Below are 144,179 nucleotides of genomic sequence, written 5' to 3' on the forward strand. Positions count from 1 at the left end.
CCCATATTCAATAGCATAGTCCACAGGTTTGATCTATTAACTAGATCAAAAGCTGTGGATAAGTCCATAAAGCCTAGGAATATGGATCCCCTTTTAGCCCTCGTGTACTTTGCTATAATCAGGTGAAGGTTAAGACATTGGTCTTCTGTGCTCCTCCCCGCTCTGAAGCCATATTGTACGTCCGTCAAGATGTTGTTCCTAGTAGCCCAGGAAGTTATTCTAGCTAATACAACCTTTCCTAGGATCTTAACAGAGGAGTCCAATAATGATATGGGCCTATAGCATCTTGGATCTCCCCTCTGGCCTTTTTTGAACACGGGGATTATGGTAGCTCTGGACCAGGATTTCGGGAATCCCACAACAGTTGAAGCATTAAAAACTTTAACTAAAATATCTGCCCAGAATATTGGGTTAGCCTTAAACATGTCCGAGGGAACCCCGTCTGGGCCCGGGGCCTTTTTGCCTGCGCTATTCTTAATGGCTTCAATGACTTCAATTATGTTGAAGTTTAATGGCTCTGAAGGGAATTCAGAAACAGGAAGCTCAAAAGGCTCCTGCTCCATATTACTTCCATAAATTTTTTCAAAGTGGTTAAGCCAGTCACCCTCAGGAATATTAAATTCCAGTTCCTCGTTCTGGTTACGAGCAAACAGTGGGGTATTTATTATTGACCAGAACTTCGAGCTATTTTTTAAGGTAGCTTTATCCATAAGCTCAAGCCAAGCTTCTCTTTTTAGAGCATGTTTACGCGCTTGGGTTACCCTGGAATAATCCTTCCTCAGCTGTCGCACTAAGGTTATATCCCTAGGACGGGTATTAAGTGCTTTTTTAAGGCGGTTTTGGGCTTTACTGCAGGTAGTATCAAACCAGCCTAATGCTGGTCTGTTCTTCCCTCGCTGACCTTTGGATGATAGATTCTAGGATATTAAATGGCAGATGCCTTCAAAAGAGGATAAAACCTCCTCACCTTTTGAGGGGGGGTTAGCACAGATGTTCAATTGTTCGTTAGCCTCGGTGGTTATGGTGAGAAAAAAATCCTCCGGTACTACCTGACTCCACTTGAGCCCCCTCCCCTGATCTTTAGTCTTAATGGATAAAGCAACCTGAGATTTATCACTGAAACTCATGAGGGAGAAGCCATTTACTAGTTCCAGCCCCACGGGGTTATGATCGCTCCCAGGCATCGGCACGGCATTATAAAAAATCACACATTTAAGAAGACCTAGCGATAGAAATATACAATCAATTATTGAATCGCAATCCCTTCCAGTATACGTAGCTACCCTAGTATTTTTATTAAAAAATTCTGCCTCATATAAGTCATTGGTCGCTAATAAATTTTCCATAGCCACCCCCTTCTGGCTATGTTCAAAATGCGGGGGGGGTATACTGTCAGGGGCATCTGCATCGCTATGGTCACAGTTTACACATAAGTGTACATTAAAATCACCCAACAATACAAAATGACAATAAGTGGTTTGCTTCTCTTTATAAGTGGTTAAAAAGTCTGTTAGCCTCACTAAATGTTCATCAACAGGGTAGCCATTCGGTGAATTATAACAATTCACAAAGAGTATTTTGCTGCCATCTACCAAAGTTACCTCTATAGCCAAACAGTTATGGGAGTCGCAGTCAACTTTCATGATTTTACCCTTCACATTCACTGAGACCAACATCAGCAGGCCCCCTCTGTTTCTTCCAGCAGGAGATAATAAAGCCGGGACAAAGTAGGAAGTAAATCCATCCAGCCAAAAGTCCCAATCCATGTCCCAAGTCTCCTGCATAGCAACAATGTCATATGCTTTAACAAAGTTCAGCCAGTTGGGATCTTCTCTCTTGGACCGTAAGCCGGCAATATTCCAACTTAATAATCTAATCTTGTTCCTTTCATCCTAGGTATCCAATTCTAGTTTGTGTCCAAGATTATCTGAAGAAGGTACAAGAGCCATAGGGGCTTGGTCCACTACAGCAGCATCTTCCATACCCTCTCCATCCCCCCGTCAATCGCACAATTCAAGACCAGACAAAGCGTCAAATCTATTGTGCGTTGGAATATGGGGACCAAACCTAAAAAGGTTCTCCCTCCCTGAGGCCTGGCTAAAAGTAGCTGATGGAAGGCCTAAAGGTGTAAAAGGGCTTCTGTCTAAGCTAGGGGTTGGGGGTCCTGGTAGGGGATTATAAAAATATCCCAAGGGGCGCACACTGATGCTACTACTATCAATGGCCATTGAGGCTGCCCTTAGTAGAACTGTGGCGACATGTTGAGGAAATCTAAAATTTACCACCACGCAATCACCAGTACAAGTTTTGCGTGTGGGACCAATCCAGTTTACCCTCCTAACTGTGATTATTTCTCCAGCAAATTTTGGAGGGAAACCACATTTTAGGTTCAGCCATGATACAACTTTATTTTTGAGGGAGTCATGTGACTCCTCAAATGGCTCAGCCGAAGAAGAATTATGTGGGGGGACATTTGCTAATACAATTACATAGGGGGCACAGCCTGGCGGAAGATCAATAAAATTACTTCTCCTCCTAAAGGTAGTAGATGGATTTATAACCGGCCCATATTTATTGTGTACTCCTGTATTGATGGATGGAGGTGTAGGTAAAGCAGAAGGGCCAGGAGGATCTTGGGTGGCTCTAGATGCTTGGGATAAGACGTGTACATTTTTTTCGCTCTTGGCTAACCCTTTTCTGCCAGGCTCTGTAGAGTCTATATTAGGTGTGGGTAGACAGGGCTTTACTTTATCTGAGCCAGCTACTTGCTTCTCTAGTAGATCACCCAATCTCTTAACCTCTGCAGTGACAATTTCTAGCTGGGATATTAGTGGTTTAAGAGATTCTGCTAGTTTCAGCTCAAATTTGGTCTCCATATTGCGAATTAGCAGGTCAAATTGGCCAGGGCTCAAGGTTATATTTTCCTCGTTCTTATTCTCCACCGTGACAGTCAGGACCGGGGAGGAATTGTTCGCAGATTGATTATTTTCTGCCTTTCTTTTATGAGCATGCCTTCCCGCCCTCTTGCCTTGCTGCTTCCTACAGTTTCTGAATGGCCTAGTGTGGGTTTGGACAGGGGCTACCTCTTCCTCCTCCTCAGTCTCCGAGGTAGATTTATCAAGTACTACAGTATCCGGGGCCTGATGAATTAGTGCTTCTACTGCCGTGACTGCCACTGGTATATTATCAGTAATAATGGCGGTATGCGTTAAACCCTCTGGTAAAAAAGGGCTCTCCAGGGATTGGTCATGATCTGAGGAGTTACCTCTACCCAAGGAGGCCCTTCTATCATTGTTAATTTTATTTACCATTTTTACCAGGAAATTATCGATAGGGCCCACCCCCACCGTTACCTTGGCTTTCACAGCCCCCGGCATGAGTACAGGGCCAAGTGAGTAATGTACACAGAAAACCTTGCAGAGGTAATGTCAGTTTAATAGCACCGCAGCTCCCAAAGGACCATACACCAATAAGTTCGATTTACCTTTAGATAGTGTTTCGAGACTCCAGTGGAAAAGAGCAGAGTCTCTGGCCCTGCCCTGCCTCCTCCTGCCTCAGACGGCCACAGACGGCCCGCCCTTGTCTCGGGCTTCTCCCTGGCGCCTCCCGCGCGCGACTCGCGGGGCGAGAGGGAGGTCAGCGTTATCTAGCGCCTCCGGGCGCTCCAAACGCGTCACAGGCGCGCCGCCCCTGAGGCTGCTGGGGGCTGTATTTCAGCGTGTTGTCCTGCGCTCCTCCGCCGGTAATTGGTAATGCCGCCGTTCCCCTCACGGCTCTTCTCCGCCCGTTGGCGTGCAAGGTACGATGTTGCGCTTTCTGGTGAATCAAAAATACTGAATAAATATATATACTTAATAAAAATATCGAACTTATTAAAATAACTTAAAAATAATTTAAAATTAACGAAATAATAACTATAATTAAATAAAACATACTTACAAATACTTAAATAACTTAAATATTATTAAATAATTAATTTAAGTTTAAAAAAATAAAAATACAACTTGATTTTTTAACACATGTATATATATATTAACATAATATTAAATAAAAATATACAATATTTTTACTGTAGCATAGCAAGAGGTTAACATTTACTATTACCACTCCAGCAACTGCTACAGTAGAGTACAGCCGCGGCCGATGGTGGAGTACCTGCCGGGCGGTGACGTGGGGAGGGTGAGGAGCAGGGTGGGGGTAGTAATGGATGGATTACGCAGTTTAACAGGTAAGTAAACATATAAATAAATAAAACAAATTTTGTTACGTGCACTGCATCGCATTTGGTGATACAGTGCACGTAAAGAAATTCGTTTTATTTATTTATATGTTTACTTACCTGTTAAACTCCGTAATCCATACATTACTACCCCCCACCCTGCCCCTCCCCCTCCCCATGTCACCGCCCTCCAAGTACTCCCACTACCGGCCGCGGCTGGTAGAGTAAACATTGGATAGCGTAGGGGTAAAAATTACTTTTCCCACTACAGAGAGTGCAACAGTAGGGAAAGCGTTGGATAGCGTAGGGGTAAAAATTACTATTCCCACTCCAGAGAGTGCAACAGTAGGGAAAGCGTTGGATAGCGTAGGGGTAAAAATTACTATTCCCACTCCAGAGGGTGCAACAGTAGGAAAGCATTGGATAGCATAGGGGTAAAAATTACTATTCCCCCTCCAGAGGGTGCAACAGTAGGGAAAGCGTTGGATAGCATAGGGGTAAAAATTACTATTCCCACTCTAAAGGGTGCAACAGTGGGGAAAGTGTTGGATAGCGTAGGGGTACAAATTATTATTCCCACTCCAGAGGGTGCAACAGTAGGGAAAGCGTTGGATAGCATAGGGGTAAAAATTACTATTCCCACTCCAGAGGGTGCAACAGAAGGGAAAGCGTTGGATAGCCTAGGGGTAAAAATTACGATTCCCACTCCAGAGGGTGCAACAGTAGGGAAAGCGTTGGATAGCGTAGGGGTAAAAATTACTATTTCCACTCCAGTAGGTGCAACTGTGGGGAAAGCGTTGGATAGCGTAGGGGTAAAAATTACTATTCCCACTCCAGAGAGAGCAACAGTAGGGAAAGCGTTGGATAGCGTAGGGGTAAAAATTAGTATTCCCACTCCAGTGAGTGCAACAGTAGGGAAAGCGTTGGATAGCGTAGGGGTAAAAATTACTATTCCCACTCCAGTGACTGCAACAGTAGGGAAAGCGTTAGATAGCGTAGGGGTAACATTTACTATTCCCACTCCAGAGAGTGCAACAGAAGGGAAAGCGTTGGATAGCGTAGGGGTAAAAATTACTATTCCCACTCTAGTGAGCTTAACTGTAGAGAAAGTAAATATTTAATATATTAATAAATATAAATTAAATATAAATACCAATAAAAAATTCATTAAAAGTAAATACCAATTTAATACAATATAATAATGTATTAATACAAAATAATTACCAATTTACAATTAATTAATTAAAAAATAAAATGTAATTACCAATTAATTGAAAATAAATACCAATAAATAAATAAAAACATTTAATTAATTACAATTAAATAACTTCCCACCCTAATCCCCTATAAACCCACAACCCGCTATGGAAAATAAATTAATTAAATTCACTTAATTATCAATTAGTCCATTAATAAAAAATAATTATTTATTTGTGGAGAAGTGTGGCTCACCGGTTAGAGGCGGCAGAAGCAGAGATCGGCCCGGGACCAGGGTTCAATTCCCGACTCGGCAGGGTACGGAAACAATGTCAGCGGGCTCGATAAATCTCACCTCGGTGCCTCTCTAACCATGGATCCCACGCTGCAACTCTGGGCAATAGCTTGCTTAATCTCCACAACGGCCCCCTCGCTGCCGGGGATGCCTGGCTTCACCTTGGGGATGCCCAATAGGGACCATCTCACAGGGAAAGCCAGGACGGGTTCCCCAGCGGTACACAGCGCCAAGAAACGTGCGGTCTACAAATTCATACTAACATAACATAGTTAATTAATTACCAATTAAACATTAATTTAAAAAAATCAAAATAAATACCAATATATAAATTAAAATATTTAATTAATTAATTAATGTTAAATTACTTCCCACCCTATTCCCCTATAAACCCACAACCCACTACAGAATTAAATTACGCAAAAATTAAATAACATAAATGTAATTACTTAAAAAATTACAAAAAGAATATACACATTGCACACATATACTAACACACAAAACACTTGAAAAAATTTGATATTATTAAAAATTCGATAATTTTAATAACCTATATTATATACTTCGATATTTTGACTTTATATATTTATAAAAATCGATATTACATTACTTACCTTAAAAACGATATTTTTGATGACTATATTCTGTCCATTCGATATTCTGTCCATTCTATATTTTGAAGTCGATATTTGTGTAATTCGATATTTTGTACTCGATATGTTGTCTGTATACCAAAAGTAATACTAACACTGATCCACCCAGAACAATCCAGCTTCATGCTCAACAGAGGGACCAAACTCAACTTACAGCGTTTATATGGAGTCCTTGGACTGACAGGCACAGTGTTGAAACCAATGCTGATTCTGTCACTTACAGCAGTCATGGCATTCGATACGTTCAAGTGGCCCTACATGTTTGCCGTCCTGGAAAAACTAGGCTTTGGACCCCAATATAGGTAGTATAGATTCAAAGTTGTAAAATTAGATACATTTTAAAAAGAAATATTGTTGTATACTTCTGATACTATTTTTATGTAACAGCTTTTTAACGGAAATGATCTGTAGAGTTTTAACAACAGGGTCAACCCCTAATTCCAGAGATTAAAGGTCACAAATGACACATTGTGCTAAAGAAATATAATTTATCTGTATCAAGTTTGTGTATTCAAATAGTTGTGTAAATTTCCACATATCAATAACTTGAACTCAAATAAAATGCTCAAATTCGTCTATTTTAGAAGACCATTTGTTTTGAGACAATTGAGCATTTAAACACGTCTATAGCTGTGTCCCGAGCTTATCTTCAGCAAAAACATGCTAGTACATTGCGTTAGCTACCTTTGCTCCATGAAATCTGTGTTCGATCCTGATGCAGGGTACTAAAAAATATATTTTAATTAATAAGTGTTTTTACTAACACCGACTTGAAAGACAGTAACAAACTCAAAACAGTGAGTGACATTATGATCCTTTTTGAGAACTGTAAAGTTTTTATCAAATAAAAAATTGGAACTCTGTAATCTTGCTAATATTATTGCAAGATGTTTGAATGATGTAGAGTCAAATATTTGGCTAGAATGTCCCCCTGCCTGCAAATACTTGCACTTTTCAACTCAAAGAATGCAACCAATATAAATAGAGACGCCAATCCATAAATTCTAGCAGAATATTTTCTACATCATGTTAAAACAATCTATGAATTATCCTAATTTGCTTTGGCTTGTCTGACTTTGTGTGTTGATTTAAAATATACTCAATCTTATCAGCTAATGCCCTTTTCTAATACATATACTCCACAGTCTGCGATGTGACCCTTAGTTCAAAATGTATGCAGTCAACTATCCACCATGCAGACTTTGATTGAGTTTTATTTTAATTTCACCTGGTATAAGACTTCAATACATTCAAAATAATTTCAGTTCATCCAGTATGTCACATACATAAACAAACATAAATAGATCACTTTTCAAATTACTAAGTATAAGCGCTAAGCCATATCAACGAACTCAAATAGACAATTAAAAGTAGTCTTTGGATACATCAGTTCAATTCTAGGTTCCCCCAAATTTTCTCAAATTTCTTTAACGATCGAACACCTCTAAGTTCTGCCAACGTGCACTCCATAATTTTTATTTCATTGACCAAGTACCACCAGTCCAAAGCATTAGGTGGATTAGGGTTAATCCAGGGCCTGGCTAAAGTTAATTTGGCACATGAAAATAAAAATTGATAACAGTATATGATGTGGTTGATTGGTCAAATGAGGGCCAAGTATTACCATAGGTGCCGTTATTGGAGAACTAAGAATATTTTTTGCAACTAAAATTTTTTCCACTTCTTCCCAAAACTTCCCAAGTTTTGGACATGAAAACAGCATATGTACAAGGTCTGCCGCATACTCAGCACATTTCGGGCATTTGGTTTTCTCTCCCAAGATATTATTTGAGGACCATTTAGAAATTTTTTCTGGAGTATAATATAAAATATATATAGTTCTATATTGTTGTAGTCGTAGGCTGGATGATCGTACGTGATAATGGATATTAGTGTAAGATTTACTTATTTGTTTTCCTGTAAGATTAGTTCCAAATTTTAAATTCCATTTATTAGCTAGTGCATCGTTGTCGTCAAATCTTAAACTTATAAAATATTTATATGTCGAGCTGATTATAGATTTCTCTTTTTTAGAATTTAAGAAGTCCCAGATACCCCCGCTCGACACAGTGTTAATTCTGTTCTTATGCACTAAAAAGTCATAGATTTGCATATATTTAAACCGATGTATTTCGGATAATCCAAATAAGTGTTTGAAAGTAAGAAAATCTAATATGCCTTGAGAGTTATATAAATCACCCAGAACCATTATACCTTTCAGTTGCCACCTTCGAAATTCCCCATCACTAAATATACTCGGAAGACCAGGATTGTTCCACAAATTCAATTGAGAATGGAATATAGTAGTTTTACAATAATCAAGGATATCCTTCCATACTCTTACTATATCCCGTGCAGTCTTGAATTTAACCCGTTTGTAGTAGTTGGGATCTGTGATATGGAGTAGAAATTGCTTAGAATCTCCCTTTAGTAATAAATGGTGATAGAAAAGCAAGTCCTCTGTATTCAGTAATGATCGTATACGTCTTACAAATGAGGCCCAAAAGTATAATTTCATGTCGGGAAAATTAAGACCGCCAGATCCAATTTGGTTTTTCAATGTCTTTAACGATCTCCTAGCCTTCTTGTACCCCCAAATAAAGTTACAAAAAATCCTATCTAGTTGTTTAAAAAAAAGCCTGTTCGGTGTCAAAGGGATTGATCTAAATAAATATAAGTATTTAGGTATAATTTTCATTTTTATCAAATTTATTCTACCAATTAGACTTAGTGGGAGTCGATGCCATTTATTCAAATTCGAGATGGTAGTTTTCATTAAATCATTATAGTTGATGGCGTTAAGTTCTTTAATGTTTGAGGTAATTTTAACTCCGAGATAAGTCGCGGTCTTACATATATCAGGCACCGGTTGAGGGGGGACAAAGTTAGCTATTATTTGTGTTTTATGAACATTTAATTTGTAGCCTCATACAATGCCAAATTTAGATGCTTCAAAGTTAATAGCTCTTAGAGACTCATTTGCTTCGGTCGAATAGATAGCGATATCGTCAGCATACGCAGTGATTTTTAAGCTTTGCCTACCAGTCTTAAAGGGTATTATTCCTGGCTGAGTATCCAAAGCTTTTAAAAACAGTTCCAATGAGAGGGCAAATAGTAAAGGTGACAGGGGGCACCCTTGACGTGTGCCCCTCCTAATTGGAAAGCACGGTGATATGAGACCTCCATAGCTGGTGTATGCCGTTGGCTTGTCATAAAGTGCCCGAATCCCGTTTAAAAATTCTCCACCGAACCCCATTGATCCCATTGTATGCCATAAATAGTCCCATCCCACCCGATCAAATGCCTTTTCGGCGTCAAGCATTATCATGGCATGGGGAGTTACCTCTACCTCTGCTATGTCAAATGCTGTTATAGCCGGTTGACATGAGCTGATGTATCCCTCCCTGTTATAAACTCGTGCTGCTGCGTGTTTACAATTTTGGGCATTAGTGGTGCAAGTCTTTTAGCCAAGCATTTTGCAAAGATCTTTGCGTCTGCGTTGATCAAGGAGATCGGTCTATATGAGCCCATCTCCTCTTTAGGTTTACCCTTTTTATGAAAAAAGATTTTTTTGGCTTTATTCCAGGAACGGGGGGCTGACCCGGTTCTGCCGATATGAACTATTACTTCTAAAAGAAAGGGTGTTAACTCGTCTAAGCATAGTTTATAGATTTCCAGAGGGATGGTATCCTCACCCGTGGCTTTTCCTATAGGCAGTGATTGTATAGCCTCCTTTAGTTCTTCACTTGTTATTTCTATAGCCAATTCCTCTGCTTCGTTTGTTGTTATCTGGTTCTTTAAATTTTCTTTTAAATAATTCTCAATTATAAAGTCATTAGGCATGTTCTCCGGTGTATACAGAGTTTCATAATATTTAGCAAACTGTTGGATTATATCATTTGGCTGATTGTATCTCTTATTGTCAACCCCCAAAATTTGGACAATCGTAGACTCCGCTCTATCCTCCGCCACTTTAAATGCTAAAATTTTGCAGATTTTATCTCCACCCTCATATTGTGAGAATTTATATTTATGGATCTGTGCGCTTCTTTTTTTTAGAAGAATTTCTTTGGTCTTACATTTTAGCTGGCTAAGATTTGCACTGATTTCCAGAGTGGATAAGTTATCTCTTAAAGCTTGTACTAGCTTTGTCTCCTCGGCAGCGATATCAGAGGTCAGGGCTAAATTATATTTGTATCTTTCGTGGTTCTGTTTCAAGACAAAGGTTTGCGTAAACCCTCGGATACTGGCTTTACATGTATCCCATACTGTTAAGCATGAAGCAGTGTTTCTATTAATAGTCAAGAATTCTGTAATATGTTGTTTTAGTTGTGAGATGAAAGTCGTATTAGATATTAAATTCCTGGGAAATGTAAAAGGTCTCGGGGGTTTACGATTCAGAGAGGTAGTGAATTCAATCATAATGGGGTTGTGATCAGATGTTATACGTGGATATATTAACATTGATGTGGATCTCATCAATGAATCTGAAACAAAAGCCATATCTAAACGTGAACATAGCCTGTGGGGAGCTGAATAGTATGTGTAACCAGGAGAGTTTGGGTATAGAGAGCTCCATACATCTCTGACATTGTGTAACTTACATAGATCTAAGATAGATGTTCTAGTTTTGGGCATTCGTTTGTAATTACCCGGACGTGTAGTATCCGTTTGACAGTTCAGAATGCAATTGAAGTCACCCATAATTATTACATCTCCCTCCCAGTCTAATAAAGCTATATTTAACTGTTCGAATATTCTGGGATCTTCTTTGTTAGGCCCATATACAACACAGGCGACAAGCTTCACATTGTTAAAACAGAGTTGAGTAATTGCCCACCTGCCCCATTTGTCACAAGTAGTTTTAATTATTTCTGCCTTAAACCTTTTGTCTTTCAGTATAGCAACCCCTCTTGTAGGGGAAGCAACAGCCGAGTTGATTATCATCTCAAAACCCAATTGGCTTAGCAGTTTCTTATCTTTATCTATAATATGGGTTTCTGACAAAAATACTAAGTGGGGGTTGTATAATCTTAGTTCTTCTGCAACTAAGCGCCTTTTACGTTTGTTGTTCAACCCTGAGACATTCCATGCCAAACATTTAATATTATGCATCTCTAATGTAAGATGTAGTGTCGATAATCAACATTTGTTCCATCATTTCTGTTAATCCAATGCTTCGTTCTTTCTCTTTTATCATGTATAGTTCCAAATAAAGAATATATTTTACAAACATAAATCTCACATCAAGTCCTTCTACCAGGTTGAAAATATTTTTTTTTTCATTTTTCCCCCAGCCCTCCCTCCACCTTCCCACATCTCCCACACCCTCCCCTGTCTGCGAAGACCTACCCCCCCTCCCCCCTTACCTACTGCTGCCGTTGATGAGGCAGCGCCTGCGGCAGTGAACCAATAACCCCTCCCCCCTCCCACTGGAGCGTCAGCTATTAGTATTGCCTCATCAACACTGATGTTAACCTCAAGGTGGCGCGTTATATTTGGGTGTATTATACATCCAGTACAATCTAGCACTACTAAATAGTAGAGAAAAAAATTAAGTGATTAAGTGTTCGAAGATTCAGTGCCCCACCTAGATCTTGAGTTCCCCTGTTCTCCGTGTTCCCCGTACCCCATGCCCCTTCATAATCCCATTTCTATTTATCTAGTGTTTCTATATCGCTTATGCAGAGAGAAAGATAAACCCCCTCTCTTTCCTTCAGTCTTTACTCCTGTTGACGCTGGATAGATATGTCTGTGCCTCCCGTACATCACTAAAGAAGTTTGTGCGCCCTTTCATAATCACTTTAAGTTGGGCGGGTTCTTGTAGATATGCTAGGCCTCCCAATTTATTGATTGGGTCGATTAATTTTCGTATTTCCCATCTTTTGTCCATCGTAGTTTTACTAAGATCTGAACGCGTGAAGATGGTAAGATTGTCAATAGTTATTGGGGTATTAGGCTTAGCTTTTTGCCACACAGCTTGTCGAAGCAGAAAGTTACCAAAATGTATTAAGAATGGGCTTGGGAATTTACTATTCTGACGTTTTAGACCAAGTGGAAGTCGGTGTGCTCTTTGTATTTGGGAGTCCCGATCCCAGTCTGAGAGATCCGGGAAGGCACGAGGCAAAAGTTTCACCAAAAAAGCCCTTGGATCGGATCCCTCTAGCCCTTCCGGGATTCCGTAAAGTTTGAGGTTGGATCTCCTTTGTCGGTTTTCCAGGTCCTCGACTTTCCCCTGGAGTTGAGTTAATACTGCATCGTGGCGCCCCACAGTGGCATCTAACCGTTGCGTTCCCTCTTCTACCACGACTGTGTGCTGTTGGAGCTCTATTATCTCCTGTGTAACGCCCTTTAGTATAGAGGTTAGATCAGTTATGGAGGTTTGCAGTCTTACATTGTCACTTTTCAGTTGCTGATAGTTCGCTTCCGATTCTACCCTTTGACTTATCAAAAGTTTTAGTATAGTGTCCAGTTGGGGATGACCAGTATTTCCCAACCTGATCTCTTCCGTTAAGTTTGTGTTTGTATTTTCAACAAAGGGTTTATTTAAGTCAGTATCTATATCCACAGATATCGGTAGATTAGAAGCTGTGGTAGTTAATAGGAAATCTTTTTCCCCTGCGGTTAACTCAGAAGGGATATGGCTGGGAGTTTGCGTCATAGAAGGCCCTATTACGGGGGCATGTAGCGTCTCATTATCTGTAGGGCTACCCCCTGAGAGCCTAAAGCCATACTCTTGACTAACCCCTTGGCTTCAATCCACTTTCTTAGCGGGCTCTTGTCGGTGACCATTTTTTTTAGTAATCAAGGGGGCTGCTCCTGTAGCCAGATTAGACAAAACTCTCCCTCTCTTCTTGTGAATTGTCTTGGCTTTACCTCTGCGTCTCTGTGGGGGTAGCCTACTCAGGGACTTATCCGTAGACTTATCCAATTCCTCCTCTGTATCATCATCACAGTCCTCAAAGGAGAGGTGTTCCTCAGCCAATTCCAAGGTCTGTTTCGAACAAGAATTACCCATTGGGCACGTTACAGGACCACTATTTTCTTCTATTATGCCTTTGCCTGTGTCTGTTGGGCCTTCCAACCTCGAAGATGTAGCTATAGCCTTGGGGTTGAAAGTCAAGGGGATGACTAAAGCATCCGGTAGTGTCGTGGAGATATTTAATGAGTGGGCCCCCCATTTGCCACCTTTATTCCTTCTGTTGCCTCGAGGCTTTCTGAGGTCTCCCGGGTCTCGCTGCCTTCAGTATTGTAGGAGATGTAACTGAGAGAGCTGATAGAGCAAAATCATCATGATTTGTATTATCCAATAGCATAGTATGTTGGGTAGGTGCTGCTGCCCCATCTTCTTTAGGGGAAGAGACTTTATCCATGCATAGCCCTGATGAGGAGTGTGAGGCAACCTGTATTTCCCTTTCGCCATTTGATGCTATAGAAATGGGTTGTGTCCTGGTATTCAACGGGGGGTCCCGCACCTCCCCCGAAGCCACCCCGGAATTAGCACCATCAGTAATGTCTGCACCTTTCTGTGCCATTTTAGGTATTGTCCCGCAGTTCAACAACAGAGGAGGGCGCAGGATCGTCTTACCTGTCGCCTTCCTATCGCTCCCCTTCAAGATAGCAGCCTTATGAAGAACGTCCGTGTCTCCTTAGGCCGGTGCTGCCAGTGCTGCTACTACATTTGCTGCCGCTTTCTCAGCTCCCCCCGTCGTCATATCTTCTGTTGTTACCACGGCCGTGGTAACCAAAGGGACAGAGGCTGGGGCTGTAGACGTAGGCTGAGCGGCCGCCGCCGCTGCTGCTGCTGTTGCGGAGGTTTTGGTATTCCGCGTTGTGCGCGGAGGATGTTTGGGCGACATAACTCCTGGTGATACATTGCACTCCGCATCTTTGCCAGACCAAACAAATCGATACTTGGTCGAGCGAGCCGGTTCACAAACCAGTCCCTAACCGCTCGCCAGATATTCGTAGACAGCCACAGCATCCGGTGAGAGCGGCTGTGGAGCGCTGGAGAGCTGACCCGGGTGAGTTGTTAGTAGAAGGGAGCGGCTGCTATGCCGCTATGCCGCTATGCCGGTCCGATTCAATCAGTCAGGTCCGATCCGTTTTCGTCTCTCTTCTTTCCGATTACTTCCTCGCCATGTAGGCAATCATTAGGATTTCAAGTTATTCTCTACTTTCAATCTTAAATCTTAGGGGTTTTAGAGGCTCTAATGGTCCGCTGATACCAGTGTGGAGGAGAGAGCTCTCGGTCTGCCGCACAGCAGAGTCCTCACTCCGCCATCTTGGACCGTTACTACTGCTTTTTGAGCTAGTATTTTATAGGAAAATATACTTTTACTTCGCATTCGTTATATTGCATCCCTTTACAACGCATTTGTTACAACGACCGTGTTGTTACAACGCAAACTATTACATCACAAGTCATTTCAACGACTTGCTGTAGGGGGCGCGCTGGACTTAGGAATAGTATCATTTAATATTCCTACTCCAGTTTGTGCAACAGAAGGGAAGGTGTTGGATTCTAAATCCAACACCAGTGCGCCCCCCTACAGCAAGTTGTTGAAACGACTTGTGATGTAATGGTTCGTTTTTTAACAATGCAGCCGTTGTAACAACTGCGTTGTAAAGGCTTGCATTGTTATGGCTGTTTCCAATTTTATAGGTTCTACAGTCATTACCACATTGGTGGAAATTAACTAACTTTTGATGCAGTGCAGCACAGTAACCAAAGCTGTGCTGCTTTGCGTCAAAGGGGGAGAAAAAAACACCATATCTACTAAGATGTGGTGCTGTTTTCCCAAGAAAATATTCAATTTAATGTTAATTTCCAAGATACCTCAAGATAAGTATTTGCTTTACCTCCAGTATTGTGCAATATTTTTCCTTTACTTTCATAGACAATGCTTATTTTTTTATGTATACTAATGCATTCACCTTGACGCAGTAAAATATGCTATAAACAACAAAACAACAAAATGAAGTGAAACATCAAGCTGGAGCACTCACAAATTCACATTATGGTACAATAAAGTGTAATGAACTTCTGAAGTAGCAATCAGGGACATACAAAGGAATTGTTTGCCTAAAGACTTTCTCTCCTTGAAAAACTGAAACTGCATGTCCCATACTCACCCCGCCATCTATCAAATGAAAGTGACCTGGAAGACTGATCTGCATCATATGGTTAAACATAAGGCCCTCCTCACTTCAGTGTCTGGGTCCCCTCCCTCCGGCTACAGGATTGCAGGCAATATACTTCCAATGTCTGGGAAGTTACCCTCATGCCCATCCTCTGCTATGTTAAACCAGGGGCATCCAAATGGACCTCACTTTGCTTTAGTAATTAATACTGTGAGACAAACATCAATGGTAAACATCAGAAGAAAACCACTCCAGCGTTTGGAAAATCCATTTTCAATGTTTACATTACTGACCAGTATATTTTCTCATGTTGCTTTTATCATGTGGTTACTGCTTCATTCAAGCATAGCCTAAAGCTCTTTACTATTCCCCTTCTAATGCGTCCAATTATTACTTTACGTTCCCAACCCCTGAACTCATCAGCCATCCTTGCTGAGGTGGTAGTCTATCAGTAGCCTGGCAATGAAGATAGTGTCACCTACTTCTAGAGCCTAACAAAAGTTCCTAATGCAGCACTATCTCACCTGCAAATAATGATGTTTCTGTGTATGTGCTGTGTCCTTAGAGTGCGAGCTAGCTCAAAAGTCTGATTTGTGTTTCTAAAACCCTGCAGAAAAGTTTTTGAATTGACATTAATACATTATATAAATGCAATTAAAATTGAAATTACAAATGATGGCAATAAGGAAGATTACAAAAAAAGACCCTAACGAGGAACGCTTTGTACTGTGCACTGCCCATAATGTACAGCATACTCAAACACAGCACTGTGGGTAACAGTATCCCAAGTTTGTATGGTGAGCAATCCATAATATTTTTCTGAAGATTTCCCCTTTTTTTAAATTCACTTTATCAAATTTTAATGTGTCAATTGATTCTTTTAGTAGAGAACCTTGTGCATACTATGCAGGATTGACATATACTCTGGCAGTGCCATAACAAGACATTACACAATTGTGTGAAGTGTTTATTGATACGAAAATATAATACTACATTCTAGTACTGCAATTTCCAGGTATATAGGTTATTTCAATTACTTTTATTAAAGTCACATTGTTTGATTTACAATTTGGTGATCTGTAAGTTATCTATAATTCACCTTACACTCTAATTGGGGATAGCAAGAGAAAAAATGGTTATTTCATCATCTATTTTACATATGTAACTAATATAAATGCGCTTTGGAATCACAATTACTTTCTCTGCACTATACAAGATAGATCTAGCTATGAAAACTGGAGGAAGAATGTTAATATATCAGTTAATAATTTATAGGCGTGATACTTCATTCTAAAAAATATTTTAATCCTGTGTAGGGTCGGCCACAAACTAATAAAATATAGAATAATAAATTGGATAGAAGAGGTTTAATATTTGGTTAGTTCCTTTATGGAAAATCAGTTAGACATTTATCAAAGTGAGTAAAATTGATCAAATATTTGTGATATCAGTATATTAATATTAATCACAGATCTTACAGTGTGCCTTTTGCTATTGGAATACCTTTGTAGTTGAAATTAGTAAAATATTAGTATTATTAATGTTTTTTTATTATAATCTTTTTGATTGTTACATTATATTTTTCTTTTGTCTTGTCTCTTAATTATCCTAATGCTTTTTGGATGTTCATACGTGTCAATTGTTCTATTGTTATTTTTGCTATCATTTAATGTGTTTGCATTTCTTAAAAATGAAAAATACAACGAAGTGAATGAATTAACCCATGTAAAAAAATGTGTTGACTTTTCTTGCTTTTAGAAAATTAGGATCTATTTTATTGTTGGTGAAATCTAAATAAAAACGAACTTTTTAAAGGATCTTGACACAGTCCTGTATTTGAGTCCTCAGTCATATTTGTAACATATGAAGCCGTATTTTCCATTGTGAATAAGTAATTTACCAAAAACATGTGATTAACAAGCCTGTTTAGAGCAGTGATGTGAGAGAGATGTAATTTTGTTTTTGGGGCTAGCCGTGCCCCAGGAAAAGTAACATGGCTATGTTAATTAGTGGACAAAACTGGCTTCAAAGTCAGAAGAGAGCAACGCAGACCATCTGAGGAGCCGTTGCAGTTATGAGAGTTATTTTCCTATAGCTGGTGGATTTCTTATGAGTACACTCGACAGTCAGTGTTTGCAGACAAGCTTGGAAAGAATTTCAGATAAAAAGCTGTCCCTCACAATATTAAAAGAGGTGTTAGTAGCATCGGAGCTGATGTTTTCTCCCCAAGTTATTTGAATTAAATCGCAAAAGAGCAACATAGATCAAAGAAGCAAATAAGCTTTAATATCATTATCTACAGAGATAAATGTGTGTCTGTTGAAAGCAGTCATGTTTTTTGTTTTATCCTTGCACTTCTTATGTTGCATCATTTCATTGCTTTTTGGGGATCTGTTTGGGTTGGAGGTGGGGGTTTATATTGATTGTTCGGCCTCCTCCTGAGGCGAAGCTGTTTATGTATTTATATATCTTACAATATATAAAGCAAAGTGGATATGCCATTATCGACCTGCACATCAATGTGTCTCCTTAGTATATCAGCTTAGCAACAGTGGAAATACAGCAAGTATTGAGTGCAACCTTGGTGTCCAACGCTCATCCACCTAGGGCGCCAAACTCTGCATCCACAAAAGTGAAATCAGATCTAACTTCATCAAAAGACACCAGAGCACATCATGTTTTAGTTACTCTCATCCTCCGTGCAATTAGCACTCTTCTGTAGTGAATGTTGTTGTGTTATAGAGTCCCAATCAATAAAGATCACGTAGTGTAAATCAATCACGTTTTTATTCCATTAAATGACACAATGTTCCACAGCCTACGCAGGTTTCGCCCTATCAGGGCTTCCTCAAGGCTCGCTGGCAATATGATTCACACCCTATTAGTCTCTGCAGGTATGAATTTTGAAAATAAAATGTCCACGATACTTCATGTAAGATTCACTTCTTATTCTCCGCACCAAATCGTGCACTACTTGTGTCAACTGCTAATCCTCCGAGTCACCCTCTGTATGGAGCCATGATACGTTCCATCGCGCGGTAAACTTTTCCTCACCGTCCATGCATGTCCAAGATCCGATGTCACATGCATGATACCCTTGAGTGGCCCTTCTTTTTCTTTCTCCTCCCACGTCTTGGCTTCAGCAATATCTTAATTCGTAAAATATTGCTCCTTTATGCTCTTCCCACTGCCCACCTTAGACTTAATGGACAAATCTCCCCTATTGGGAGAGGCGCCCGCCAGGGCTGCCCGCTCTCCCCAATGCTCTTCGCCATCGCAATGGAGCGGCTAGACTTCAGCAACACCACACCCAGAGGGGCATTGGCTTTGCGGCCCGTGCACTCCTGGTCTCCATGTATGCGGATGATATCACATTATACGTCCGCCACCCCCACGAAAATCTCAGCCCCCTGGTGCGGGCGATCATACGGTTTGGTGGATACTCTGGTATCCAGGTGAACTGGAGTAAGTCAGTCCTTTTTCCTATTACGGATGCCACTGCTCCTTTCGCCCCGGACTATCCTTTTGTTTGGGCATCTGGTTCCACTCGCTATCTGGGGGTTTGGTTGAGCAGGAACGTGGATGACTTCTGGAAGGGTAACTTTGGTTGTGCGGTGGACTGGCTCGAATCTAAAATACTGTTATGGAATCGGCTTCCTTTGTCGTTGGCGGGCCGCATAGCCAACGCCAATATGGTGGTCCTCCCGAAATTCCTGTATCTTTTAGCGAATTTCCTCGTTCCCCTAACTGCCCACTTTTGTCGCAGGATCTGCTCGCTGATCATCTCTCTTATCTGGGCTGGCAGGCAACCAAGGATTGCGTACGACACCCTCACCCTCCGGATGTCTTGTGGTGGCATGGGCGCCCCTAAATTTAAGCTGTATGCTCTGTGTGCTCAGTCCAGTTTCTTGCATTTCCGGATTCATCCCACTCCTTACCAGCCGCACGTGGTGGTTGAAGCTGATCTTGCAGCCCCTTGGCCGTTAGTCACTGCCCTGTTTGCTCCAGCCAAACTCCCACGCAATGAAATAGATACCGTTGAGACCATTGGCTGGGCCTGGGAGGGTTTACGATGTATGTCCAATGATCCGATGCTTTTGGCTAGTGAGATGCCTATTGTACGCCATCCTGCTTTCCCTCGTCTCTAACCCTCCGGCATGGCTTAACACGCCACCCCCTCGAGGCTGGCAACACTGGCGGACCTCTATTCTGGGGATACGTTCTACTCTCCCCCTGCCACTTTTGGTCCCATCGACACTTTGCTTTTCTATGAGTTGGGGACGATTTGCCAGGAACTGCCTCATACGTTCCTCCTGCCACCTCCTTCGATGACTACTCTTGACTTCCTTTATTCGTCCCCCACTTCCCGGAAATTGGTTACCAAGCTTTATGCCATCACACTGGCGGCCACCTCCTTCTCCACTGGCCACGCCGTGTGGAGATGGCGTGGCGTGGTGCGAGGACCTCGGTGTGGATATCTCCCAGGCCGACTGGCTTTATTGTTGCTTTATTGTTGCAATCAAACAAAGCGCTTATCTCCAAACTATTGCTTGCATCTTTTAAACTTACACAGGCTTTATCACACCCCCATTCAGCTACACAAATTGGGACTCATTCCCAGTGACAGATGCCTGCCCTGTTCTGCCCCCGCAGCGGATTTCTCTCATCTAGCCTGGCTCTGCCCAAAGGTCTACGACTACTGGCAAGAGGTCTGCACTGCAATTTCCGAGATCACCTCCTCTCCGGTTCAGCCCGACACCCCACTCTGCCTCTTAGGCTTTGTTAAGTACTGCCCAGACGCCTCCCGCCATTTGATTGCTATGCTGCTTGTCTTGCCGCGACATCGGGTGCCCATGTATTGGGGTCGCAGACCTGCGCCTAAGTTTGCCCACTGGCTTGAGGATGTATCGCAATGCCAGAACCTGTTATCTGAATTCTGGCATTTTATACCTGCGAGGTCTCGGCCCCTTGATCATATGAGGCGCCTTTGTGACATACCTTCATGCTCATTCACCCCTGCTTCTCCCGCGCTCCTCGACCACATTATGCCCGCGGCGGCCGCCGGTGTAGGTCAGTAGCCACCCCACTCCCTGCCCTCGCTCCCCTCCAGGCGGGCCTGCCCCCACTTCTTCTGGCAAAGGTATGCCTCACTCCTACAATTGTTTTTGTGCTATGGTGCCTGCTGTGGTGTCTGTGTAAATTGTTGGCCAATGCTGCTTTGTTTTACTGACCCTCTTTGCAATCCGCGGGTGTATCACTATGTGCGATGTCTTCCTCTGATGCAAACATTTATTTTGTCTATGCAATCTTGTCAATAAAGGTTTTTGAAAATTAAAAAAAAAAAGCGCAGTCACGGCATTTCTAGAAATAAGAGGTGTGGATGGAGGATTCTGCCTGTATGAAGAAGGAAGGGAACTGCAAGGTGCTGAGAATGCTGTGAAAAAGCCTTGGGCCCATTGGGTATGATCCAAAATAATATAGAGCACTTTTCCTCTGGACTGGGACAGTGAAAAATGGGACAGAACTGGAAAAGATGATAAGCTGGGGAGATGGAGGTGAAAAGGCTTAAGGGAAACATATGCTAGAGTGTTTTTAATAAATCAAAATTAATGCAATGAACATGTAGAAATAATGTGGAGGCCTCAAAATGAAAAGTCACATTTTAAGGGCAAATGAGAGCATCAGGCTTTCATAGCTACATAGATTAAGTTAGAAAGACTTCTGAATGCATCTTTCCTTATCCTTTTTCTCTGACCTAATGTCAGTAATGTGAGATGTGAAACTTTCAATGATACAAAAATGCAGAATTGAACATGAACTAATAGAAAACATTACATTTCAACCGTCCCATAGAGATATCCTCATAGACTACAATAATGTATTAAATTGTGTAGTTTAATTTTCAACAAAATGTTTCTTCCTAAGTAAAACTCGCATGTTAGAATGTGTGAGAATTCCATGATGTCATCTGTATGGTGGGGATACCTAACCATGAACTGTTTTGTCTTGTAGTAGAAATGAACGGTGGGAACCTAACCTTGACTTGTACAATGTTTATGAAATGTTTCATTTTAACACTTAGGCCCTGATTACGACGTTGGATACGGTATCGGTCTGGCACCACCCAACCATAGGTTGGCGGTTCCGACTGCCTGATTTAGCCTCAATATGTCTCTAAGCCTTTGTCTTGAACCTCTAAGACGACTGAAGTTTTCCTGTTCCCATGATGACACAGCGCAATGAACCGTTGAGGAGACAGAAGAAGGCAACATTTTACCTTAGTGATAGATATTGAAATGTTCTCTTCATGGGAAGTGCTGTTTGATTTAGATTTTCTAAAAGCTCTATGACTTCATCTCTCGATTTGCAACTCTTTATGGGTTCTAATAGATACCTTTCCCATATTCCCTACACTTAAAATAGACATTTATTTGTATGGAGCATTCTTTATGCAATTGATTTGTACTGTATTACTAAAGAATTGATTACCTATTTTGAGAACTTATAAATTAAGAAATACTTACTAAAAGATTTAATAAAGCCTTTAAACTCACATCAAATCTCATCACTGACTCCTAAATGATGATAATTGAACTGTAATGTATACATTGATTTGATTTGCAGCTTCTGATTAATTCTCTTCTTACGTACAAGGTATGTAGGCCCTAAGCCAAGAGAAATGAGATGGGATTTTTCTTCAGAAGAGGAATAAAACTGATACCATAAACCAAATATTTATTTAAAGTACCTGCTCGACCACATGCGAACTCAAGCAATAGAGTACAAAGTCAAGCATGTGGCCATATTGTGGTTTTGCTTCTTTTATATTCAAAGAAGCCAGTTCATCAACTGAAAGAGGAGCAAGGTGGGGATTGGTGGCAATTCTGTTGGAAAGTGTTCTTTGGTATAAACAGCAAAAAAGAAACATGGGAAACAGGGGGGTGTTCATTCCATTATGTGAAGTTACATTAACCCAGATGTGGAAGGATCAGTTCAGCTATGAGCCATGCATGTGTGTATGTATGTATTTACCTATGTATGTTTGCATGTATGTGTGCCTCTAGGTATGCCCATTTGGGATTAATAGACCAAGATACAAACAAACAGAGTGCTGTAGAAAAGGGGGGTTATAATATGAGCTGTCATTAGGGAAGGTAGATGAGAAAAGAGGATGTTACAGGGGAGGGGAATGTAAGGGGTGGTTAAGGAGCAGCTAGGTAGTAGTGAAATGTTGTGTGAAGATAAGTGTTTAATTTACTTGTGAAAGAAGAAAGGTACTTGCCTGCACTGGAGTGGCTACTGTAGAGGAGAAAGCTTCCTTTGAGGTTTTCTCAAGCTTGCATCTCTAGATTCCCTCTATGGGAACTTTACTGCATTGAAAGAAGTGGGTGTTGGTGGGGATATTTTTTGGAGATCATGTAAGAAGGGGTCTTTGTGCGGAGTGCTTTGTAAATGATACAGCACATATTGAAGGTAACACAGGCCAATGAGGGAAGCCAGTGGAACTCTCCGAGAGCTGGAGCCACCATGTTTATTGTCCAAATAATACCCATTATCAGGCAAGCTGCTATATGAAGGATCCAGGGCATTGCCTCCATCAAGGTGCAACAGGACCAGGGCTTAAACAGCAGTAATGAAGTCTGCTTCCAGAGCACCAACGGCTGCCTTGAATCAAAGGGAGGTGTCGATTGGAAGTCAAGCGACTTTCACTGCTGGTCATGTGGAGTTTAAAGCCATCTAGACTCATTGATGAGACCAGTTTTGAATTTGTTGTTAAATATATTTTGGACACATTTGTTTTTATTGGTTAGAGTTTGATTTGTGGGTAAGAAATCTAAGCTTGGATGGTTGTAAGACAGCACTTTATATGGTCAACAATGTGTTGGGATGTTGGGACAGCCACAATAAAAAGTCTGGAAAGAAGTGAACTGAGACCGGAAGGGATTATGTAAAATGAATAGAGTTGAGTGATTTTGGCACAAGACCATACTATTTAAAACCCCAGAATTGCCTAGACAACCTGGAGTTCACTTGTCTATCTTGGGGACTATTCTTAATTGGATATGTATAGAATTAATGAGTGAAAACATTGGCAAGGGTGGAGGGCTGAGCAGATTCAAAACAAAACACAAGGAGGGAGGTACCCTATTTAGGCTAATGTAGGACAGGGTAAACACAGTTTGAACAAAAAAACGTCCAGGAGTTTAAGGATATCCCTTACGTTGTAGTATAGCCGCCTTAAAAATGTTTAGAGGAGGCTATATTCGACACAAAGTCTGCTCTACTACGACGTAAGGGATATCCTTAAACTCCTGGATGTTTTTTTGTTCAAACGGGCTGAGCAGATTAACACTGTCAGGGGAAGGTTTTCTGAGTGGATGGGAAACTGCAAAATGAAGAAAAGTTGGGTGCTGGTCTAATTAAGGATCTGTCAAGTTATTGGTGGTTTACAGTGGAAAAAAAGGGTTTGGGTGAAGTCTGCACCGGCCCATGGAGTGAGTGTGTTTTCATGATATGATATGATATGATATGATATGATATGATATGATATGATATGATATGATATGACGGGTATTTATAAAGTGCACAGCTACTCAGGCAGAGTATCCCGACGCTAGACAAAAACCTCAGAACTAGACTGCTGCTGTCCCTGGAAGGGAGGAAAACTTAAGGTAGATGTCGGAAGAGCCAGGTTTTAGGCAACTTCCTAAAGGTAAGTAGGTCAGTCACCTGTCTGAGTCTCGCCAGCAGGAGCTTCCAGACTCTGGCGACCTGCAGTTGGAAAGAGCGACCTCCTAAACGGGTGCGGGAAAACTTAGAGACAGCCACCAGATACAGTGAAGATAACCTCATGGTTCTGCAGGGGGCCTAGTGTGTGACTCTCCTTCTGAGATAGTGTGCACCCGTGCCCTGTAGTGCCTTAAAAGCCAATACCAAGGCTTTAAAGCAAATACTGTTCCTCACGGGGAGCCAGTGTAAAGCTTTCAGGTGAGGAGAGATCTGAGTATCAGGTTTAAGCAGGAGTACCACCATAGCGGCCGCATTCTGGACCACCGGTAATCTATTCAATAGGTACTCTGGGAGGCCTAGATATAGGGCATTAACATATTCCAGCCTTGAGACAATAAGACCTTGAACAACAGTCTTCCTGTGGGCAAGAGGCAGGAGGGGAAGAAACTTCTTCAGCATCCGCAGGAGGCCAAAACACGATCCTGCGACTGACTGGATTTGGGCTTTCATGGACAGAGTATCATCCAGCTTGACACCCAGGTTCTTAACTGTACTAACCGAGGTGAGAGGAGGCAACATGTCTGATGGCCACCATTGTTTCCACTTGTCCACAGAGGGGGAGCCGAAGAAAATGGCTTCTGATTTCTCTGGTTGCATTAGAGCTGGTTCTTTCTGAGCTATGCGAAAACCCCAGACGGACACTCTCCTCTGCAAAGTCCTCTACCTTGTCACAGGCGAACAGAAGCTGCGTGCCATCATTATATGATATTATTGTCACACCACAAGCTTCTGCCAGGGGAGCAAGGGGAGACATATAAAGGTTGATAAGTGTTGGGCTCAAAATTGAGCCCTGGGGGACACCCACCTTCATAGAAGGAATAGGAGCGGAAAAAGGGGAAGACTCGACCTCTTGAGATCTCTCCTCCAAAAAAGGAGGAGAACCACTTTAGAAACATGCCACCCATGCCGCACTCCTGCAATCTATGCAGGAGTCGCTTATGTGGCACAGTATTAAAAGCCGCAGAGAGATCCAACAAAATCAGCACCGCTTTACGCCCTTCATCCAACTTCTCCTTGATGGTCTCTGAAATTTCGAGCAGAGACGTTTCCGTGCTGAAATTAAATCTAAAAAGAAAATGGCTCTGGTAGAGGAGATCCATTTTTTCCACATAATCCATAATGATTAAATTAGCATATTTCTCTACAGCCTTGGAAAAAAACAGGAGCGGTGAAATAGGTCTATAGTTCAATCAATCAGGGGTTTATAAAGTGCGCTACTTACCCGTGAGGATCTCAAGGCGCGGGAGGCAGCTCCTGATCAGTCGAAGAGCCAGGTCTTGAGGTCCTTCTTGAACATTTGCAGGGTTGGGGAGCAACTGATGTTCACAGGGATCTCGTTCCAGGTCTTGGCTGCGATGTAGGAGAAAGCTCTCCTGCCTGCTCTGTTCCTGCGGATGTGCGGGACCTCTGCAGGACGAGGTCGGCAGAGTGGAGGTTCCTCTTGGGTACGTGGAAGGAGACTCTCTCATTGAAGTATTTGGGTCTGATACTGTTGAGGGATTTGTAGGTGTGGGTGAGGAGCTTTTAGGTGACCCTCCTCTCGACTGGTAGCCAGTGGAGGTCTCGTAGTTGTTGGGTCATTTGTTCGTGGCATGGTGTTCCGAAGATGAGTCTGGCTGTGGCGTTCTGGATGGTTTGGAGTTTGTGTAGAAGGGATCTGTTGATTCCGGCGTATATAGCGTTGCCGTAGTCTAGTCTGCTGGTTATGAGCTCGTGGGTGACGGTCCTTCTGCATTAGGGGGGGATCCATTTGAAGGTCTTGCGGAGGATGCACAGGCAGTTGAAGTTGGTGGAGGCGACGGCGTTGATCTGACAGTTCATGGACAGGGAGGAGTCAAGGATGATGCTGAGTTTTCGTGCGTGGTCTGTAGGGGTGGGTGGCTTCCAGAGGGCAGAGGGCTACCAGGTGTTATCCCAGGCTGAGGTACAGGGGCCGAGGATGAGGACCACGGTTTCTCTGAGTTGAGCTTCAAGCAGCTGTCTTTCATCCAAGCTGCGACGTCCTTCCTTCCTTTGTGGAAACAGAGTCTGGTGTCTTCGGGGTTCTTTGAGAGCGAGAGGATGAGCTGGGTGTCATCGGTGTAGGATATTATGCTGAGCCCATACTATCTGATGATGGCGGCGAGTGGGCCTTGAAGATGTTGAAGAGCGTCGGGCTGATCGATGATCCTTAGGGTACTGCGCAGTTGACGTCAGTGGGTTCGGAGAGGAAGAGACGGCGTCTGATCCTCTGGGTTCTGCCAGAGAGGAAGGACTGGATCCAGTCGAGGGCGGCTCCTTGTATCCCTGAGTCGTGAAGTCTGGCTGTGAGCGGGCGGTGAGAGACGGTGTCGAAGGCTGCAGAGAGGTCTAGGAGGATGAGGGCCACAGTGTGTCCCTGGTCAAGTAGTATGTGGATGTCGTCCGTGGCGGCGAGGAGGGCGGTCTCAGTGCTGTGGATGCTGCAGAATCCAGATTATGAGGCGTCAAGGATGTAGTTCTCTTCCATGACGGTGGTCAGCTGTGCGTTTACGAGTCTCTCTGTGACTTTGGAGAAGGAAGGGGAGGAGAGAGATGGGCCAGTAGTTTTTCAGGTGGGCTGTCGGCTTTTTGAGAAGGGGTTTAACCTCTGCCCTCTTCCAGTCTTCTGGCAAGATGCCGGATCTGAAGCAGGCATTGATGTTCCATCCTAGTTCGGGTGCAATGGTGGCCCTGTGGAATATGTGTGGGGGGTAGGGGTCTGTTGGGGCCCCTGAGTGGGTTTTCTTCATGGTCGCGGTGATGTGTTCAATGGTGGCGGGATTCCAGGGTGTGACAATTGGCTTGTCTGCGGTGGTGCAGAGGGAGGTGATGTCCGGCGTTTGTTCGCTGAAGTTTTCATAGAGGGTCTGGATCTTCTGATGGAAGTAGGAGCTGAGTTTGTTGCAAAGTTCCTGGAAAGGTGTGATGTCCGTGGCTTCGCTGGACGGTTTGGTAAACTGTTGTATGACGTTGAACAGTTCCTTGGCGTTGGCCGCGTTGGTCTGGACTTTGTCTCTTATGAAGGTCCATTTGGTGTCTCTTGTGTGGTATTCCTTCAGGGCACTCCTGTGGTGGTTCCATGCTATAGTTGGATGGTAGCAAGGGCTCAGCTGAGGGCTTTTTTTAGCAATGGCAGAATTTTTGCATTTTTCCATCTGCTAGGCACATTCACCCTTCCTCATGGAGGATTTAAGGACAAAATTAGCAGCAGTATTAATGACCTCAGTCACTGAGGCCAACAATTTTGGTGGGCAGGGGTCTGAGGGAGAGCCTGATTTAAAGTCTTTCATGATCTCCAAGGAAGTCTCCATTTGTAGAGGGGGGAACTGTGTTAACGATGGAACCTCCACAGGGGCTCCAGATGTTAAACATTTGGAGTTCCTGCCCTCCAACTGGAGGTTCTCAGTGAACGAGTCTTGGATGATTCTGATCTTGTCATGGAAAAAAGAAGCAAGTTGGCTTGTCCATTCCATAGTGGGTGTGAAAGGCCTGGAGGCGGAACGCGGGGAAGAGAAGTCTTTCACAATTTAAAAAATGTCCTTGCTCTTGTTGCCAAATGACTCAATTTTGGCCGAAAACATTTTTTGAGGGCCGCATACATTTTATTATGATGAACTTTCAAGGCCTGTTTATAAATTTCTTTATAAACCACGGGGCAGAAATTCTAGTTGCTTTGGAAGAGCAGGTGGACAAAGAAGCAAGCACCTGGGTACGTTGCTGCATCCAATTCTCCAGGCAGAGAGCATCACTCTCATGATTGCCATCTATTGAAAGCGGTGATGTTCTAGTGCTTCGCTCAGAGCTGCGGAAGTTATTCAGTGGCGGGATCTTGAGGTATTTGCGCTCTGCTTCCCAAGAAATTGAGGACATTTTACCGTCCTACACACCTTAAAATCTATAAGGTAATGATCTGACCATACTAAAGGTCTACTTAGAGTTCTAAGTTAGAAAAAATCTGGTCAGGGTGTGACTCTTATCATGGGTGGGGTAAAAGACTTAAGGGGACAGGTTGAAGATGGCAAGGGACTCAATCAATGAAATGACCTCGGACTCTGAGGGTTTATCCAAATGAATGTTAAAGTCTCCCAATTCCAGAAAGTGCTTATACTTGAGAACTAAGAGCGAGATTGCCTCATTGATGGATTTAAGGAAATTCCCAGCTGGCCCTGGGGGCCTATAAATTAAGACTCTGGCCAGGGATTGGTGTACTGACAATGCACAGTGAAAACCTAAACATTCTGCCCTCCCAACTCCCCAATGTTGCAGGAAATATCCAGTTTTAAAAATTGTTTCTACTCCACCACCCTTGCCAACAGCACAATCTTTCCTAAGAGTCTGATAGCCTGAGGGGATGGCGGTAGCAATGGTGGGGTTTAAGGCCTCGGTGAGCCATGTTTTAGTCAGAAACATTATGTCTGGGCTGGACTCTTGTATCAGCTCATGGACATGGAGTTCATGCTTTCTCAAAGAGCGTGTGTTAAGTAAATAAGCTTTATAGTTCCCGCCTTGACTAGTCAGCGAGCCCGTTTTAAGACCACGGTAAGCAATACCCACACTCTCAGGGTTAGATCCACCGTTGTTATCAGATGCCACCCAGACACAATGTGCGCATTTTAGAATAGCTCTTTCGGTATTTATAGTGACGTAGTTGTGGCAGCGAGATGCCTTGCTGATGTTTAGCAGCAGGGACTCTGCTAGAGTTATGCGCTGTTCATGATATGCATGAGAACCGGCAACATGGCCAGCGCTGGCCGCCTCCGGGATGCTGACGGGCACAGATGGGTGCACCTTAGGTGCCCCTTTGGCATGCCACCGCCGCGTCCGTGCAGCGCCACTCATATTATTCTCCCGAGCTAAACTACTAGAGCGCTCACACATCAAAATGGCGCTGCTTGAGGGCAGATAGACTTGGGTTAGATGACAGATCATTTGGTCTGTATAAGCCTTGAGAGGGCTGAAAGACCTGATGGGGGACCAGGAACGTCAGACAAGGAACCAAGGACAGAAGGTCAGATAAGCTGCTCATTGGCATTGGAAGGGGTGTCATATACAAGACGGAGGATGATTTTGTTTCAGGACAGAGGATGTATAACAATACTTATATTTTAGTTTGATGAGGAGGTCCAATTAGGGTTTATGGTGTTGGTGGCCAATGATCTAAACTTTTTGATAACTTAAAGTTGTGTCCGAAGGTTCCTTTAACATATTCTCATTGAAATGTTCATGAAATTACTGGCTACTATATACAAATTATTATTTTATTTATTTATGTACTGTTGATTTAGTTTTTTTAGAGGATTCTGTGTATCTGTTTGGTTATTTCAGAGCCCCAGTGAAGATACTTGGGGGCATATTCTCAAGAACGTGTCCTAACCATCGCAAAAGTAACTTAACGCAACTCTCAACGTCGCAGTCTATCACGGTAAAATTACGCTGTGTTAACTAAGTATTCACAACACGGTGGTACTATGCGATAGTCTCCAGATAACACGTCAAATGACCACTTTAAAATCAACGCCACGCCGCAAAAATGCAAAACATGAACTCAAAAAAAGTTGCGATGAGGCCAATCGCAATACAAAAAACTGCGAAAACCATCGGCAGGCCTGCAAATCCCACTCGTCTGGCAGGAAAATGCACTATAAAAGCTACAAAAACAACACACCAGAAACAATCCAAAGTGTGTAGCAACATGGATGTACCCTGACCGAGTGCAGAGGTCAACGCGATCTCCACAAGCCCCACAGACCACCAGCAAGGAACAAAGGGGGCGGGGAAGGCCAAGGAGAAGAGGGAGAGGAAGACGGGGTGCAGTCCGCAGGAAAATCAGATCAGCGTCATGGAGGTGACAGAACACTACCATCAACTGACCCACAATCAGACTACCGTGAATGCAGGCGCAGTGTCGAGGAGGCCAAGAGGCGCTGGCATGATGTGAAAATCTAAACCAGGCACAAACCAGCTGCCAACGTGAAGGCAGCAACGGCAACAGGAGTTGGGAGTCCTGCGCCACAGGAGGAGCTGGAGGAAACTGAGGTCTCAGTCATCAGTGTGGAGACGGTGCAAGGAGTCTGGAGTCCAGACACAGCTCGGGAGGACCTGACACAACATCAACAGGGTGAGTAACGACCAGGGGCTGGGGGACGGGGGGGAGATGGGCACAATGGCACACATGCACAATGATGTGTAGCACACTGCACACCCACAATGACCCTGGAATCATGACCCTGATCCACATGGCACACTGCAGCACACACACATAGCAATAACAGCACATCCACATTGACGACAATGTGGTACAATGTGCAAACCCGACACTGCAGAACAGAGGTCACAACTGGTTCAGCACATGCCCTGAAACAGGCCAACTACATCTGACAGAGCTGGAAACTGTGAGATGGAAAAGTATGCTTACAACCTTACATCTGTCATGCACTCCAAATGTCCACTGTCCCGCATCTAAATCCAGCACCTCCAAAACAGTCACAATGTACATTGTCATACAGTCTGAATGTAAACAAGAACAATGCGCCAACATACATGTCAACACAATGTCAACATGCATCTCCCCTTCACATTGCAGAGGGACACACAACACCTCCAGCAGAGCAGATGATGCCGGAGAAGACCACCATACCTTCGACACCGACGCCCTACAACAGCCCATGAACATCCCACGTAACCCACCACCAGGACCAGGGCAGCCAAGCTGCATAGAGGAGAACACCGCTCCTGCAACAGACCACACAGCAGGAAGCACCCGAAAGCACGGATGGCTCCCAGCACTTCACCAGCCCACATATGGCATCCCAATGCCAGGTGTCAGAATGCCAAAAGGAGGTGGCCGATCAGGTGCAGTGGGGTCTGAACCCATGGAAAGAAAACTAGATCACATACGTGAGTGTCTAATACCCTTCAGGGACCAACTACACCCCACGAAGGAGACCCACACTGCCACAGAGACACATGCTGATGCACATTCCCAGTACAGAACCCATTCCAGGGGCACGCAAATATCAGTCACACACCCACGTTGGCTCTGCGCACGACGGCCCAGTCCATTCCTCTTACATATTGAGTGGATGACAACAAAGCTACATGTCCAAGCTCTAACTCCTTGCCTACGGTGACATGTCTGCATCCACTGTACACAGCATAATGTAATGTCGTAGGGCCCAGGGCCCTCATGCATACAACAAGACCACAGGGACACACACAGATAGTTTGTGGAACTGGCTACGGGCACGTGTGACCCACCCCTTTATTGGCAGGGCCACATGTATAGTGGCTCCTTTGCTCGATGTGTGTAGGGTGAGTGTAAAGCAGCCCACACAGAGTGGTTGGTGCTGGCAACAACTTGAACAGTGGACACCATTGAAACAGAAACAGAAAACACCAGCATAACAGAGTCAACTGTTGAGCAACATGGAGGGAGCCGGAGCAACTACAGAGGTCACCCAACATCCAAACAGAAGTGTCCGTGAGTTGCAGTGCACTGAGGTTGGGGCACTAGAGCTGAGCGCCCTCATGTGAAGAAAATGTCTAGGAGTGTGTCTCTTCGGGATATTCCTGATGCAGATGCAGTGTAGTTTGTTAGACCTGCATCGTCTTCCTCCAAATGTCCCAGGTCTCCCACACTGCCTGAGGTGACATTGCTGCGCAACCTCTCCACAGCACAAAACTTAATCAGTAACGGTCCATGGGTTGCGGTGCACTGAGTCAGTGGCACCTGGAGTGCTAAGCAGGGTATCAGGCAGATTATGGCATCCACAACAGGTGTGAGCAACTCCATCAGTCTGCCAGTACCACTGTTTCGACTCTGGCAGATGGCGGTTGGAGGTGGTCTTGGCAATGGTGGCGTGTGCTTCCTGCGGTGATGCCACGTCCGGGCTGGTCAGGACTTGATTGGATGTGTGAGCCCTGGTGGACCGCAGTTGAGGCCGGAGGCAATGGTCAGTGCGGGACCACAGACACATGGCGTTGACGACCCAAATGCCATCGTCTCAGAGGCCAGAAAATATTGAATCAAACAGGGTCCCTGACTTTAGCTGCACAGAGTTAGTGGCCCCTGATGCACAGCAGCCGGCACAGGCACACCGCTACAGGACGGTGACTTGCGGTCCAATGAGGTAGGGTCACGCAGACTGAGCGGGTCCTCGACGATGTCCAAGGGGACCATGGCGGAGGGTCAAGGGTGACAGTGGAAGGTGTCCTCCAGGGCATGATGCAGAGGGCAGTAGTCGTCTGGAACCAGCAAATGGAGGAGTAGAATGCTACAGCCTCGTTGCCACCACCAATTCGGTATCAGCTACATGAGGATGAAAACTACCCCCTAGTCCATAGACTCAGAGGCCACCAAAGTTCGACCATAGAGTGTCCATGAATGTCAGGGAACAGACTTAGTGGCACCGAAGCTGAGAGGGGATGCAGTCTGCGATTATGCCGGTGGTACACTGATATGAACTCCACCATTGCTAAATCAAGACTCTGTGACCTACTGGACCGTAGTGTAGGCCGGAAGCAGCAGTCAGCAGTGGCCCACAGCCACGTGTCGCAGGCTCGCGATGCACAGAGTTGGTGACACTAGGGCAGTTGTTGGTAGTGTTCGATCCCCTCCGTACCAAGGATCCTTTTTACCTCCCGACTGCAACGTGTCATCCTCTTACGCCTCTCCTTGTGTGCAATGATATGTAATCGATGCTCAGTTCCAATTGTGTGACCTACTCGAGAGCAGCATAGGCCGAGGGCAGTAATCCGCATGGGCCCACATGCACATGTGGTTCTGATGCTATGCACAGACTTGGTGTCACCACATCGAAGGGAGTATAGTGACATAAACTCAGCCATAATTAATGTTCTCGGCCATGGTGTAATCAAGACTCAGTTCCAAATATGTGACCTTCTTGTCCGCTGTGTCTGTTGGTAGAGTACGTCAACGAGAAAGGAGTACTGCGGGCCTGTGTTTGTGGAGGCTGTGATGGTCTGAGGAGGCTGCCTAGGTCGCGGCCCTCGGGCTTGGAGATTGCACCGGCACATGGTGGGCCCTCATTGACACACATCGGTGTTGACAGGTGGGTATTGAGGCCTAGGTACGCAGGGGTGGGCAGGACTGCTTTGGGGACCAGGCCCTGGGGTACAGCAGGCGCACAGGAGTACAGGCAACACCGCTCACGGCGTCGGCCTCGGGCGGGGTGACAGGCGCCGCCCTGGCAGAAACATTTGGCATTCTGGAAGAGGACCAGGCCCAGAGTTATGTGCCTTGTATTCACACCCCTACGCTGGCCTGGCATACGCCGGGCAAGCCCACCCAGCTCACACTTACGGGGGGACATAACAAGCTACATTTCCAGGTGCTTCCCCACTGGCTGGGGTGACATGGTTGCATCCACTGTCCACTACACTCCATACACCAGCGGTGTGTGTCGACATGGATATGTGTGTGGTCTACATTCTGCAGTCTGGCCCTCACATCCATGCTACACTTGGCATTGTGTACATTCTTATTCATTGGTCACTTGCATCCTTCGCACATGCCTGGTCCCCACCTCTTTCAACATTCTGCTATTGTGTGGCTGAGGTGCGATGCAGTTGATGGCTGATGTACATGGCTGGCCCAGGCTCCCACAGTAAGTTATGCTGTCGTGTCTGGTGGGTGTGCATGTTGTTCGGCATGTTGTATGTGAGCTTGTGACGTGTGCATTTCCAGTGTTATTAGTTGCATGATTGTGGAGTTGAGTTGTGTGGTGTGTTCATTTGGTATTTGCCAACGAGCAGTACATTTCCGTGGGTGCCATCCTGGTAGCGCTGGTTGATGATGGACTGTCGGAAGGTGTAGGGGTCATGCACGCTGCCTGGGGGGTTGGCGATGTTTGTGGAGATTCTCCTGTGGTCCAATACTGCCTGGACATTGGTGGGATACGTGCGCTTTCTGTTGTGCTTATTGTGTGCAGTGTTGCCAGGGTGCACAAGTAGGGCATGTGTGCAGTCAATTGCCCCCTGACACGTGCGGGAAGCCAGCTGTGGCATAGTCACCTTGCTTGGTCTCAGGATGTTCCTGCGTAGTGTGGGGGGAGTATAGATAGTGGGGTGCCAGACCCAAGTGAGGGACTTGGATTGGGCTGGCTGTGTGACTCCTCCGTCTCAGGCGGTTGTTGGTTGAAGGATACCAGAGGCCGACATGCAGCATGGCCAGCAGCTTTGTCTGAGGTAGGATGTTGATTGTCCGCTTTGTTGGTTACCGTCAGCCTGTGGACAATGGTGTTCAGGATGCAGGGGATGGTTGTCCCTTTGAGCATGTAGAGGGCAATGACATTCTCTGGTGTAGGGTCTGAGAGGTTGGTGCATTTTCTGAGGGTCACTATCTTTGTCTGCTCTGCCTCAGTGTTGGTCCGGGGAAGGGGGGCCTGGGAGTGGTGGCGGTGGGTGTTGTGGCTCTGTTGGGGCTCTGCGCTGCATGATCAGTGGCTCCATGGTGACTATTGTTCTTCAGGTGTGGCTCTGGGCTGGGCTCCTTTTTGTGGTGCAGGCTGTCATCCGACTTTACACCAGGTCAGAGCAGGTGTTAATTTCCTGTTGCTAACGCGCCTTATCACATGTTTTGAAATCTTATCGCCTATCTGGTTGGTCGTTGAAAATGGTGCGGAGTGGTGTTGTCAAGGCTTTTGGCACAGAAATACCTACTCTGCATCTCATTAGTGATAGTGCAGGGGTCATCTGTGGCAATATTTGTTGTAGCTGCTATCGCAGGTAAACTGGTGATATGGGCTGTTAACATCAGCTTGTGAATGGGCGATAACTTTATCGCCACTAAAGTGCTGTTAACTCAGTGATAAGTCCTTGAGAATATGCTCCTGAATGATTCAGTTCTGAGTCCCTCAAGATACTATGTGCCCTTTGTAGATGACCCATGATTCCAACCCATGGTTTTGCTGTCACTTGAGCTGGAAGGGACACACGTTACCGTCTTGCTCAATTGATGAAATCAGATAGATGAGTGTACAGTGAGACTGCATACCAGGTCATTAGCTTGTCAAAGTTTGTTTGCTTCATCCAGATAGGGATCAGGCACATCTCTCTGCAATGCTTTTATATATTACATAGTCAGTCTGAACAATGAGTGATTTACTAAAAGACCCAAAGGGCCTGGCCATTGGGTGGCAAGCTTGGAAAACAATATTCTCAACAAGAAACAAGAAGAAAAAAGATCATTTTAGAAACAGGCAACGAATGAATACAACTAAAAATAGAATAAATGTTATTTTGTATTAGTAAAGATTCTAACCAGTGAAACTAACCCGCACAAACTCTCTTAAAACATAACTGATATAAATATATGTATATATAAAATGACTACCAAAAAAACAACAGAATTGTGCACAAACACCATCACGTCACTTAAAGTTTTCGTTCATGACTATGCTTTTTGTGCTAATGAGAGCGCAATGCTGTTTTGGAAAATTGTAGGGGTGCACCATATCTCCCATAGACAGCACCCGATATTTAGAGGGTATACTAACATGTGCTTTTAGAAATATAACAGTGGGTTGGGAATTAGTACAATGCATAATCGATGTATTCATAACGTTGCAGATTAATGTAGAGCCTTAACAGGAGCATGATGATGTAGAAATGCTACTAAACGTGTGTAATGTAGGATTAATAAATGTGCCATATTATGAGTTGCACATGTAGGAGATAGAATGTGACGCTTTGATGTGAAAAAGAACTTACGTTTAGAAATGAAATGTAATGTTGTCTTTGTAATGGAATAAAGTGCATTGATTATAATGTAGAATCATTTGGAAATGCATTTAAACGTGTAAAGGCCTGGGACATGAAGAAAAGACGGTAGAGACCTAACTGTAATTTCTTTAGTTAGCATTGGTTATTCTTGTGAAATAGCTGCCTGTTGGGGAGAGTGCTGTTCTCAGCGAATATTGAATTGTAATTTCGGATTGCACAAGGTTGCTTCTCACGTATTTCTGTTGCAGGTGCAAGGCCACGGAGCTTGTTAGGTAGAAAGTTCCTTTGTTTGGAAGTTAGGACGGTAGGACGGTAGGAGTGAGGACGAGTAGGTGCCAGAGGAATGTTCATCTGCAACATTTGGCGAGAAGGTGCCTGGGCTCCAAGGACACCTCAACGGATGCTGGATGGAAGGATGCCATGCTGGAAAAATCCGAAGACCAACACCTGTCCAGAGGAGTGTGCCTTGGGCGTATCTACGATTTTAGGAGTTTTGTATTAGGAACAGACCCCGAGGGTGGAGAGCAGACTTTGTCAAGAGATTGCTAGAGCAGGATGTAAGCAACTTAGACAGCGCTGAGGGGATTTAGGGCAGAGTGGGGTGTAGAAAGGAGCATCTTAGAACAAGCTCAGTAATTTAGACTACTTATTTGAGAAATGTGAATGCTCTTCTTAGGGAGTCTTCACGGCTGACACCTTTAATCTTGCCTGAAGGGAATTGTTTAGTAGGGATGTCACCTTAGAGTTAGTGTAGGGACAGATTAACCTTTTCTTTCCTTTTGTAAATGCAGTCCAGACTTCAAATAGGGACGGAAATTGGATACCTGATGTTCCTAGAATTGACACGATTTAATAAGATTGAATAAGATTTATCGGGCCGGGGCAAGGACCGTAAGAGATGTTTGTGAGTGAAGCATTGTCGGAGGATTGGGGAAAGGCATTTGGAACCTAGAGAAGGAGAACCTCGGGAATTGGAATCAGGATTGGGGGTCTAGAGCAATAAACATAAGGGATTATACTTAAATTATAATGGATGACAGCAGGATCGTGCAATCCAGTCAGTATACAGGATTTATGTGACTGGCCACGCCAAAGAAGTTGTTTATTAAGAGAATAAGTTATTGATCTGGGTAGAGGTGTGGGAACGGTCCTTCTATGGATTGGGGACATTGAATGGATTCTGTGAAGAAGTTGGTCACCCTAATAGAGGAAGAATAATACATGCATATATTAAGGGGCACTTTGATACGAGGATACTCATATCCACCTCGACACGATTAGACAATCAAGAAATCTTAGACCTAATCGTGTGCCTCAAATTAGACGTGGCAGAAGCCCTGATGATGTCCCGGCAAGGGACGAAACGCGTCGGCTGTTGAGTTCATGTAATTTTGAAAAGTTGGCGGATATTGATGAATATTCGTAATAAAGAACAAGAAGCACAAAATATTCGACTGGAAGATTTTGTTTTGGGACTTAGGGCCCGATGTAGGTAAATGCCATTTACCGATTTTAAAATACCGAATCCTACCGATTCGGTATTTCAAAATCGGTAAATGGTATGTAGGTCCCAACATCTGGATTCGTTACCGAATCCTTAACAATTCTTTAATTACCGATTCGGTAAATACCGAATCGGTAATGCCCATTCATTCCTATGGGCTTTGAAGCCCATAGGAAGGATTAGGCATTACCGATTCGGTATTTACCGAATCGGTAATTAAAGAATTCACAAGGGTGCAGGGGGTGTCACTTTGACACCCTCTGGCACCCCCAAAACAGGCACATGTGCCATGTGGCAGGCATACCTGCCCTAAGGGCAGGTCTGCCTGTCACATGACATAGGTGTGCATGCACACATGTGCATGCACACCGGAATCGGTATTTTACCATGGATTTGTATTCCATGGTAAAATACCGATTCTGTAAGCCATGTGCAGAAGGTACATTGCCTACCTACATTGCATTTTCGGTAATTTTACCGAATCGGTAAATATTACCGAATCGGTAATTATTTTACCGATTCGGTACATATTACCGAATCGGTATATTTACTGATTCGGTAATGATACCGATTCGGTAAAATTACCGAAAATGTGCCCCTACATCTCGGTAGCCCTTTACCGATCGGAAACGGCCGAAAATCGGTATTTTCGGCCGATTCGGATCGGTAATGGGCTACCTACATCGGGCCCTTAATATCAAGAAAGAAAATTGAACTATAAATTGTTATATAGTATTGCTGTAGAAAGTATTGCGCTCCTTCTATATTGATTGCATATGTGGCATTGTTGAGGTTGGTGACGGTGGCCAATTTGGGAGATGAGCGTGGCGTCAGACTGATTATACCTCCAAGAATTTATTTGAACAAGCCCTCTGGTGCACAGAGTAGGAGACTCTCACCGTCTGGTTATTGTAAGTGACCTAATGATGTGCGTGTGTGATTGGCCAATTAGTTTTAAGGGAGCGGTCCTACTTACAAATCAATGTCTTTATATACATTTTTAACGTTGTATAAGTGCGCAAATACAAAAGCAATAACACGTTTTTCCACCTAATAAAACTGTAAACTCTTTCAGAGCACATACACACTATAAACAAGCATTTACAATGCAATGGTTTTGCCTTTGTTAAAGTTAGAGCTATTGGCATTGCTTTTAACATTCTGCACTCTAAAGCTCCTCTCTGAAGCTCCACTCTGAAGCTCCACTCTGAAGCTCCACTCTGAAGCTCCACTCTGAAGCTCCACTCTGCTATAAAACATAGAATGAGTGCATTTGTTGTATTTTTGTTAAACTACATTTGCATAGTAACATTTATGTTGTTTGTAAATAATAATGCAAAGACAAAATAATGTTTCTTTTTTATTTATTTAAATATATTTATTATTGTAAGCTAATTAAACTGTACTGAAAATACGTTTACATTTTGTATGAAACATAATTTACTTATGTTTTTAGTTCAATTTACAGTAAAGTTTTGTGTACTTTTTTTCAACTTATGGAAACATATCTTGTACAAGCCACTTTTAGATGGATGCAGGCAGCTGCTTTGAAACTTCTTTAAACAACATATACAATGATGTGAATGTTTTAGAATGCAATTGCATGTATTGTTGGAAAACATCAATAAGGCACTTGAGGAGGTCACACTGAACCATGCATAAGTACAATATTGCACAGTGACTTTACTAGTTTGAAAATACCATAACTTCTGAAGAATCCGAAGATTGATGTTAAATGTTGCATGGATGACTGATGGATGTGTGAAAACGTGTGTGTATGTGTAAAGGATGGATGGATGTATGGAAGGATGAAAGTGTGGATGGATGCAGGATGGATTGTTGAAAGTGTGAATGGATGAAATGTTGGATGGAAGGACGGATAAAAGAAAATGTAGGTGGATGGATGTATAAAATGTTGCATGGATGAATGATGTATGGATGTGTGAAAAGGTGGTGTGATGAATGATGGATGAAAGTGTGGGTGAATTGATGGATGTGTGAAAAGGTGGTGTGATGAATGATGGATGAAAGTGTGGGTGAATTGATGGATGTGTGAAAAGGTGGTGTGATGAATGATGGGTGGATTGTTAAAAGTGTGGGTGAATTGATGTATAGATGAAATGATGGATGTATGAAGGATGTATGAAGGATGGGTGGAAGAATGAAAGGATGGATAATTAAAGTTGCATGGATGTATGATGCATGTGTGAAAAGCTAGGTGGATAAATGTGTGGCTGGAAGGATGTGTTGATGTGTGTATAGATTGTGGAATGAAATTTTAAGATGAATGTAGAAAATGTTGCATGGATGAATGATTGATTGATAGTTGAGAAAGTTGTTGGAAAAATGATGAGTGAATGGATAGAAGGGTGGATGTGTTAATAATGTATGGATGGAAAGCTGAAAGTGGATGGATGTATTGTTAGTAGAATGAAATGGTAGATGAATGTGATGGATGGATGTGTTGAAATTTATGTGGCTGTATGATGGGTGTATGGATTGAAGGGTGGATGAGTAAAGGATGGATGTATGGAAATGTGGAAGTGTGGCTGGATGAAGGATGGATGAATAAAAGTGTGTATGAAAGGATGCATGGCACTGTTAGATGGATGCAGGCAGTTGCTTGAAACTTCTTTAAACAACATATACAATGAAGTCAAGGTATTAGAAAGTGTTTTCATGTTTTGTTGTAAAACATCAATAAGGCATTTTAGGATGCCACTGAACTATGCATAGGAACTATATTGCATAGTGACTTTACTAGTTTGAACAATTCCATAACTTTCGAATAATTTGAAGATTGATGTCTGAAATGTTGCATGGATGAATGATGGATGTGTGAAAAGGTGTGTGGATGTGTAAAGGATGGATGTATGGATGGAAGGATGAAAGTGTGGTTGGATGCAGGATGTAGTGTTGAAAGTGTGAATGGATGAAAGGATGCGTGGAATGATGAAAGGTTGGACGGAAGAATGTTGGATGTAATAAAAGGTGGATGTATAAAATGTTGAATGGATGAATTATGTATGGAGGTGTGAAAAGGTAGGGATTAATGATGGGTGGATGGATGAAAGTGTGTGTGTATTCATGTATAGATGAAAGATTGAATGGATGAAGCATGTAGGATGGATGGATGAAAAAATGAAAGGATGGATAGTTAAAATGTTGCATGGATGTATGATGTATGAGTGAAAATGTAGGTGGATAAGTATTGTGTGGCTGGATGGATGCGTTGATGTGTGTATAGATTGGGGAATTAATTTTTAAGATAGATGTGAAAAATGTTGCATGGACGAATGATTGATGGATCGGTGAAAATGCTGTTGGGACAAATGATGAGTGGATGGATAGAAGTGTGTATGTGTAAAGATGTATGTATGTATGGGAAACTGAAAGTGTGGATGGATGTATTGTTTGTATAATAAATGGTAGATGGATGTATTAATAAAAATGTTGCATGAATGATGGATGTGTGCAAATGTAGGTGGGTGTATGAATTGAAGGGTGGATGTGAAAAGGATGGATGTATGGATAGAAAGATGCAAGTGTGGATGGATGAATAAAAGTGTGGATGAAAGGATGCATGAAAGGATAAAAGGGTGGACGGATGAAGTATGGATGTAAGAAAAGATGGCTGGATGTATGTGTGAAAATGTGCTGTGGTGAATGATGGGTGGATGCGATGAATGATGTGTGGATGGAGAAAGGGTGGGCGTATGGATGTATAGATGATAGCGTGGATGGATGAAGGATGTATGGATAGGAGGATGAAAGGCTAAATGAAAAGTTGCATGGATGGATGTGTGAAAAGGTAAGTGGATGAATGATGGATGATGAAAGGGTGTGTGGATGGATGTATATTTGGGAGACTGAAATGTTAGATGGATGTATGGATGGAGAAAATGTTGCATGTATGAATGATGTATGAAAAGGTGGTGGGTTGAATGATGGGTGGATGGATGAAAATGTGGACGTATGAGCATTATCATGGGAGTAGCATTTTTAATGAACGTTGGATATGTTTTTATGTTACCAATTTTCACAATGATAAGACAGATGAATTTGCTACATAACATCGAATGAGTGCACATGTGGTGTAGCTTCTGTAAAAAAAAATGTACACATTAACATTTTTGCATGTAGCTCAATTTGCTATAGAATAATTACATTTGTTGTAGTCTTTTTCAAGTAAAATTGTCCATTACCATATCTTATGTACTCTGTAAATAATAATGCAAATACAAGATAAAAAGCTTTAAAAAGTTTTATTTAAGTAAATATATATTTAGTATTATTGTTTGCAAGCAAATTAAACTTTAATTCAAATACTGTATTTTTAGCCTTTTTACTGAAACATAATTTGAATATCTTCCATTTTTAATTAAAGAGAGTCTGTCAAAGAGATAGTCTATCAAAGAGAGTGAGTCTGTCAAAGAGAGAGAGTCTGTCAAAGAGAGAGAGAGTTTGTCAAAGAGAGAGTCTGTGAAATAGAGAGTCTGTCAAAGAGAGAGAGAGTCTGTTAAAGAGAGAGAGAGTCTGTGAAAGAGGGAGAGTTTGTCAAAGAGGGAGAGTTTGTCAAAGAGGGAGAGTCTGTCAAAGAGAGAGAGTCTGTCAAAGAGAGAGAGTCTGTCAAAGAGATAGTCTATCAAAGAGAGAGAGTCTGTCAAAGAGAGAGTCTGTCAAAGAGAGAGAGTCTGTCAAAGAGAGAGAGTTTGTCAAAGAGAGAGTCTGTGAAATAGAGAGTCTGTCAAAGAGAGAGAGAGTCTGTCAAAGAGAGAGTCTGTTAAAGAGGGAGAGTTTGTCAAAGAGGGAGAGTCTGTCAAAGAGAGAGAGAGTCTGTTAAAGAGGGAGAGTTTGTCAAAGAGGGAGAGTCTGTCAAAGATAGAGAGTCTGTCAAAGAGAGATAGTCTGTCAAAGAGAGAGAGAGTCTGTCAAAGAGAGAGAGTCTGTTAAAGAGAGAGAGTCTGTCAAAGAGAATACAAGATAAAAAGCTTTATAAAGTTTTATTTAAGTAAATATATATTTAGTATTATTGTTTGCAAGCAAATTAAACTTTAATTAAAATACTGTATTTTTCGCCTTTTTACTGAAACATAATTTGAATATCTCCCATTTTGTACATTTATTTACAGTCAAGTATTGTGTTTTTTTTTACAACTCATGTATCTTTCGTATGTATCCATTTTGTAATATTACATTTACATTTTTGGGCAAGATTGGCATTAGTGCTTCTTCAATGTCGTCAATGTCCGGTGGAATATTGAAGTAGTCCAGTAGAATATTGTTATCTATTTCGACTGATTGTAAATTTTCTGCATTATCAATATGTACATTTAGTGTACTGTGTTCCTGATTCGCAGTTTCGAGGCTATATATAGTCATATTTATTTCTTCTTCTGGTGGTTCTATTTTCTGTGAAGGAAAAAGAATTTAGTTAATTTCATATTTATGAAGTTATTTTATTTCTTTTCTTGTGTTGACCTACGGAAAAATTTCTTGTTATATGCAGTCTTAAATAATGTTAATAAGTAGTGAAGATAGTTTAAGAAAGGATAGATTGTGAGTACGTATAGTGAAAAGGTATAATAGAGGATTATAGACTGTTTTGTAATGTTATAGATACTTTAGTAAAAATACGTTTTAAGAAAGTGGAGAGTATAAGTTAGTTTTATAGTAGTGATTAGTATAATACATAGTATAGCTTAATGCATTTAGATAGAGAGTATTAGAAGCGAGAGTTTGAGTGAATTGTAATTAGTGAATATAGAGTTTGATGGTGTTTTAAAAAGTAGATAGTATAGATTGAGTAGTAGAGCAAGTTATTAATATTTTCATAATTTGTACTTACTTGAAATTGTGTATTCCTTGTTGTGTTTAACATTTTATTGTTGTTAAATTCATGCACTGTCAAGTGCGTCATCTTAATGTAGGATCCAATTTCAATGGGAAAGTCTGTGGCATCTCTCCAAAGAGTTATTTTTACTGAGTCCGTTGTATCTTTCACAGTTATTGATTTAAGTTTTGTATCTTGTCCGGCAATAACAATTGTTTTTATTTCTTCTTCCTGTAAGACAAAATTGGTAATAGAAATTAAAGAGAGTCTGTCAAAGAGATAGTCTATCAAAGAGAGAGATAGTCTGTCAAAGAGACAGTCTGTCAAAGAGAGAGAGAGAGTCTGTCAAAGAGAGAGTCTCTCAAATAGAGAGTCTGTCAAATAGAGAGTCTGTCAAAGAGGGAGAGTCTGTCAAAGAGGGAGAGTCTGTCAAAGAGGGAGAGTCTGTTAAAGAGAGAGAGAGTCTGTCAAAGAGAGAGAGAGTCTGTCAAAGAGAGTCAGTCTGTCAAAGAGAGACAGTCTGTCAAAGAGAGACAGTCTGTCAAAGAGAGACAGTCTGTCAAAGAGAGACAGTCTGTCAAAGAGAGACAGTCTGTCAAAGAGAGACAGTCTGTCAAAGAGAGACAGTCTGTTGAAGAAAGTCTGTCAAAGAGAGAGAGTCTGTCAAAGAGAGAGTCAAAGAGAGATAGTCAAAGAGAGAGAGTCAGTCAAAGATAGAGAGAGTCTGTCAAAGACAGAGAGAGTCTGTCAAAGACAAAGAGAGTCTGTCAAAGACAGAGAGAGTCTGTCAAAGACAGAGAGAGTCTGTCAAAGAGAGAGAGAGTCTGTTAAAGAGAGAGAGAGTCTGTCAAAGAAAGAGCGAGTCTGTCAAAGAGAGAGCGAGTCTGTCAAAGAGAGAGCGAGTCTGTCAAAGAGAGAGAGAGTCTGTCAAAGAGAGAGAGAGTGTCAAAGAGAGAGAGAGTCTGTCAAAGAGAGAGAGAGTCTGTCAAAGAGAGAGAGAGTCTGTCAAAGAGAGAGTCTTTCAAAGAGAGAGAGAGTCTGTCAAAGAGAGAGAGTCTGTCAAAGAGAGATAGTGAGTCAAAGAGAGAGTCAAAGAGAGATAGTCAAAGAGAGTCTGTCAAAGAAAGAGAGAGTCTGTCAAAGAAAGAGAGAGTGTCAAAGAGAGAGATAGTCTGTCAAAGAGAGAGAGAGTCTGTCAAAGAGAGAAAGTCTGTCAAAGAGAGAAAGTCTGTCAAAGAGAGAGAGAGTCTGTCAAAGAGAGAGAGAGTCTGTCAAAGAGAGAGTCAGAGAGAGTCAAAGAGAGAGTCAAAGAGAGAGTCAAAGAGAGAGAGTCTGTCAAAGAGAGAGAGAGTTTGTCAAAGAGAGAGAGAGTCTGTTAAAGAGAGAGAGAGTCTGTCAAAGAGAGAGAGAGGGAGTCAAAAAGAGAGTCAAAGAGAGAGAGTCTGTCAAAGAGAGGGAGAGTCTGTCAAAGAGAGAGAGAGTCTGTCAAAGAGGGAGAGTTTGTCAAAGAGTGAGAGTTTGTCAAAGGTGTAAGTATTGTGTGCAAGAGTTTTTGGTACATAGTGTGCGTGTAAAAGGGTGTTTTTTTTTTTATAAGCTTACCTCAGCAATAGTCCCAGAAATGCTCATTAATGAGCGTAGTGAAGCTGCTTTTACTGTTTTTATTGGTGATATTGGTGGAGCAGGGGGTTGTAGGATATATTGTGCCTCCTGTATTATTTCTTGAGGTATAGATAAGGGCATCATGCGTGATAGTTTCGTTTGTTTCGTGATGATAATCACATTGTTTTTGGCTAAGAAATTGCGAATCATAATAGCATTTCCTTCTTTAGTTTGCTGGTAAAATGGCTCATTGTAGCACGTTGCTTTAATGCAACTACTTTCATCAGCTAGAGCTAGATGATACATGACTTTGTGCTCTTGTTTAGCATTTGTATAGTTTGTTTTGGTCGAACATTTTATTACGTTGGCTCGGATTGTTTTTTGGTAAGGTTTGTTGTCTTCATGTTTCATTTTTTTGAGGTCTTCTATGGAAATCATCTGAAATGAGAGAAAATGTTAGTACACATCCTGAGCATAAATTTTTCCCCTTTTGCTATTACCTGTAATAAAATAGCATGTTAATCAAGTGGTTGCATTTTAAACTGCCACCCATAATGCTTTGTGATCACTATAATATGATTCTAATGTACCGTAGTGCATGATGTTGTCATTAGTATAGATGTGATCTAGTGTAGAATTGTAGTCTGTTGTGTATTGTTGTATTTTTTGCTGGCATTGAAATTGTTGCAGCATATATTCTAATAGCAAAGTTCTGTTTGGTGACATTTGTGTTAAATCTATATTGAAGTCTCCCATGATGACATATTTTGAATTTGGATACAAGTAAATTATGCTACTTAAAGCTTGTAATAATGTCTGCAAAAGTACATGTGGTGGTTTGTACAGTATAATAAATAAGTATTCTGAATCATTAAGATGCTGAGTGAAAATTAAAAAGTCAATTTCGTGTTGTGTTTGATATATTGGCGATAAAAGCATGTTTTTTTTGTAGTAAATGGCAATACCATGCTTAGTGTGCTGGTTGTGAAATTTATCAAATAATACTAGGTGATATTGTTCTATTAAGAACGTATTCTTATCTGCTTTTCTAGTTGTGTTGATTTCAGTAAGGCATATAATATCACTGTTCATGATATTTTTGTCTGATTTCATAGCAGTGTAATTTCTTTGCAAGGACCGTATGTTATGGACAATTATATTACACTGTTGTCTATAGCTATGTAATTGTGGTACTGATATTTGTAATAGCATGTGTGTTCTTAAACGTGTCATTTCTTCATGCACTTTTGGATGTACAGCTATTTTGTCTTGCTGAAAGTTTCTAATGTATATGTTGTCTAAAGATTTAGCTCTGCTTAAAGCTACGTAATGTAGATGATGTACTTTACTGTTGTTAAAGTGAATGTAAATGGGCTCAATTGTTTCTCCTTGTGTTCTATGTATAGTTCTTGCAGATGATTGTCTCAATGGGAATTGTTTGCGTATAATAGTTATAAATTTCTGTGTATATTGGAAATGCCGTGTAATAGCATGAATGGGTGTCCAATGAGGCAAAATATTACTGTGATATATGTGTTTGTTTTCTTGTCTTGTTAATTTGCCTACTGTTTCTTTATCAAAATTAATCCAAATTACATTTGGGCTGTTATTGATAGTTTCCACAAATTCTACTATACCTGTTGCACCATTTGTTAAACCATCATTGACATTTATATTGTTAGTTAAATCATATCTTAATTGCAATGCAATATGTAATATTGATGGCAGGCTCATTGTTTTAGTAGAATCTGTGGGCAAGTTTTTGAGTATTTTTTTTTTTACTGCTTCACTTAAGTCTGCTGCAACTGTATCTATTGCTGTAGCTGTGTAAACTGGGTAATGGGTTATATGTTCTAATAAAACTGCATTATTTATGCTATTGACTTCATTGTTAGTTCCCATAATGTAAGGGATCGTTTTGCTAATGTTTTCAGGTGGCTCTATTTCTCGTGTTTTTATCTGTATAATATCCTCATTTGTTTGTTTCCCTTCTCTTAATCTGTTTAGTAGTTGAGCAAATGGCAAGTCATTTTGTTGTCTCATTATTTTGGTCAACTCAAATAACTTGAAATGTGTCTGCCATAAATTAGTACTTACTGGCCTATATGAATGTTTTGGGTTGTCAAATATGTATGGGTCAAAAACTGGCTTCAATTGGTAAAAGTCTCCAATTGCTAAAATAGATATACCACCAAAAGGGAGATCAGACATTTTTATCTCTTGCAATCTATTATGTATAAAGTTGAATACATTAGCCCCTACCATTGATATTTCATCAATTATTAGCAATTTAAGATGCATTAGCTGACCTTGTAGTGTGCTTCTATTCTCATGAGTTAGCTGTCTATGAGTTAGTGTTTGTGAAATAGGTATTTTAAAAGTACTATGTAGTGTTTGTCCTTGAATGTTATGTGCTGCTTTGCCAGTTGGAGCTGTAAGCAATACATATATGTTATCTGGGTTTTCTCCTGCTTTTGTATTGTAATAACGTACTAATGTTTGGTAAAGTGCTGTTATAAGGAAACTTTTCCCTACTCCTGCACCACCTGTACAAAATGTGTAGCATGGTGTTTCTTTTGTTTTAACCCAATGCAAATGATGATATATAAAGTTAAGTTGTTCTTCTGTTAGATTTTGCATTATACTATCATATTGTTCTTTTGGCATTATGTTATTGCTTATTGATTCTTCTCTACTTGTACTTCTAATCCCTAAATCAAATGATAGGTCATACAATGGGTTTTCATTATTCTGCACTTCATGGCATATGGTGTTATCTTCTTCTGTATCTATTGGTGGTAGCAATGTATCTAATATACTCGTTTCATTGCTATTAGTTGTTAGTTGTTTATTATGTTTATTATATTTATTATGGTTTGAATCAACTGCATTTTTAAGTTCTAGATAGCGTTCATAATAAGTTCCCTTGTTATTAATTATATTATGTTCATTTCGCCATGGGTAAAAAAGCATGAGCAATTCTCTATAGTAATTTTCTGAGTCATTTTTGATGTTAAATCTGCAATAGCGAATTACTCTTGCTTTTTTTCTTTTTATGCAGTTTGTTTCGTCTACTAAATTTATCTCAAGTTCTTCGTCATCTGAGCTATGAAAGTTATTTTCAATAAGGAAATTGTCATGGCCTGTTTCTTCTTTTCCTTTACATTTTTTCTTTTCATTATACATAGATGCATAGTCAGCTAATGTACATGTTTCTAATTTTACAGGGCGTTTACTATACCTGACTATAATATTATCATATTGTATTTTACAAGACTCATCTGGTAAAGAATTGATAGTTTCGATGTCTTTTAATAAGTATGTACGCTTTTCATTAGGACTTGTATGATAAATACAAAAGATCTTGAACTTTTCCGTAAAGGAATTTGTAGTATTAGATATGCTGCTTCTTGTGCACTTATTTCTGTACAGTTTAAGAATTTGTTCCCTATATGCTTAAGTTGTTCTTTAATACTTGGATTGGCATGTACTTCTTTAGCAGCTTGGGCAATTAGTTTGCTCATTCCTCGCTGTGATTTACTAATGTATGAAACAATATACACAGCACATGCATATGCATCTAAGATGTATTGTATATCTATGTTTGCTTGCCATGCTTTCAAAATAGTTGGATTATAGTTATTTATAAAGCATTCAGCTGGTGTCCTTTTTAAGAAAATAGTCTTTTTTTGTATAATAGATTGTATACATAAAGTATATTGTTTTAGATCTATGTTCATTGAATGTAAAAACTGTTCAAAAGTATAATTTGAAAATTCTTGGCTATTTATAGTTAGATGTATTAGTTCAATTTGCTGTAAGAGCTCGTTATTTGTTTTGTCTAGCTCTATTGGTTCTAGTATAAAAGTTTCAGGCATTGGATATCTGGGATAATGATATTTGCATGTTCTTTTATGTTTGATACGGCAGTTTTTGGTATGGCCGTGTCTTTGTAGAGGTAGTAAAGACTCTATATCTGGTTCTTCTGTTTTTGCACATGTAACATACTTATTTATGAAAGTAGTGACTTCATCTCTATCAGAAGTTTCATATAGTGGAGCATTTTCTATCCATATTATAGCATGTATATGTGGTGATCCCCGTTGTTGGAATTCCACTCTATAAAAGTAATCAATAATTTTGCCAATTGGATTACTTTCATGCAATAAAACAGAATTAAATAATTTCCGAACTTGGAAGTCAAAATGTCTTGCACATGTAATGGGATTCTGCTGTATTAATTTGCATTTTGTTTCCCATGACATATTGTTAAATTCTTCTTTTGTGCATTCTGGTCTCTTTTCTGTACGTAATAATATGTTAATTAAGTGATACCATTTGGTTTCTGCAGCAGATAAAGTTAAAAAAAATGTTGGTAATCCTAATTGTCTAATCATAGCAAAGAGGTCTTTTTTGCATTGCTCCCAATATGGTGGTGAACTACGGATAGTTTTAAGTATTTTGTATCCTTCATTATACTGCAAAATTGTATCTAATTTATTCTTTATGTCTTTGGCAGTTATAATGTTTCCATTATTAAAGTATTTCCTAAGAGATATAAATATTTTGCTCTGTAATTGTTTAATGTGTAATGTTTTTAATTTAAAGAAAAGATTAGTAACACACTTTGCTACTCTTAGATCATTACTTCTTACTTCTGATTGACAGATTGTGCTGTAATGTATTGGGACATGCCTTTCTTCATTAGTCGGCCTACGTTTCCCGCAAAATATAGTTGGGAATGCCAAATATTCAGAATCTTTGTCTTCATACAGGCCTCTTGGTGTGTTATATTCAGCAGGTGCTAAACTTAAAATATTATTTGTTTCTGTAGTAATAGTTTCATTATCTAACATAGTATCTAAATTTCCTGCTGGAATGTTGTCTGAGGAATCTGACGTATTACTTGTATCTGAAGTCTCATCACAAGAATGTATATCTTGTGTTGTATAATCCCAATCTTTATTAATAGTGATTCCATATTCTTGAAACAAAGTGCTTGTAGTGGCTAAATATAAAGCTGCACGTTTAACTTTGTTTGGTCTAACATTTTCATAATGGGTATAAGATTTATAACTTAATTTCCTTTTTAATTTTATTGGAATTGTCATGTTATCATTAATTTGCCTTGGTAAAACAGTTACTGTTGTCATAACGTCTGCAGGGACATTTACTACTGCACCTGATAGAGATTTTTGGAATCCACGTGGTAATGTTCTAATTTGTAAAAAAGGTATTCTTGGCGATACTAATCTTTCTTCTAAGTTATGCAACTGTAAGACTGCTGGGATATCAGGAAATGTCATCCCATTATATACTGAACATGGAGGTATTTTGTCTTTAGATATATATGTGTAACATGTTCTGCATATCTCATTTGTTCTGTATTTGCTAATATTACATTCTATGAATTTAGCTCTCTTACTAATACTGTGTGTATTTTGAAGACTTTGCTTATGCCATAGTTGATTGCAAATAGTGCAAGTGTACTCGGGTCCATATCGTATTTCTTCCTGAAATATCCTAATTATCTCATTTGTTGTTTGACCTGCTATATGTCTATGATTACGTTCATTCTCTTTGTTTTGTGTCCGTTTTCTTTTTCTATTACTGTTTATTTCTAGAATTTCTATATTGGTTGGTTGAATTAGTGATTCAACATTAGCTGTTAATGTGTTTATTATCTCAGTATTGTTAAGAGCTATGTGTGAAGCTAAATAACTGTCTTCTGTTACATGCAATCTATTGTCCTGACTATTGCTGTCCTGTGTGTTTATTATTGTATTTTCTACTTGTAAGCTATTCGAAGGAATTTCCCCTAATGCATTTATAGATATATGTGTCGTATGAACATATATGCTTTTTCTAGACTTTACATTTCCTTGTTTATGATTCCGTTGTGTTTGGTGTAATCCTTTTTTGCTAATTGTTGTTATGTTCACTGTAGTTAAATCTAAAGTAATACTCTCAGAATTAGTAATTTGTTCTCTATTGCCTAACTTTAGGATGTATTCTATAATAAGATTAATAGAGTCAATGTTGATAGCAATACATGTTCCATTAGGATGTTGTATTGCATTTTCATTTTGGCTATGTGAATCAAATAGAGAGTATGTATGTAGAGTTTTGAAGACTGAAATTATATATCTACCTATAGAGATCAATATACCAGTTTGTGAATTAATTGTAGAAGTTAGTGCAGATATAAATTTACTATGTAAAGTTTGTGCTGATTTTGTTAGTTCTTCGCTAAAGCATTTTTTGAGCTTTGTAGAATAGATTATGTCATTGCTAACTATGTAATTTGGTAACTTTAGAGCTTGCATACAATCTTGTTCACCGACAGAGTACATTTCAGTGTACAAAGCATCTCCAAGATTCATAATACAGTGCAAGTCTACACTATCCCAAATATATGCTGGTTTACAGTAGTTCTTTAGAATAGCAAATATACTATTTTGAAGACAATGTGTATAGTGACTAGTTTTATCACTATGTGTATTTTTTTCCTGTGGATGTGTGTTATGTAAAAAGGGAATTTCTTGTGGTGTTTGTGTTAAAATATGTGAATCTATATTGGTATTATTTGTGCTACTTTCCTTGTTCTGCAATGTGCTATTGTGTATATTATCATGAAGTAAACTGTCATTACTTCCAGTAATAAGTTTATATGTATTATAGTAATCACTTGAATATGTGTTTGTATGTACATTACTTGTGTTTATTGTTTGTTGTACATTTATGTGTGTGTTATAAATTACATTAGTAGAATATGTGTTGGTATTTAAATTACTTGCTGGTATTGTTTGTTGTACATTTATGTGTGTGCTATTAATATGTTGTCTTTCTGTGTTGCTCTTAAGTGTTTTCTTAACTATACTTGCATATGTGTCAGTAGGAGTAGTCTCTTCTGGTGTATTAGTATATTGTGTTGTGATGATCTGCTGGCTGTTCTTTTTAGATTGATTAGGCCCTGTTGTAGTGAGAATTGCACAGGAATACGTACTAGTACTAGGAGTATTATCTAAAAATGCTAATGGCTGTTCCTTATTCCAAAAAGTATTTTTTTTAGATTGACACCTCTGAATGATTTTTTTGGCATTTTCTATACGCATTTCAAATGCTTGTGTGAAAAAATTTTCACTACCTTTAGTAGAATACACATAAAAAATTTTCGGTGCTACTGCATTCTTATTTTTTTCATGACGCACCATTGCTTTTTGAAGTGATTCTTTTGTAATCGTACTTATTTGTATTGGAGTTAATTCATACGGCACACAATTCAGGTTTGGTTTCTTAAGATAGTGTGCCAGATTAGTGATGTACTCTAGAAGTTTTTCAAATGTGAACTGTATAGTAATACATGTTCCATTTGGATGAGGCATTCCAGTCTTATCACGACTATGTGAGTCAAATACAAAGTACGAATCATTTTTTTTAAAAATGGAAATAACATAAATTTCCATGCAAAGTATAACACCAGAGTTGGAATCAAGTGCAGGTTTTAATATTTTGTTGAGATTTGGAAACGAAGGGTCACATTGTTGTAATATGTCTCCATAATAAGGTTCTTTAAGTTTAAGAGAATAGATAGTAGTATTGTGTTCAATAAAATTTGGCAACTCATCTGGATGCCTAAGTTGTTCGCTATTAAGTAAATGCATATCTATATATAAAGCATCACCTAATTTCATAATGTAATGCAAGTCTTCTTTAGTCCATGTATGTGCATCTTTGTAATAGTTGTGTATAATTGCAAAAGTACTATTTGGCAAGCATTGATAACCTCTAGAATTGCATGTAAATTTGTCATGACCTTGATGATAATCTGCTGCTAGTATTTGCATCTTAGCTAATCTAATTTATGAAATAATTTGATATCGCTACAGTATTGCTAGATTTTTTTGTTATACACGAGTTTATTTTCGTTCTCTGATTTAATCTCTATATATATATATATATATATATATATATATATATATCTATTGCTAATTTATATTTTCTTTTGTAGTTAACTATAATGCAAGGCAATTAATCGAACACTATTTTTTTGCATTGTATTTTAGGTAGCAGATTTAGATGTATTTTGTTTACAATTTTAGTGATGTACTAGCTATAAGTTATACTATTAGCATATATATATATATATATATATATATTTGGATATATATATATATGTATATATATATAGTTATTTTACTGTTAAATATATTCAAAGTTACAGGTTGATAGCTTATTTAAAAAACATACTTCTAATTGTATATATTTCCAAACAATTAGCAATTGTCTTTATAAAAGAAATAATTTTCAATGTTAAGTATATAAATATATATATAATTTTTTTAATAACTAATTATATATCTGATTTTGTCTAGTTTTTTTTTCTAAATCCACTCTATTGTTGTTTTGGACTTGTTTTATAGTTGGAGCTGGTAGCAAAAGAAAAAGCAATTACTTTTACTTTTTTGTTAACTATTTTTTTTTCCTAAGATTAATGTTACCTATGAAAATCTTCTATATGATCTTTTCGAATTCTAAGTATATACTATATATATATATATTATATATATATATATATATATATATATATATATATATATATATATATATATATATATATATATATATATATATATATATATATATATATATATATATATATATATATATATATATATATATATATATATATATATATATATGGGTGTGTGTTGATATGTGTCTTGCTTTTTCCCTTGCTATTTCTATACTTACAAGTCAATAAAGAAGCAAAATAGATACTTTTACCGTGATGATGTTTTCACTGATGTTGTGTCAAACAATTACGTCTGATGTTATTCAATCAATTGGCAATCTAAGGAAGAATGAAACAAGCATTAATATTGAGTTGACATATTAATATAATTAAAGCGGCTCGATACTCAAGACTATGTGTAGAAGTTGTATGTGTAGTATGTGTGTGGACTGAGTGAAGCATATTAGTAGTCGTAAATTGAGTATTAGAAGTGTATGTAGTATACAGTAACTAGTAATGTATAGTAGTAAGGAGGATAAAGTGAGCAAGATAGAGAGAGATGGAGGGCAGGAAGAAGAGATGTTAATATAGAGGGGTGGTTAGGCAATATTGAGAGTAGTGGAAAGATGAAGAGAAAGATAATGAAAAGAGAGAAGTCTGATAAGGAAGAGAGGATATAGGTGTAGAATGTAAGCACCAAAAAAATAGAAATGTAAATTACATGAAGTGATTTTTATGAGAAGTTGTAAAGAGTGTATTAGATGCATTGTTTGTAATTTTAAGCAAGTACAAAGGAATAGGAGAGGTAGTGAGATTAAGGAACACTTAATCCCTTGTTAAATCTAAATAAACAATAGAAGAGACGTTAAATACATCTGAATTTGCCACAGAGAGTGAGTGATGCAACTGGGGAATTGCACACTCACTTTAGGTGGAAAAGAAAGCCCTCACACACCGACCTAGTCAGTGTCATGCTTCATCATTGGGCCCCACCAAAGAGGCCGAATGCCTCTTTGGTGTGCTACGACGCCAGAAGACTGCGGAGCAGGTTTTGTGAAAAAGGCATGTTGTGAGTTTTATAATTAAAACTGCCTAATGTGTAAGTAAAAATCTATAATTCTTGATGCTTAGTACACAAATGAAAGAGTTATGTGTCTGAATTTAATGCCCAAGGTAATGGATTTGTTAATTTAAAATACTAATTAGTCAGTCAACATGTTTCATGTTTTACAGTTGTTTACATTTCCTTAGGCATTTATAATGACAGAATTATACCCCGGCGGTATGGACTCTCTAATCGCCCACCCTGACCTGGGGGCGTGAAAGTGAAAATATCAAAAAAATGATTTAGTGCATAAAAAAAAGGGGGAAGAGCAATTGCTCATTCCAAAAGTGTTTGTGCACCTGTAAAAGAAATAACAGACAAACATAAAACTTTCACACAATTGGTTGTAAATATAAGTCATTGCGTTTGTCCAGTGTGTTCTATAGTTGTTGCATAGTGTTCCTAAATAAACACTATAGTTAACATCATCTATATAGCCTTATAGGGATGCTCACACTAACTTAGTGAAGTGGAAAAATGTGTGTAAAGCACACAAAGTAGCTAGAAAGTGTTGATGAAGAGAGGAGACACATAAGAGATCAAGAGAGCTAGAAAGCAAGAAGAGAAGTAAGTGCAGAATGGAGTGAGAAGATAGCAAGTAAAAAAAGTGCAAGATAGAAAGTGAAGACAAGATGGAGACGTAGATAGAGAGTGAAGACAGGAAGGAGAGAGGATATGAGAGAGAGAAAGGGAGGGAAGAGGGTGCAGGAGAGAGGGATGGTAGAGAGAAAAGAAAGCATAAAGGAGATAGAGAGAAGAATGATAGATAGGGAGCAAGAGGAACACGGAGAGTATTAGAAAGAGAAAAAAAAGAAAAAGGAGAGTGCAGGACAGATTAGCATGATAGATAGAAAAGGAGCTAGAAGAAAGAAAAGAGCAGATGTAATAGGGGGCAGGAAGAAGGAAGAGAGCATAACGGAGAGATATATAGAGAAGAATGAATAAAGAAGTAATTAAAAAAAGGAAGAGAGAGTGCTAAGAAAGAACGGAGTATGCAGAGAGGAGGTGAAAAGAAGTTAGAGAAAGATAAGTAAGAAAGAGGAAGAGAGTGCCGGAGATAGAAGTATGATAGATAAGAAAGTAGAGAGGATGCAAGATAAATGGAGATCATGAGAGAGAACATAAAATGGGCAAAAGACTGCAGAATGGAGGCAGAGGTCCAAAAATATAAGGAGTGCAAGATGGAAAGGCAGAACAACATAGAGAAGGATATAGAGAGCAAAAGGAAGAGCAAGAAAGAGAGAAAGCAGGAGTTAAAGGGAGGGTGTCCATGAGGGAGAGTGATGGCAAAGGGAAAATAGCAGAAGGGAGATAAAAAAAGAATGATGATAGAGAGTGAGGAAGAAGGAAGGAGAGAGAGCAGATGGAATAGGGGTCAAGAGTAAGAAGAAAGAGAGCAATAAGGAGAGAGAAAAGAGAAGAGAGTGCAGAATGGAGTCAGAGGGCAAGAAAGAGAAGGAGTGCAAGATGGAAATGTAGCACAATATGGGGAAGGAGATAGAAAGTTAAAGTAAGAGAGAGGGCAAAAGGGAGAGCAAGGGAGAGCGAGAAAAAGCATGATGTAAAGAGAAGGATGGAAGAAAGAAGGTGAGAGGGTAGATGAAGAAAAGCACAAGAGTGTGAATATAAGATAGAGTGGCCAAAATAAAGAGAAATAAAGAAGGAATACAAGATAGCGACATAAGGAGCAGAGAAAGAAAGGAGATGGAAAGGGTATGCAAGAAGAAGAGAGGGGCAAAAGGTAAGAGCAACAGGGAGAGAGATAAACATCGAAGGAATAGGAAGAGAGGGCAGGAGAGATAAGCATGATAGAAAAGGATGGAGAGAGCAAGCAGAAAGGAGAAAGGACGCAGGGCGCAAAGGGAGCAGCTTTTTTGCGCAGGCCAAAACCTAATGAGAACTGTAGTGTGAGTTTGGGTCGGCCCTCGTCATTCATTGTCTGGCTCCATAAATTGAGCCTAGCCATTGGACGAGGGGCCTGTACGTCAATTTAAAGCAGACTCAGGGGCGTTCAAGATTCTTTGGCTTTTGCCGACAAAACGACGCCGGGAACGCCCCCGATTCTAGCCCGGCATTGCCTGGACCTGCCTTTGATGACGTATCAGGTTTCTTTGTCTGTGGCGGAACAAATTGCAGGTAAGCGATGATGTCTTTTGTAATATAAATGACTGTATTTTTTGAATGCCCCATCCGAAATGTTTAATCACGTATTTTTTTTTGTTCTCTGCAGGTATTTTGCGACGGCCCGGTGGGGGGAACAATTTCCGGGCGGGATCCTTGGCTCGCTGTCTGTCTCCGTCTCCATGGTACAAGGGATTTCTTGCAGGTAAGAGATGGTATCTTTTAAGGACAGAGATGGAGAGTGAAGGCAGGAAGGAGATAATACGCAGGAGTAAGAAGAAAGGCAGAAGGTAAAGGAAGAGTAAGAAGTAGGGCATGAGCAAGGAGGGAGGGAGAGAGAGCAGATGGAAGAGGGTGCAGAAGAGAGGCATGGTAGAGAGAAAAGAAAGCATAAAAGAGATAGAGAGAAGAATGAAAGATAGGGAGGAAGAGGAACACGGAGAGTATTAGAAAAGAAGGAGAGTGCAGGACAGAGAAGCATGATAGATATAAAAGGAGCAAGAAGAAAGGAGAGAGCAGATGGAATAGGGGGCAGGAAGAAGAAGGAAGAGAGCAGAAAGGAGATATATATGGAGAAGAAAGAATAAAGAAGTAATTTAAAAAAAGAAGAGAGAGTGCAAAAAAAGAACGGAGTACGCAGAGAGGAGGTAAAAAGAAGATAGAGAAAGAGGAAGAGGGTGCAGGAGATAGAAGTATGATCGATAAGGAAGTAAAGAGGACGCAAGATAATGGAGATCATGAGAGAGAACGTAGAAAGGGGAAAAGACTGCAGAATGGAGGCATAGGGCAAAAAATAGAAGGAGTGCAAGATGGAAAGCCAGAACAAGATAGGGAAGGAGATAGAAAGTGAAAGTCACAGAGTGCAAAAGGAAGAGCAAGGAAAAGAGAAAGCAGGAGTTAAAGGGAGGTGCATGAGCAAGAAAGAATTAAGAAGGGAGCAGTTGGAAGAGGGGGCAAGAGGGAGAGTGATGGCAAAGGGAAAATAGCAGAAGGGAGATACAAAAATAATCATGATAGAGAGGGAGGAAGAAGGAAGGAGAGAGAGGAGATGGAATAGGGTGCAGGAGAGAGAAAAAAGAGCAAAAAGGAGAGAGAAGAGAGTGCAGAATGGAGTCAGAGGACAAGAAAGAGAAGGAGTGCAAGATGGAAATGGAGAACAACATAGGGAAGGAGATAGAAAGTGAAAGTAAAAGAGAGGGCAAAAGGGAGAGCAAAGGAGAGAGAAAATGCATGAGGTAAAGAGAGGATGGGAAGGAGGGCATGAGCAAGAAATAAGTAAGAATGGAGCAGTTGGAAGAGGGTGCAAGAGGGATATTGATGACAAAGAGAAAAGAGCAGAAAGGAGGGAGATAAAAAGAGAAGCATAATCGAGTGGGAGCTAGAAGGAAAGAGAGAGCATTTGAAATAGGGGGTAGTAGGGAGAAGGAGAGAGCAGAAAGGAGAGATATATATAGGAGAGCAATAAAGAGAGCAGGAGGAAACAGATTGTGATGGAAAAAAGAAGGTGAGTATAGATGAAAAAAAGCACAAGATTGTGAATGTAAGATGGAGTGGGCAAAATAAAGAGAAATAACGAAGGAATACAAGATAGCAACATAAGGAGGAGAGAAAGAAAGGAGAGAGATGGAAAGAGTATGCAAGAAGAAGAGGGGCAAAAGGTAAGAGCATGCGGGAGAGAGATAAAGATAGGAATAGGAAAAGAGATGGCAGGAGAGATAAGCATGATAGAAAAGGGAGAGAGGAAGCAGAAAGGAGAAAGGACGCAGGAAATAGAGAGATAAAGAATGAATTCAAGAGACAGCTACATTTAGGAAGTAGAGAAAGAAAGGAGAGAGATGGAAAGGGTATGCAAGAAGAAGAGGGGCAAAAGGTAAGAAAGCAAGAGGGAGAGAGATAAAGATAGAAGGAATAGGAAAAGAGAGGGAAGGAGAGATAAGCATAATAGATAAGTAGGGAGAGAGCAAGCATAAGTAGAGAGAGCAAGCTGAGATGCAAGCTAGAAAGAGCATCAGAGAGAAGGTAAGGAGGAGTAAAAGTGAGAGCAGAATAGAGTGAGTAAAAGAAAGTGCATGATAGAAAGAAAGAGAAGAGGGGAATACAGGAGAGAGTGTAGAAGAGAAAGGATGCAAAAGAGGGAGAGGAAAAAAAAGAAGGAAAGTAGGAGAAAGTGAGGAAAGAATAGAGCAGGAGTAAATAAAATAGAAAGACTGCTGGCAAAATTATGAAGGAGATGCAGAGTAAATGCAAGAGAGGAAAGGCAAGAATGCAAAATTGAAAGGGAAGGCAAGAGGAGATGTATATATGTTGCATGTGGTGTCTCAGTATCTAATCATTTGCTCATCTCCAAACTAAATCAAATGTTGTTTAGAAGGCAAACTTTTGTGTATATCCAGCAAAGAATGCCCAGTACAGACAGAAAGAACAAAGTCTTAGTTATAAGTTTTCCTTTACCTTTGACCTCTCTCCTGATTCCGACCTCACCAGTGCTGCTTTCATGTCCAAACTAAATTAAATGTTGTTTGAAGCAAACTTTTGTGTATAACTATCTAGCAAAGAATGCCCAGTACAGACAGGAAGTACTACCCAAAAATGTCTAAAGTAAAATAAGTTTTAAGTATGAACGTACCGTGTTGAATGAACGAATTTGAAAGATGTGTCCTCGATGGGGCAGTTGCACCAAATGGCAAATTTTTTGTCCTGTAAAAGTAAAATATACTGTTAGCAAAAGTTTGAAAAGAGTGAGTACATTTGTATGAAGTATATTAGAAGTTGTAAATAGAGAATTAGAAGCACTATGGATTATAGAGTAACTAGTATAGTAGTAAAAACTATAAAGTAGCAAGGTGGAAAGAGATAGAGGTCAGGAAGAGAGAGATGGATAGAAAGAGGGGAGAATAGGCAAAAAGAAAAGGAGTGAAAATAAAAAAGGAGAAGGATGATGAACAGTGCAAGTTAAAAAGAAGCTTGAGATGGAGAGAACACAAAGAAGTGAAAAGACGACAAAGATAAAGACAAAAATAAAGAAGTAAGAGAGTGCAGGAAATCGAAGTATGATAGTTAAAGAGTGAAGCATAATAGAGAGGGAGCAAGAAGGAAGGAGAGAGCAGCTGGTAATTGAAAAAAGGAAGATAGTGCAAGAGAGAACGGGAGGAACTTGTTTTTTACAAAAGAATGTGAAAAAGGGTATATAAAGAAGAAAAGCACAAGAGTGTGAAAGTAAGATGGGTAGAGTGCAAAATTGAGAGAAATAAAGAAGGAATACAAAAGAGCGAGATATAAGGAGGAGAGAAAGAAGGAGTGGTGGAAAGTGTCTGGAAGAAGAGAGGGGCAAAAAGTTAAGATATTAAGAGAGTGAGAAAAAGATAGAAGGAATAGGAAAAGAGAAGGTAAAAGAGATAAGCATAATAGATAAGTCGGGAGATAGCAAGGGGAAGGACGCAAAAAATAGAGAGCAGGAGAGAGAAGAAAAAGATGGGTAAAAGGGAGAGCTGAATAGAGAGGGAGTAAAAGAAAGTGTGCATGATATAAGGAAAGAAGATTAAAACAGGAGAGAGAAGGTATAAGAGAGGGCATGAAAAAAAGAGAGAGAAGAGAAGAAGAAAGAAAGTAGGTGTAATAGTGAGGGAAGAATAGAGCAGGAGTAAATAAAAGAGAAAGACTGATGGCAAAATGGGAAAGGAGATGCAGAGTAAATGCAAAAGAGATAAAGGCAAAAATGCAAAATTGAAATGGAAGTCAAGAGAGTGAAATGTATGTATGTTGCATGTGCTAGCTTAGTATGTAAGCATTTGCTGCCGGGACCTGTAAAGAAGGTGGGGATGAATATATAGGGTGAGGGCAGAAGAGTGAGGATGCAGGAGAGAGAAGGAGAGCAAAAGAAAAAGTCGGAGAAAAGGAGAGAAGAATAATGCGAGAGTGAAAGAAAGGACATTGAATGTAAAATTGTGAAGGAGATGCAGAGTAAATGCAGAAGAGAGACATAAGGAAAGGCAAGAAAGAAATTGAAAGGGAAGGCAGGAAATAAAGAGATCTATGTATATTGCGTGTGGTAAAGGAGTCAAAGCATTCCCTACAGGGACCTGTAAAAAAAGGGTTTGTTATAAGTTTTCCTTCTCTGTTGACTACAACTTTACCAGTGGCGCTCTTGTACAAAAGCATAAGATGTGCTTTATGAGCGAAATTTTGTGTATAAGTATACAGCAAAGAATGCTCAGTACAAACAGCAATTATTAAAAAAAGAAATGTATTAAGTAAAATAAATAAAGTATTAACATACCGTGTTTATATAACGAATTTCAAATTGTGTAGTCGATGGGTCAGTTGCAACAAACGTGTACTTTTTTACCCTACAAAACAAAAATAGCATTAGCAAAATATTATGAGTGCAGGCAAAAAAAGCAGTGATTTTGTCATTCAAACTATGCAAATTGAATCTTAGCTAAAGCTTTGCGTATTAGCGATTAATGCGTTCTAATGTAATAGTATGGCAATTATTTGCGTCACATTACTGGTTTGTATGTGCCTTTAAAAATATCGAAATCCGCGCATGCACGTAGTGAAAATAAAAGAAGGAATGTTGTCAGTGTTTTATTTAATTTCTCGCATCGTGCAAAGCAGTTTGGGAACTAAAGTTGTAACTGAACATATATATATATATATATATATATATATATATATATATATATATATATATATATATATATATATATATATATATATATATGTGTGAAAGATTAGTCTTACCTAAATCACTGAAATGGATTAACAAAAAACATGGTGAAATTGACCAAATGATACAATACAATTGAATTGTAAAGTGATACGTATTCTTACTGTAAATTAGTTTCACAGAAAGGCATACTTACATGCGCAAACATTTTCATCCTAAATGCACAGTTTGAAAACATTTATATCGTAAATGTACCTATTGGCGATGTACAAAAAAGAACTCAAAGGCATTAAACAAAAACATGGGTAAATTGGACAAATGTATATGCAAGACAATTTAAATGTAAAGCGATACGTATTATTACTGATTTGTTTGCGCGTATAAAAACTGAAAAATGTGCTCGTAATACCGCTGCTCAAAAGAACAGATTACTTTCACAGAAAAGCCTGAACTTACATGCGCAAACATTTTCATCCTAAATGCAGTTTGCCCGTGTATAACTTTGCACTGAAAGTCGTCGTGTCTCACCTTATCCTAACTGTTCTTTATGCTCTCAGTAAATGTAACGGGCCTTCATGCTCTGACTAAATCTAGTGTTGCGACAAACACATGCTTGTGCTCATCTAACTCTCAGCCCTACGATTTGAGCATATTAAATAAAAAAGGGGACAAATTACTTTCACAGAAAGGGCTAAACTTACATGCGCAAACATTTTCCTCCTTTATGCAGTTTGCCGATGTATAACTTTGCACTGTAAGTCGTCGTGTCTCACCTTATCCTAACTGTTCTTTATGCTCTCAGTAAATGTAACGGGCCTTCATGCAATGACTAAATTTAGTGTTGCGACAAACACATGCTTGTGCTCATCTAACTCTCAGCCCTACGATTTGAGCATATGAAATAAAATCTGGCATCGCACAAACAAGGCATCCAAAATGTACATAATGACGAATTGCATCAGCCCTACGATTTGAGCATATTAAATAAAAAAGGGGACAAATTACTTTCACAGAAAGGGCTAAACTTACATGCGCAAACATTTTCCTCCTTTATGCAGTTTGCCGATGTATAACTTTGCAGTGAAAGTCGTCGTGTCTCACCTTATCCTAACTGTTCTTTATGCTCTCAGTAAATGTAACGAGCCTTCATGCAATGACTAAATTTAGTGTTTCGACAAACACATGCTTGTGCTCATCTAACTCTCAGCCCTACGATTTGAGCATATGAAATAAAATCTGGCTTCGCACAAACAAGGCATCCAAAATGTACATAATGACGAATTGCATTAAACAGCAAGGCCTTACAAAGTAAGCATGTGTTCGAATTTTCAAAGGCCATGAATAAAGTAGACATGCACAAACATTTAAATCGTAAACCTACCTACCTTTTTCTCCTAAATGCAGTTTTCCGATGTATAACTTTGCACTGAAACTCGTCGGTCTCACCTTATCCTAACTGTTCTTAATGCTCTCAGTACAAAATCGGGGACAAATGACTTTCACAGAAAGGCCGAAACTTACATGCGCAAACATTTCCCTCCTAAATGCAGTTTGCCGATGTATAACTTTGCACTGAAAGTCGTCGTGTCTCACCTTATCCTAACTGTTCTTTATGCTCTCAGTAAATGTAACGGGCCTTCATGCTCTAACTAAATCTAGTGTTGCGACAAACACATGCTTGTACTCATCTAACTGTCAGCCCTACGATTTGAGCATATTAACTAAAAAAGGGGACAAATTACTTTCACAGAAAGGGCTAAACCTACATGCGCAAACATTTTCCTCCTAAATGCAGTTTGCCGATGTATAACTTAGCCCTAAAAGTCGTCGTGTCTCACCTTATCCTAACTGTTCTTTATGCTCTCAGTAAATGTAACGGGCCTTCATGCTCTGACTAAATCGAGTGTTGCGACAAACACATGCTTGTGTTCAGTTAACTCTCAGCTCTACAATTTGAGCATATGAAATAAAATCTGGTATCGCACAAACAAGGCATCCAAAATGTACATAATGGCGAATTAGAATAAACAGAGGTCCTTACAATGTAAGCATTTGTTTGAATTTGAAAACTTCATGAATAAAGGAGACATGCGACAACATTTATATCGTAAATGTACCTATTGGCGATGTACCAAAAAGAACTCAAACGCATTAAACAAAAACATGGTGAAATTGGACAAACGTATAGGCAACACAATGTAATTCTAAAGTGATTCATATTATTACTGCTTTGTTTGCGCGTGTAAAACTGAAAATTGTGGTCGTAATACCGCTGCTCAAAAGGACAAATTAATTTCACAGACAGGAAGGAACTTACAGTTTATATCGAAAGGCTCCAGTCCGCTGTCTCGAAGTATACCTCCTAAGATCGGTCGAGAAATCGAGAGGCTCCAGTCCACTGTCACGAAGTATACCTTCTGAGCTCGCTCGAAGAAATGTTTCTTTCCGTGGCTGTAGTCCTTTACATACTGTGGAAGACAAAAAAAACGCAGTTAGTTCATTAAATAACAAAAGACTTGCAAAGTTTGTTGTTAAGAACATGTAGGTGAGATGTTCTTTAGGATGTTGCTGTCTCGACATATGTAAATTGCCGATAGGAGGCTGTCTGGCCGAATGAAAAGGTCGTGGATGCTGTGACTCGTTAGAGTACTTAGTGGCTATGTGCGACTTTTGCCGATCTTGAATATCAAAGCTTAGTGGTAGACGAGTTGGCGCCACGCTGCCTGCAAATACAAAAAAGAAGTGCTGGTGAATATCATTTTGTTAAAGTAGAAAATCACGATAGCTCTTTGCAATAATTCCCTACACAGAAAGCACACGATATAAAATAACTATTAAAGTAAGCATAATAGAATTACGACACCACGCCGCCGACAGATTCCTGCAAATAAAGGAAAAGAAATGAAGTTAGAAATTACTTTTGAAACGTAAAAAAAGCACTCCGGGTATTTGAAAGTGACAGTAATTGTTTAGTTACAAAACACATTTCTTACCTGCAAGTCGTCACGCCACGGATGAGACCCGACACGGAAATACTAGAGAGAACAGGCCAAAAAAGAAACATCAGAAGAACATAAACGAAATAGCCCGAACACCTGTTACGTTAAATCTACAACACGTGTAAAAAAAAACAAATTCCATTTGAATCTATCTACACCGAGTCGCACTAAGACATGACCTCAACTCTTACCTTAAAGTCGTTCGTCCACGGGGAAGGAAACACGACACGTCACGGCAGGCTACACGGAAACACTAGAGAGAACAGCCCAAAAAAGAAACATTAAATGAATATAAACAAAAAAGGCTGAACACCTGTAAAAGAAATACTAATTACATTACAATTTAAATCGCGTACCTGAAATCCCTTGGACCAAGGAGACGGAGACAGACAGCCAAAGATCCCATGACAAAATGACGACCGGAAATCGTTCCCACGCCGCCACCGTTCAATTCCTGCAAAGAAAGGAAGATACATAAAGTCAAAAATACCTTTTCCATGTTAAAAAACTCCCGGGCATTGAAAAGGGACAGTCATTTGTTACAAAACACAACATGGCTTACCTGCAAGTCGTCACGCCACGAATGAAACCCTACACAAAAACACAAGAGAGAACAGTCCCAAAAAAGAAATACATTACAATATAAACAAAACAAGCTGAACACATAAAAGAAATTACAATGAAATAAAAAAGTAAATTACACAACACACCATCGCTTACGTGCAAGTCGTCACGCCATGGAGGAGACCCGACACGGAAACATTCGAGAGAACAGGCGCAAAATATATAAAAGCAATAGGCACAACACTTGTAAACAAAAAAAGTATTACATGAAAATGTAAATTGCGTACCCGACACAAAACACAATATTACAAAACACACCATCGCTTACCTGCAAGTCGTCACGCCACGAAGGAAACCCGACACAGAAACATTAGAGAGAACAGGCCCCAAAAATAAATATACATTACAATATAAACCAAAAAGACAGAATACATATAAAACAAATTACAATTACATACAAATTTAAATCGAGTACCTGAAATCCATCGTCCCACGAAGCCAGACACCGAGCGCAAAATGGCGACCGGAAACCGCGACCACGCCCAGATCCCGGGACCACGCAGCGACGGCGAAAAAAACCTGGAAAAGAAGTGAGAAATTAATTCTAAAAAAAGCTTTACAAAGTTACAAAAAGTCACAGTCATTAAAAAGAGACAGTCATTTAATAATTACAACACACACCATCGCTTACCTGCAAGTCGTCACGCCACGAAGGAGACCCGACCCAGAAACATTAGAGAGAACAGGCCCCAAAAATAAATATACATTACAATCTAAACCAAAAAGACAGAATACATATAAAACAAATTACAATTACATACAAATTTAAATCGCGTACCTGAAATCCATCGTCCCACGAAGCCAGACACCTAGCGCAAAATGGCGACCAGAAACCGCGACCACGCCCAGATCCCCGGACCACGCAGCGACGCAAAAAAAAACCTGCAAAAGAAGTGAGATAAATTAATTGTAAAAAAAGCTTTACAAAGTTACAAAAAGTCACAGTCATTAAAAAGAGACAGTCATTTATTAATTACAACACACACCATCGCTTACCTGCAAGTCGTCACGCCACGAAGGAGACCCGACACAGAAACATTAGAGAGAACAGTCCCCAAAAATAAATATACATTACAATATAAACAAAAAAGACAGAATACATATAAAACAAATTACAATTACATACAAATTTAAATCGCGTACCTGAAATCCATCGTCCCACGAAGCCAGACACCAAGCGCAAAATGGCGACCGGAAACCGCGACCACGCCCAGATCCCGGGACCACGCAGCGACGTTAAAAAATACCTGCAAAAAAAGTTAGATAAATTAATTCGAAAAAACGCTTTTCAAAGTTACAAAAACTCACAGTCATTGAAAAGAGACAGTCATTTATAAATTATAAAACACACCATCACTTACCTGCAAGTCGTCACGTCACGAAGGAGACCCGACACGGAAACATTCGAGAGAACAGGCGCAAAATATAAATACATTACAATAAAAAAAGAATAGGCTGAACACATAAAAGAAATTACATCCACATAAAAATGTAAATTAAAAAACACCCCATCGCTTACCTGCAAGTCGTCACGTCACGAAGGAAACCCGACACGGAAACATTCGAGAAAACAGGCCCCAAAAATAAATACATTACAATATAAACCAAAAAGACAGAATACATATAAAACAAATTACAATTACATACAAATTTAAATCGCGTACCTGAAATCCATCGTCCCACGAAGCCAGACACCGAGCGCAAAATGGCGACCGGAAACCGCGACCACGCCCAGATCCCGGGACCACGCAGCGACGCAAAAAAAACCTGCAACGAAAGTGAGATAAATTAATTTCTAAAATAAGTATGACATAAAAATCTAAATTGGGTACAACAGGCGCAAAATATAAATACATTACAATAAAAAAAGAATAGGCTGAACACATAAAAGAAATTACATCGACATAAAAATGTAAATTAAAAAACACCCCATCGCTTACCTGCAAGTCGTCACGTCACGAAGGAAACCCGACACGGAAACATTCGAGAAAACAGGCCCCAAAAATAAATACATTACAATATAAACAAAAAAAGACAGAATACATATAAAACAAATTACAATTACATACAAATTTAAATCGCGTACCTGAAATCCATCGTCCCACGAAGCCAGACACCTAGCGCAAAATGGCGACCGGAAACCGCGACCACGCCCAGATCCCGGGACCACGCAGCGACGCAAAAAAAAACCTGCAAAAGAAGTGAGATAAATTAATTGTAAAAAAAGCTTTACAAAGTTACAAAAAGTCACAGTCATTAAAAAGAGACAGTCATTTATTAATTACAACACACACCATCGCTTACCTGCAAGTCGTCACGCCACGAAGGAGACCCGACACAGAAACATTAGAGAGAACAGTCCCCAAAAATAAATATACATTACAATATAAACCAAAAAGACAGAATACATATAAAACAAATTACAATTACATACAAATTTAAATCGCGTACCTGAAATCCATCGTCCCACGAAGCCAGACACCGAGCGCAAAATGGCGACCGGAAACCGCGACCACGCCCAGATCCCGGGACCACGCAGCGACGCAAAAAAAAACCTGCAAAAGAAGTGAGATAAATTAATTGTAAAAAAAGCTTTACAAAGTTACAAAAAGTCACAGTCATTAAAAAGAGACAGTCATTTATTAATTACAACACACACCATCGCTTACCTGCAAGTCGTCACGCCACGAAGGAGACCCGACACAGAAACATTAGAGAGAACAGTCCCCAAAAATAAATATACATTACAATATAAACCAAAAAGACAGAATACATATAAAACAAATTACAATTACATACAAATTTAAATCGCGTACCTGAAATCCATCGTCCCACGAAGCCAGACACCGAGCGCAAAATGGCGACCGGAAACCGCGACCACGCCCAGATCCCGGGACCACGCAGCGACGTTAAAAAATACCTGCAAAAAAAGTTAGATAAATTAATTCGAAAAAACGCTTTTCAAAGTTACAAAAACTCACAGTCATTGAAAAGAGACAGTCATTTATAAATTATAAAACACACCATCGCTTACCTGCAAGTCGTCACGTCACGAAGGAGACCCGACACGGAAACATTCGAGAGAACAGGCGCAAAATATAAATACATTACAATAAAAAAAGAATAGGCTGAACACATAAAAGAAATTACATCCACATAAAAATGTAAATTAAAAAACACCCCATCGCTTACCTGCAAGTCGTCACGTCACGAAGGAAACCCGACACGGAAACATTCGAGAAAACAGGCCCCAAAAATAAATACATTACAATATAAACCAAAAAGACAGAATACATATAAAACAAATTACAATTACATACAAATTTAAATCGCGTACCTGAAATCCATCGTCCCACGAAGCCAGACACCGAGCGCAAAATGGCGACCGGAAACCGCGACCACGCCCAGATCCCGGGACCACGCAGCGACGCAAAAAAAAACCTGCAAAAGAAGTGAGATAAATTAATTGTAAAAAAAGCTTTACAAAGTTACAAAAAGTCACAGTCATTAAAAAGAGACAGTCATTTATTAATTACAACACACACCATCGCTTACCTGCAAGTCGTCACGCCACGAAGGAGACCCGACACAGAAACATTAGAGAGAACAGTCCCCAAAAATAAATATACATTACAATATAAACAAAAAAGACAGAATACATATAAAACAAATTACAATTACATACAAATTTAAATCGCGTACCTGAAATCCATCGTCCCACGAAGCCAGACACCGAGCGCAAAATGGCGACCGGAAACCGCGACCACGCCCAGATCCCGGGACCACGCAGCGACGCAAAAAAAACCTGCAACGAAAGTGAGATAAATTAATTTCTAAAATAAGTATGACATAAAAATCTAAATTGGGTACAACAGGCGCAAAATATAAATACATTACAATAAAAAAAGAATAGGCTGAACACATAAAAGAAATTACATCGACATAAAAATGTAAATTAAAAAACACCCCATCGCTTACCTGCAAGTCGTCACGTCACGAAGGAAAGCCGACACGGAAACATTCGAGAAAACAGGCCCCAAAAATAAATACATTACAATATAAACCAAAAAGACAGAATACATATAAAACAAATTACAATTACATACAAATTTAAATCGCGTACCTGAAATCCATCGTCCCACGAAGCCAGACACCGAGCGCAAAATGGCAACCGGAAACCGCGACCACGCCCAGATCCCGAGACCACGCTGCGACGGCGAAAAAAACCTGCAACGAAAGTGAGATAAATTAATTTCTAAAATAAGTATGACATAAAAATCTAAATTGGGTACCCGACACGAAAACACTATTAGAAAACACACCATCGCTTACCTGCAATTTGTTCCGCCACAGACATAGAAACCCGACACGTCACCAAAGGCAAGTCCCGGCAACCTGAAGAGAAAAAAAAAAACAAAAAATACGTGATTAAACATTTCGCATGGGGCATTCAAAAAATACAGTCATTTATATTACAAAAGAAAACATCGCTTACCTGCAAGAAATCCCTTGGAGCACGGAGACAGACAGCGAGCCAAGGATCCCGACCGGAAATTGTTCCCCCCACCGGGCCGTCACAAAATACCTGCAGAGAACAACAAAAAATACGTAATTAAACCCATCGCTTACCTGCAAGAAATCCCTTGGAGCACGGAGACGGAGACAGACAGCGAGCCAAGGATCCCGACCGGAAATTGTTCCCCCCACCGGGCCGTCGCAAAATACCTGCAGAGAACAAAAAAAAATACGTGATTAAACATTTCGGATGGGGCATTCAAAAAATACAGTCATTTATATTACAAAAGAAAACATCGCTTACCTGCAAGAAATCCCTTGGAGCACGGAGACAGACAGCGAGCCAAGGATCCCGACCGGAAATTGTTCCCCCCACCGGGCCGTCGCAAAATACCTGCAGAGAACAAAAAAAAATACGTGATTAAACATTTCGGATGGGGCATTCAAAAAATACAGGCATTTATATTACAAAAGACACCATCGCTTACCTGCAATTTGTTCCGCCACAGACATAGAAACCCGACACGTCACCAAAGCCAAGTCCCGGCAACCTGAAGAGAAAAAACAAAAAAAAAAAATACGTGATTAAACATTTCGGATGGGGCATTCAAAAAATACAGTCATTTATAGTACAAAAGAAAACATCGCTTACCTGCAAGAAATCCCTTGGAGCACGGAGACGGAGACAGACAGCGAGCCAAGGATCCCGACCGGAAATTGTTCCCCCCACCGGGCCGTCGCAAAATACCTGCAGAGAACAACAAAAAATACGTAATTAAACCCATCGCTTACCTGCAAGAAATCCCTTGGAGCACGAAGACGGAGACAGACAGCGAGCCAAGGATCCCGACCGGAAATTGTTCCCCCCACCGGGCCGTCGCAAAATACCTGCAGAGAACAAAAAAAAATACGTGATTAAACATTTCGGATGGGGCATTCAAAAAATACAGGCATTTATATTACAAAAGACACCATCGCTTACCTGCAATTTGTTCCGCCACAGACATAGAAACCCGACACGTCACCAAAGGCAAGTCCCGGCAACCTGAAGAGAAAAAACAAAATAAAAATACGTGATTAAACATTTCGGATGGGGCATTCAAAAAATACAGTCATTTAAAATACAAAAGAACACATCGCTTACCTGCAAGAAATACCTTGGAGCACGGAGACGGAGACAGACAGCGAGCCAAGGATCCCGACCGGAAATTGTTCCCCCCACCGGGCCGTCGCAAAATAGATGCAGAGAACACGCTTACCTGCAATTTGGACGGAGACAGACAGCGAGCCAAGGATCCCGACCGGAAATTGTTCCCCCCACCGGGCCGTCGCAAAATAGATGCAGAGAACACGCTTACCTGCAATTTGGACGAAGACAAACAGCGAGCCAAGGATCCCGACCGGAAATTGTTCCCCCCAGCGGGCCGTCGCAAAGTACCTGCTGAGAACAAAAAAAAATACGTGATTAAACATTCCGGATGGGGCATTCAAAAAAAATACAGTCATTTATATTACAAAAGACATCATCGCTTACCTGCAATTTGTTCCGCCACAGACAAAGAAACCCGACACTTCAGCAAACGCAGGTCCCGGCAATGCCGGACCAGACTCGGGGGCGTTCCCGGCGTCGCGTGACGTGGCAAAAGCCAAAGAATGTCAGGAACGCCCCCGTGTCTGGTCCGGCATTGACGGACAGGCCCCTCGTCCAATGGCAAGGCTCCGTTTACGGAGCCAGCCAATCAACGACGAGGGCCGACCCAAAGCACCCTACAATTCTCAACAGGATTTCGCCTGCGCGAAAAAGCTGCGCAGAGCGCAGCTTTCGCTAGGCAAAACCTAAAAAGCAGACACGCCAGAAACTACAGCTGTCTCATCCTGGAGGTTAATCTCAGTGCACTGGAATTGAAATAAACACTTAAAATTGTGTGCTCAAAAACGATTTCATCTTTCAAAGAATTCATCACACAGAGCCAGCTGCCCAGCAAGTATTGGAACATCATTATGCCTTCCATGAGGAGAGAAATCTATAATAACCAGGTCAGGGCAACCTTAAAATACATCAGTGCAATTCAAAAACTATACACGGACGGAGTAAATGTCCAGTGAAGGGTACTAGGAATACATGTTAATAACCCACCCTCTAGGTTGACCCAAGCAGACAGTGTACAGAGAATAAATTCCACAATCTTCCAATACGAATATATCAACTGTCCAGGTTCTTTGCAAAATAATGTAAAGTTGGTGAAGAAAGTGAAATGTGTCCAAACACTCTAGGGGGAGATTTACGAAGATTTTATGCTGTGTTTGCGTCACAAAAGTGATGCAAATTGGCGCAAAATCTTCTTTTTTCCAATTAACTTTCCAGCGCTAAACTTGTTTACCATTGGAAATAATGGAAAAGTAATGTGAAGCAGCGCATGGCGCTGCTTTACTTTAATTAGTGCCATAGAGGCATGCCAAGGGTGGAGCATGGGCCTTTTTGTGCAACCACATAAGGTTTCTCATGCTAAACTCAATCTATCTATACTAATATAATAAAGAGAGAACCCAAACCTTTGAGGCGGGTAATCTCAGAAACAACAGTACCAATCACAACACCCAATACAGCGTTGGAAAGGGTGGTTGCAGCAGAAGGAAATAGGCTATGCAGACATCCACCATATACATTTAAAAGGTAAAAGAACTGTGCCAGCAAAGTAGCCCCTTGTGGGCGTGTCTGCGTTGTGCTGTCGGCGTGTACTGGGGGTGTGGCAAGCGCTGGGGGCTTGCCCTTCATGCCATGTCTCATATCGTGTGCTGTGGGCGTGTGCTGGGGGCGTGGGCGTGTGCGGGCGCGGGATTACGGGGAAAAAAAACGAGCATTGTGCCCAATATTTCATTGCTTTTCCTTCCCAGGTTCTGTACATTCCAGCTCTGGGTGTCCACCCTGCTCCCTTTAAATACCCCTGCACCCCATAATCATAACCCACCCTTACTCCTCAAAATACCCCAACACCCTTAAACACTAACCCATCTTAACCCTATAAATATACCCTGTACCACAAAACCCCAAACTATCCCTAAACACTAAAAATACCCCTGTACCCCAAAACCCAAACCTAGTCCTGAACCCTATAAATACCCCTGTACCTCAAAACCCAAACCTACCCCTGAACCCTAAAAATACCCCAGTACCCCATAACCCAAACCTAGCGCTGAACCCTAAAAATACCCCTGTACTTCAAAACCCATACCTATCCCTAAACCCTAAAACTACCCTTGTACCCCATAACCCAAAACTATATCTGAACCCTTAAAATACCCAAACACCCCAAAACATATACCTCAGTACCCCAAAACATATACCCCTATACCCATACTTACCTTATCCAAACCTTAAAAAAAACATGCTTTTACCATTCATGCATTTACAACGAATTTCGTAAAAGCATATAAAATGTAATGCCATGCGTTATAATGGCATTGCGGAGTCATGGTACTTTCGTAATGAAAGTAAGCGGAGTGATGGTATGCGGAAAGAAAGTTGCGGAATAATGGGTGTTAACCCTCCCCCGGTGAGTACATTGGTGGCACGGCGGCCCACATCTCCAGGAACATACTCATATTTTTTCACCACCGATTTGAAAAATGCACAGGTCTCTCTCATTGATGGCCAGCACCAACATAAACTTTTAGACACACCTCCCGCCACAAGTTCTAGAATTGCGAACTTTAGAGCTGGGGAGCTACGTTCGAATCTCAGCATCAGCTCAACATCCTGTGATTCCAGGCAAATCGTTTTGTCTCCCCGTGCCTACCACAAATGAATGTGTTCTTCTGTAATGTAAATTGTGCTCATGCTATGTTGTCGATTTCGCGCTATATAATATTGCAAGGAAAAATAAAGTAGGGAAACTCGAGTTCACACACTACTGAACGCGCACTCTTAAGTGCATCAGCAGTGCACTGTGAATCGGAGCGTTTCACAGGCCTGTCACAGATAAGAAATGCTATCAAAACAAAATCCTACAAAACAATATACTACTGGCCGGCAGCAATTCATACCCGGACAACGCCGGGACGGGCTGCTAGTTTACTAAGTAAAGTAGATTGAGTTTAGCGTGAGAAAACTGCGCCTTTTTAATGTAGGAGCAAGAAAAGAGAAAAGCTTTCATTTCTCCTTCCTTTTCCGACTTTGCATGCTTGCTGCACTGTACAGCACACATACAAAGAGGAAAAAGCTTTGCATCTTGTCTAGGCATGGTATTTTGTACAGAAAAGGTACCCTAGCTGTACAAAACCTATGCTAGACTCATACACACACCCTAGCACTATAGCGCTAGGGTGTGTGCGTGGCGCACGGAAGCTGTAATCAGCGCTAGCGCAAGGGAAAGGGGAGGAGAGAGCCATATCCGTGAAGATATGGCGCTTTCCTGCTCCCTCCCTGTCATGCAACGCAATGCAGCCTCGCAGGGGGCTGCGCTACGTTGCATGACTTTCCGGTAAATCTCCCCCTAGATGTCTATAAGACCAACCGCATTCCAAAATCTGCTGCAGCTTATTTTGCTACCATGTACTCCTCTTATTGTCAGCCGGGCAGCCACGCCCACTCCAAGTTCGACCATTTATAGTTATAGTTAAGGACTATGACATTGGTCCTCATCCATCAAGGACTGCCAATAGCATTCAGTCGAGCAAATATCTAGTTCCGGTTTTACCCATGCCAAATAATGATCAAAATAATGCAGGTTGTAGAAAATGTATTCAAGTTACACAAATTGTATTTAAAACTAGACGTGCACTACCCAAAAATTGCTTGTGTGCGTGGCACATTTGCTCCGTGTTAGATGTCTATGGATTTCAGAATGGTAAATCGGCCTGAGGCCCTCACCACGAATGGCCCAGGAATTGATGTGATATTTATCACACTTCATAAAATCCTACTTCGTTGATTCGGAATTTATTGGGTGTAAAAACACTACCCAATTATGAGTATTTGGAGAATAATGTGGGTTTTGGTGTGCTTCCGATAAATTTGGGGTATTTTTCCCACCAATAAATATCAGCAGCTATGACTTGTCGATATTTATCACAAAACATAGTATTGGGATGTGTCTGTTCGCACAGATTACTGCACATATCACAATTACCCGGGCCTCTTGTAATGAGTGCCTGAGTCGCAGCCCTAATCAGAATAAAGCAGGGTGTTTTCTAATTTTAACCTTTCAATGTCATGTGGCAAGGGATTAATCCAACCCCGGCCAAGGTCTTAGAAAATCATCAACAGATGCCTCACTGAATACCTCAATGATCACCCACTCCTCAACACCACTTACTCTGGTTTCAGACCCAACCACAGCATGGAAACTACCCTCATTTCCACAACGGATGACATATGCATGACTCTGGATGGAGGAGATTCAGCAGCCCTCATCCTCTTGGAATGCTCAGCAGCATTTGGCATCCAAGTGCACTCAGATAGATCTGCTCCTTCCTAAATGGAAGGACCCAGTCAGTCTTCTTTACACCGTACACAATGCCTGCAAAGCACACATACATCAATACCCTATGCACCTGCTATGCTCCAGCAAACGTGTAGGGACAACGGGCTAGCTCTAGTGGGAGAAATTATGAAGAGCAATATTTCAGATACTTTCTAACGCAGAAATACGACCTCCCTGTGAGACAGTTCCTACAGCATAGATCACTAACAGCACCACTCAAAGTCATGTGGAGGACAGGGGAAGTAGAACTGCCCATACACAAGGTGCTGGAACTGATTCAGTTAACAATACAAGAGCTGGGTCACTGTTATATCAACAGGGAGGGCAAGCCTGACTACAAGGAGATCATAGACTTGAAGGCGGTGGAGAGTGAGAGAACTCTACTGTATATGGAGGCTGAGAGAGGACTTGGTAGCAGCACTGGACACAACAGTCCTCGACTTTAGTGGGACAAAGATGGACAATGTTTCCCTTCATGTGAAACACACAAGAAGTGCTTGAACTACGAAACTGTAGGTGACATAGCTTGACCACAATGTGGGATTGATTTTGGAGCTTGCTGGTGGATGTGATTAGTTGAAAGTTATATGATAAGTGCAAAGTCCTTCCCAGAACAGGGGGGCACCAATATTAAGTTACAGGCGGTATTACAGGACCGATGAGGAGACCTGAATTAAAAGTAGATTTAGAAATCTAGCCAGAACTGGTCAAATGTATAGGATCCATTTCTACTGATGAAGTTAACTCAATGAATACTAATGATATTAAATGCATTACTTGTATATGAGCAATGTGACACCTGACAGATCATGCCACCTTTTCTTTGGCTGATATGTTTACAGAAAACCAATAAAGAATGTTTAAAAAAGCACACCACATCAGGTTATTACTTGCTCAAAGAGTTCCTCATGCTAATCTATTTCAATCCTATTTTGATACTAAAATATCAGCACTGAGCACATGCATTGACCCTGCAAGATGCTTGGTACTGCAGAAATAAAGAGGTACCTTTATGCCTAGCTGACTCTGTCAGGCTGAGTTGGGGAATGGCTGAGGATGGTTGGAGTCTCATTATTCATAGGTATCAAGGACCCCCTGAGAATTAGATACAGTAATTCCTAGGTCAGGGATAAAGCAACACATGAAATTTAACAACCTAAGCAATTGATTCCTAATAATCATAAAATAAATGACATAAGAGAGGAATTTTATAACCAAAGGTTCAGTAGCTAGAAATTTATGAACACAGTGAATAAAAAAAACCAATAATAAAAACTGGTTCCCCAATACAGTTAATAAAATCACATCAGAAATAATTAAATCAGCATTACAAAATACAATAAACAAAAATACAAAATTTAAAATTTAAAAAGTGGCACAAATTAATTCTCGACGCGCGTTTCGGTGACCAGCGCCTTCTTCTGGAGTAGCCATGTACTACCTACGAAGAAAAATAATAATATAAAATAGATACTATTTTACAAAATTGTTGATTGCAATATTAACATGTTCTAGCTAAAACAGAACAAAATAAGATGGCGTCACAATGGCATTAAGTGGCAATGACATTAATGTCCTTGAATAACTAGTAAACTGATTCAAGTGCATGAATTCTTAGAGTATTAATTACTTTCTAAGTATAGGGTTGTTTAGTTGTCGAAACTCTTTCACTTTTATGACAACTAAATGAGATTAGTCATGTATATATCAACTGTTTTTCGACATATCATTGTTGTGTATAAATGTATTGAATATGTGGTTGTAGTTATATGTACGATAAGACACAATTTATTTGTTGTTTCACTGTTTTTTGTACTTTTGTGGCATTTTGTGTAGTAGATGATGTGTTCTTTTTGCGATTAAAACCATAAATCCTAAAAAACATGAAATAAAAGGCAAAATTCACTGAGAAAGGTAAACATATTAATTTTTGTTTATCTTATTTCATATCAGGAATGTGTTTGAAGTGATTGGAGGCTTAGGTCATTTTTTCTCTTTTCGATAATAAGGCCCTACCTATCCTCTAACCCCTAGGGCCAAACCCCCCCCCTTTTTTTCAAAACAAGAATCCATCCAGCATTTAATTCAATTTGTGCAATCTTAATTTTGATGACGACCTAAAGTTACATAGGTCGAAACGCAGTCAACAGGAATCAGCGGATTTACAGCTCCTGACACTTAACATGATCGTGACAAATTGCCTTCTCCTGTATTCATGTTCTGTATCATTTTAAATCAATGCCCACTCACTGTTAGTTCACTTCTTCACATGTGCCGTTCACTTTTTTTCTTATTAGCACTATGTGTCCACCATATACTCTTTGCACATTTTCAGAGTAACATTAATACAGTCTCCAAGTTATCCTTGTTCCTATTTTGAAAATGCAAACCACAATACTCAAACTTTACAGTTTTCTATTATTTTTTTCTTTGAAATTCTTATACTTTTGTTAATGAGTTGTTGAGACATTGTTGCTTGTTACTAATCATATCCAGGTCTCAACTTGTTTCCTGTTGTTGATCATTATTGCAACTTCATTTTGGGTGCACTCTTGCTGCCTCAATGATGACTGAAAGCCAGAGGCGAACCATTTTTACAAGCAGCAGGAGTGTGAGGCGCATCATTCTGTGCATGATAATGGCCGGTTTACAGTGCCTTTCATGCCACCCACTCCTCTCCTCAGACTCGCAGCAGCCATTTTCTTTTTCCTGCAACACAGAGGATTCCTCTGGATTGCCCCATGATGGAGTTCTTCTGTGATGGTACTTTTGACCAATGTTTTTATCCACAAAGCCCACATATTTTTCCTTTTCTTTTTTTTCACGAAGAACAAATGACTTCTTGATATTTCTGACTGACTTTTCAAACCACTCTTTTTCAACTGCTATGATATCACCATTTTAGTACAAGGCCTCAGCATGTTTTCATTATCTCATTAACAGTTTGAGCCTTGCTGATATAATTACACCTTCATTTAATCTTTGTCACTACTTTTCTCCTGCATAGGGAGATTGAGAAAGCAGAAACCAGCTCGTAAACCATCAATCGCTTATCATCTCCACAGTACTTTATTGCACATATTCACCCAATGGCACATTTTACATCATTGGAAGGCATGCCTACCAGCGCTCCTAAACTCTACTCTGCTGTCAAGCCTCAGCAAGCAGAGTCTAAAAACGCCTTCAAAAAGATCCTCCCTCTCCTGATAATTCATCTTCCTCCATATCTTTGGATATTCTGTTTGTGGAAATAAGAGCCCTGCGCCCATTTGTGGAGTAGACTAATGTCAGGATACAGAACTTAGAAAGAATGGTCCTCCATTAAATCTCAACTTGTGGAAGCAGAGCAGAATTAGTGATCTTCAAGATAAACCTTCCAAGATTGCTGTCATGAAAGTGAAATTGTCTTACTGAAACAACATGCAGAAGATCTTAAAAACAGAAACGGACACAATAATCACTGCATTATTGGTGTCCCGGTGGATGTAGAAGGCAAATATCCTGTTTCCTTCTTCACCACTTTTCTGGCACAAATTCTTAGGGCCATATTTATGAAACTAGTGGCGCAGGGCAGCGCAGCAAATCATCTTGCTGCACTGCTGAGCATCACTGGGAAAGGGCAGAAATGTGCAGTATTTCTCCAACACAATACATTCCTGTCCTTTCCCTTTGTGCTGGTGCCATTTTATCAGCCTAGCACCAATGCAGGCATCCTTGTGCTATGGTGCAAGGGTGCCTGTGTTGCATGTAGGATTGTTTTGTGTAGAATGGGGCACCTTCATGCAGAAACACAATCCTGAGAGAACTTTTCCTCTTTCTATGTGTGCTGCAGAATGTAGCACAGGTTAAAAGAGCAAAAAACTAGGAGAAATAAAGATATTTTTCTTTGTTATGGTGTATTCCTAGTTTTACTAGTGGGAACGAGTAAATACCCATGGGAGTTGCATTGGAACACACACCTCAACACCCACGCAAGGCCTCCCTTGCACGGAGTAAGGCAACAGTGAGTTGCGCTGTGTTGCCTTACTTCAGATATATGAATCCATTCAAAGTCACGCAAAGTGGCTTTGCGTGGCTGCATGAATATGACTTCAAGGCTTGCATCACGCATGTATCATTTTGCATGGCGCAAACGTGATACAAGCCTCTCATAAATATGCCCCTTAATCTTCCTAACTCACCCAAACTCAGCATTCAATGTGCAAATTGACATGGACGCAAACTTTCTACGTCATCAAAGCCTAGAGGAATTATTATCCTCATCCTGAAATATATAGACCTTCAGAAAATCTTACAAGCTACAAAATCCATTAAAGTTTCGTCAATCTGCGCGGAGTCCAATAGGCCCTGTGGATTGTGAACAGAAGGTTTCTCCTTAAATTCGCAGGTTTAACCACTCTGTATAGTATAGCCATAGATACTTGCCATTGGTTTTCTGTTGCAATCTTTGGCAAGCTTTGCTTCCACAGGACCTCCGGAAGTAAGAAGGGGCTATCTTCCATCTCCAACATTGACCAATACCACAAGGCCACCTCCTTCTTAAAAGACCCCTCCATCGCCAGTTTTGCCTCAAAGTCATTCTGTATTCCAATTCGAATTTTGAAGCCCTTCGCCCAGCTCTGAATCTGTAAGTATTTATACCTTGAGAAAACTTGCCCCCACCTTTGTTGGCATTCACTCCATGCCAACAAATTCCCCTCCTGAAACAGTGGAGTGGTGGAGTGCGCAAAATGTAAGACCCCTAACGCCGATGATCTCCATATGTTTGTCTTTTGCTCGGAGATAAGAGACTTTTGGCAAGATGTGAGTAACTGTCTATCTCAAGCTCTGAACCTACAAATAGAGGTAAGCCCCGAACTTATAATTACTGGGAGCAATGACCTAGAGGAGGATAGAATTAATGACAATGTGAAATTGATTTTTTATGCTATACTATTGGCACGTAGAGAACTTTGTAAGTTGTGGGTCTCTCCCCTCTCTCCAAATGTTTTGGACTGGATAAAGTCAATGAGATATACAGCTAAACTAGATATGTTGAATCACACCAGCAAAAAACTAGCATTTTGGGTACCGTTTCTTCTACGTTTTGGGTGATTGGTATGTGGGAAATTTTGAATTGTTTATTGAACAAAGCAACATCAATCCTATGATTAAGCCCCACGCCTATCTCGCTAGTATTTGGGTTGACACTCAGGCTCCAGGAATGAGGATCAGATGGGCACACCGGATGGGTCAAATGGCATCAAGGGCTTGGATAATACGCTGGCCGGACTCTGTGGAGGTGAGCCTGATGTCTCTTCCTCGATACACTAGCGTATGAGATACAAAAAACCCAGCAGGTGGAACAGTTAGTAAACTGGGTGCCGAGTTGGCAAATGAGGATAAAAAAATAAAAAAAAAGCTACTAAGATCCATAAAGCAAATCCTCTAGTCTGGTCATAAGTTATATTTTACGTAAGATGTTGCTAAATCTACTGCTGATAGATGTAAAGAATTCCTTTATTTTCAACCAGTTCTGTGGAATATTGGAGCCAATTTTGGCCTGCTCATTAATGTTCTCTATAAGTCACCTATAAAGATAAAACATTTACCTTAACAGACCCTGTAAAGTTTAAGCAATTTCTTCAAGACAATTCTTGTACTTCTATGGACACTGTTGATACTTCCCACCGTTGACTGATTTTACTATATTGACCTATGTATCCAATGCTATATGTTATTCTCGCAATATACCGATGATTCTTATTTTTCATGACTTTAATATTAACTTCTTTTTTTTCATACAGGTTATTTTTCACCCTTGTGTCATAGCCTTGTTGCTCATGGTGGTGTGGCATGTGTTGCTCCTTGCGTTTGTTCATGTGAAGTGCTGTCAACCCCCTCCCTATTTACCATTAGAAAAAAGGTATTTACCTCCTTCGCCAAATCTATCACTTGTACTTTCTGCATCTTTTTTCTTTCATATTCCATTCCTCCCTATATTTTCTCTCCTAGCCCTTCTTTTTAACCTTTTTTGAAGATATGTGTTCTTAAAGTAGATCAGATTTTTACTTTAATATATTTAATATATTTCACATTGTTACAATTCAGAGTTATTACTTGGAAGGTCAGTGGTTTAAATAATCTGATTAAACGACAGAGAACTCTCTCTCACTTGGCAAAGTACTCTCCAGATTTAGCACTTCTTCAAGAAACCCACCTCACAGAATTAGAAGCGCATAAACTTTTCTTTTGTTCAAAATAGATCACTGGCATTTTTAGTGTTACAAAAACTATTACAGAGAAAGTAAAAAGAAAGTGGGAGAAAACATCTATTAGCAAAAGTCATAATGAACGTCAAGACATGTGCATCATTGTAGTATTTATTATTATCACCATCAGGTGTAGCCTGTTGTTGTTTGGTAAGAATTGCAACAAGGGATTATAGTTTGAGCCTACAGCGTTGGTATGTGACAGAGATATGTAGCAACAGGTGGTAAAGGATATTGTCAGTGTCAAGGGGGTGTCAGTAGCATATGAGAATCGTTCACATCGTTGTAGGTGTTGTCTGGTTCAACAACTAAGAAAGGGGGGGAAGAGGAGACGGAGAAGTTTTTCGAACCGAGCAAGGGTGCCGCGATTCAGATGGTCAAAATACAGACGATTATGCCTCTATTTTTATGCAAGTATCCAGTCAATTAAAAAAATTGGATACACAGTGGATTTTAGTCAATTGGAAGCAATTCACATATTTCTTACATTGAGGCCACATCAGCAGGAACACCCAGACTTGTGTGTATAATCCAACCTGGGTTATCAAGAAACCTTACAGATGGATATTTCAGACTCGTGTGTATAATCCAACCTGGGTTATCAAGAAAGCTTACAGATGGATATTTTATTTTCTCAGTCTTCATTTTATCAATCTATATTTCTAAATCAAATTCTAACCCATTTATCATCGATTTATCTGGTACAATTTGTTTAACGTCCCTGAACAGAACAATGATCCTTGGGTAAAAGAGGGATGAAATATATCTTTACCTTCTATTCTGATCCTAAACATTGATGATTTTTTAATGTTTTATGTTTGTCCTGAAGAAGGTGATGAATAATTGGTCTTTCAACGAAACACTGCATCAACAGTTTACTACATTTTCTGATATAGACAGTTCTGAAAGAAGTTTTTTAACAGTTTTTTAACATATGTGTGACATTGATTATTGAGGTTTTTATTTGTTCTGTTGAATATGATTATGTGCAAAAGTGATGTCCTGTAAGCGATTTGCATCATCTGCACTAGCACTTTAGACTATTTTCTTTTTGATATGTGCTCTGTGTTTGTATATACCAATGATCATTAACTGGTGTTGAAAAATAAAACACCTAGACTTATTTCGACATACTTACATTTCTATGTGATTATCCTCCCTCCCTATTTAACTATGTAACTTAATGTTCACTTGTTTTATTTTTTATTTAATGTATTATTATATAATATTTTTTATCTTTGGGAACCCAATTCTCCATAACAACGCATTGACCACTTATACTGCCGTATTGTAAAACTACTACCTTGACTGGTGAAAATTTGAAGTGGAAAGGGAATCTGTTACTGTTGTTTACATATACACCCCATCACTTTTTCTTGAATTAGGGTAACTTCCTTTTGTGTTTGGGATTCCATGTCAAGCCACACCTTTTTTGAACGGGTCAGTTTCAAACCATCTAGAAACTTGGGCTGCAAGTTAGGCAGTTTGATAGGTAGACCAGTTAGGTACGTTGCAACCGCCTACTTTTGTGGGTGGTCTCAGCTTTTTAAAACTAATTCTAGTTTTTTTGTTCTCCCATAGGAAGTGAGAAACAACCTTATCGATCTCGAGAACAAGTCAGGGGAGAGTCGAATAGGAAACATGCTAGACATCTTGAGGGTTTTGAATCTACCCCACCAGGATATATGTTCCAGTGACCACCCTGAAAGCAAGTCCTTGATTTTATCTAGGGTTTTGTTTTCATTGATGGAGACAGATTCAGTGAGATTCCTAAAAAAACAAATTTTAAGGTATTTGATGGTAGTTTTCCATTGGAAGTTGAAAGACCCAACTATTGAGGGGTGGCAGTGGATGTTCAGAGGAAGTATCTCCGTTTTGTCCCTATTCAGGAAGTACCCCGGGAAGTGGGAGAACTGATCGATCCTGGATAGGATCACCGTCATTGCAGGGTCAGGGGTTCTGTGAAGATCAGGATGTCAACAGCGTATGCAGCTGTATTTATATGGTATGTTGTTGAAGGAAATGCATGGGATATCTGGTGATTCATTAACCATTAAGAGAAAAGGGTCAATTGCAAGTAGAAACAGGAGTGGTGACAGGGGACAGCCTTGTCATGTTCCTTGTTTTAGCATAAAGGGTTGGGACAGAGCTCCATTAATCCTGATTCTGGCTGAGTGAGTGGAGTATAAAGCCATGGTTATCAGGATAAACTCATCCCCTAGAGCATGTCTCGAGAGAACAGCTACGAGAAATGGCCATGAGACTTTATCGAAAGCCTTCTCTGTGACTTTTCCTTCCCTTGTTAATATGGAGCAGTAAAATACGCGACAAAAAGAGACGTGCTGGTGGCGCATGGGGCTGTAAATCTGCCAATATATGTTTTCTCCTTTGTAGTCAATATGGATTTCAGCTTTCTCAACGTTCACAAATTCAAAAGTGAGTGGCTTATGTAAGCGGTGTAGATGAAGCGGCGTGACTTAAAGGATTGAAGAACGGCTGCTGCTAAGTACAAATGTTACTAAACCTGACTGTCCTAAAACATTTGATCCTGAAATAGATACCACCAATGTAACAACTGGATCAGCGTGCCACGGTCAAACGTTAGCCATGGGCACCCTCTGGTAAATTTCTAAGGGAAATTTAGGTAAACTGGACTCAGTCCTAATGTTTTATGTGGCTATACAAATGTCTCATGTACTTGGTTGTAGAAATTCAAAAAGAATCCGAGAAACAATGCTGATCACTTAAATTGCTGATGGTGAAACGTATAACCGAAGCGTCACATGATCGAAAATGTGCCAATTGCTGTTTGGTAAATTAGAATCAATTATATCAGTGATTAATTAGTTATTAACAATACTATAGGGTTACCTCTGCACTATTCTTTACATGGTAATCACATCCAGAAGAAAAAGTGCATGTGAAGAACATAACTCACTAAACCATGTACTCACATACTTTCTAGTGGGTTTTGGCGACCGCCAATCACTGTATATTATTGATCAAGCCAACTATCACAGCTCGAGTATCTGCTTCCAAAGACTACTTAACGGCTGTTGTGGCTAGATAGAAAAAAGGAGACAGCAGAGAAAAGGTACTGCTCTAGCTACACCAGGAATCGAGTTGTTGATGAGAAAAACCCAGTTCTCAAAAATACATAGAGCAGATTTACAAGGAACGCATCTGCATGGTTGCATCAGTTTTCTTGCCCCAATGCCAAATGTCCTTGCACCACCATGGATGCACTGTATTTACAATACAGTGCTCTATGGCGCAAGTATTAACAGATGCGTCAGAACTAGTGACGCATCTGTTGGCACAAAAGTGACGCATTGCTGGAGTTGCTCATGAAAGTGACGCAACTGCAGCAATGTGCCAGAACAGATAGGTGAGTCTGTACAAAAAGCCATTCGTCATTCCTTATGCCTGGTCTGAGCAGGCATAGGGATTTTGACGCAGTGAATGCATAGAGTGATGCAGTGAAATGTTGTATATTTCCCTGCGTCAGTTCTACATCGCTTTTAACGTGGGAACGCCTATCCTGCATACATTATACCTGGCACAGGTATAATGTGACACAGGGCTTTACAACGTGACGCATGGCCCTAGATGCTTCATGTTGTAAATTAGCAGCATTGTTTGCGCCACCGTTGAGTCAAAAAATGTGATGCAATGGAGGCGCAAGGAGCTTTTAAATCTGCCCCACAAGATTTATGAAAAGCATGCATACTGCTGAAAGTCCATCAACCCGAAGGCTCAGCAGAGGTTGCACGAGCCAATATGGCTGACTTCAGAATGCATATGTGTGTGACTGGCCTCCGTCCTCATTGAAAGAGAAAGACATTGACACGATCGGAGCTATAGCCCACAAACTAGTGATCCTGTGTATCTTCTCTGGATTCCAATGGATCACAAGCCATTGCAGCACACCTATAGTGATCTTTCTAGCAGTACACTTACCAAAAATGAAAAACAGCTGCCAACTTGACTGACAAAATGGCTTGACAAACTGCTGATGATGGCCACATATAAGCGAAGGATTTCCAGACTACAAAACCAAACCTGACCTATAACAAAATATGGGACCTAGTACTGAATAGTGGGGGAGGGATGGATAATGGAAACATAATGGACAGGGGCGTAACTTTGGGTGGGGTGTTTTGAGTGTTACACCCTCTAATTCATGAATTTGTTGGTAAATAGTTGGGTACAAGTGCTTTCAATCGTATATGGTAAGGTCTCTGTCGGATTTCACCAAGAATTTTTACATGCACACAGACAAAAACACACACCCTTTCTCCCTTTCTCTGTTTTGAATGCCTTCAAAAATATTAGTAAGTGTACAAAGCACTATGTTTTCCCTAACTTAATACCCCTACCAATCAACATTCCTCTCCCTTTCCACTGCCCCTTAAGCCCCTCTTGTGCGCCCTGCCCTCCTATAATGTATTTAACATTATATGTCATACTGATGCTTGGAAAATCTGAAGCTTGTCCCCGTCCCCCATCTTTGTGACCAAGCTATGCCCCTGATAATGGAATATAAAGGTGAGGGCATGAGGGTGATCTGAAACCCATAGTTCTAATTCACTGCACAACAAAGCAAACAGCCTTCTTAACGTTTGAGGCTTGTGGTCCTCGCAACTCATTGGTCGAGGCATTGTTGGGATTACGTCACATCTATAAACACCTCCACCTCATATCCCTAGTACCATTATTAGTTATCAGTATCACCTTTCCTGCTCATACCTTTTACCATGACAACTTTAGAACCGTAACAAAACACTGAGGTTTCTCATAATATTATAACTGACTCCGTTTCAGAAAACACTGCTATACTTAGCATTATTTCCAATACTGTGATGACGTGTCCTGCAAGGGCATTGATCAGCTTCAAGTGCTGACATATTTACATTCATCATGAGTATTCACTTTGGGGGTGATTATGTAATCTGGACATCATCTCATCATAGTCTTGGTGAGGATGTATGTGTTTGTAATTGGCCTACTATACATAAAAACATAAGTTTCCTTTCGTAAATCAAATCTCTATATTTATGTGTTTTTAGGTCGAGCATTCGAGACCTCTTGTATATACTTTAGTATATACTTGTATGTGTATGTACTTTGTGGGCTCTGGAGATCAGCCCTAGGACTTGTCTGCTTCTGCTTAGGGACTTTTTTTCTGTTCAACTGCCTCAGTTTAACTGTCTTGATAGAAAACGACCAGTAGAGGGCAGTAAAATACCAGAATCACTTCAGCGTACTCTAGATTCCAGTCCAAAGAAATTGTCTTCCACGAGCACCCGTAGACAATAATATTTTTTTCAAATCTTGTATTTGCAGTGATATGACCAACGAAGGCCCCGATTTTCTATTAAAATAGAACTTTGGACTATACCATTTCCTGCTGAAAGGCAATATTTCCCTCCATGTGTTCCCATAACTGGTGTGTCACGCAGTTTGGTGCTTACTTTCCCTTCATGTGAAAGAACAGTTGATGTTTCAGCACCCAGGCTAATGTGTTGCAAAGCTAAATACATATAAGGTCCCAAAGGCGAAACTAATTGCATTGCAAATGCTTGTTTCTATATTGTTTAGAAACATCAACTGAAGGTTCAGAGGCGCTACTACCGATGTCTGTCACTCTGATAGTTTCCTGATGGGCTGCAGGCAACGCGGCTGGTTTCAGAGCTGGACTGGCGGCCCGCATACCAATTATGCCATCATAGCCCATTCTAGCGTGGTCCTCTTGCATTGGGAGGCTGGTCTGAACATTTTTGCCAGGATAGATTATGGTTTCTAATCCAGCATGGGCGGGATATTCTGGGTTGCCTCCAAATACTTATTTGGGAGGAAACAAGAGCTTTAACCCAAATCTATATTATAGGTAATGTGGTATTTAGCATATGGTTTTACGCAAGTGTTTTATTGGGCAAATCTTCAATGTCAGAACTGGAGGAATTTGTTCCCAGAAAAAGGCCAAAAATGACAGAATCCATATGGAAATAAATTGTGGTTACAATGATATATGCATGTTATTCCCCACTCCATAAGGGGGTTTCAGGAGATGACTTATAATTCCGCACTAATTTTACATCCCAGTCAATCAATCAATCAATCAGCATTTGTATAGTGCTGCTTAGCACCTGAGGGGATATCCAGGTGCTGAGGGATGGAGAGCCTTAGTCGAAGAGCCAGGCTTTGTCCCTTCCTGAGATCAGCGAGTGAGGGGGAGGATCGGAGGTGGAGTGGTTGGCCATTCTAGGAGTTGGCGACACGGTAGGAGAAAGAACAACCCCTGCTGCGGCTCTGCCTGATGTGGGAGACGAGTTTGAGGGTAAAGGCGGGGGATCAGAGTTGGCTGGTGGTTGTTGATGTAGGAGGGTCTGCTGTTGTGGAGGGCCACGTGGGTGTGGGCCAGCAGCTTGAACTGGCATCTCTTCTGGATGGGGAGCCACTGAAGGCCTGAGGATGAGTCTGGCTGAGGCGGTCTGTATAATCTGTAGTCGTTTGTGGAGATGGGAGGTTGTTCTAGCGTAGAGAGCGTTTCCATAGTCCAGTCTGCTGGTGCAGCTGGTGCAGCTGGTGACGAGAGCTTGGGTCACAGTTTTCCTGATGTTGATGGAAATCCATTTGAAACTCTTAGGAAACATCTGTAGGGTGGAAGCAGGAGGAGGCGACTGCATATTACGGACACCGATATTGATGCCAACAGGTTCTCATGACAGAGCCGATGATGGTGGTGCTTGCCACCTACCAGGAACTGCATCAACTGCCGAAAATCACCACAGAACATTAACGACCAAAAAAAAATCACTTAAAAAAGGCATGCAGCCTGATTCATCATACTCCCGTTTTGCGAGCCCCTAATAGCGATTCATAGCGAATCGCTATTAAGGATTTGCAAAACGGGATTCATGTAGGAATATGCAAAAAAAATGTGATTCCTACTAATTCCTTATTTGCGATTAGCAAATTGCTAATCGCAAATAAGGAATAACTCCCCATTCATTCCTATGGGCCAAAAGGCCCATAGGAATGAATGGGGAGTATTCCTTATTTGCGATTAGCAATTAGCTAATCGCAAATAAGATAGCGATTGAAAGGGTGCCAGGGGTGTCCAAAGGACACCCTGTAGCACCCCTTAAATGCTAATATGAACAGGGGTTGCGCACACACATGTCCAAAGGACATGTGTGTGTGCAACATGCAACTCAGAAAAATGCTTTTAAAAGCATTTTTCTGAGTTATCACTATTTACCATGAGGGTTGACCTCGCGGTAAATAGCGGCCAGAAATTGCGATTTCGCAATTTTTAAATGGATGATGAATTGCATTTAAGGAATCTCAAATAGAGATTCCTTAAATGTAATCCATCGCAAATTTGCGAAAACGCTATTACCGATTTTAGCATTTGGGATGATGAATCCCAAATGCAAAAATCTTACTCGCAAAGGGCCAGATTCTCAGAATCTGGCCCTTTGCGAGCCGAATTCAGCTTCATGAATTAGGCTGCTGATCTTTTATGTGTACAGCAGAGCCTTCAAAACACATGTTTTCTGTTTGAATGAGTGAATTTCTTTTTCCAAAGCACAGGGACAGATATCACTAGCCGTGTACATTGCATTTAGCACGGGTTCATTTTGCAGCTTCAAACTTCTGTCTCTCGCCTTTAATCATCACATTTTCCAGACAGTGGCTTTGAACAGAATCAATACACTCTAATCTGGTCTAGACAGCTAATGTGTATGCATCCCTCTCGCCCTGTTTGCTTAAATCCAAAGCAGGATGCAACAGTTTACACTGGTAAAGGAGCATCTGTCACTGTTTCCTGTGAGGCCAATCACTGCATCTCCTGTGGGGCAGTGAAAGGGATTTATCTTTGGAATTGCATTGAGCTGCTTAAACATAGGTGACAAAGTACAGTGAGTGCAAAGTCTGTCATGCATAACACCTAATTTACACGTATCCAAAACCAGTCTCTGCCTGCTTGAGGAAAGACTGCCAGATACTGAATTTCACTACATACAAGGGTCACTGTAGCAAGGTATCAACCTTGTTGGTGTAGACCCACAATGCTTAATGTGTCAAAGAATCAGTGCTGGGGCCTACATTTGTGTCAAAGCCCTCCAGCTCAGCTGCTAAATGTTGGGGGCGCAGAATACCAGAGGCTGTTTCACCTCCTGCCTCTTTGTTCCATTAGCATACCCTTCCTGTCCCCTCATCCCCCCCTTTCAGGTTCTTTTTTGCTCCTGATTTCTCTATTTCTCACTGTTGTTCCGTCTTCCTCCTTTCGTTTTCTTGTTCTGGATCAAAGTCTGATGATGAAAAGTATGTGCCATTCCCCGAAAAATAGTGCAGTTGGGCGCAATCTGCAAACATTGGCTCAAATTAAGCCCCGGTGCAGGAGTGTTTAGCACTGGTCCTTGTGAGCGAGAACCATGGAATACTTTCAGAATAATCTCACAGGATACTTTTACATACAATTTTTAAAAAAAACACTTTTCTAACATGTTGCACGGTGCACTTTCTTGGAAATTGGATGACTGAATTACCTCCAGTTGCACTTTATAGGGGCTGAGGGCAAAGGAGAAGACTCCCTGAGAAACTTGTGGTGTGCAGGGTGGAGCTTTATCAAACCTTGCAGCATATTTAAAATAAAATTACCCAGCGCAACGCTGCAAGCAATTGAGCAGTGGGCCGCTGCATCATTTAAAAATGTAAGGATGCACCGTATTCACAAGAATACGGTGCACCCCTGTGTTTTCCCTTGCTCCCGCGCTAAAAACAGCTGCCTAGCACCAACGCAGACACCCTTGCGCCATGGTGCAAGGGTGCCTGCGTTGCAGGGATGATTGTTTATGTGAAGGAAGGTATTGCTTCTTTACATAAACAATCATTAAAGGCGATCTGCTCCTTCTACGTATGCTGCAGAGCACACATAGAGAGAGCAAACAACGAGGATAAATAAAAGTATTTCTCCTCGTTGCCCATCTCTAACACCTACTTTTCAATGGCGTTCATGTTTGGTGCTGCCTCAGATTTACACATCCTTGTAATTCTGGTGCAACGTAAAAAAGCAATGAGTGTTGCGGTGTAATGCCCACAGCAACACCCATTTGGTACAATATTTACAATGCAGCGTTAAGCCATGCAAAGTGGCATAGCGCTGCATTGTAAATATGGAGCAGGGCATTGCGCCACCCGAGGGTCATAAAAAGTGATGCTCTGGTGGCGCAACGCCTCGGCAGGTCTTGGGCTCAAAAATTCCACGGACTCGATAATTCTCGCTCTGGTGCCTTCTCGACTCACGGGTTCACACTCTGCGACTCTGGGCAATAGCTTGCTTAATCTCCACAACGGCCCCTCGCGGCGGGATGCCTGGCTTTCACCTTGTGGATACCCTGCCGGGGTTATCTCACAGGGGAATACCAGGACGGGTTCCCTAAGCAAGCGCCGGGAAACCCTTTGTGGGTAGCTGTGCGCTATATAAGCTCAAATACATTTACATTTACATTTACAACCCCCTTGTAAATATGCTCCCTTGTCTCTGCCCCTGTTGCCACCACATTACCTGATCGCTATCCTGCCCTGTGATCACTACCCCACCTACTAATTTGCACAGCAAAGCAGAGCATCATCAATGCTTTGTCTCACTAAGCGTGACAAACACACACCTGAAACACGTTCAGGTGGAAGGTGCTTGGTGGGTTTTTGTCTACTTTAAAGCTTAATTTTTGTTTAGACTGTGAACGTTTTTTTTTAAATCTGCTTATTTTACAATATAGATATGAGGAATGCCTGGGTGATAATAATCTCAAAGAGGAATTGAAAACATAAAATCCTCGGATCAGTATTTTAAAAATATGGAATTACTCCCTGAGATTCCAACTTCTCTTTAACAGTCGCCCTTAAAAACTGGGCATACTGAGGTACTCGGAAAATAAGAAGGTGCTTTGTCTTGCGAGTTAGCAGTGACGGAACCCTTTTGGCTCCTGATGGACCCCGTAGAGCTATGACAAAGGTGTAAGAGGGGTATGCAATGAGGGTTGATTTAGAATGTGGAATTCGCAGTTGCACGCAGAAGAATAAAGACGTGCAATACTAAGCTCAATACGTGGCATAGCCATTTGCGGGTACCCAGGCTATGGAAGACGCTACAAATGGTGACGTGATATGGGATAAGCAAGCCAAATATCAACAGTGCTGTCCCAGAGAGTTTGCCATGTTCTAAGGAAACTGCTTTCGCATGCCATGTGTGCCATGTTTGCCATCATCAATCAATGCTCAATGCATGTAGAGTCAAAGCGCAGCTCCAGCTATTGTGAAGCAGTTGAAGATAACAAAAGCATTGCAGAATCTACACATCATTGACTGCTCAAGCCATACATAAAGGTACCACGCTGCCACGCAAAATAAAGTCATACGTTATACGGAGCGCTGCTGTCAAAGGCGGATACGTACAGATACAGAAAAGAAGCGGTAAAGACTGCAGTAGTCAAATACCTAGAGCGCTGACTGACAAAACAATTGACAAGAAAGCGGTCATTGCACTTACCAGATAAGTGGAACTATGAGCTCAGCACCGGGTGGAGACCAAAGAAGAAGCATGAGGGTTGTGCTTACTGAACTGTCCACTACTGTCCACCAAAGCTGCTAAGAACAACTCCAGAGGTCTCCAGAAAGAGACCAAGAAGGAGGTCACCATATCACAGACTGTCCAGGACGATCCAGAGGGCGATTTATTGCAGGACCTCAGCGATAGTGCAGATGACAGCTGACAAACTCTGACAGTGCTCCACCGTCAATATTAGATGCTCCCATGAATAGCTACAATGCTGCTGCCTTTCTGAAACCACCACCACCTTTAGATACCACCAAAAAGTAAAATATTGGCAATAGATATTTTTTTAAATAGAGACATTTGAAGATTTCATTGATGCACTTGAAGCAACTGATATCACAAATATTCTCAAATACCTCAAAAACCTTGCTGGTGATAGTGTAAAAGAAGTCATAAAGAAAATCCCATGACCTGATGAAAAAATCCAATACAATCAGATTAAAAAAAATGTAATCTTAAATTCAATCCAATGTAGATTAGGAAAGACACATTTTCAGTCAAGAACAACAGAAAGTTGGTGGTTAACGCTCTGTCCATCATTTCCTTTGGTTTTTCTTTGTTCACCATAAATTGGCAGGGTATGCTCAGACGTGAGTCCCTTGCTCACTTTGCCACTGGATTCAAGCAAGCCAGGCTGAAGACTGCTGTAATGCCAGAAACCAGTCCTCGCTAGCTTGTTTCCGGTCCAGGGAAGGCATGGCTTGTCCGTTCGAGCTGGACTGTTCCTATGAGGCACAGGGTCAGACTGATTGGCATATGGCCATGTCTGAACTGGGGTGGCAGAGTGGGCTAAAGAACGGTGATAGATTGAACCCAGATCAGTTGACTGGGGGTGAGTGCTTGTATTGTCAACGCTCCATCCATCATTTCCTTTGGTTTTGTAGTGTAGTTCCTATTTTCCCTATAGGCCCTGCGCATTGGAATAACATAAACAGCAGTGTAGACGTAGGACTGAGGTCTTCTAGGTCTCTACTGACTATGTTAGACTTAATTGGGGTTTGCGCCAGCTAGCTCAGAGCTCACTGGAAACTTTCTTGACTGAATAGGAAGTGATCAGCTTCCCTGGCTCAGACAAGAAGGGATTCAGCTTCCGACAACCGCATAAACATGACAACTTTGCTCCCTCGGAATAAGAGTAAATCTCTAGAGTCGTGTGAAAACAATAGACAATTATTTCACTCAGTCAGACGTGCATTCTTAGTTTCACCAGGGTGCAGAGAATGGAGAGACGGGCATTTTCAATAAAATATATTATTTATTGAGCAGTCTTCCTTCTCATGCAAGAGAAGTGAATTGCCACAATTGCAATACTTATTATAAAGTAAAGTGCGTACAGTACCAGGAGCATTATGAAATAATACTGTAAAAGCATTGATATGGTTTCTTAGCCATAAGATACTTTAAAATGGATAAAATATATATATATATACATATATAAATTAGCTAACTTGCTCAACTGGTGCTTCTAAATACGCCTACCCCGATGTACCTGACCTAAGCCTAATACGTGGGAAGGAGTAAGTAGTAGTTTAAGTTAAGTAGGTTTTGCCAAGAATCTGGTTCAAGAATTCTCTCTAAGGGTTTAGTCAGCACCGTACCTTGGGAATAGAATGTAGGAGGCCTGGTATCTCTCTCTCAGGACTCGATATCCCAGTCACCCGCAAGGGTAGGCTGGAAACGCCGGAGGCTGGATTTTGTCAGCAGGAGAAAAGACAGCGTCTTTCTCAGCGCGTCAAAGAGGAGGGGCAGCATCCGTGGGTTTCTCGCATCTGCTGGGCTCTCGGAAAGTAGATAGCTGCTCGGCTCCAAAATTCACCACTGTGTCTTTGCTTAAGGCAGCGTTGGCATATTTATACCTAAAAGGTGCCGGGTTTGATGTAAGGTTGGACATAAGACGTCAATAAAGATGTCACTAAGAACTGGCCGTTCTTACAGTGCCTCTCAGGAGTTCTATTACAAATCAAAACAAAGCATGTGGGGATTTCCCAGGTTGCTGGAGGTTTGGTGTGTTGAAAGAACTCGTTGTGCTTTCTAGGAATCTAAGGAAGTGGCTCTTGCTGTGCTTTGGACTGTAAGGGCGATTTACTGAAATATGGATCTGATTCTTATGCCATTATATGGATATCATTGATTATAGCCGTGTAAGGGCATAAAAGAGTAATATTGATTCAGGTTCCTAGATTAAAACACCACAGTTTTTCTTTGTTCGCCATAAGTTGGCAGGGTATGCTCAGACGTGAGTCCCTTGCTCACTTTGCCACTGGATTCAAGCAAGCCGGGCTGAAGACGGCTGTAATGCCAGAAACAGGTTCTCAGTAGCTTCTTTCCGGTCCAGGGAAGGCATGGCTTGGCAGTTCGGGCTGGACTGTTCCCATGAGGCACTGGGTCAGACTGATTTGCATATGGCCATGTCTGAACTGGGGTGGCAGAGTGGGCTAAAGAAGGGTGATGGATTAAGCCCAGATCAGTTGACTGGAGGTGAGTGCTTGTATTGTCAACGCTCCGTCCATAATTTCCTTTGGTTTTACATAATTATATGCTACATAATTACAATGCAACATACACTCCAAACAATACCACTCAGTGCCACATAATTACACGCCACACAATTACACTCTACTGAATACAACATACACTCCTCATAATACCACCCAGTGCCACATAATTATATGCTACATAATAGCACTGTGCTCAACGCAACATACACTCCAAATACCACTCAGTGCCACATAATTATATACTACATATTTACACTGCGCTCAACGCAACATACACTCCAAATTTCACTCAGTGCCACATAATTACTCTATCTATCTATCTATCTGTCTGTCTATCTGTCTATCTGTCTATCTGTCTATCTATCTATCTATCTATCTATCTATCTATCTATCTATCTATCTATCTATCTATCTATCTATCTATCTATCTATCTATCTATCTGTCCTGTCTGTCTGTCTGTCTATCTATCTATCTATCTATCTATCCATCCATCCATCCATCCATCCATCCATCCATCCATCTATCTATCTATCTATCTATCCATCTATCTATCTATCTATCTATCTATCTATCTATCTATCTATCTATCTATCTATCTATCTATCTATCCATCGCCCACTCTCTATCTCTCGCCCTCACACTATCTATCTATCTATCTATCTATCTATCTATCTATCTATCTATAGCCCTCACTGTATCTATTTATCGCCCTCACTCTATCTATCTTTCCCCCTCCCTATATCTATTGCCCTCCCTCTATCTATCTATCGCCCTCCTTCTATTTATCTATCGCCCTCACTCTGTCTATGTATCGCATCACCACAGCATCACTCAGGGGCACCACAGTATCACTCAGGGGCACCATAGCATCACTGAACGCCACAGCATCACTTGTCGCCACCACATCACTCAGCGCCATCACAGCATCAATCTGTGCAACCATTCAACAACAACTGGTTCAAATATGTTCTATCAATGTTTCAAGCTTTATTACAAATTTCACAAAAAGATGTTAATATTTCACTTTGGTTCTTAGATTTTCGTCGCAATAAAATACACTGAACATAATCTTCACAAAAGTTATTTACAAAAGTTTAAGCTATTGCCATTAAAAATTACAATAACTTTTAGTTAAGTATTAATTATTAAAAAATGTTAAAAGCCATTGTTATTTGTAATATCAATACATCTACGTCAAGTAAATATAACACATATTGAATTACAAATGCTATAGGTGTCACATTTGCGAAAGTTGTAACTATTGGCATTGTGAATGACAAAGCTATTAATTTCGCTATTTTCAAAATCAACACATAAATAAAAAAATTGTCATTTACAATACCAATAGCTCAAACTTTCCTAATGCGAGACCTATTGCATCGCAAATGCTTGTTTCCTCTTTCTATGTGTGCTGCATTATGTAGCACACATAGAAAGAGGAAAACACCTCTTGTGATTGTTTTTGTGCAGGAAGGTGTCCCTTCCTGCACAAAAACAAGCCCCCATAATGCAGGCACTCCTGCACCATGGTGCAAGGGTGCCTTTGTCGGCGCATGGCAGCCAGTTGTGTTCCAGTGCAGGGAAGAGCACGGGAACCCTTCATATCATTGTAGATTTGACGCATTCCTGTGCTTTGAAGTGTGGCACCGAAAAATGGCTTGTGGCACCATGCTGAGTCACTTTCTCATAAATAAGGCCCATCATCTTTACGAGAGGAGATCGAGTGATCGCACACCAAACGCAAAAAAGAAAATCTGATGCTCCATTTGATGCAGAACCATTTCAAGTAGCTTCCACAAAGGGACACACGATGGCTGCCCAGTGCTCTGGGAAGTCTATTGCCAGAGACTCATCTCACTTTTGCTGTTTAACTCCTTGTTCAGCAGATCCTCATGTTGAAGGAGAGGCTGGATCTAATGTCCCAGTGACCGCTGTTGCATTTCCACCATCAACGCAGCATTGATGATGACAGATCACAGTTTCCAGGTACAAGATGAGGTGAAACAATTAAAACTAAAAAAAAATTTTGATTGAAGAGATTCATTTGTGTATATGTATATAGTGTGTAAAAATGTGCATGTTTTTATTGAAGATGTATTGGAGATGTAGGTGCATATTTACAAGGGCTTAACGCCACTTTTTGTGACGTTCCTGTGGTGTTAAGTCCTTCACCTTATTTACCCAGCGGCATTACACCACTTAATGTGGTTTAACGCTGCCTTGTAAATAAGGCCCCCTCTCACGCTAAAGGGGTGGGCAATGGGTGTTGCAGTGGGTGTTCCGCCACAACATCCATTAATTTTGACGCTGCTCCCTGTTTACAAGGGTGGTGTAAATAGAGGGAAGTGTCAAAATTAATACCAAGGAAAACCTGGTCTTAACATGGCGAACCAAGGAGAAATTATTAATTTCACATCGTGTTTGCTGTTTCTATGTGTGCTGCCTTGTGCAGTACACATAGAAACAGCAAATAACCATGAATGATTGTTTATGTGTCCATTCCTGCACATAAACAATCATTAAAAAAATTACAATTTGAAACGTCTATGTGTGCTGCACAATACAGCACACATAGGAGTTACAAATTGGCATTCTGGATTGTTTCTGTGCAGGAAGGAACACCTTCCTCCACATGCACAATCATTCCCCCAATGCAGACATCCTTTCACTAAGGTGCAAAGGCACCTGTGTTGGTGCTAGGCAGATAGATTTAGCGTCAGCACTAGGGGAAATGCAGGGGTGCCTGCATTCTTATAAATATATTGCATCCCTGTGTTTTCAGAATGGCAGAGCGTGGCAATAGCAATTTGTGCTTAACGCCATGCTTCGCCATTCTATTGTAAATATGCCCCTTAGTTTTTTATGAGTTAGCAACGACAGAATCCTTTTGGCTCCTGATGGATTCTGTCAAGCTATGACGTAGGTGTTGGAGGGGAATGCAATAAAGGCTGATTTAGAATGTGGAGTTTGCATTTATACGCAGAAGAATAAAACTAAGCTCCATGTGTTGTCTAGTCATTTACGGGTACCCAAGCTCAGGAAGGTGCTACAGGAGGGACAAGGAGCATTTTATCAAGTCCAGCACATGTGCTCCTTAAATGTATTAAAAACAACAGAGGTGTGCTGTTCCTCAATAGGGAAGTAGAAAGGAGGGAAAAAGCTGCATGCCGGAAAAGAGCTGATCGATTTCTGCTGGCCCAGTCAGCTCCACGACTATGTAAACTATGGATCCATCACTACATTTGTCCAAGTAGTATGTACCATCTCGCTATGCTTGGCGACCTGTAATACTCCTCTTTTTTCTGTAGTTCTTTCACATTAGTGAGTCACCCTTCTACACATTGAGGTGAGTATATTATATTTCTAGCCATACCCCTTTAGCATGTTTGGTACTTCTTGTCCTTACATCTTGGTTCCATACCACCATAGGGCTTATTTTATTAAATGTACTATTTCTTCTATGTTTGTACACCTCTCCACCATTTGAGGTGTCCAACTCTTCACGGCTTATGCCAGTCTCATTAGTATAGGAGAGAACACTCAACAGTGTTCCAAGATGGCACACCAGACGTCTTACGTCCAAACTGGTGCCCTGAGGGGGATATTCCCTACTGGACATTACACGCCCAGCACCTATGAGATATCACGGACCTCCCAACAGACACGCATGTGCGCACTCAGTGGGGAAACCGGTAACAGTCTACACATGCCGCGATCGCTGCTTTCACTGCTGTCCTGGCATCCTACTCAGTATGGCGCCTGTGTAAAATACTCAGTCTAGTGGCACTTCTCTGACATGGTACGTTTCTTGACCCACACACTTCCCTCGCCTGGCCCGCATTATGTATTGAGCTCACAGGTATTTAAACTCTCCCTTTGGCTTCCACATAATCTCCAGGCCGGCAGAGGTGGTTGGTCAGCCCCACTTTTCCGCGTTGAATTCTGAGATTACAGCGGCAGCTACTAACTTGTAGCCATTTTACTCTTAACCTTACTATCAGATAACTGAGAGGCACTTTCTACCAGTTTTTTTTCCTGTAGCATAGCGCGAACCTCTGCCCAAACTTCAGGGACAAAAATTTAACATTTGAACTCAAATAGGGTAAGATCCCTATAACGTTAATTTAGGAATAGACCAGCGTACCATAAATCTTGCTTGGGCTTGAGCTTGGGCTTGGTTTGTGTTTTGTGATGTTACGTTTGTTTCACCTGCTTGTGTGTTTGTTCTTTTGATGTATGAACATATCACTGATAGGTGTGATTCTGCCTACGGCATGGTTTTTACTGTGGCCTAAATGCATATCTTATGCAATGACGTTAGGTCTCACCCTACATCCAATGTTGGTGATGCCGCCTATCAGCTGTCTTTTCTCTTATAGGTCAGACTGTATTTTGTTCTGTACCGCAGAAGGTATAGTTGACACCATACAGATGATTTGTTGATTGGGTAGCTACAATAACACTTAATTTCTATTCCCAATCATATGTCGGTTAGGTCTTACATTTAGCCTTACAAATTGCCTAAGATTCTATTGGACCACATAAAGCAAGAACCATGTTGACGCCAATTCACATTATTACTTGAGTTGTCAAGGATCATAGCTCCGACGACAGCCACCTTTTGTTTGTTTTTACTCATGTCAATGGTACCGGTATAATACATTTCCACACTGTAGCCCCTAGTAATTTTTAATCACTCATTTACCGAACTATACTCACTACCCCTCACTTACATGCTTCATCATATCATCTTATTCTAAAGATCTCCGGCAAAGAGCCCCCTCTAGAGGCCTGTTGGGCATTGAAGCACCAGTCCAATGATGAGCTGCCTCATGATGAAGCACAACCCCTTTTTGGGTGTGTGAGGGCTATTGCTTCTGATCAATCGGATCCCACTGACCCTGTTTTTTGGACTTGGCCCTTTTTCGCAGGTTCACCTCTGAACTTTTTGCCTTAAGCTCCGACATGGTGGTAGTGATTTTAGGTCTCTAGGCACTTTAGCATTGTGGCCCGATGTAAAGTACGTGCCACTCTGAATGCGTGTGGTGAGATTGGCCTGCCCTCCCATAGGAATGCATGGGGGATATGTGTGTCCATGGTAATTCCTGGTATGAGAGGAGTGCAGGGGCGAGTTTAGTATGTATGAACTTGCGAGGATAAATGCTGTGCAATGGTGTGCGCCGATTTATGGTGACTGGTGGAGAAATGCCACTTTTAGAAGTTGGCATTTCTGTGTACTGTGTGTCTGCCTGCCTTATGTGAATTGCATGTCTGAGAGGTGTGGTGGCTCCAGGAGACCGGGTGAGTCAGCCCAGTGGTGAATAGAGAGATCTGCATGCAGATGAGAGGGAGGAGTTGCACCTGGGACCTGAATAGGGCTCTGCCTTCCTTCCACAATGCTGGCTCAGCCCCCTGTGGTGTGTCTGATCACTGAGCCCCCACCTGACAAAGGGGAGAGGAGCTGGGCAAAACCGAGTGCTCCCCAACCCCTCTGAAACCAGTCCTAACTGGTATCCCCAAGCCCTGTGCTGTGACAAAGGGATGTACTGATATAAATATAGGGGATGTGACCCCATGATGTTGTTCTGTTCCTGATCCTGACGAGGGGGGCTTGCTGCTGCTGGGGCCCAGGACGAACCGCCATGGGGGCTGCCTCCCTGCTGGAGGGCCCTGTGTGCTGGCCCCTGGGCCCAGCTATGCCCCTGAAAGCTCTCATGGACTTTTCCTAAAAGGACTTCCAGGACCTCTGCTGCATCTTTTTGCCCCCTGTTAGTGCTTTATTTTCTACTAGCAGCCCACCCCGGCAGAAGGGGGCTGGGGGCAGCATTTTAAGCCTCTGTGCACCCCCCCCCGACATTGCCCAGACCACATCTCTCCCGCCTCCCGCCCCGACATTGGCCATGCCGCCTCCCACCTCCCGCCTTCAGCCATCAGCCTTGAGCCTCCCGCCCGCCGCCCGCTGCCGCCCCGACATTGGCCATACCGCCTACCGCCTCCCGCCTTGCGCCTTGAGCCTCCCGCCCGCCTCCCGCCTCCCGCCTGCATTTGCCTTACCGCCACTCCTCGCCGCAAGTCCACTCCTCGGCGCAAGTCACCGCTCCTCCCCGCATATCGTCATTACGTTACGTGTCGATTGCAATCAGCGCTACGTTGCGGCCGGCGTTTGTTTTAGGGGACTACTTTGTTTACAAATTTTATTTTTTTAATTTACGTTTTTTTTTTATTTAATGTCGCCTATGTCCATCTACACACCCTGACGTTTTCATAGATGTATCGGGTGTGTAGATTGGCGCTGTGATTCCCGAGTTTACCTGGCCAAAAGGTGCAAGTTCTCTCTTTATAATAGTAGTATAGATTTCTGGAGAGCCCCTTTATTGCCCTTGCAGCGCTGAGCTGCAGCTTGTCGTGAGGGAATCCCGACATAGGGATTCCCCCACTTTTGCTAATTTCGTAGCGGGTGCCCACACCACGTCATGGCCGCATTGGATTGATTCTATTTCCCAGCGGGTGCCCACCCCGCTTATTTACAGTCACGGCCGGTACCCACCCCGCCGGTATCTTTATGCAAAGCGGGAGCCCACCCTGCGTCTCACCGGCGCAGCCGGAGGCTGGAAAGGAAGTCAGTCAGCGTGATGCCTGGAGCTGGGCTTGACTTCTGCCTCAGGAAAGGAAGTCCTACCCGCCAGAGACGCGAGAGGGAGAGAGTGCTGCCCGGAGCCTCGGAGGCTCCATGTCGAAGTCCCAGGAGGGGGCCAGGTGAAGAGGAGTGGCAAAGGGAAGACGGCGCCTGCCTGTGCGGGGCTCCGATGAGTGAGGGAGAGCCCCGCGGATGCCAGCAGCAAGAGAACAGAGGTTCTCCCCGCCACCTGCAGTGAAGCCAGGAGAGCCGAGTGTCCCAACGAGAGGAGACCCCGAGCAGTGCCAGGAGCTACAGCAAGATCGCCTGTCCCTGTGAGTGCTCAGTTGGCGAGCGGCCCCAGCTGGCAGCGAGTCGCTTCACCGTGGGGAAGCAGTTTCTTTAGGGGGGCATGTTTTGTTACAGAGCTTATGTTCCACCAACGTGGGGCAAGTTATTTCAAAAGTTCCGTTGGGGCCAGAGAGCACCGTAGTGTGATTTCCAACTGCCCCGCTAGCGAGACGGCAGGTGCCACGTTTGTGGGGCATGGTTGTTTGGAGAGCCCCAAAAGAGGCCGGCAGGCACAGTTGTGCCAGTGCCTAATTGAGTATTCCCAGCTGCCCTGCAAAAGCGCAGGTAGCTGCAACATGTTGGCGCAGTTTTTGTTTATAGAGTCCCTGAAGGGTACAGATGGGTTCAGTGGTGCCCAGGCCTCTAATTCCTTCACAGCTGCCCAGCAAGTAGTGGGCAGCTTCTCCGTTTAGGCCCTCATTTGATATTCCCAGCTGCCCAGCAAGTAGTGGGCAGCTGCAACGTTTAGGCCTGCACAGAGTGCGCACCCTTGACTTTCGATGCATTGGCAACGCGCCCTGACTTGGGACATAGGGCATCTAAGCCCCTGAGAGATGGCCATTTGGCCAGGGGGACTGTTAGGATTATAGGGAGCCAGGCTCTAATGTGGTTTATGTGGTGCTAGGAAATGTGATTCATGTAGTATGATTTACGCACCCTGTTTTATACCTCTAAATGTGGTTCTTATGATTATGAAGTTGTTTTGACTATTATGGTTTATGCTAGTGAGATTATGTTCCACTGTGATTTATGCCCCTAATGTGAGTTATACTTAGGAGGTGAGGGTCTAATGCATTAAACTTATGAGATGATTACATAATGTGTTTATGCTGGTGAGGTTGGCGCAGAATGTAATTCGCGCCTAAATGTGATAATGTGCATAATGTAGTTTGTGCTACAGGCTGATACTGAGTACAGTGATTACCAGTGGTTACTGGTTGTATGGTCATGAGATGTATTACCTTTACTAAGTTCACTCTGTGATAGTTCTGACAGTGGTCCAGTGGGCCCTGTCAGGTGTATATAATCCCTTGTAGATATGACCTAGTGCCAGGTGGCACAACGTATATTATGTGCTTACTATTTTAAAGGTTTATGAGAACACAAAGGCTATTTTTGATATAACCTTGTGTGGAGTTCCTTTTGTAGTGTGCCTGGGATGTTGTTGCTGTGTGCTTGTGCAAATGCTTTACACATGGCCTCCGTGATAAGCCTGACAGCTTGTGCCAAGCTACCAGGGGCTGAGCAGGGGTTATCTTTGGTGTGTAACTCTCTTGCCCTGACTAGAGTGGTGGTCTCTGCCTGGCTTTGGCGCAAGCCTTAACCAACCAGAGATCCCATTTCTAACAATGTTGATCAGCTCTTTTGCAACTGACAGCTTTAGCCTCCTCTCTACTTTCCTGTCGAGGAACAACAAACCTCTGTGGTTTCTAATACTGAGGTAATAGCCATCAATCCCTGGGGGTGAATGTTTAAAGTTACATTTTGGTATGGGTCAGTGTGATCTTCTAACATAACATATGTATTTGTAAAGCGCACGTTCACCCAAAGGTATGTTGGTGCTGAATAACAGATGTTGATTGTTACCCAACAGTACTCATTTTATCGACCTCAGATGGATGAAAGGCTGAGTGGACCCACTGGGATTTGAACCTGTGACCATGAGGTCGAACTCAGGCCTCTAAAGTGGAGGCATTAGTCCACTGAGCCACCAGACCAGATAACGTTTAGAGGTGAAGAAAGTGCCATGCCAAAAAACACCTATAATTCCTAGAAAATATCAGCTTTACACAAGGTCAAGCAGGGGGCCAACACCTCTAGTTTAGATGGTGCTGGCAATGAGTTGAGGCAAAGGAACAATGTTTGGTCCCTCCCACTAAATGTATCAAGATGCGAACATCCACTGTTACAGACTTAGGTTGGCAATTCTCAAAAATGTATGTCTAAATTATTTATTTGAAGGAATAGTAGGTTTGATTGCAGAACTCCCCAAAATCACCGGGTTAGCCAGGTGGACTGCGCCTTGGGACCATTGAGAGATTGATTGTGGGGAAAGACAAAGTGAATATGGAAGGGTGCTGCACTCAATTCACATCAATCAAAATCTTAATCCGGTATGTGTGCTGTACTGGACTAGTGCCTGCAAACTATGTGAAATAAATGAATATGGCCTGGTGTTGTGAGTCACCAGGACTCCAGTACGCACTACTTCAATACATTATTTGACGTTAGAACATTCTTTTTATTTCAACAAACAATGTTAAAGCAATCATATTATTCACTTTACTATTTTTACATTCCTTAAAAAGATATTATTATTCATATCATCACATTCACAGAGATGCAAACAAATTCGATGGTTTATACAACTTAAATCATAATGATTAATCTACACCCAATGCATTTCGGGGCAGGTGCCCCTTCGTCAGGGGTCTGTGTATAGAAAAAGAGAAAAAGAAAAGAAAGAAAGAAATCTTATTACTCATGATGCAAGAATGGAACTAAATTCTTTGATATGGAGTTTCTGTAATGAAACAGCTTCTTACCACGAATATGGAGGAATTATAAATTCCAATTGAACTTCATAGTACCCAATGAATTTGTATTATCTGAATAGGGGGAAATGATATAGGTTTTTTAGTATGCATATCTATTTGTTTAAACAGACACTGTATGCGCCAAGATCTTTTGAAACTGTTACCTGAGTGTATAACTGTGAAAAATCTGTAAATAAAGCGAAAGCAAGGGGAATTTATTCAAATTTTCAAAAATGCTCGTTACATGAGCTCACCTGCGCTGTATTCCAATATTTCGAGAGCCTAAACAAGAAAAGAACCACAGTCAAAATGCTATGTCAAGTTTGCGTATGACGAGACTATTTAAATAATTTCACGGCAAGGGATTTACCTGCGAGCCTTGGTTGTTTTGTTTCGGTCTCGCCAGAATCTCAAAATCAAATGATCTGGCCAGTGTATTACTATTTTAAAACAACCATAGTGGTCAGACCGCTGCCTACTCTTACCGACAAATAGACGATCTGCCACACGTAGTAGCGTCCTTCCCGAGTCTCGTTACAAACGATTAGTCCCTTCTCTAATTTAAATACACCGATTTGCGCATGTATACAAACGAGGGACTTAAACCCGCTCCGTGTTCGGTCACTTCTACCAATGTAATGACTCTTCTTTCTTATTAGAGTCTTACTAGAAACAGTGCGAATTAACAAAAATGTATATTGTTTTCAACTAATATGCAAAATGCGTTACTAGTCACCCGTAAACTACTAGACGCCGAAAATCACCGCCATATTTGAATGGTAAACAACACTTACGACCGAATCTATGCAACAAATATTGAAAAAGAAGACAGAAAAAGAAGAAACAAAATAAAAGGAAGTATTGGGGAGAAATAACAGATCAGAAAAATAATTATTTACAAAATATTATTTCAATCTCAGGTCATTACGGTTCCTGCCTATTTACATTCTCCAGTGCATGATATAACCTGTTTAACAAAAACAAGCTATTGGTTGCATTTGAACAGCCTAACGCTCTCTAGTATGCATGAAATCCTGTGTGTGGGTATCATTATGTGTCAGGCAACCCAAGGGCTCCAGATGTATTTGACTCATAGAAAACATATACGTTCCAGTTTGTCATTCAATCCATTAGGAATGAGGGTTTGCAATTTGCGAATCCAAAACGTCTTGCTCTGTAGAATTACTTTTGCATTGTCCACACCTAACCTCTGTGGAACCAGTTCAATTATTTGAAATCGTAGTTGGGCAATGGAATGCCCCGCTTCAATCCAGTGTTTAGCCAGAGGAGAAGTGAAATTTTTATTTTGGATACGGCTTTTATGTTGATTGTGGGGAAAGACAAAGTGAACCACAGGTTAGTTGTGCAGACAGTGGAGCCCACAAATAGACTGGACATATTTAGTTAGGTGATTAGTTGTCTCAGTTAGGATATAAGACTTTGATTGTATCTCAAATATTGGATGAAACATAGCAGGGGATACCAAAGCACTGTCAGACATAAAATCAACACTGACCATATGAGTAGAGACTGTTTGTATGTTTCTTATTTTCTCTGACAAATTTTAGCTCACTTACAATCATAAGATCTAAAGGGAACAGTTAGTCAGTACGTAACTTTAATTCAACTTCTACAGTGACCAATCTCTGTCTCATTCATTTTATTCAGTTCAATCCCGACCTATAAAGTGATGAAGACTTCACATTGCGGTGTGTTTCAGAAGCAGTTTATCAATATTCATCTATAAATCTTATGCTCATGGAGGTTGAGTGTCACAATATTGAGTACAGAAATAATGTGGTATACAAAAACATACAAAAATATGGTGGCCTAAATATCTAGAACCAAAATAGTGTGAAGGCGGATACATAAAGTTAGGTATTGTTTTTCTATTCTTAATCCCACAAACATATACCACAAAGATCTAAACATTGTCACTTTACATGATGGATGTGGCCTATTTTGCAGAGTTACCTCCAAAAATGTGTCCTCCTATTTTTCTGACCATCTTTTTGTTGGCCTTAGGACTCTGAACACTTTACCACTGCTAACCAGTACTAAAGTGCATGCGCTTCTCCCCTAAACATGTGTGTAATTTGTGTATATCTGATTTACATATTCCATTTACTTTAAGTATCTTGTAAGGTGGTATACAATATATTTAGGGCCTGGAAGTTAAATGCTACTAGTGGGCTGCAACACTGATTGTGCCACCCACAGAAGTAGCCTTTCAAACCTGTCTCAGGCCTGGGACTGCTGTGCCTGTATGTGCTGTTTACTTCCACTTCAACCTGGCATTTAAAACTACTTGCCAAGCCTTAAACTCCCCTTTTATTCCATACTAGCAGCCTGCCCCAGCGTTGCCCGGGGCAGAAGGGGGCTGGGGGCAGCATTTGTTGCCCGGGGCAGAAGGGGGCTGGGTGCAGCATTTGAGGCTTTGAAAAATGTCGAATTTAACTGAAAAATCGTGCCCCAGCGTTATATTAAGCTGCTGCTTGCCGTACTGCTCCCCCACATTCTGCAAGAGCAGATTTTTCAGTTAAATTCGACACTAGTCTCAGTTAAAATGCGTCTTCCGCGACACACCAACACGAGTATTTCAAACCCTGCCAGGAGCCTACCATCTCATCACTGGAGTAGATTATCAAACCACAGACGCCAAAATCTTCGATGTGTAGTCTTTTTGGTACAAAAACGGTTTGGGTAATTCAAAAATAAATTTACAATCATCTTCTCCAGACCCACCTATCAGGCCTCATCGTTTGAACTACTGAATTACAATACATCTCATGATCTTACTCTAGCCTCCTGTAATGTAAACATCGCTGGCGGGCAACTGGTCATTATTGTTATTGTGTCAAGTCAGAAATCACAAAAGCAGGCCACGTCTGCCTTCTTGTGGAAGTTTTTGGTAAAACACGCAGCCTGAGACACTTTCGGAAGATTATTTGCACAATAACTGTACGGCATTATAACTCGGTATGACTTTAAGTTATTCAAGTGTTGCTCTACGGCATTTTAACTCAGTATTATAATGCCGTAGAGCAACACTTGAATAACTTAAAGTCATACCGAGTTATAATGCCGTAGAGCAACACTTGAACAGAAGGGGCGCCTTACCTGCCAGCAGTCTGTCCATAGAGACGCAACAGTGCCTGCCATTGCAAATGCGCCTGTCCTCCGCTCTTCCTGCCGCTCTTCCCCACGCTCCCGATGTCATCACGCAGACGTCGCGGCCGGCGCTACTTGCAAGGGACTACTTTATTTGTATTTCTAAATTTTTAAACAACGTATATTTTTTATTTTTATGTAGCCTATGTCCTTCTGCTTGCCCTGAGGTTTTCAAAGATGTATTGGGTGTATGGATTGGTGGTGTACTTTTCGAGTTTACCTGGCTCAAAGACACAGTTCTCTCTTTATAATAGTAGTATAGATAAATCACCCCTAAGGTAGGCCTTAAGTAGCCCTAAGGGCTGGGTGCTATGTAAGTAAAAGGTAGAACATGTACTTTTATGTTTTGCATGTCTTGGTAGTGACAAACAGCCTATTTCGTTTTCCACTACTGTGAGGCCTACTCCTCTTATAGGTTAGCATTGGGAATTCCTTAAAACATGTTTAAGCAGTAATTCCTGGTCGGAGAGGAGTAGCTTTTTCATGTTTCATATCAAGGTGAGGCTCCTCTGCATTCTGATTACTCATCTGCATTCTATGGGTCTTACTGGGCAGAGAGGAAAGGGAGGGGCTGACACTTACACTTCAATAGGTAGTGACCTGTCCACACACAAGACACTGATTTACCCCATAGGTAATCTGGCAGACAGGACGGGTTTGAAAGGAATTCTTGTGCACTTCAGAGAGCTCTTTCGAAGTCATCGCCCACATCAAATGCACTTTTGGGTATCAATACTGGGGCACTGAACCCTTCAAATCAGACACTTTTAGGATCTGTAACCAGACACTACTGGCTGTACATCTGCACATTACCAGAAGGACTGCTTTGTTGCCAGGAGGGACAATCACTCTGCTAACTGCCATTTTGCCACCTGCCTTGGTGTGCTGGCCTGTTGCATGCTACCTTTGTGCTGTGCTGACCGAAAGCGTTATCCTAGGGCTTACTGGCTTGCTCCATTACCAAAGTCTCAGGGCCATCAAAGACTTCACCCTACTACTGCCATGGGACCCTGAAACTGGTAAGTCCGGCAGCCTGAACCTGACAAAGATTAGTAGGGCATGATCGCTAACTCGACTTTGCCAAAAGACTTCACCGGTACTGATTGGGTTCTTCATGTCTGCCCTTTCAGCGAGAACGCCTGCTAACAGCTGTGCCTGCATCTGCATTTACCCCCAACTTCGTGGTGCCCCAGCTATGGTTGATGTGTCGGCCCTGCTCGTAGAACTCGCTGCAGGTCCGAGGGTAGCCCTCCCAGAGTGGCCGTCTAGTGTTGCTGTGGCAACGTAGAGTTCCAGGATGATGTCAGTCATTGCCTGCAGCCTGAGGGAGGGGCCCAAACTCCAAAAGAGATTGCCGCCTCTGTATGATGCTTCACCATCAGACGGCTGAGTCCGCCCTGTCATCACACTGAAAGAACCACAAGGTTAACATCCCATTACTTGTCCGGTCTGATGGTGAAGCATCATACAGAGGCAGCGATCTCTTTGGGAGTCCAGGCCCCTCCCTCAGGCTGCAGGGAATGACTGACATCATCATCCCATTAAAGCAGGATATCAGATGGGATGGAGATTGCACTCTTGAGGTTCTAAGATGATGCCCTTTAGATGGTCGATGGTGGAGTGGCCTGTTTGAAGGTCATATTTGGATCTTTTTGTAGCTTTTGAAACTACTGCCAATTCTATGTGTCTGGTTGGGATGAGTAATTGTCAGGTGCTGATAGTAGGATTATAGCAAACATTTGGTCTTTTATGTCATACAGGTGCAGAGTGATGCTAGGGACTTTCACATCTGGAGAGGGTGTTCCTTTCTGCCACGTCCCACATGGCACCTCCCTCCTGTCCACCTTTTTTTAACATATACCTATGTCTCCTTCCAGGACAAGTTGTTATTTGTACAATCTAATGCAGACGACACACAAGTTTACTTTAGATTTAACAGTGATAATGCCTGTGTAACTGGCTTACAGAGAATCATTGAAGAGGTCAACAGTCGGATGATTCAAACAAACAAGAGGTAGCTTATTGATTTAGGACAAACAATTACAGAATCCTGATAGGTTTACCTTCTTCACAACCTGACCTTTTTGTTCAACAAATCCCAAAAGCATAGAGGGTAAAAAAAAAATCTAGGTGTGATCTTTGAAGAAAATATGTTAATGAGGAATCAGATTCGCACTGTCATCAACTGCTTTTCATTTGCATAAATTGTCTCTCAATATATAACAGGATTCCAGAGGTGGGAGCTTTGGTTAATGCTCACTTAGACCAGCATACAAATAATTACAGTAATCTGTGTGCTGGTCACATCCTCTGCAAACAATGGGCAATAATGCCTGCATTATGGAAAGAGAAGAACTGGCAACTGAATGTAGAAGCCTAGGTCTCGCAGGTGCTACAATAAACAGGGGTGATGTTCTAAGTGATGTTCTTGCAGTGATTTCAAACCTTTCAAGTATTAGAAGAAAGTGATGTGAGTCCCCACATTAAATCATGCCATTGCTTATAATACCACGGACATAGCTCCTGAATAAAATGAAACAAATGAAAATTAAAATATGGTATAAACAATAAGAGGGAATTATTAAATTAACAGTTTTGCACGTGCTGCCATGAGAACACCAAAGGAGAAAATCCGATTCTCCATGAATCCTATAATTCTGATGTTTTGCACAGAACTTTCCCTCCCAACTTGTCCACTAGCTTGCAGATGTTCAACATTTTTTTGCTTTGTGCCTTTTCCCACTTGCTTTGAAGAAAATTCCCCATCTGGGTTGAAAACACAGCCCTCCATTATCTGAAATGGTAAACAGCAGCAACTACGCTCCAGCACCTCATGTCAAACGTTGTAACACCGTCAGTCGTAGATACACACATTTATTCACACTATCTTTTTTTTTTAACCAGTTTTCGGACTTGTTCTACAGGGGTTAGAGCCGGACCGAGTTGTTTGGACCAGAGATGAGAAAGAGAAGTTGTAACAGAGCTATTGCTGAAAAATATAAGGAAGACTGCCTTGTCGATGTTCAATTTTAATGAGTTACAATTCATCCAACTGACAACTGGGGTTGGCGAATAGTTCTGCCCTGCCAACGAAGTTTGCTGAGTTTTGCTCACTCTGCGTTCCACTTCAAACACAGAGGTCCAGAAAAACTCTGCCACCGCTGCATGGCAGAATTTTTTTCTCGCTTGTGGCTCGCCAATGATAAGTAGGCAAGCGCAAGCAAGAGTTTATCAGCCAGATTCATCATGGTCCCGATTTGCGAGTCCTTAATAACGATTATTAAGGAATTGCTGTTAAGGACTCGCAAAATGGGATTCATGTAGGAATCGCAATTGAATTTGCGATTCCCACTGATTCCTTATTTGCAATTAGCTAATTGCTAATCGCAAATAAGGAAGCGATTTCAAGGGTGCTAGGGGTGTCCAAAGGACACCCTGTAGCACCCCTGAAATGTATTCTACATCGGTGTTGCGCACACACATGTCCAAAGGACATGTGTGTGTAACATGCAACTTAGAAAAATGCATTTAAATGCATTTTTCTAAGTTTTCGCTATTTACTACGAGGTTTGACCTTGCGGTAAATAGCGGGCCAAAATTGCGATTTTGCAATTTTAAAATGGTACATGAATTGCATTTAAGGAATCTCAAATAGAGATTCCTTAAATGCAATTCCTCGCAAATGTGCAAATTCTGTATTAGCGAATTTTGCATTTGGGATGATGAATCCCAAATGCAAAAATTGCACTCGCAAAGGGCCAGATTCTCAGAATCTGGCCCTTTGCGAGCGCAATTAAGCTTGATGAATCTAGCTGTATGTCTCGTAGCACAATTTGTAGGCGCTATAATGTCCCCATGCGAGATTTCTCAATGCGTGAAGTCGTGGCAGGTCGCTACAATTCATGTTGAGAAAGCTGCTGCTAGCATAGAAAATGTACTCAAGAAACAGAAAGAAGCAGCGCCCTCTAGCATTGCCCATGGTGCCGTCTGCACTGATTTTACAGTGTGGAACAAGTTCCTGGCACTAAAAATCAGCGCAAGCAGCTTGACATGCCACATTCCGCCCACTCTCAGAACCCCACAGAATCTCACAGAGTTTGTATATAACTCTGCAGAATTCTGCTGAATGAAACTCCGTGAGTTCCGCCTACCCCTACTGACAACATCGAGAAGATAGGATTGAAGAGAATGGGAAGAATCCTCCAGACCTTTATGAAGGAAAAGCAATAACTGGGTGTTGCCCACGTAACACATGAACTTTGAGCCAGTGAGTCTATAAGATGAGCCAGTGGTAGCATGGGCAAAAAAGGGTGTATCAAAAGCTAACAGTTAAACACATTTTGAGTACTTGTAATTATATTCTTTGCAACATTTTCCAAAATCTTCCAGCGATTTCCACTATAAGATGCCAGCATATTAGCCCCTGTCTTTCCCCGGTCCAGTCCAACATGGCTCCTACCTTCTGGTTTGAACTTCCTGTTTACTGTTACAGCTCAATACAAAGAGATCCAAAGCGGCCATCCACTGTGTTGTAATGTAGTCAAAGTCTACTGTTTTGAACAGTTTCATCATTCATCGTTTATCATTTTTATCCCCCTTTCACAGCCTCTGGTGCTGGTTGTTGAGCATCCATTCCCGTTATGTGTTTTGCTCAGTCTTGTTAGTGCTCTTTTCTTCGGCTACCATTTTCACCTCTCCTGGATGCATCAGTGATCTTCCTGTGTCTTTGAGGCTTTTTCATCCAGTGTCAGAGTTTCTACCTTCAGGCACCAGCCTCTACCATAAGTAGTTTTTGTATGGAGTAAATTGGCTAGAGAAAGGACCCTCCCTTATCTCCGACAGTTCAGGCAGCGGTCAAAGGAGTCGTCTCAGTGTCCAGCCATTGACACAGGGTGGGTGTGTAAAGGAAAATGAGCAAAAATGTGCACTTTGAAGAGAGTAGGTATGTCTTAGTTATGAATTTCCTTCTAGAAATCAGAAAAGTCTGCATCAACTCTCACCTTGTCTCACTTGACTAAGTAAGTGATGCAAGAGGTTGGTGTTAATATTTCAATATGTGCTATGCATTCTGTGGAAAGAGCTATTGTTTCAAAAGTGTTATTGGTGGGTGGTGGGATGGAGGATGTTCTTAAGTCTGCCCCCTGCCTGTATTATTCTGTGTGTAAGATGAATTATTTTAGTCCAGTAGTGGCTGCTGTTGAATGTGTGACTGCAAGGCTTTGGACTTGCATATATTTGGTCTGTTAGCCTTCCAATAAAATCCATACATCCTACAGCTTGGTGGATATAAAATCCTGACTTTATTAAAGACATGGAGACTAATATTATCTCACTCAAACTGTGTCCAGCCCTACAGAATATACCTTTATGTAGTGCAAGAACAACTTCCAGTGGGAAGGTTTGGAAGTTATCCAATGAGTCCATAGGATAGAGGCTGAGTGGATTGTGAAGTGAAGAAAAATAAATCATCATTGTAATAATTGTTCTTTTTAAAGAACCTCATGTCGATTTTAGTGTTTTGAGGAAACTGAAATCATTCAATTTCTGGAGGAAATTCTAAATAAAGAGTGGAATCTCCCGGCAGAATTTCCTCCACAATATTCTTCTTAAAGTGGAGGAAATTTAGCCTGTGGATCCTATTCCATATTTAGGGTTCGCCCCAGAAGTCAGAGTATTTTCAATTTTCTCCAAACTCTAAATGAGGCTCATAGGGGATCATTCAAACCCTGTAATATGGTCCATGGCCATTAGGGAGGCAAAGGATCGCCTACCCTTATGTGCTATAAAGGAACTTGCAGTCACAGCCGCTACCCTCACACCAGCACAGGTTTGCATAGTGACAGCTTGGCAAACTTTTGTTTTTTAAAGAAAATAAACTCCCAATGGGCAAGCTTGTGTTATCTAAAATAAATTTTAATAGCCCGATGGACAAAATGGAGCTCTGGTTCAGGGGTTACTGTCGGCAGAACCAACTGAGGCTCTACCAATGGTAACCAAGTGGTTCCTCCATCAGTAGAGGGGCAGGGGAACTGCGAGTTTGGTTGGACACAAATATTCTGCTGTAAGCAGTCCTACCAGCCATGAATGAGGCCCTTACTTTGTACTTTGTTTTATTCATAGCACTATTTTATAAAGGAGGGTCCCATGGGAGCAAGGGGGCAGCCTAGTTTTCCCATGGGATCTTTTGTGAGGGGGATGACAAAGGCAGGACAGGATAGGTGGGTTTTGGGCAGGGTTGGGATTTAGGTTAGGGGATATATCGGAGCCAAGAGAGATGGGCAGCCTTCCTCCGGCACAATACCCTAGCGTAACCTTGCCACCCACCCGGCAGGTTGGAGTGTTTGGCGGGCTCGTTCCAAGGACCTCAGGATGCCATGATTAGGACAGGTTAATGGGTAGTCGTAGGGCAGTAAAGGGGGGGTGGGGAATCAGATGCGGGCATACCCACCACTCGGGGAGGGGGTGTGCGTAGGCAAAGGATGACAGTGTTCAGGATGCACAGGGATACATCGAAAACGCATTTCATGGAAGGATGCTTGCGGAAAAGAAGTAAGAAGGAGTCTGGGGATGGAAGACCACATGGAGTAAGAGGTGTGAGGAAGAGTGAAGCGACATGATAGGTGAACGTTGGGGTGAAGAGAGAATGAGGGTGGGGATATAATAAGATGTTGTTTAAGATGTTTTGAGTTAATCGTTGTTGAACTGGTGGAGATTATTGCAATCCTGTTCTAACAAATGGTCTTTTGCACTTTCATGGAGTGTTGAGTGTGATTACCGCTCAAGGTGGAATATGGCAGTGGGTTGTGAGTTTGGATGTTTACTAAGAATGTTGGAGCTTGACATTCTTCCTTCAATGTTTTGTTGTTGAGCGTGGGCAATAAAGCAAGGACACCATAAGATGGTCTACTGGCTCATTAATAAAAAGCTTTTCTAACCACCAAACTGTGACAATTCTTCATGGCTTTATTCCTCTTATATGATCTGCTAAAACCCGTCTCACAAACCTGCAGCCCCACTTTTGCCATGGCATGTTCAGAACACATGTCAGGATCTCATGCACCACACCAAAGTGTTCACGCCAAGCGGCTTATTTACAAGTCCCTTACGCCACTGGAGCATCACATTTGTGACGCACCGGCAGCGCAAACTGCTGCAGAATATTGGCAAGAACACGTAAAGTCACCTTGCTTTCAATGCTTTGAAAAAATTGCGGTTTTTCACTTTCTATGTGTGCTGCATTAAGCAGCACACATAGAAGTTTAAAAACGCTGGGGCAGATTTACAAGCCCTTTTCTCCACCTGTGCGTCACTTTTTGTGATGCACTGGCGGCGCGTTTTAGTGCACCATATTTACAAGGACAGGAGAAGCCACCCTGTGTGACTTTTCCTATTCTTGTAAATATGAGCCCCTTTGCACGCAGCATTTTGCGTAAAAGGGGCGTTCCATGGGTGTTGCTGTGGGTGTTCCCATGCAACACCCATGAAACCAGACACATTTCCAGATTTACGAGGAATAGTAAATCTGGAAATGCGTCTGAATGCTATGCCTCCCCAGGGGAGGCGTAGGGAGGCGCAAAAAGAAGAAATGTATTTATTTCTCCTTGTTTTTTCCCTCTCTCTATGTGTGCTGCATTCTGCAGCACACGTAGAAAGAGGAAATCACCTCTGCTGACTCTTTATGTACAGGAAGGTGTCCCTTCCTGCACGTAAACAATCAGCAAAACAATGACGTTTTGCAAGTTCTATGCGTGCTAATGCAGCACACATAAAAGTGGAAACCCGCCATTTTTGATTGTTTATGTGCAGGAAGAAAACCCTTCCTGCACATAAACAATCTCCCCACGACGCAGGCATCCTCCCAGCATGTTGCAAGGGTGCCTGAGCCGGGGCATGGCAGCCGTTTGTGCGCCAGCACAGGGGGAAGCACAGAGATGCGACATATTGTTGTAAATATGTCACATCCCTGTGCTTTGAAAGTGACTCAGTATGGCGCAGCCAATTGGCTTGTGGCACGCACTGAGTCACTTTCCTTGTAAATCTGCCCATCAATTTCAGATTGTTTATGTGCAGGAAGGAACACCTTCCTGCACATAATCCATCATTCCGCTCAAAGCAGGCACCCTTGCACTAATGTGCAAGAGCGCCTGCGTCGGCGCATGGCAGCAAATTGTGCGTCAGGGGAGAGTAAAGGGATCCGTGATATCGTTGTAGCTATGACGCAACCCTGTGCTTTGGAATGAACGCAGCAAGGCAAAGTGAAATGGCTTGCGGCACCACGCTGCGTTAATTTCTCGTAAATGAGGCAACGGGGATATACTACAACCGCATACCTCTCCAACCAATCCAACAGGTTCCTTCTTCAACATCTACAGGCACTACACTAATGGTAGTTGCCCACTATACAAGTGCAAGATAACAGCACGGCCTCTCATTCCAGCCATGTTCTAACGTCAACAGTGCAGAGACTCTTGGCAGGTTCACGCGCTCAGGGGCATATTAACAAGCTGAAGTATCGCCGCTTTCTCAGCACAATTCGCCGAGAAAGCGGCGATACTTCCAGCGCCCTATTAACAAGGGCATTGCAACGCCTGCCTCAAGCCCACTTTGCATGTCAGCGAGAAACATCGCTAATGACATGCAAAGTGGGTGTTCCCACGTCCAACCACATGTAAAATGTGGTTGGAGGTGGGACTCCCTATCACCAAGGCAGGCATTGGGAGGAAAAGACCTGCGATAAACTTGTTTATCGCAGGTCTCCCAACGCCTGCTCTGACCAGGCGTTAGGCATTGATAACATGGGGGTGAGGATCATAAAGCTGAATCCACCCCCCCCCCCCCATATTATCAAGGCACACATTAGTGCGTGAAAACAACGCTTGTTTTCACACGTTAATGTTCACTATCGCTGGCTATCGCAGGATTTACTATCGCCTACGTGTTGCGTGTTGATAATAACGCGCTAACACGGCGAAAACAAATCCGGCGATAGCCGGCGTCAGTGAAATGTGCGATGTGCGTTTTTTAACGCACATCTTGTTAATTGCCCATCAGTTTCATCCACCAAGAACCACTGTGGCAAACCTGGGAGGAAAAAAAACTTCACCGTCCTAGGAATCAGATCAAGGATTGAGCTGTAAAACACACCTCGTGCACAGAGAACCGTGTTTCTCCTTTCGGTGCATTCTAGTAATAAACCTGATGCAGCGAAAGGCTGGAAGGATATATCATTTAAAAGAAAGCTAGCATCTTGCCACGAGGCAGCGCCATCTGGAAAGCTGCCAGACACAGGTTTCATTTCCTTTGCCGCTAGCAAGCTGACAGGCTCACATCTCATTCCCCGCCCTGCTCTAGCCTATTTCTGTATGTGTGTGTGTGTTTTTTTTTAAATTTGATAGAATTCCCTGAAACGATGGAAATGGTCTCAGCCTTAATTGCGAAATAATTCAATAAGAACATTATTTTCTTCGGAAATGTGTTGCTAATGTTACTTTCGCTTCAGTATCATACAGAATCGGAGAGGGGGCCCTGCTATCCATTAGCTAAGTGTACATTATTGTGCCCGGTTAATGCCCTTCTGCTTTAATTGTCAGTGAAAACCCCCTCAGGAGAGCCGCCCTTTCAACACTCTTGGACCGTGGAATCATTAATACCTGTAATTCACCCTGGCTCATAAAAAATGTCTTAACTAGTTATTCCAAGGCTTAATTAGAATTTAAAATGGCCCGGCGTCCTTTCAGGCAATTTCATTTAGCTTCTATTGAACCTTACATGCAACTAAACTAAAAAAAAATAAGGGGGTGAGTCTGTTTGAATTTTTAAATGGTTTTCTATGGGCCTTTTATTTCCCATAAGTCCCCCCAAGCACTGTACACAAATGCCCCTGGATTAGAGGCCCTTTATTAACATTTCCAGCACTTTCATTCCCCAATGGCTTCTTTTCTTCACTTTGTTGCCATTTGATCTTGTTTTGTGAAAGCGCCTCCGCGGGCTGTCAAGGAGAGAGAGGCGCCTCCGCATCATAAAGGAACAGCGAGTTCAGAACTTCAGCGCGTCTCATAAATCCGCGCCCTCTTTATTTTTGTGTTGCTAGCTGGAGTGGGGATTTACAGCTGTGGAAAGATGGCCTCTCCAGGCTTGTCCTCAGACTTCCGATAAACACCCTGTGGCTCTGTTGGAGGGCATTGATTAGCCTCAATGATTTGGGCATCACTTGAGTTAGCCAATGTGTCCAAGTGGCACCGTGACAGACAAAGACCCACCCGCATGATTCCCCCATTGCTGAGACACACTGGCCCTCTTTAGGAGCTGCACAGAGTGCGAAATAGTTTGTGCATAGTAACATGTGTACATTGGCAGACGGATTAGTGATTATGGTAGTTTGTATGAGTGTGTGGAAAGGTGCAGACGTAGGACGCCGCATAATTCAAAGTCCATTATGGTCTAGTGACTGATGTATATCTCTACTTGCACGTGTATTCTGACATGTGTTATGCTTATGAAGATGGCAGAGGTATAAAGAAAACAGGTATACATCTATTTGTATGTTTCTTTTAAGTACAATGCCACTAGTGAAAGGTACAGAGATATGCATGCCTGCTTTTATGAATATAGTGCAAGTTACAACACACACATGCAAAGGGTTGCTGTTTGCTATTTGGCTAAGCCCAGCAGTCTTCGTAGTTACTAAATAGTGAAGCTGCAGCACAAAAGTGAGGTTTAAGACATGTTGGAAGAAGGATTAGTGATTAGGTTAGCTCGTATTGGTCTATGGAAATGTACACTTGAAGTATGCCGCATGATTTTAGGTGTCTCTTTGAAACGGGAAGGGCAGTCTGTCAAGTTTAAGGGCCTTTATAGTCTTAGGACTGAGGTATGTGTCTGCTTGCACCTGTATACTCACACATGTTATACCTATAAAGATGGTAGAAGTATAAAACACTGGTATACATGTATCAGTACAAATTTTAATTTGTACAAATTAGATTTGGTGCGCTGGCAGCCGTCAGGCTAAGCAGCATTTGCTGATGCTGCACGATAATTGATGTGTGAATGATAAGCTTCACAATCCAACAATTGGCACCTTTACCAAAAGTATATCTATTCAGTGCATTGATTATGGAAGACTGAAATACTTAGTAGCTCTTACCACAATTGAAACTCCTGATCTGCAGATCAGAACAGAAGTAGAGGAAAACATTTAAATCATAGAGTTCACTTGGTGTTGCACGTAAGACCAAGAGGTGCTAAAGAATGCAAACAGTGGTTCAGCAGTCCTATTTTGCATCCCTGTGTTTGCATTAAAGCCAGAACTATTAGCTTTGCCAATGCTTGATTTTCTTTGGTCTCCAAAGAAAACTGTTAGTTATTGTCCAAGGCAATCAGGTAAATCAAAGGCAGAGTAAAGCAAGAACATTTTTGGAGTTTCAACTAATAGCTTCAAATATGAATAAGACAAATAATAAAAAAGATCAATCTACAGCACTTAGGGTAGCCAATTATTTTGTTCAGAACTATCCATTTTATGGTGAAGCATATACTAAATACGAAGGCAGGGACAGCGGCACGGCTTGCGGGTGGGCTTGTGGGCAGGCACGCGGGGGGGCACAGGCGGCTTTGACAAAAATAAAAAATAATAACACTTAACTTGCCGTCGGGTCCCGCTTCTTCTCCCCTGCTCGCCAGTGTCCGATTCCAGATCGGAACAGGAAGCAAGCAGCCAGGCTCCCATGCCTAAGCCCAATCACAACACTGCAATGCAGCGTTGTGATTGGCATGGCACTCAGCCTGGGGCTGTAGGGGTGGGCATGTTGTCTATGGAGTCTGTAATACAGCCTGCATGTAGAAGGGGGAAATTGCGCATGACCGTTTTGGTTGGCCCGAGAGGGCCGACCAAACAGTCATTGCGCACAATGGGCCCTATTCACAGAACTAACTTAAGACAAAATCCTATACTTACTACCATTTTGATATTCACAGAAGGCACTTGTTTTGATATTCACAGAAGGCACTTACTCATTTCAGTATTTACAGAAGTTAGGAGTCCTAAATTTACTACTCCTAAACTGAGAAAAATTCTAACTTTAAGACTTTTGGTATTCACAGAAGTCAATTAGGAGTCCTAAAGTTAGGAATTCTAACTTCTGGGGGAATTCTTGTTCTGTGAATACCGAAATGAGTAAGTGCCTTCTGTGAATACCAAACTGGTAGTAAGTTTAGGATTTTGCCTTAAGTTAGTTCTGTGAATCTGGCCCAGAGTGTTCTACAACTCCTCCCCTGTAGCTCTGCCCCACCTCCTCATGTACTTCCACAGCAGGAGGACAAAATAAAATGACAATAATATTCCGTTATTATCATTTCATTCTTTCCTTTCTTTTGCTGCTTTATGGCAGTGGGGCGATGCTCCTCCACCTTAGCGGAGGAGCTGCCACTGTACAAAGGACTAAGTATGACTCCTACCTTGTGATCTCTCTTCATAAACATCTCTCATAGATGCTAATAAGTTATGGCATCATCACATACTTGACCTCCAAATTGGGTTTTGGGAAGGCAAAGAAGTGCCTTTTTTACCCTCCCATATCTTTAAGCAGACCCATCACTTCTACTAATCTGTTCCTAAAACTACATATACCGGCTCCTTACCTCTTTCCAAGTTTGTTCTTTTTTGGTGCTGCTACATGTTTCTCTATGGAAACAATAAAAAAATTAGATTGGAAAAAGCAAAATTTACAGCCTTACACTTTCAGATACACCAATTACTTTCAAAGATCTGTTCCTACAGACTGCCACTGGCTCTCACCTCTTGCCTAGTTTCTTTTCATTCCTGGCACTGATTTCTACCTGTTTCTATGCGCAATGAAGCACTACAAATAGTGAAAAACCTAAAAACATAGAGCCAGCTGTTTAAATCGACTGGTCGCAAAAAATAGTCCCAAATTGCGCACCCACATTTGGTTTCCCATTATCCGATGCAACCTATGTGCTAATATGCTATCTCGTAAAATCTACATTCACATGAAGGGGGGTCTGTGCAGGTAAGAGCGTTGAGGCCGGATTGGGGAGGGATTCGACAGATGACCACGAGGGAAAATTAAATAAATAATTAATTTTCCCACGTCGTCACTGTCGTAATTCACCCCCTCCACCCGGCCCCACCGCTCTTACCTGCACGAGCCGCGGCTGAGGCGGTCCTAAGCCAACCCCCTAATGAATTTTAATGAGGCTGAAAGCTATTTGATTAGCTACAAACAAATCGAGGATGGCCTGTAAATTATAATAGACCATGACCTCTTTGTTTGCATAACCTAACAGGAAACTATGTAAAGAATCCCATGTCCCTGAAAAGGACAGTGCTGTTTTAAAAAAATGTTTCCCATTTACAAAGACATCAGCGGGAGCTAGAAGTGGTCAACTGGACCACTGCTTTCTCTCCTCGAGGCCACCTAACAAGAATTCCCAAACAGAAGCTGCACGTCCCCTTTGAGGAGTCAGTAGCATTTCAATAGCTTGCAACTGCAATAATGGTTGTAAATCATTGATACATCTTATAGAGAATCAGCAATAGGATGGGATGTTCCTTTTACACCCCCTTTTATTTGTGATTCAGAAGGAATAGTTAAACCCATTTTGCGATTTGGAAAGGCTTTATCCAACGCTTAATGGCTCAAAGGCTATGATTTTGTGAATTGCAGAGTTTGTGACGGCAAAATTGAATTGTATATCTGCTCCAAAGCAAAAATAAAAGCAATGTAGATATTTATTGTCATGGGTGAAAGCAAGTAAAACGTCTATGGTGCAGTGCCAGAGCATTCCAAACAAAACATATACTGACAGAAAAAGTGTGCCCTAAGTATCATTTTGCAAAAATATCACATGTTGGAGTTACTAGCAGAAACTCTACGCCAACGGCGCAATATTTTTGTAAATAATATTTGGGACACAATATTACTGTCAGACAATGTTTTTGCTAACAGTATTTTGACATACAGAAATAAACTGCTTGAAAAGAGGATTTTCTGCAGAAGTAAATTCCAGGTTATGGTTTGGAAAATAGGAGGACCGAAGCCGACTGCCAATGGAGTAAGACATACTCCAATAGGGCTCCTCCATGGGATGCCCAGCTAAAGCAAACCATTCTGTAGATTCCCTAGCTCAGTTATCCTTTGGTACTCATAGGGCTGTGTGGCCTGACTGCAGTCGATTGGCACGGCAACTGAGTCCGGGCTGGTGGCCCCCTCCATCAAGATTGTAACTGCTCTGGTCCTCTGAAGACAGAGTTTTGGCCAGCCTGCACTTAACCCCAGGGCTGATCCTTCTGGGTCACTGACTCTGACACCAGCGACAAGGATAAGTGTTGGCCATGAGTCACCATGCACATGGATGCTAGTCCCCTTTCAACGAGGTGGCCCATACGTCCTACCATAGCCAACGCTGCACCCGGGCGCATGGACGATGGGCCTGACATGTTGAAAAGGCATTCAGCAGCAAAGGGCAGTCTCACCTAGATGTTATAGAAGAGGACTGGCCCAGCTGACCAACTGGGAGAGAGCAGACTTATCCTTGTATGTGAGTTTGCTGTGATAAGTGGGTGGGTCATTGTACATTTTGGGCTTACCATGTCTGTGGCTGCATTTAGTGATGTTTTGATTTTGCAGGAAGGTTGTTTGTGCACCATAGCCGCCTTAGCATCGGTGTGAGCTTTGGCTAAATTGCAAAGGTTCTGAATGGTGTGTTGTGTCTTAGTGGTAAGGTGGATGTTTGGGGTGAAGTTGTTGAGGGTCATGTTTGAGTGGCCTTCAATGGGTCCAGATTGTTTGTTTCAGAGTGTGGGTTTTCAGAATATGTAGATTTGAGTAGGGTGGACAATGGCTATTTATCTTTTCTGCTGTCACATTTTGTCAGTAGTCAGAGAAGAAATCAGAGTACTTCATCTCGCTTGCTAATTTGTGTTTAGTTTTGTGAGGTTGTCGCTATTCTCTATTCGTTTGGGGTCGGGTTGTAATGTGGAAGATATGTGTTGTAAACTGGTTCATTGTAGGGTTTAATGTTTGATGTTTTGGGCTCCCTTCAGAAAGAAAGAGCTCAGAGTTTGTAGTGTCAGATGTGAGTAAGGTCGTAGCAGTGTATTTTGCATTTGGTGCAATATAAGGCATTTGAGCATTTTGTAGATGGTAAAAAATACGTAGAAACAATTGGAGAGATAGGGAGATTGAGAAACTCTCTCTTATTCCCCGGTTTAAGGCTATATATCAACAGAAGAGAGGTTTACAGATGTCTCAGAAGACACAGAGACGGAGTCATGTAAAGAATGTGCCAACCAGCCCGATTTGGGAGGAAAGGAAAGCCCTCACACACCGACCTGGTCAGTGTCATGCTTCATCATAGGGCCCCACCTCGGAGGTCGAATACCTCCTTGGTGTGCTACGACGCCAGGAGACTGCGGAGCAGGTTTTGTGTGATTAGGCGTGTAGTGAAAGATAAATTAAAAGTGTCTAATGGGTATCTCAAAAAACTTTATTGGTAGATCCCTATAGCACGATTAAAGAAAGGACTTATGTGATTGAATTTAATGAATTGGTTTAATTCACATTTAAATAGTCAGTCAACATGTTTCAGCCTTTAATTGGTTTGAATTTACCTCGGCATTCGTCAGGACTAGTGTAACCCCGGTGGTATGGATTCTCTAATCATCCACCCTACCTGAGGACGTGAAAGTGAAAAAAGAAAACGTGAAAAAGTGCATAAAAAGGGGTGGACAATTGTCACATCCCAAAAATCCTGGTTTAGGATATATCTGCACCTGCGGGAAAGAAAAGACAGACACAAACAGACATACAAAATGGACATATTGTCAATAAAGAGTATGAATTCAATGATCTGTCATAAGGTGCTCCGTAAAGTGGCGATGCAGTGTCTGTTACTTAACACTCAAGTTAACACCATCCATATAACCCCGAGGAGGATTATACCACTAATAGTAGGAAGTGAGGTGCCAAACAGTGCTGTGCAGCAGTACTAAAACTGTGTAAAAATACACATAGGGAATGGGGGAGGTTTAAAAGATGGCTAGGTGATGGTTAACACTATGAGAAATCAATGGACCAAAGGTCGGTGACCTACTCATGTGTATAAAGCCATGTCATAAGTTATTCTCTCTTTAAAATTTGGCGCTAATGCACCATGGGTCTCGGGAGGGGGGTAGAAACGTCCCTGGCACATCCTGTAAACAGAAAATGAATCAGACAAGAGAGCTGTCAGTTAGCTTGTTACTTAGCTCAGATATTGTAGTAGCGTATTCCACAAGTGAATGTAGCGCGTTCCACGGGCAGATGTAGCTGACTTACGCCCTCAGCGTTCGCTACCCTCGTCAGCACCTAGCTTAAGCACTCGACCGGACCCCGAAGATCCAGAGCCCAGTCGGTCGATGTTATTTTAAAGGGTGGTTGTATTATCGAGCCCGCTTCCTGGTGGGCGTGGCTTGATTGAGAGCGAGGCTTGGAGCGCGTACGATGCGTCCTGCGCATGCGCTGACCTAGCAACAACGAGGCTTGGATCACAGGTCCAATCCGAAATTGGCAAATGAGTGTTGGCATGGAAACCTGTTGAGAAGCGGATGGTGGTGTTATTGAGCCCGCTTCCTGGTGAGCACAGCCTAAGTCAGATAGAGGCTTGGAGTGCGTAAGACGCGTCTTGCGCATGCGTTACCCTGGTAATAGTGAGGCTTGGATATAAGATTCAATCCGAGTTGAGCAAGTGAAAGTTGCTAAGGATACCTGTTAAAGTGCAGGTCACAATTGACATAAGGGTATAACGGATGTCGAATACTACAGAAATCCGCATATATTGTCAATTACGCACGAAAAATACGTGCATATGAATGTTTTAAAGAGTGGTGTGCAGCAGTAGAGAATGAAGGTGCAATGTACCGATTTCGGATAGATAATGGGCAAACAAGTAAGTTATCCCTACTACTCCAGGCATACCGTCTTACCAAGGTTTGCTAAACATACTACATAATCAGTGTGGGTAGACTACATCATTCCTATATGTGCTATATTAGTACAGAACCCAATAGATAGAACAATTACCCAAGATATCTGACTCGCTAATAGTATATTCGAGTGATTATTGATTATATATCATATCCAATGAAGCAGATGTGTCAGCCCCAATGTTATTGGTTGTACATCATAACCTATGGAGCAGGTGTGTTAGCCCCACGTATGGGGATGAACACATATAGATGTATTGCACCCTGCGTGTGTAATGTCTCATATCTCAAGAGCAAGAGTGAAAGCATATGGCAGGGGGTAGCTTTGGTCTAGAACAGGTTGGGTTCAGTGTCTTAGGACTGTGTTCCAAGGAATATCATCGTTCAGTCCTTCAATATTAGTACCAAGACGGTAAATCCACCGTTGTTCTTTCTCAAACAGCATGTTCGTAATATTGTTTGTGCCAGTGACTGTTTCAATGATCGTCCATCTCATGTCATTAGTCGTGTGATTACTGGAAAGAAAGTGTCTGCTGAGCTTTGTGGTTGTTTTTTTACACCTAATATTGCTACGGTGTTCACAAATCCGCTGTTTAATTTTGCGAGTGGTCATGCCTATATATCTGAGGGCACACGGACACGTGATTAGGTACACCACGTCCATTGAGTTGCAGTTGGTGTGTGACACTTGCCTCCATATTTTGCCTTCTTCCAGATTTAGTATTCTCAAGGTCTCTGTAAGATGACATACACTACAATCTATGCATGGGTAATGTCCTGTGACTTGGGGTAAGCCCCAAGCCTCTGTAATTGACGGAGTTTTTGGAGGGATTTTTTCTTTAGGGCGAGTATGGACCAACGCGTCCTTAAGGCTACGACCTTTTTTGAAAGAAAATAGAGGCTTTTCCCAATCTCTTTTGGCAGACTTGATGATCTTCCAGTGATTTCTGATTCAGAATATGTCAGGCCCAGGTTCGCCTTAATGTGGCAGACTTTGAGTCCAAACACATTTTACCAACCTCCACCAATTTTGCTGCTTCCATACTGTTATGGAAGCGCTACATTGATGATATTTTACTACTGTGGACCGGTACCGATGAAGACCTCCAACTATTTTTAGTGTGGATAAATACTCTTGATCACAATCTAAGATTTACTCACACCTCGAGTAAAACTCAAATCATCTTTCTGGATGTAGTGATCTCTGTTTCTGGTACAAGCCTTATTACAAGGAATCATTGCAAACCCACAGCTAAAAACAACTTACTTGAATTCACCAGCTTCCACCCTCGCCCGTTGAAGGAGAATCTTCCATACGGACAGTACCTCAGACTGAGACGGAATTGCAGCACCCTTGACAACTTTAAGGAACAAGCCTCAGAACTAACTGTGAAACTACAAAACCGGGGCTATCCAGACTCAATTCTCAGCAAAGGGTTCAAAAGGGCAAGAAATCAACCGAGAAGTGCTCTGTTGGAAGACAAACCAATCGTCCCAGACGAAATACCTCTCACGTGTGTCACAACCTTTAACAGCTTATCAAACATTATGAAAAAAACAATCAATAAGCACTGGAAGATCATCAAGTCTGCCAAAAGAGATTGGGAAAAGCCTCTATTTTCTTTCAAAAAAGGTCGTACCCTTAAGGACGAGTTGGTCCATACTCGCCCTAAAGAAAAAATCCCTCCAAAAACTCTGTCAATTACAGAGGCTTGGGGCTTACCCCAAGTCACAGGACATTACCCATGCACAGATTGTAGTGTATGTCATCTTACAGAGACCTCGAGAACACTAAATCTGGAAGAAGGCAAAATATGGAGGCAAGTGTCACACACCAACTGCAACTCAATGAACGTGGTGTACCTAATCACGTGTCTGTGTGCCCTCAGATATATAGGCATGACCACTCGCAAAATTAAACAGCGGATTTGTGAACACCGTAGCAATATTAGGTGTAAAAAAACAACCACAAAGCTCAGCAGACACTTTCTTTCCAGTAATCACACGACTAATGACATGAGATGGACGATCATTGAAACAGTCACTGGCACAAACAATATTACGAACAGGCTGTTTGAGAAAGAACAACGGTGGATTTACCGTCTTGGTACTAATATTGAAGGACTGAACGATGATATTCCTTGGAACACAGTCCTAAGACACTGAACCCAACCTGTTCTAGACCAAAGCTACCCCCTGCCATATGCTTTCACTCTCGCTCTTGAGATATGAGACATTACACACGCAGGGTGCAATACATCTATATGTGTTCATCCCCATACGTGGGGCTAACACACCTGCTCCATAGGTTATGATGTACAACCAATAACATTGGGGCTGACACATCTGCTTCATTGGATATGATATATAATCAATAATCACTCGAATATACTATTAGCGAATCAGATATCTTGGGTACTTGTTCTATCTATTGGGTTCTGTACTAATATAGCACAGATAGGAATGATGTGGTCTACCCACACTGATTATGTAGTATGTTTAGCAAACCTTGGTAAGACGGTATGCCTGGAGTAGTAGGGATAACTTACTTGTTTGCCCATTATCTATCCGAAATCGGTACATTGCACCTTCATTCTCTACTGCTGCACACCACTCTTTAAAACATTCATATGCACGTATTTTTCGTGCGTAATTGACAATATATGCGGATTTCTGTAGTATTCGACATCCGTGATACCCTTATGTCAATTGTGACCTGCACTTTAACAGGTATCCTTAGCAACTTTCACTTGCTCAACTCGGATTGAATTTTATATCCAAGCCTCACTATTACCAGGGTAACGCATGCGCAAGACGCGTCTTACGCACTCCAACCCTCTATCTGACTTAGGCTGTGCTCACCAGGAAGCGGGCTCAATAACACCACCATCCGCTTCCCAACAGGTTTCCATGCTAACACTCATTTGCCAATTTCGGATTGGACCTGTGATCCAAGCCTCGTTGTTGCTAGGTCAGCGCATGCGCAGGACGCATCGTACGCGCTCCAAGCCTCGCTCTCAATCAAGCCACGCCCACCAGGAAGCGGGCTCGATAACACAACCACCCTTTAAAATAACATCGACCAACTGGGCTCTGGATCTTCGGGGTCCGGTCGAGTGCTTAAGCTAGGTGCTGACGAGGGTAGAGAACGCTGAGGGCGTAAGTCAGCTACATCTGCCCGTGGAACGCGCTACATTCACTTGTGGAATACGCTACTACAATATCTGAGCTAAGTAACAAGCTAACTGACGGCTCTCTTGTCTGATTCATTTTCTGTTTACAGGATGTGCCAGGGACGTTTCTACCCCCCTCCCGAGACCCATGGTGCAATTAGCGCCAAATTTTAAAGTGAGAATAACTTATGACATGGCTTTATACACATGAGTAGGTCACCGACCTTTGGTCCATTGATTTCTCATAGTGTTAACCATCACCTAGCCATCTTTTAAACCTCCCCCATTCCCTATGTGTATTTTTACACAGTTTTAGTACTGCTGCACAGCACTGTTTGGCACCTCACTTCCTACTATTAGTGGTATAATCCTCCTCGGGGTTATATGGATGGTGTTAACTTGAGTGTTAAGTAACAGACACTGCATCGCCACTTTACGGAGCACCTTATGACAGATCATTGAATTCATACTCTTTATTGACAATATGTCCATTTTGTATGTCTGTTTGTGTCTGTCTTTTCTTTCCCGCAGGTGCAGATATATCCTAAACCAGGATTTTTGGGATGTGACAATTGTCCACCCCTTTTTATGCACTTTTTCACGTTTTCTTTTTTCACTTTCACGTCCTCAGGTAGGGTGGATGATTAGAGAATCCATACCACCGGGGTTACACTAGTCCTGACGAATGCCGAGGTAAATTCAAACCAATTAAAGGCTGAAACATGTTGACTGACTATTTAAATGTGAATTAAACCAATTCATTACTCTTGGCTTTAAATTCAATCACATAAGTCCTTTTTTTAATCGTGCTATAGGGATCTACCAATAAAGTTTTTTGACACTTTTAATTTATCTTTCACTACACGCCTAATCACACAAAACCTGCTCCGCAGTCTCCTGGCGTCGTAGCACACCAAGGAGGTATTCGACCTCCGAGGTGAGGCCCTATGATGAAACATGACACTGACCAGGTCGGTGTGTGAGGGCTTTCCTATCCTCCCAAATCGGGCTGGTTGGCACATTCTTTACATGACTCCGTCTCTGTGGCTTCTGAGACATCTGTAAACCTCTCTTCTGTTGATATATAGATGGTAAAAAATAGACATAGGTTAATGTCAGTAAATGGTATCATTATTTTGTCATTTTGGCAGACCAGCTAACTAACACCGTCATGTGCCACACAGTATTAGCATCTTTCACACAGGCATCCATTGGAACGACGTTCTCACATGGACAACTCTAATATGACCTGGAAACCTTTACACTGAATATGTTTCCAGCTCGTGTTTGAGTAGTCTCTAGTGTAAGCATTCTTTGAGGGTTTTATAAAGTCCTAAGCTCATGAGGGCCGAGGTACTAGAATGATTTTCATAGTATGGGTGCTGCCATCAATGTTACATCACTAAAGTCATAGGGATTGTGTAAACTCCAAGTGTAGGAACCTGGCTTAGTATGTGGTGAACACTTATTTAGGTGAAGCACCCTGCACTAATCCAGATGAACCTTATGGTTATTTTAAAGGGCTTAGACAAACATAGAAAGCTCTCTAAGTGGTAGCTGTGGAGAGCAGCCTTCGGTCTTATCCAGAAATAGTGTTAAGCAGCTTATTTTACCTGATCTGATCATGTAGTGTAGGTTAAACGAAAAAGAACCACACAGCGTATAAAAATATCTCTATTTATTACACAACACTCACTAACACATGGGCATATCTCCTTTCCGAGGATATCAACACAAATACACAACAATACTTCAATTAAAAATAGGTAAGTATGCACAGCACACAGTGGTCTCCAGGGGGAGACTAAACCATATACTAAAAAATGGAATGCCAAATCCGACCGAAGTTGTGACTTGGGACAAGAGACTCATAGGAGCTGGGAACACAAGGAACCACCCAAGGTAAGTACCCAGGAATCTCACGGAGGCTGTGGGCAAAGTGGAAACACAGTCGCGTACTCAATAGAAGTCAACAGGAAACGTGTGGTTGCAGTTTTGAAGAAGAAGGACCCTTCCCACGGGACCCTGAAGAAACCCTGTGGAAGACAGAAGGTTAGAGAGTCACCCCACCCATAGATACCCCAGGAACCAGGATACCTATACCAAGGAAGCCAAGTGCATAGGTGCGAAGTGATGTCGGAAATCACCTTAGACCGCAATGGAGGACTTCAGAAAAGATGCCGCTGGCGAAGACTGTGCAAGAGTCCGGTGGAATCCAACGGTGGATTCTTGAAGTGAAGAACCTGCAAGCAGAGGGGACAAAGTCTATGCCACTCAGAGGCGATCAGGAGGCACAGAAGAGCAATGCCCACCGATGTTGGAAGGTGCAGGAGTGATGAGGGTGACCTTGTTGCTGCAGCTATGAAGACCAGGCAATGCTGGGGAAGACTAGGAGCCGTGCATGAGCTGTCCCACGTCAGAAGTCGAGAACCAAGGGGCCTGTGTCCGGCGGGAGCACCAACAAGCCTTTGCAGCTGCAACAGGAGTGGAAAGCGAAGAATGAGCAACGTTGGGAGCAGCATGGTCCAAGGGATTTGCCACAACTGGGAGAGTCAGAGCACTGAAGCAAAAGAAGACCCTTGAGGGGACCCAAAGGCAGGAGACACAGGAGTCGCAAGAGGACCTAGAGCAGCTCACCAGGATGGAAGGCACATGATGCAGAGGATTCAGTGAAGATGCTGTACTTGGCAGGGAGAGATGCTTGAGCTTCTTGTAGCTTGAAGATCTCTAGAGTGCAGAGCCAAAAAGCCTTGGCAACAGCAAATTGATGCTGTGCATAAGGGTTCAGTCCCAGTGGTTCTGATGAGGGATACTGGCCTCAAAATTTCAGGGAGGATAGGTCAGGCCTCAAGGGAGTTGCAGAACCACCACCTGTGTTGCTGAGCCTTTCGAAGTTTGTGAGCTGTCAGGACAGCTTTGTTGCGTTGCCTGCAGATTCAGGGAAGTGACTCCTTCACTCCAAGGGCAATTACATTGGGTGTTCTTGTTGCCCACAGGTCTGTTGAAGATCTTGGAAGAAGCACAGACACAGAAGACAAAGCAGACTTGCAGAACAGCGAGACCAGGAGCAGCAGTAGTCTTCCGTGATGCAGTTTTGGTTCCAGGTGACGTCCAAGATCCAGACGGTCTAAGAGTGATGTGGTTTCAGGCTTGTCCCATAACGATTCTGAGGACCCACCCAAAGGCAAGACCTTAAATACCCTAGGAAAGGGGTTATGATGACTCAGGGGTCCCTCCCAGAGGAGGGGTGGTCAGAGGGGAGGATAATCCCTTGTCCTTTGTCCAGTTTTGCACCAGAGTGGGAGTCAGGGGGTCCCTGAACTGGCTCAAACAGGAGAATGCAACAAGGGCACCAAAGAACAAGTTACTTACCTTCGGTAACGATATATCTGTAGGAAACATTAGTTAGTGTTAGATTCCTTACCTTAGAATATCCCCAGGCGTCAGTCTGGATCCGGAAACTTTTGCGTAGCAGTACCCTTGCGCGTCGGTAGGCGTCGTCTGCAGGCGTCTCCTGCGGCTCCGCGTCCGTCGTTGGCGTCGTGCGCCGTGATGACGTCGCTGGAGTATATAGACGCCGCCTCCGCGCGCTGACGTCAGTTCTTTGTACACAGCTTTTCCGCGCCAGAAGACGCAGAGCCATGAGAGAACCAACACTGGTGCCTTTTGAAACTAGGGCCCTGAAAGGGACGTCCTTAACTCTAGGTATCAGTTCGCAGAACGGGGAGGATGGGTGGGTTCGGTAAGGAATCTAACACTAACTAATGTTTCCTACAGATATATCGTTACCGAAGGTAAGTAACTTGTTCATCTGAAAGAAACACGTTAGTGTTAGATTCCTTACCTTAGAATAGATACCCCAGCAATACCAACCCCGGTGGTGGGTCTGCGAACCAATACACTCCTACACCAGAAAGTCCTGGAGGACAGAACGGCCAAAGAAGCCATCCCTCCGGACTTGACTGTCCAGGCAGTAGTGCCTCGCAAATGTGTGCAGCGAGGCCCACGTAGCCGCTTGGCAAATGTCCTGCAAGGGGACTCCCCGACCCAGGGCAGTAGTAGCCGCTGTGGCCCGAGTGGAATGGGCCCTCAGCCCAACAGGAGGCTCCTTCCGAGCCAAAGAGTAGCACGCTTTGATGCAGAGAACGACCCACCGAGAGATGGTCCGTTTGTGTACCGCCCGTCCCTTCTTCGCACCCACGTAGCCAACAAACAGTTGGTCATCCACCCGGAACTGGCGTGTGCGATCCATGTAAAATGAAAGCGCACGTTTTGGGTCCAGACGGTGGAGCCGCTCTTCATCCTTTGAAGGATGCGGAGGCGGGAAGAAGGAAGGGAGGGTGATGGACTGCCCGATGTGAAAAGCAGAAACTACTTTGGGCAGGAAAGAAGGTCTAGTCCTCAGAACCACCTTGTCAGGATGGATGGACAAGAAAGGAGGTTTGACAGAAAGAGCCTGGAGCTCACTCACCCTCCTGGCAGAGGTGATGGCAACCAGGAAAGCCGTCTTTAAAGTCAGGAGACGAAGAGGGCAAGAATGAAGGGGCTCAAAGGGAGCACACATCAAAAAGGTTAGAACCAGGTTCAAGTCCCACTGAGGCATCACAAACGGAACAGGTGGATACATGTGTGTGATGCCCTTCAAGAATCTCGTGACAATCGGGGACTTGAACAAAGAAGGCTGATCAGGTAGCCTAAGAAAGGCTGAAAGGGCAGAAAGGTAGCCCTTGATAGTGCCCAGAGCAGAGCCCTGCTGGGCAAGAGAGAGAAGGAACAGAAGAACCTCGGAGAGAGGGGCAGAAAGGGGATCCACAGCCTTTGCTGTGCACCATGCCACAAACTTGTTCCACCGACAGGCGTATACCGATTTCGTGGAGGGACGCCTGGCTGCCAGAATTACATTACAGACTTCAGGAGGCAAGTCAAATGGCCTCAACTGCCGCCGCTCAATCTCCAAGCATGGAGGTGGAGACTGGACAGGTTCGGGTGGAGGACCGTCCCCTGTTGCTGCGACAGAAGGTCCTCCTGAAGGGGCAGGCGGATCGGGGGACCGACTGACATGCTGAGTAGCTCGGGATACCAGTACCTTCGAGCCCAGTCCGGAGCCACAAGGATAACTTGGGCCCGGTCGCGCCTGATCTTCTTCAGCACTCTGGGCAGAAGTGGTATAGGCGGAAAGGCGTATAACAGACCGCAACTCCACTCGCGCCGAAAGGCGTCGCCGTGCGAGTGCCGTCTTGGAAACTCCAACGCGCAGAACTGATGACATTGCGCGTTCTCTTCTGTGGCGAATAGATCTAACCAAGGCTCTCCCCATTGCCGAAGAGACCTTGCGCCACGTCCGAGTTCAGACGCCATTCGTGATCCATCGAGCACCGACGGCTGAGTTCGTCCGCCCTGGCGTTCAGAGAACCTGCCAGGTGTTGAACCGTCAGAGTCACGCCCTGACGTTCCAGCCACTGCCAGAGGCGCAGAGCCTCCTGGCAAAGGGTCCACGACCCCACCCCGCCTTGTTTGTTGCAGTACCACATGGCGGTGGTGTTGTCCGTGAACACCTGCACCACACTCCCGTTGACAAAGGGGAGGAATGCCTTCAGTGCTAGACGAATCGCCCGCAGCTCCAACAGGTTGATATGGAGCCGGGACTCCGCCGGAGACCAGATGCCTCTGATCTCCGCCTCTCCCAAGTGGCCTCCCCAGCCCTGGAGGGACGCGTCCGTCACGACAACGTGCTCCGGTTGGGGAAGGGAGAGGGACTTGCCCCTGACCCAATCGCGGTCCGTAAGCCACCACTGCAGTTGTCTCGCAGTGCCCTCCGAGATCAAGACGTGGTCGGACAAGTTGCCCTGATGCTGGGCCCACTGAAACTTCAGGTCCCACTGCAGAGCCCGCATCCGCCACCGGGCGTGATGCACCAGAAGGATGCAGGAAGCCATCAGCCCCAGCAGCCGCAGCGTCAACCTGACCGAAACCCGGGATAGCGGCTGAAAGATGGGAATCAATGCCTGAATATCCCGGATCCGCCGTTCCGCAGGATAGACCCGAAACTGTGCCGAGTCCAGAACCGCTCCGATGAAAAGGAGCTTTTGAGAGGGACACAGGTGTGATTTCGGCACATTGATGGAGAACCCCAGGCCGTGCAAGAGGTCTGCCGTCATCTGGAGGTGGTGGACGACTGTCTGGGGCGAGCCCGCCTTCAACAACCAGTCGTCTAGGTAGGGGAAGACTGAAACCCCTAACCTGCGCAGATGGGCTGCGACCACCGCCAACACCTTTGTGAACACCCGTGGGGCGCTGGTAAGGCCGAAGGGGAGCACGATAAACTGAAAGTGTTCCTGGCCTACCGTGAACCGCAGGTAACGCCGGTGGGCCGGCAGGATGGGGATGTGAAAATAGGCATCCTGCAAGTCCAACGCTACCATCCAGTCTTGCGGGTCTAGAGCAGCCAAGACCTGAGCTAACGTCAACATCTTGAACTTCTCCTTCCGGAGGAAGCCGTTGACGTTCCTTAGATCCAAGATAGGACGTAGGCCCCCTTTGTCCTTCTTGGGTACCAGAAAGTAGCGGGAATAACAACCACGCCCTACTTCTGGCCCAGGAACGCGCTCGATGGCCCCCTTGGCCAAGAGGGCCGTAACTTCCTCCTGCAGAAGTTGCAAGTGGTCCCCCGACACACGGTGGTTCTGCGGTGGCATGGCTGGAGGAGTTGTCTCGAAGGGGAGGGAGTAGCCCCTTCGGACGATTTGCAGCACCCACCTGTCCGATGTGATTGTGCGCCAGCGGGCGTGGTGATGGCGAACCCTGCCACCCACCGGCGTCACGTGGGCCTGAAAGCACGGACTAGGAGGATTTTGAGGCAGATGCTGCGGGGGGGGGGATGTGGCCTGACCCCGCCTCTGACCCCGACCGCCTCCACGGCGGTTTCCACGGCCGCCACCGCGTTGATAAGATTGTTGCGGCGCGTGGCTGGCAGCACGTGTGGGGACGCCCCTTCCTTGGCCACGAAAGGAGCGAAACGAACCCGTTTGCTGGCGCTGGGTCGAGAGACCCAAGGACTTGGCCGTGACCCTGGAGTCCTTGAAGCGTTCCAGCGCGTGGTCCGCCTTGTCACCAAACAGATGACAGCCATCGAACGGCATGTCCATTAAAGTATTCTGGACATCTGCCGAGAAGTTGGCGGATCTCAACCAGGCGTGGCGACGAATCGCCACCGTCGTGGACATCGCTCTGCCTAGCGAGTCGGTCGTATCAAGGCCACATCGAATTGAATACCTAGCTGCATCTCGGCCCTCAGCTACAGCTTTGCCGAGCTTTGCCCGCACCTCCATGGGGCATTCTGGCAGCAGCTCCGCGACCGTATCCCACACAGAGTGGGTGTAGCGGCCCAAGAGGCAAGCGGTGTTGCAAGACCGCAGTCCTAAGCTCAGGGACGAGAAGACCTTCTTGCCATATTGGTCATACCTCTTGGATTCCCGATCGGGCGGGGCCGACGGGAATGCGGACTGGGAGGTAGAGGCCTGGATCACCAGACTCTCAGGGGTGGGGTGGGTGGACAGGAACTTGGGGTCGTCCGGACAAGGACGGTGGCGTCTGGCCACGTTCCGATCAACAGGCGCACCTGAAGAGGGCCTGGACCAAGTGCCCAACAGAACGTCTGACAAGGCTTCGTTAAACGGCAGCAGAGGCTCCTGTGGGCATGACCGCGGTTTGAAGACCTCAGTGAGGATGTTAGGCCTCACGGCCGCGACGGGGAGCTCAAGGTTTAAGGCCTTGGCAGCCCTCATCAACACCACTGAATAGGCAGCTCCCTCCTCCGATGCCACGGAAGGAGGAGAGACAAAGCCAGGGTTAGGAGAGTCATCTAATCCACTGGCGTCCCCCAAATCACCTGTCCAGTCCATGTCATACTGACACTCGCGTGACAGAGGGTCTTCAGACCCCTCCCAGCCCTCACCGTACTCTACATCATCACCATAGTCGGTGTCAACCATGTAGACCGGCTCCACGGGGTCAACAGGCCCCATCGGCGTCGAACCCGGCGTCGGGCGACGCCAGTCCGACTCCGCGTTCGGATTCGGTGAGGGTATGGGGACGGCACCGCCCGGAGCCGGCGCCGGAGCCCCGGTGCCGCCCGAAGCCAGCACCGAGGAACCGGCGTCGCGCGGGGGCGGCGTCGGGGGTAACCCCGATGGAAGCGGCGCCGGATTGGATGGACGTCCATCCGGCGTCGATCCCGAAGGCCCTAGCGGCGCCGGGGTCGGCGCCGCCGGCGGCGCCGGTGTCGGAGCATCCGACGGCGTCGAGGTAGGGTCAGCTGAACCGCTAGGGCCTCCGGACGGGTTCACTGGGCCCGTAGGCGCCGTGGAACCCGCCGGAGAAGAGAGGGCCCTCATGGCCATGAGGAACGCCTCTATCTCCTCAGGCGTCGCACCTTGCCCAGGGACCTGAGGGTATGGGGCAGGCCGCGCCGGCGACTCTCGCGGAGCCGCGGGGTTGGGGTCACCCGAACCCCCGGCTGCATTGCGCGAGCGTCGGGGGGAGTCGGGGGTACGATGACGACGCCCCGACTTCTTGTGTCTCTTACCTGACGAACCTGACGAGTGATGTCGACTTCGCGACCGCTCCCTCGAACGCTCCCTGGACCTCCGACCGGACCGAGACCGCTCTCGACGCGGGGCCGACACCCGGAGCTCGAGCAGCTTGCGGGACCGCTCCCGTCTAGCTTTGCTAGTCAGAGCCCGGCAATCGACGCAGGCGTCGACATCGTGGTCGGGGCCCAGGCACCGGAGACAGAGACGGTGGTGGTCCGTGACCGACATCGTGCGGTCACACCCGTCACAATGCTTGAAACCGGGCATCCTTACCAGGCACAAAGATAGAAAATACTATAAATAACTTGGTCAAAAGACCGGGTACCGCTCTTCAGATCTGCGTCCACTGGCGCGGAAAAAAGAAGAACTGACGTCAGCGCGCGGAGGCGGCGTCTATATACTCCAGCGACGTCATCACGGCGCACGACGCCAACGACGGACGCGGAGCCGCAGGAGACGCCTGCAGACGACGCCTACCGACGCGCAAGGGTACTGCTACGCAAAAGTTTCCGGATCCAGACTGACGCCTGGGGATATTCTAAGGTAAGGAATCTAACACTAACGTGTTTCTTTCAGATTGTGCCCTTCAAAGCAGTCTGGTGGCGCTGGCAAATGCCCCCACCCCAGCCCAATACACTAAACTCTGTCTGGGAGGTGGTCACACCTCTTTGTGACAGGAACCCTATTATACTACCTTCCCCTGCTCGAGCTCAGCACATTCCCAGGTTCAGCACAGCCTCTATATAATTAGCTATCAAAGCAATACATGGAACAGGACCACTTTTCATCAGAAATAAAATCAAACACATACAACTAAGGAACCTCCATTTTGGATTTGAACCTTACCTTAAAACCTCAGCACACAAGAAAATGGTGGTACATCTTTATCTGTTTAAGACGCAAAATTATAGAATTCTCCACCCCCAAACATAAGATCTACAGATAACTATCTTATCTTCAGAAGACTAGTTGAGAGTTGGCTCTTTCCTACATGATAACCATACTCAAAGCACAAATGTACGGCATATGCCTGTGTATGTAAACATGTATCATTTTATTAAATGTATGTTGTTAGATATGTGTACTTCTTTGCATAAATATATTTACTACTTATGATTTATAAATACTTATTATTATTTTAGGTCTGTTTAACAAATGTATTTATTAGTTATGGTTAAAATATATATATTATTTGATGCTTTACAGGTATATAGGCCTCTGCATAGTCCACATATAAGTCATTTGGTTATATACTTATGGGTCTCTATTTGATTTTATTTTATCTATCACAAAATGTGATAAGCTATATATGTTATTTGATGATATGCTTATAGAGCTCTGTTTTATTTGATCTATCACGATGTGTGAACATGATCATAACAATTGTATCTATAAGTATTTCACTTTTGAAATAGTGGGAACATATCAAATAAAAATGCATAAATATAAATAAGTAAACAAATTAAAAGAAAAAACCATAAATGTAATATATATAATTATATACTAGTATAAGACATACCGATGGATTGAGAGCAAGCGCACATTTTTTAAATAGAAGACCAGTACGATTTGCCTCCCAGAATAGAATGAGTTTAGTGCTTATGGAATGGTGCCTCACAAAAAATATTTTTCTCTTTGGCGATGACTTCTATCTGCAGGAACGGGGGACTGCGATGGGCACCTGTTTCGCCCCTAGTTATGTCAACTTACATCCTGGCTGGTGGGAGGACCGGGTGCTCGGGGGTGGTACCCTGGAACAGTGGACTGAACATGTCCTGTTGTGGGTTCGGTTCATTGATGATATCTTCGTGCTGTGGCAGGGCACGGAGACAGACATCGAGCTGTTTATCAACCCCCTCAAAAAAAAATTAAAATTTAGAATTTGTGAGGCATTACAGCAAAACCACATAGACTTCCTGGATATTCGGATCAAACCTCTTGATGGAAAATTAGAGGCAACTGTATTCCGCAAAGTTACTGCTGGAAATTGAGTTCTCCACACAGAAAGTGCTCATCCTGCTGCGTTAATTAGAAGTATCCCCTTTGGGGAATACTATAGAGCTAGGTGAACCTGCAGCAATGAGGAAGAGTACCACAGGATAGAAAAAGAAATGACTCAGAGATTTATCCAGAGGGGATATCGTAAAGATGTATTGAAGGGGGCATCAACAAAAGCTAAAAATCTGGAGTTACATAAGATACTATTTGAACCTTTTAGAACGAAATGACAGCAGGAACAGAGGAAGAATTTGAGAGATCAGGATAACTCTAGATTTATAACGACCTTTAATGTAAAACATAGGGAAATTAGATCTATCCTGAACAAGCACTGGCACTTGGTAAGAAACGATCCAGTGTTGGGTACTAGAGTAAAAAGAAATCCAGAGATCACATATAAAAAATCGAAATCTCTCAAAGACCTGATTGTCAAAAGAAAATTCATTGAAAAAAGGAAGTGTGCCTCCACTTGGCTACAACAGAAACCAGGTTTTAAAAAATGTGCTAAATGTAAGGCATGCCAACATGGCATGAACCGTACTGATTTTAGAATTTTTTTTAACAAAACTATAACCATCAGAAGTTTTCTGACTTGTAGAACTAGTTTTGTTGAATATCTGTTACAATTCTCCGGTCCAAAAATATATATAGGAAGCACTACCTTGCCTGTTTACCAACGAATCCTTCAACACAGGCTAGCAATTGGAAATCAAGACAGAACATATCCCATTGCTAGGCATTTCAAGTCCCATCACCAAAGTAACCCTGTGAGCCTGCAGTATACATGTATAGCAAAGGTCCCAAAGAAAAGGAGAGGGGGACAGAGATAGAGAACTCTGGAAATTAGAAACATACTTTATTCTGGAATTTAACTGCAAGGAACCATATGCGCTCAATGTAGATGAGGACCTTTTTACCTGTCTGTCTTGATGAATATGATGAAGAGTTATAATAGGAGAATCTGCACATAAGACCACAAATTGATTGTATTTTTTTTATCTATTTTTACAGTGGTGGTATTTAGATACATAAAAACATAGGATTTGTGTCAATAAGTTGGGATGGGTAGTTCATTCTATTTTGGACTATTATGCATTTGCACTTTTTGAGATTATTGCACTGTACTCAAATGGGTTTTAGAAATTGAGAAGAGTGAAATGTTTACATAGAGACATTTTATCTAGTTTACATATGCACTTGCACTTTTTTCTATATCATTGTACTGTATTGAAGTATGTTTACATTGAGGAGAGTGATGTGTTTACATGAAGAAGTTATCCCTGTTTACATAAGCACCAGCACTTTAAAGGTGCTAGATAATATTATAACTCAAGGGCCAAAATTGAAAATGTCTTTGAGTTTTTGTAAACATACTATTAGATGGGTATAAATAATGACTTGTTTTTAAATTGTATATAGGTCATGAGGAATTATATCTATTTGCGGTTGCACTTTATAGTGAATTAACTTGAAGTTTAAATAATAATGATTGTATAATGCATATTTGTACTATTGCACTGGCACTTTATATTTGTTAGAACTAGCTCCCAACAAAAACAGGCACTTGCCACCGTAACTTGAAAAAGCTGAAATTTTCTATGGCTCAATGCACTTGCACTTTTGAAATCTTGTAATGCACGATTTAAAATCTGAAATAACTTGTGTTTCAATATAAATGTGCAAAATTGAGGAATTGATATTCCCAAGCAAATAGTTGTGAATCATGGTTATTAAATTCTATGAATTCTAATTTAAACTTGAGAATTGAAAGCAAGTGGAAAGTTAGCTGAGTTGATTTATATTTGTGAATACTAAGAGTAACACATTGAAATATGGCCGCCGCATTGTGTTAGGCAGAGTCCTACTGGTAGAATGATGTGTCCTTTGTTAGTTTTTACCACCACTGTAATGTGTATTTTAATTTGAAAAAAATGGTAGCTCGGCATCGTGAACAAGGAAGCAGGATAATTTCGAAACGCGTAGATGTAGTTTGTCTATATATAATAAAACTGAGTGTCTTTTAAAACCCTACCTTGGAGTGCCGGATGATTGTCTATTCTGCATTTGGATGATCTTATATCTGATAGATATATATATATATAAATCAACACCGAGCAAAACGCTGTGAAACTATCTACAAGCGCTTTGTTTACAGTCAATTACCAAAAGCATTTCAGCTGGGGTGAAGGCATGTCTGCGGAAGCTTTCCGTGCAAGGGAGGAGGAAGCTGATGAGTTGTTTGGACAAATCTCTGCTTCGAGTAAATCAGCTAAAAAAACATCGGCAAGTACAGAGGTATGGGAAGATTCTAACATTAAAACATTATACAAGGACCTTGAAAAACAAAAACGTTTAGAGATCACGAAGTGGTGGGAGCACTACTCTCTAACTAAATACGTCGAGGTCAATCGAGTGCCGAGAGGTTTGCGAATTATGCTTGCTCCCAGCTTTGAGAACCCGAACCCCTAAATGTTAAAGGAATTGGGTAAAAACAATTTAGATGCGTCAATGAACTTGGTCTGATTACTCATCAAGTACGCAGATATTGACAGGACAGAGATTTTAAAAATAATTGACAAAATCCAGGATGAAATCGGCAAGTCAAACGAAACGGATGTAATAAAAAAACTACAGGATTCTATGATGGAAAGGCTTAAAAAACAAGAGGAAAAGATTAAAACCAGAAAAGTGAGCAAAATCGCGCGCGACCAAGCCGATTACACAAATGGACAAATTTTTACATTCGCGAGAAAATACAATGACACTAAACGCCAACAATATAGTGATAAAGGAAATAAACAAAAGCCTCCTCAAGCGGCAGCAAGACAAACTGGCAATAAGGATGATGAAACTTCCAGTCTGAGCTCAGTGTCGCTTACCAGCTAATCGAGTTACGAGTCTATAAGTAATGAAAAACCCACAACTATTTTAAACCTCGAGGAAGAGCTTGATTTTTTAGTTGCGGAAAGACTGTCTACTCTGAGACCACGGCAAAGTAATGCGGCAACAAACGTCGCAACAAAAAAAGACGAGAAGAAGCAGAAAACAAAGGCAAAAATATAAAGAAAAAGAAGATGAATCAACATTGGCAGAAGAGGAAGTAGAAAATAAAAAATCAATCATAAATGTCTCTGATGTCATACTTACTAAAGCCGAACAGCAACTCCTATCTCTCGGTCTGAACTTTTGCCCTGAGCAACCATTCAAATATGCCTCCACACGCGTGAATGTTTATTGCTTTATCCGGAAGCTTAAACTCAAAAAATTCTTCACCCTACAAAAACTGAAAGCCAATACTGACAGAAGCTCCGCATCTAATCTCAGCATGGCCAGTGATCAGCCACAACTATCAGCGGCGGATGTCCCTGCTCTCTTGGAGATGCATGATCTCAATCAGGCAACCAATTCGCAACCTATGGGGCCTGACAGTGACATCAGTACCCAGAGAAGACTGAATAAAATCAATATGACACAAAAGGGAGCGGGCGCGACTCCCTTTGAAGGTAAATCTAACTTTGTCCCACTCATGGTTAAAGGCACTTTGGACACTTTTCATGATTGTATCACGTCAGAAATTAAACAGCTATACAAAAAACTAACAACATCAAGAGACATAAATTCAATCAAAAGCGGGCCAATTACAACGCTCTGATGAAAAAGTTAAGCAACAACCCTGAGATTGTGGTAAATATGGCAGACAAAGGCGGAAGCATTGTCATTTGGCCCAAAAAAGACTACACTACTGAAGCTCATAGACAACTGAGTGAGAAGGCCTGTTACATCAAATCTAGTAACAAAGAATATCTGAAGGCCAATGACAATTTAAACAAGCTCTTGTTAAGATGGCGAAGAGAGGGCCTCATCTCGGGAGACGAATACAAATACATGTATAATGAATTCCCGGTACTGCCAGCCTTTTACTTAATACCAAAGGTCCATAAAGGAATTATGCCTATACCTGGGAGACCCATCATCTCAGCGATTAACAGCATGGGAGAAAAAGTTGGGCAGCATATTGACTTTTTTCTTCAAGACCTGGTGAGCAATCTACCCAGCTTTGTCCGCGACACAAGTGGCTTTTTGAAAAAAATAGAAGATTTTGAGTGGCAGGACGATATGTTGCTTATAACTCTGGACGTTGAGTCCCTTTATACTAGTATAGCCCACAATCATGGCCTATTAGCAGCAGGACACTTTCTAAGTCATAGACCTTTGGAATTTTACGAACACAATAAGGCCATACTAAGTCTAATGGAATGGTGTTTGAACAACAACTATTTTGTATTCGGAAAAGAAGTGTGGAGACAACTGAGAGGTGTTGCAATGGGAGCCTGCTTCTCCCCCAGCTACGCGTGTTTACACGTAGGCTGATTGGAGGAGCAGGTTCTGAACGCGACACATTAGGTGTGGGTGCAAGAAAAGATCATTAAATATCTCAGATACCTAGATGATATTTTTATAGTATGGCAGGGTGATGAGAAATAAGCCATTACATTAATTGAGGAAATTAACAACAATTCTCAAGCAGATTGAGTTTCTTGATGTTAATATCTATATTGATGAATTCAATAGAATGCAAACCACCTTGCACAGAAAGCCCACCGCAGGCAATACTACCCTGCATGCCTCAAGTCTTCACCCTAAACACACTATTTACAGCATTCCTTTTGGTGAAATCATGCGGCTCAAAAGAATTTGCAGTTCTTCTGATGACTTTGATAGATGTGTTAAGGAATTACGAGACAGGTTAAAAAAGCGAGGCTATTCCACACTATGTTTGAGCAGGCTTTGGCTACAGCCAATTTAAGAACAAGGGCCAGTCTCTTCCCGTCTGAAACTATCAATAGTGAAGTCATTACATCCACAACTGAAACAAATGATTCGCAAAACGATTGCCCTAGATTTATAACGGCCTTTAGTGATCAAGAAGCCAAAATTAGACAGATCATTAATAAGAACTGGTCTATTGTACTAACAGACAATATATTGGGGCATATGTTACCCAACAAACCCTTGGTAACTTTTCGCAGAGCACGTAGCATGGGAGCCAGCTTGGATGTCAGCAGCCCCGAACTGAAGCATAAGGCTATCTGGTTACAACCTGCTGCCGGATTCCGTAAATGCTCCAGCTGTCGGGCCTGCAAGTTAGGCATAAATAAAACCCATTATCGTACCCCCTTTAATTGTACTGAAATTCCCATCACAGGCAATTACACTTGCAAAACGGAGTTTGCTGTTTACGTCCTGATGTGTACCTGTGGCCTACGGTATATAGGGAGTACCAAACAACAGGTGCATGTCAGGATCTTGCAGCATCTCTGTGCCATTTTGCATAGTGAATCTGCCTACCCGGTGGCCCGTCACTTTCTGAGTAAACGCAATATAGATGTCAACTGTTTGACTTACTACGTAGTGGCAGCGGTACCTAAATTATTAAGGGGAGGTAACAGAGAGTTGAAATTGAGACAACTGGAATCCAATATGATTCTCGAGTTCGACAGTAAGTGGCCGAATGGTCTGAATAATACTGAGGATTTACACAATTTTCTGTGACATATATTATCTGGGTTTCATTCTCTAGTCTTCTTGTTCTCTAAATATGCCCCCAACCCCACGGTAGTCAGGTTCCCTGTTGCCTGTGGGGATACTATTATGTCTGTGATTAACTTAATAATGCTTAACTTTGAAAGTCTGTTTCATGTTGGCTAGTCAGGTTCCCTGTTAGTCACTAGTATGCTACCTACAGCGCTACAGCTACCTTCAGAGTATATAGATGTGTATATAAATATATGTATTATTCTGGTTTTTATCAGATTTGGGTATATATGGTTTTATACACTAGGTGTTTTATTCACTTTTTTATCATGATACATTATTTAACCAAACTTGTAATGTTTTAATGTTAAGCATTCAGTTAAGAAAATGTGGCTTTGCTTGCTCCCAATTGTTAATATGGCATATTTGCATTGCAATTACAGGTTGATTTTATCATGCACTTCAGCACTTTATCCCACTTTATTTGCACATGTAACAAGATTTCTCGCACTTTAGGCATTGACTAAGTGTCACTATAGTAGCACAATAAGGTCTCCTGTTTGCCCTACCACCCTTTGGTACTGTTGACATACACTATGTGCTAAAACATCTTTTTATATCGTGCTATTTTAGAATGCCGTGGTAGCACTATCAGAAATAAGGATTTATCCTGTTATAATAATCTATATTGATTTTATAATCATGTTTCTGATTTTACTGTTAATATATATTTATATATGGTTAACTCTAATATTCTGTTATTTATGGCGCATTTTGCACTCAAGATATTGAATGCACAGTATGTTTTCCATTTCTATGGTCACATGACCACT

The 144,179-nt window shown here is 42.2% G+C and overlaps 1 pseudogene; it reads right to left on the bottom strand.

Annotated features, from left to right (window-relative positions):
• Nucleotides 1–12,080: 12,080 nt before the first annotated feature.
• LOC147723960 (uncharacterized) lies at nucleotides 12,081–61,053 on the bottom strand (annotated as a pseudogene).
• Between the last annotated feature and the right edge of the window lie 83,126 nt (nucleotides 61,054–144,179).

The sequence above is a fragment of the Lissotriton vulgaris genome, chromosome 4_1 (assembly GCF_964263255.1).
Source record: "Lissotriton vulgaris chromosome 4_1, aLisVul1.2, whole genome shotgun sequence".
In the NCBI taxonomy this organism is placed as follows: domain Eukaryota; kingdom Metazoa; phylum Chordata; class Amphibia; order Caudata; family Salamandridae; genus Lissotriton; species Lissotriton vulgaris.